The sequence below is a fragment of the Mirounga angustirostris genome, unplaced genomic scaffold (assembly GCF_029215605.1).
Source record: "Mirounga angustirostris isolate CCGP_5_RB_7025 unplaced genomic scaffold, mMirAng1.0.hap1 SCAF_6, whole genome shotgun sequence".
In the NCBI taxonomy this organism is placed as follows: domain Eukaryota; kingdom Metazoa; phylum Chordata; class Mammalia; order Carnivora; family Phocidae; genus Mirounga; species Mirounga angustirostris.
In genome coordinates this window covers 138,491,288-138,622,166 of record NW_026991714.1, presented here as the reverse complement: position 1 = coordinate 138,622,166, position 130,879 = coordinate 138,491,288, and the positions used below count along the sequence as shown (strand labels likewise).

Sequence of the window (130,879 nt, the reverse complement as noted above, 5' to 3'; positions counted from 1 at the left end):
CCGAGGTTAAGAGTCCTGGGTCCTAGTTTGGCCAGGCCCTGACAAGCCACATGACCTTGAGTAAAGTCCCTCCTTCTCAGTGCCTCCATTTCTTATGAGGAGTTAGAATCAGAGAGATTGAAGATTTGATTTCTAATATCCTCATTTTCTGAAACCTTCTAGCAAGGTCTGGAAGCCTACACTTTCCAAATTATTTATAAAAAGTAATGTGCGGGCGCCTGGGTGGCTCAGTTGGTTAAGCGACTGCCTTCGGCTCAGGTCATGATCCTGGAGTCCCGGGATCAAGTCCCGCATCAGGCTCCCTGCTCAGCAGGGAGTCGGCTTCTCCCTCTGACCCTCCCCCCGTCTCATGTGCTCGCTCTCTCTCTCAAATAAATAAATAAAATCTTAAAAAAAAAAAAAAAGTAATGTGCAACAAGTGTTTTTTTTAAATTATTATTGCCTAATCATGTTTATAGTATAGATAATATTCAGTTACATGGGGCCTGATAACAATTTTTGAGGGAGATAAGGGTGGAAAGTAAGAGCTTTTAGTAAGAACGATAGACTGTAATTTGATTCTATAAGAGCACATACATGAGATATACTTCTAATTTTAGCTGTGAGGCCCAGGAAATAGATCATTCATTATCTTTTCAACCACAAAGATATGATGTACAATTCAGACGGTTACACTTTAGCAAGTGTACTCGCAAGTAATATAAGAGCTGAAAGGGATCATACAGAATGAAATTTATAGACTTTCCCCCCCCAGTATAAGTTAGCAGGGAGAAATCTAAAAATATCTGAACAATAGGTTCTAGAAATTTTATTTTTTGCCTTTTGGGATCCAGTACTTATTCAAGGTCTTACCCTCCACATTACATTTGCCCATTAGAAAAAAAAAGACAGCCACAGGTAGGTCTTAACTGAAGTTTCCTTCTGTTAAACACATAATGTTGACAGTCACTCAGGGGACAATTTCAAAGAGAAAATCCCAGACAGAGACATTGATAGGGAAACACTGCAGGGAACCCGCCCCCCCCCCCCCCAGGTTCCAGAGAAGAGAGCAGAGGGCAAGGTGCTGGGTACAGCATGGGGTACCCAGGGGTGCAGCCCAGAGAAACTCAATTCCGCCTGATGCACCCAAATCAGAAAGTCCCTGTAACGTCTTAAGTAAACAACGCTCTCCTGCATTCCTGCATCTAAGAACGTGGAGGAAGGGCCGAGTTTTCATTTATGTATCTTGGGTCTTTGGATCACCCCCACCCCCTCCATCTCCACTGGCGGATGTCATTTCTCCAAAACGCGGGGTGGGAGTTTCCTGCTCATCCTCAGCAGCTCACCAAATGCCTTTAAGGTAACCAGCACTAAAATGAATTCTGTTGTCAAACACCCTCCACTCTCTGCCAGGACATTAAGAACACATCTCCCAGCTGCAGCAACAAAACAGAACTTGATTCCTCATTCAGAGGATTCTGAGCAGGCTGGGGAGCAAGGGCCGCATTGGAAATCTGGAGTTCCCCAAGAAATACAGATGCTTTTGCAGTAAAGTTTAAAATAAAAGTCTCTGTGCCTCAAATGACCGTGAGGCTCACATCTTCACCTAACCTAAGTGGCCAGTGGCGAGTGACTATTACAAGAGCGAGAAAGTCAGGAGCTTTCGTAGAGGGGAAGATGGACAGAGAGGATACGGGACGGTGGGGCCGACACGGCTCCTGTTAGCTTCCAGGCCAGCACATGCCAGCAAGACAGACCTTCCCTTCCCCCAAAGACACCTTTTCTTTCCTCTCACTCCATACAACCGATGAAGGACGAGTTCCCACCTGCCACCCGTGAGCCAGGTAAGGGTAAGGCATGGGGACAAGGGGCAGTGCAATGCCATCTCGTCCTTGGTTAGACTCAGGATGATTTTCTGGGGTCACAGCTTCTGACCCTGGGCACGTGCAGGACTCTGAGGCTTATCAATTTTTTTTTTTTTTAGAAAAGCAGGAGGACACAGTGGAAGAAGTATAGAAGGTTCCTACCACATAGGAAGGCACTCAGGAAACATGGGGTCCCCTCCCTCTGCTAGGAGACAAACCAAAGCCACTCCATCTCGCTCTCGTATGTGCCTCTGCATGCCCAGGTGAATGTTTTCCAGAGTCTTCTAAGTTTCTGCTCATTAAAACAAAATTGATGTTGGCAATCTGCAAATCAACGCAAGAAATCAGATGCCTCCTGATAAGTGTGCAGACCAGACGGGGCTGGCTCTGGGACCTCAGCGGTGCTTCCCAACCCTGTGCCCACAGCACGGCCCTTCCTGTCACGCAGCCCACACCAAAACTGCTTGCTGATGCGTGTATCTCGCCTGCCAGGTGGCAAAAGCCTCAGGGACGGAGTCTTAGTCTCTGCTGGGGCCCCAGCCGCCTGCGCTTGTCTGGCACACAGTAGGGAGATGCGAACTTGCTGAGTACACTAAGCACCACCATGCCGACTTCCAGACGAATCGTTGTGCTCACTACACTCCCTGCATTCTTTTTTATGCCAAGATAAAGGAACGAACGCTACTTTGGTGCCGGTGAAGTATTAATAGCACTCCTTGCTATCTGTTCCCACCCATTATCTCAAACATGCCACCCCTATACCAAAAACCTGCTTGCAATACTAATTCCACATTCTAAATACAACCCTGCGTCTAAAAACTTTTTTTAAAAAAAGGATGAACTGCATAGTAAAAATCCAACAGCTACCACCATCTAGTGAGCAGTAAATATACCGTGTGCCTGCCACCGGGGTCTGTACTTCTGCATCTTCTTCCTCTTAATCCTCGCAGCCAGCCAGCGAGTGTGTTATCCCCATTTTACAGAAAAGAAAACTGAGGCACTGAAAAGTTGTGTTGCCCCAGGTTACACAGCTAATCAGTGGATCGGACTCCCTCTAGTCTCCCAGTGATCTGTTCAACCCACCCCCTCCCGATTCTGGGGGATTAAGGTAGAGGAACAGAAGCATAATTAAAAATCTGCCACCTGAATCCGCCCTCTGGCAGTTTTTCACAAGCTAATACCTGCCAGCAACTCCCACACTCAGCACATAATGTGAGATTTCCAGAACTTTCTGCATTCTTGTGCAAAGTAGTCAGGAGTGGTCTGCATCCTGGGGCAGAAACAGATCTATCCTTCCCAGGTAAGCCTTGTCAAGCTTTTTCCATTGCAAACACCTCATTTGTTCCTTTCTGTTCCATTACCCATGCTAATCCCACATTATTCCTGGCTCCTGGGGCGCTCACACATGGACTCAGCTGCTTTTCACCCCCCACCCCCCCCTTCTTCTGGTGCCACACAGCACCCACCGCACCAGGGACAGCAGGTGAGGGAGGTTGGCTTCAGGACTCATGAAGAAGCGGAGGCCAAAACAAGGCTACTTTTGGAAAAAAAAAAGGGCCGGACTGGCAAGAGCTGAAGGCAATTTTGCAGGACAATGCCTGCCTTCTCCTCTATGATCAGAAAGAAGTTCGAGGTGAAAAAGGAAACCCCTTCTACCTCCTTACAAAATGCAATGCCAAGCCCAAATATTAATTAGATGAGCCCTTGGCAGCCTCCTCTCAATCGGCAGGATAGAAATCTGAGCCCTTTACAAGAGCAGGCAACACCTGAACAGGAAGACTCTAAAATCAGAGGTAAAAGCGTGGAGCCAGGAAGCCCTTGCTATCTTTCACTGTAATACTCACCTGCCTTGGCCTTTTGGCGAAACACTTGGTTCAGGCCCAGGGAAGGTGGACCACACGTTTCTAGTTGATAGGGCAGGGAGAGTGGGTTTTGTTTTTTTTTTTTATTCTTATATTATCCCCATACATTGCATCATTAGTTTAAATGTAGTGTTCCATGATTCATTGTTTGTGCATAACACCCAGTGCTCCACGCAGAATGTGCCCTCCTCAATACCCATCACCAGGCTAACCCATCCTCCCACCCAGGGAGAGTGTTTTAAAAGCCGCTCAGGGAGTCATGCTCCCTCTAAAAGAACCACAAATTGTTAGAACCCAACAGTCTGAGAACCAGAAGTCAGCACCAAGGAATGAATGATGTGCTGTACGGGTTCCCTGGTCAGACGGGCATGAATCTCGGGGTTTCTCACTCTTGCCACCCCTGCTCAGAGACATTTTTAGCCAAGAGGGATTTTGATGTTTGTTTTGATGATATTTGAAAATCCTTTATTTAAATTGTACAGGACCCAAGTTCATTGGATTCTGGGAAGCAGAAGTCTAAGAGAATGCACACGGGACCAGAAGTCCAGAGAGAGAATTCTGGACTCATTCTGCTTCTGACCACCTGGGTGACTCTGCAAGCAACAGCTTGCCCTGTTCATCTAGTACCAGGGGAGAATCTCAGTTTCATAAACTCAGGAACTCAGGCAGTATTGTAAGGATCCAGTGAAACAGTGTGTGAATATCCCTCCTAATGGTCCAACACATTCTAAATTACAATGTTAAAGAATTATCATTACATTTAAGAAGTTAATTTCATTTAACAACCATAACCCCATAGAGCAGACACAATCATTTCTATTTTTATACATGAGAAAATGGTCTCGTGGGGACCTAAGGTCAAAGAGCTGGTGAACCACAAGCATGGAATCAAGCCCAGGTCTTCTGATGTGGACAGCTTGGCCATGGAGTGCACAGGAGGGCAAAGAGCAATTGGACATTGGGAAGCCCAAGCATGAGCCTCTCAGTAAATTCTTCCACTTCAGTCTTTCAATTTCCTTCCCTCAAAAATGGAGGTGACATCACCCATCCTATTTACCTGAAAAGGTTGATGCCAGGATCACATGAGACCATAATACAAAAGTGCCCTGGGTGAGGGCAAAGTTTCCTACATGGAGAGCAGGGAAACCCAGTTGAAGAGAAGGGACTTGGGATCATGAAAGGAAATGAAGGATCCAGGACAGTAATCATACTGAGGGCAGGCCAGCAGGTAATTCTGTGGGTGGGAAAGGAAGAGGTCTGGAGCTGTTTACAAGATGAAGGGTAAACTAAAGAAAGGGACTTCCAAGTGCATTCAGCTGTCCCAGGGAACAGGCCTGGGGTGATGCTGAAGCAGGGGTGGGATAGACACCCGCCCCTCTTGTGCAACATCCCCCAAAGACCTTCACTAGCCTTGGGGATGATGGGAGGGATTTGTTTTATTTGCAAAAAAAATATTCTTGTGGGATAAAATTAAAAGTTGGGATAAAAATTAAAAAATTTTGTTACACTCTTCCTGATGATAACTTTTTAAAAACTGATCTGTGAAGTGCAGAAGTACAAAAGTTTGAGGACCACTGCCCGAAAACACCTGACAATGTTGCTGACCCTTCCAATGATATAATTACATGGAATTTTATCTATTCAACAAAAACTAGTAAGCATCTGCCCTGTGCCCAGCACCCTGTCAGGTGATGGGGATATAATGAAAATACTCTGTAAGATACACACAAGACAGGGGCATCAGTAGCAAAAGGCTCTTGTATTTTCACCTATTTATCCCTAATGTCATCACTTGCCAATTAATGACTGCCATTTATACAGCTCATTAAAAACCTAGGAGTCTGGGTTCCTGGGGGCTCTCTCATTCACTCTTGGGGCATCTTTTGCCCTCTCTAGGTCTGTTTCCTCATCTGTAAAAACATGGACATCTAGGATTCATTTCAGAGGACCAAAGCCTATTGAGGGGGAAGGAAATAGTTACTCCAAGCTCTGGATGGTAGACCAAAAACTAAATTCAAAGAAAAATATGTCACTGATGGTTTTCAGTCCAACAGTCAGGTGTGATGAAGGAAGGAATCCCTCTGTCTCTTCCCCAGGATTTGTCTGGGGACCTCTTCTGGAAAATTCTATACCATCAAGAGACAGTTCTGGACTGGATTTCTACAAAAGAGGAGGGGCTATATCCCAGGTGAAGAACAGTCTGTGGAGCCTTGTACCCCCATCAGCAACAAGAAGAGAATGGCTGCAGGCTACTGAAAGCCAGCAGTATCTACAAATCCACTCCCATGGCTTTTGCCAACTGCAGTGGTACCTCTGACACTTCTGACTTGTTCCTTCTCTTTTCTGACTCTTTCCTCAACAAATGCACATTTCTTAATATAATGTCACAATGGAAGCCAAACAGACCTTGAATTTTTACATCTGAAATTATAAAACATTTAAAGGTTGGGGGGGTTGTTTAATTAGAGAATCTCATAATTTGAAAGTCATACAGGTTCTGATTATTCAGTTCCAAGACACCAAACGCAGCACAGGTGTTCCCACTGAAAGGCCCCTCTTGGCTGGAGAGCCACAGATTCCTCAGGGCAGGGAAGGTGCCTCCTCCCTTTTCTGCCTGGGTGCCCACCATGTTTTTTAAATCGATGCCACCCGGCAAGTTTCAAAGGTGCAATTCTGAGACCCTTCCATTTACTCTCCCAGCAGGTGGCGAAGTGCGCAGCCCCCCAGGAGGATTCGCTGGGGGCACTTCACTGCCCGCATATGCCCTGAAAAAGGCGGGGGGGGGGGGCTTGGATATGTCCCCCGAAGTCTTTATTAAAAAGGCGAGTCCCCTTCTGCAGCCGCCAGGTTAAGAGACTGCGACTGTGCCAAGCAGGTCGGGTTTAAAACGTGGTTCCCTCCTCCACCCACAGCCACAGAGCCCTGTTCCTTTACCTGTGCTCCGCGCCCTTTGGCTCTGCGACCCCGTGCCGGGGACCCAAGGGAAAGGCCGCTCCTGCGCCCGCCGCACGCCCAGTCCCAAGACCCCGGCCGGCTCTCCCGGGGCCGCTGGCGCGGAGCCTGGAGGAGGCGTGCGTCAGGTGAGTTCTTCCCCAGGACGCGGGCTTCCCGGTGCAGCGCGCGGGCCTCGCGGCCGGGCTCAGGTGCGGCGCAAACAAAGCCGAACAAAGCCCGCATCGCCGCCCCGCGGCGCGTCCACGCGGGGCAGCACGGGGCCCGCGCATCCCCACCCCGGGAGCGCGAACAAGTAATCGGCGCCCCTTCCGAGGCCGCTGGCGGCGCAGAGACGGCTCGAGCTCTGACTCACCCGGACAAGCGCGGCGGGGAGCGCACGGCGGGACGCGGGCGCCGAGGCTGTTGTGCCGGCTCTCGGGCTCGGCTCGGGCCAGGGGGCGCTGCACACCGGCAGGAGGGGCGCCCGGGGTGGGAGCCACGTGGGACACCTGTAGCATTCACCGAAGGGAAGCGGCGAGCACGGCGCGGGCCGCGGGAGGTGCATCAGGCGCTTCTGGGAACTGGGCCCGCATCCCTTCTCGCGTTTTTTGTTGTTTTTTTTCAACACCGCGTTGGCCTGGTCGTCAAATAAAAGGACTTAACTTCTGCGCGGGTCTCCTTGGTCTCTGAGCGGTGGAGCGGGGAACACTGTGCCTCCCACTGTCGACTCCGCAGGATTTATTGCTCAGACCCATGCGAAGATGTTGACTTTGGCATCGCTTCTGTTTGTCATGGCAATTGCCGTTTACCTGCCTTTGTAATTATTGCAGGTGGGAGGTAAGAAGCAGGCCTTTTTGGCCAGCGTCCTCGATTAAGTCTAGCAGGTGCTGGATTTTTAAAAATCAGACGCCAGCAAGCAAAATGGCACAATGCCTATATACATTAAGTGCTAAATAAATGTTGGCTATCCCTGCATAATCTAGTTTTCATACTTCACCAGTAAAGTGTTACTCATTGCACGTGTGCTCATTGCAGAAAAAGAAAATGCCAGTAAGGAACTTGCAAAACCACACCTATTCCACTACCGAGATAATCACTATTATCATTATGGTGTATGTTCTTCCAGTAAATTTACGTATTTACATTTTCAGTTCAGTCCATACATACTTTAACATAACCAGCTTTTCTATTTCTCGTACATCTATGCTTTTAGCCACTACTTAACGTTCTAATGTATTTAACCTATTATTGAACATTAACTTTTAATCATGCATTTAGATATTCCTGCTTTTGTCCAATTACTTGGAGTAAACTGCAAAAAGGTAAATTTCTGGACCCTATAGGATATATGCAATTTAAGGCTTTTGATGTGTATTGTCAAACTGGAAGATCGTTTCCTCTTTTCCATACCTCTCCCCCCATTATTCTTGTAAATGTCAGTCCCATAGACATAATTTTTTTTTACGCTTTTCCTTTTTAAAAAAATTCTAGGCACCTGGGTGGCTCAGGTCATGACCCCAGGGTCCTGGCTCAGCAGGAAGCCTGCTTCTCCCTCTCCTCCCCGCTTGTGCTCTCGCTCTCAAATATTAAAAAAAAATCGTAAAACATTACACTTTGTCTGGTTCTCCCAACATTAAGCTTCCGTGAAAGTGACCTGTGGCAAGTAAATGTTGCTAACTTCACAGAAGTGGGGGGCGGGGGAGGACTCATTTTTCACCTAATTCCTTCCAGTAACACTTAGTGAGCACCCTACTGTAAAAACGTAGCAGCATAAGCCATGCAGGAGCATCTTTGCAGGGGAACTTAGCAGGTCTAAATGCTTGGCGGAAGGGGTGGGGCGGTGTCCTCTCTACATCTGAATGGGCAGTGTCTCATAGAAATGTAATACAAGCCAAATAGGTCATTTTAAATGTTCTCGTGGCCACATTTAAGAAGTGGAAAGAACACGTGAACTTACTATTAGCCTAGCAGATCCCAAATATCTTGTGTAACCAACAAAGTATTTTATACAAAGTCTTCAGAATCCTGTATTTTACATGTATAGCACATCTGTTTGGACTAGCCACATTTTAAGTGTCCCAATAGCCACATGTGGTGAGTGGCCTGTGCCACTCCAGACAGAGGTTTGAGAAGAGCAGACCAGGTCCTGCCAAAAGCGGCAATTTCCCAGCTGACAGCCCTCTCTGCTGGGCTAGCCCTGGTTGCTAAGCTAACATTTACCAGTACACCTTTACCTAATCAGGTTTACCTTAGACAAGTCAAATTTCAATTCTGGATGTTCCTGACAGTTTGATGGCTTTAATTGGAGGGAGGCATTTCACATTTTCATTCCATGGTTAAGAAGTAAAAGGCCAAGGGCACCTGGGTGGCTCAGTTGGTTAAGCGACTGCCTTCGGCTCAGGTCATGATCCTGAAGTCCCTGGATCGAGTCCCGCATCGGGCTCCCTGCTCGGCAGGGAGTCTGCTTCTCCCTCTGACCCTCCCCCCTCTCATGTGCTCTCTCTCTCATTCTGTCAAATAAATAAAATCTTAAAAAAAAAAAAAGTAAAAGGCCAAAACTATAAATACTGGAGGAGATACCAGTTGCTTCAAACTTCTTCACATCACATTATAGTCTGCCCCAGATGCCTATCAGATCTAGCGGATATGCATGCAGGGAGCCGGGAAAGGCAGGCGGCCCAGGCTGTGGAGAGTGGAAAGGGGTGGAGGCTTTATACACAAAGAGGAACTGGGCGCTACTCCTCTCATCCACAGCAAACCCTCCTTTGTGAAGATTTGTAGACATTAAAAAAAAAAAAAGGCATTATGAAGGACCATCATCCCAAAGAGATCGTGAGCCTCTTGCTTCCAAGAACTTACCTTCATCTTTGCAGCCCCAGTGCTTGCTAGCTCCATGCAGTTAAGTGCCCTTTCACAATGTGAGCCGCCCTGTACAGCATGTCTCAGGGAACACACAAGGCATGAAGACTAGGAGTTTCATGCAGAGATCAACTGGGGACTTCAGCACTCAGTGACACATAGCAGGTGATACCCAGTGTTGTGGAATGACCACCCCTTTAGAAGTGAGGGAATCTGGGCTTCCTGATCCAGCTCTCCTGCCTACTGGCTTTGGGAAAGAGCAGAGATGCTTAATGTTTGCTCAGTTTTCTGGCCTACAAAGTTAAATGTTCATGAGTGCAATGGTTTCCACACCTGTGGACGCCCCAAATTCTCTGTACCTAGCCCCCCAAATGATGAAAGCAAGGTAGAACACGTATGAAAAGACCCAAAGGAGGATAGGTTATAGAGCTACAAATGTAGACTTCCCAGAACCCTCTTGAGAAGTGAAAGAACAGGAAACACTGCGTATTAAAATAGCCAAGAAACCAGCTAAGAGGAAAAGGGCCTGATTCTCAAGTGCTCCACAGGCAGCACATTAAGCCAGAGCAAAAACCATGGAGCCAAGGCGATGACAGAACAAAGTTGTGGCAGGGGCACGTGAGCAACAGAAATACTGCATCTCAAAGCTAGAGACCCTTAGGTTTGGGGTAGGCACCAACTGCTCTAAAGGTTAAAGCATACAACCCACTCCCTAAGACAGTGAGAAGAATCACACACAAGGTTATTGGATTTGCTTTTGGGAAATGTGATGCTTTCTGGCTGAATCAAGGAAACGTGGAATGTCTCCAAAGACAAGGGCTTGGGTAACGTCATTCAATCATTCGATCAACAGCCAAAACCTATAAGCACTCTCCTCCTTCAAATTGCCAATACTTCCAAATTTTGTATCTTCAGTTTTCACACATGCATAACTGCGCCTTACTGTTTGTTGAATGCATTTCGAGAGGAATCTGAGCACACCCTTGGGGGCAGAAGGGCTTCTGACTTATAAACCTCAGTCAGCCTCACTTCCTGGAAGGCTTATCACTACACGGTCTTACAAGAGGCATCACCTCAGGGTCTCAAGATAAAAAGGAAAGCGCAGGAAAATGGCTGAGGCTGGGCAGCTCAAGTCTTCAATGAAACCAATTTCAGGTTATCTGAAAGCTACAGCTGAGGTTTGAGAGGCTTCCTAGGGAAGATATTCGGCAGTGCCTAAGTAGAAACTTGAGCAACATTCAGGGCAGCAGAAAATGTGTCCGATCATCTTTGGGTGAGCCTCTGCCACTCCCGCCCTGTGCAGACATGCAGTCGTCTTACAGTAACTGAATCTCGATTTAATTCTGGCAAAATCACCCTAGGACTCTTAACTGCATGTGTGGAACCATAGGCTGCCCTCCAATTCCTTTCATCTGGAAAAACAAAGCAAAAACCATCCTTGAGAATCCTGTGTACTGAGTCAAGGCTGCTTGGGTGCACGACCCGCTACAGACCCATGTGCACTGGTGAGCAGCCTCGGGGCTCTTCTCCGGCCCCCCCAGAAGGGATCGATTTGCCCAGCCCCAGCAGGAGCTGTGTCAGCGATGAGCCCACCAGTTACACTAATGGTTTACTGCTTGGTGCTGCCAGCCACTCAGTAGCAAGCCTCATGATCACTTAATTCCTCTCCTGGAATCTGTTCAGGGCCCTGCAGATAAGGATCCTCACCTACTGGTTTTCTGGAGTGCTTACTATATAGCACGAGAGCTCAAGTTCAGCAAATTAATGACCCTCATTCACAGTTCCGTGACTTTTACATCTCTAGTTGCCCCAGGCAAAAGAATTCTACCAGAAGAAAAGGCAGACTGAATATACCTCCACACACACCTTTATCTCAATATTTACATTCCGTCTGCCAAGGAATAGTTTGTTTGGTTATACAGCTTCAGCAATATTGTACTTATCTGACTGAACTACATATACTGAGGGAAACTGAACACCAAAACCAGCAGGTGTGATAGATTATTCATGACCCTAATGAACAATAAACACAGCACACTTACCTTGATCCCAGGCAAGTAGAGAGAGGTCAATAAATACTTGAATCATGTTAATAATGCCAATTAAAGTAGGTCCAGTAGATGATTATATAAAATCCAGATCTCTACTTGTGGAACTAGTGCTATAGATAGCATTTTGGGGAACAAGATAAATAGCTGAACCACCAAGTAATAGTAAACTCTTTGTATTCAAATTTCCAGTAGCATATAAAACCTTGGAATCTGAGAAACTGTGACTTATATTTTATGTGTTCTTTGACTTGCTTCTCTAATGTTCCACAATGAAAAGGCCAATTTTGTGATTCCATAGTTTTCATCTGCATTTTCATGGTGGCTGCAATTAAACTAAGAATGTACAAACTAAGCATCCAGTTTTCCTAGTATGTAGAGATAAAAGGAAGTTAGCAAAACAGTGGCCATGAGAACACAAGGCTGAAAAAGTGAAAGGATTGTGAGCAGCATACATTTTCATCCAATAAAAGCACATCAATGTTTGAACAACTTTTTCCATGAGGAAAAATTCCATTTAATCTGTCTGACACGTTACCAGTAAAAGCAAAAAAAAAAAAAAAAAGTCTTTAATTTCTTGAGTTGGTGACATCATCTTAGGTTTATCAGAGTCTGATACTTAAATCATCTTAGGTTTATCAGAGTCTGATACTTAAATCATGGATACTTCAATCATCTTAGGTTTATCAGAGTCTGATACTTAAATCAGAGTCTGATACTGAAAAATTCCCAAACAGAAATTTACAGGTTAGCAGGAAAAGTCAGCTGGTCCGTAATTCTGCATATGTGAGCTTAGTAGAAACTAAAATTACCTTATGTACTTCAAGAAAAATATATACTCTAACTTCAATTTTTAACTTACATTGTTAACTGTATTTGTACTTCGGGAAATGTAAATTCTACCTACAATAACAAAGTCTAAGTGGCTACAGATTTGGAAGGGTATGGATGGCAGGAGCAGAAAACAAAGTTCCTTCCCCTTGGAGAGGCTGAAAGACCAAGAACAGACCCCGTGCCCAAAGGCCAAAGGAAGAGAGATCCAATTTAGGATGGAGAGAAGGAAGCTGATGAGCTCAGAGTGGACAGGAAAAGAAGAGCCAGGACTAAAGCAACGACAAGACAAAGAACATTAAGTGGAAGAGGCAGATGAGGACAGCGAGAGCAGGGCACATTTTATTATGAAGTATTTCAAACATACAGAAAAATCCAAAAAAATAAAACTCCTACACATCTATCAACTAGATTTATCCGCTAGTAACATGGAGCCATATTTTCTTCAGTACCTCTAAGTCCTAAAAATTTATATATACAAAAGCCCCTATGTATCCCTTCCCAATATCCCCCATGAATGTGGTATGAAACTTTCATGCAAGACTTATTTGGGAGGAAGAACTCAGAGGGAAAAATAAAACTACCCAACCTAACAGAAGAGCAGCAAGCAAACAAAAATGGAGGCACAGAAGACAACATTCCCAATCAACAAAGACAAAAGATGCTGGGCTGTCTGTAAGTCCAGCCGTCCCAGTCTCCTTTCTTCTAAGTGTTCATCTCCGAGAGAGACTGCTTCTGAAAGAGAAGAATCAACTGTCATTATGCCTTATACACAAACTCCATCACTATGGTTAATTTCTATCGTAAGTGCAAGCAAGCCCAACATCACTTTTAACTGAAAGTAACACGTTCAAGGAATTCACCCCCACCCCAGCGCTGCGTGTTAGCTACAGCCATTTGCACTACCCTCGACGAATGTAAAACACAGCTGCCACTCTCCCTCCAGATGGACAATTTTCTTTTAACACGTGTGTTGAAGTACTTATTTATCACATCTGAGCCACAGCTATCAGTTTTCTGTTCTCGTCACCACAGCACTCCTAGTGGGGCAATTTTACAGTTATTAACGAATTTCTCCAGGAGAGAATAAACACTTCCATTTGAAACATATTTTCTCTGTATCTAGGAAGAACAATTTAAGAGCATAAATATTCAACTACACTTTCACCAAAATAAAGCAAGTATGCTTAAGCAACCATGCATGCAATTTTTTTCTAATATAACCCCTTGGGGCTCCATGCCCTCCAGAACTGATCTAAGGACACTGTAGCAGAGAGAGGAGCCTGGGGTCTAAGACCGGGGGGCGGGGGGGAGGGGTGTGTGTGTGTGTGTGTGTGTGTGTGTGTTAGTGAGGTGTGTTAGAGAGAGATCTTGTGCAGCTGTGCAACTTCTCAGAGTCTCAGCCTCATCTATGAAATGGGGTCTGCTTTCTTTTCAGGGATATTGTGACGAATAAATATGTGCCTAGATGTTCAAATGCTTTTAAATTAATATATAAGGTGTTTTGTTATATTCTAATGTAGGTAAAATACGTATTCCCACAGTAAAGGAAAAGCCAGTTCAACTACTATGCTTTAAATCAAGTTTTGTTTTTTTTTTTCAAAGCAAGGTCTTCAATCTATGTAGAAACAAAACAAAATCTAGCTTTCATCTTGCGTGTGTTAGCACTCTCAAAAGCCTTATGAAAAAGACACAAATAAAAAATATGATGATTTGGCGCTAGGACTAAATTCCAGAAGTTCATGTCATTGCATGTCCCTTAATCTATGAAACAGTCATTAAATTGAAGATTTTACCTTACTTTTAAATTTTTCTTTTTAATTTAAGATTTTAAACTCAACTACACAAGACAGCAGTCAGTACTGGAACTGAATGTGTTAACAAGGGCTGAAGGTTGTAACTGCAACATAAGTCAGCATTTATTAGATTTAACACAAAACTTGTAAAGCAAATACATCGGGAGTCTCAAAATTGTTACTCTAGCATTAATGACACTCAGCTTAGGCCTCTTACTTTCTCAGTAAGAAACAACGGTGCATCACTCCATGGAGAAGACGTCTCGCGCACACAGCAGGCCCCCCCACCTGAGAGCTACCTGCCCACAGAGGTCAGTACCGCCCAGAGCGGGACTTGCAAGTGGGCTGACAGGTTGTGCTTCAGCCAACAAGAGTGCACGGAAGAAGTAAATCAAAAGATCCCTTGCTTTTGGCTGGAATTATATCAATTAGACAAGGCAGGAAGGACAATTTAATTTTAATCAGAAATTCTAATTGGCTTCTAATCACAAAGTAATTTCTGAGGGCTATCTTGGAACAAAGCACCCCAGACAGTAAAAAAGCAGGGGAAGTGTTGTTTAAAACTCATGAATTATTGTCTGTAAGCACTAGAATCACCACGGCCAAGGCAAAGGTTTTATTTGGAAATGAAATACACTATCAGGGCAGCCCATTTTTCATTCTTGGCCCTTTAGAATCTCTTCACAAAAGGTGCTAAACAGGGGCACCTGGGTGTAGCGTCCGACTCTTGGTTTTGGCTCAGGTCATGATCTCAGGGTTGTAAGATCAAGCCCCATCAGGCTCTGCGCTCAGTGGGGAGTCTGCTTAAGAATCTCTCTCTCCCCCTCTCCCTCCCCATCCCACCTCTGTGCACTCTCTTTCTCTAATAAATAAATCTTTTAAAAAGAAAAGTGCTAAACATTTTTATAGCATTATGCACAAGTGAGTTCATTTCACATCTAGACACAAAGAATTTGAGGCAAAGTTTTATTTCACAACAATTTTTACAAGTCCCTCCATGTTATCAATAACAGGAGCATTCAGAATCAAACAACAGTAAGGTGAGTGAGTGGTTGCAACCTGAACACCCCTGGACTTGGTCCCATTAGCAGAGCCAAAGTAAGATTATCAAATTAAATCTAGGAAGTCAGCAAAAACATTACAACCAGAACTCAGATCATCAGGTCACAAAATAAAGAACACATCATCAGTTCTACCCGAACATGCCTAGAGATGTCCTGCTGATGGTTACAGAAGTGGTGAAAACATCAAATTTAACTTACTTAACTTTTTAACAATTTTTTCATTTCAATAAATTTATTTTGATTGGTTGGATTGTTTAAGAGGAAGAGAAGAATCTGTTCGTGTTTTTCAACCTATGGGTGAAGAAAAAAATAGTATTATTTAATTTCTAAAAATGTAAGGAGTACACTTTCACTTCAAGGAAATTCTACCCACTTGTTTCTGTAACGCTGTGCAACAGCAATTCATCCTGTGCGTCCTTTCTAGAAGCAAATACAAAAAGCCATTGGAGAACACACACCACAATTAACAAAAAAATTAGGCATGGGTTCTAACTACAAAGGACTTGATCGATTAACTTCTCATTTGGGCTTTAATATTCTCTACTACTGCACCCTGGGTTTCACCAAATTAACGGCCCCATCTCCAAGGTTTTAAGTCTTTTGCCTATCATATATGGGGTATCTCTTTGGCCAAGGGTAGGCCTGCCAAGTCATCATCTCATGAGATATCCATAAGGTCCAATCTCAAAAATACAAACTCCTCTCCTCCTTTGGTCATGATCGAAATTAAGTTGGAAATAATTCTGAATGCGAGACATTTCTGAAGCTCTCAATATCAATGCTATCACCAATGTGATCAACTATGCTGCTGAGCCTAAGCTAAGGAAAATCTGGCCTGGGAGGTCTGCTTCTATCCAGTGGGTCCCCTCAGGGGCAATGCAAGTCATACCTTGCCACTGGATTTGCAAGGGGGGGGCGGTGATAAAGGGAACATGACCACAGAGAGTAAGGAAAAACCAGGTCACCTACACTGATAACATCTGTTTTTAATTACACTTATATCTGTCATTAATTAAACTTGAAAAAAATACCTGTACTTAAAGCACTTTGCTTTTTAGATGTGATGTTTTTTGCCAGACCATATGTCACCAGCTTTTCAGCTATACTGATAGTACCATTTTCAGAGCATTTCTCAACCGACACTGTATGGACATTCTTGATAATTCCTTTTACAGAAAGCGTTACACTCTGATTCAACATGAAATTTTTAAGTAGTTCTATTACTAATTGAGAGTAGCTTCCATTCAATTCCATTAGTCCTGGGAAAACAACTGAGTATTAATCTTTGAGTCCCTTAAAAAAAGATAAATATTTACATATATCGTCTAAAGACAATAAGCAAAGTCTCACTTTAGCTGGGCTTAGGTATGCTTTGATATACAATTGCTGTTGCATTAAAAAAGTCACTCAATAGATATTCACTGATCCCTATTATGTGTCAAGCACTAATCTAGGTCTAGAGGGCATAAAAAAGACAATTCTCTGCTGCCAGGGACATATGTCTGTTATAATGGGAGAAGCAAACAAAATTTTCCAACTCTTTGTCCGAGGCAAAATCAAAGCAGACTACGAGGAAATGAGTGAGCGCTCATCTGCTGGGACCACTAGGTAATGAAATCAGGAGTAAGGGTAAAAAGCTACTTTAGCGTTCCCATTCGCTTTATTCAAACACCAGCTGAAGAGCTGAACATGTGCAGATACAGTTCACAGAAAAGTAGTCCCAAATGGTGTCATCTCTGGTCTCTCAAGAGAATGGCATGACAGAGCGGAGAGACCCTCAGGTAAGGGTCAGATGGCCCAGTTCCCCCCCGCCCTGCCACTTTTAGCTGTGCAGCCTGGGGCCACACACAATCTCTAAACAACAGTGGGTAACAATGTAATCTTTGTGAGAATGAAATAAGGGATGAAAGATAAGAATTTTTTTTTGTAAACTCTGCTTGGTATTTAGAAACCTGGGCAGTTACTGAAATGCCCACCTGATTCAGACATGGGGCTATAAAACAGAGGAGAAAAAAAAAAATCACACAGATATCCCAATTGGAAAGTGACTTAACTGCCTACCTTCAAGGGAACATTTAATAATTTGGAAAGGAAGCTCCAGGTGGCTGGTGGAAATTGGCTGCACTCTGGAAAGAGGCAGAGTTTCAATGTTTCCATAGTCTGCATAGAGTACTTTCACATGAACATCTGATGCCCCCAGAACAATGGCACGGTACCAGAAGTTGTCACCTGAAAATATAATGCAATCTCAGGTAAGAAGTTACATGCAATGACCCCCTCCCTCCCTTAAGATGGTTATTCACAGTTACATTTACATCAGTGAGAAATTCATGCCAACATTTCTGGTTAGAGTCCAGATGAAACAAAAGCATCACCTCCACTCCTTCTAGATCCTACTAAAAAGACAATTACGTGATTAAAAAGAAAAAGGCACAAAACCACAAGGATAGAGGACAAGAGAGAAGACAGTATAATATTGGAAGCTGGAAAGCAGATGGCAGGAATGGAAATGATTTAGCAGAGCTCAACCAAAGCTGGCTATGGGAAAGCAAAGCAACATCTTCCTTGGCATCTTAAATCCCCAAGCCCTAATAATTAATGCATTCCAAAGTAGTAGTAAGAATGGAGCTGAAAATGAGGACTGGGTAAAGAAAGCAAACTTATTTCCCAAGACAACTGAACAGACTTTAGTTTACAAACACATTTATAGGTAATACTTATTTTTAAAGTTGCTGAAGAGGATGATCAGTTTTATGTTCACGTGTTTTAATAAAACTCAGAATGCCCTCCCCATTTCAAGGCATCTGCTCCTGCTCAAGGGCAGAAGACTAGAGGTTTCTTCTCCAGAGAGGATGAACCAGGTAGACTACCGGACTCAGGAACATGAGGCAGCACAGAGGAAGTTTACCGAGAACACTGTTGGGGGACCTGTGCACACCAAGCAGGAGACCACCATCCCAAGGCAAATGCACTTCAAGATACCAACAGCAGGAGTCCCCAGGGAAATGGCAGGGCCCCATCACCCAACAGTAGAGGCCACCAGTGCACAAGCTCTGCCCACACAACAGCTTCCGATTAACTTCTAAGTGCCCCATCGAAGTGAGCAGCAAAGGATCAGCAGGCATCTGAAGAAACCTTCCAACATGGCAGAGAAGACCAAACCAAACAGGAACTCAAAGAAACAGGGAGAAGACAGGGACAATTAGAAGAAGGATATTAACACCCCCAGACAAATTGATTTCCATCCTTGAAATAAGAGCAAGTCAGTATTGGGGCACCTGGGTGGCTCAGTTGTTAAGCACCTGCCTTCGGCTCGGGTCATGATCCCAGGGTCCTGGGATCGAGCCCCGCATCGGGCTCCCTGTTCGGCGGGAAGCCTGCTTCTCCCTCTCCCACTCCCCCTGCTTGTGTTCCTGCTCTCCCTCTCTCTGTCAAATAAATAAAATCTTTTTTAAAAAAGAGCAAGTCAGTATTAAAGACACTTGAAAAGACAAACAAAAAAGCTATTGAAACTAGAGATGTGGTATCAGAAGTGAAACACTCAATAAACTGGAAGATAAAACTGAGGAACTCTCCTGAAAAAAATAAGCAAAAAAGGTGAAAGAGAAAAGAGGAAACTTAGCAGAAGAGTTTCAAGTCCAACATTAGAATATTTGGAGTTCCTGGGGCACCTGGGTGGCTCAGTCAGTTGAGCGTCCAACTCGATTTTTAACTCAGGTCATCATCTCAGTGTCTTGAGATCGAGCCCAATGTGGGTCTCTGTGCTCAGGGGTTAGTCTGCCTGAGATTCTTTCTCACCCTCTCCCCCTGCCCTTCCCCCTCCCCCCTGCTTTCTCTTCAAAGTACATAAATCATTTTTAAGACACTGCTCTGTCCAGTGATTTAAGACACTTAACGACTGAGCCACCCAGGTGCCCCTAAATAAATAAATCTTAAAAAAAAAGAATTGGGGCACCTGGGTGGGTCAGTCGGTTAAGCGGCTGCCTTCAGCTCAGGTCATGATCCCAGGGTCCTGAGATCGAGCCCCGCATCAGGCTCCCTGCTCAGCAGGGAATCTGCCTCTCCCTCTCCCTCTACCTGCTGCTCTGCCTACTTGTGCTCTCTGTCAAATAAATAAACAAAATCTTTAGGAAAAAAAAAAAAAAAGAATATTTGGAGTTTCTAACAGAACAGAAAATGAAAGAAGGGAATAAAAAATTTCAGAAAACTTTCTCAAAACCAAAGCTCATCAATTCCTAGACTTAAGGGCCCACCCATTAAAAGTGCCCAACACAATGGTAAAAACTAATGCCAAGTCCCAACATGAATTTCAAAACATGGAATGAAGAGATTACTATAAATTCCAGAGAGGGGGAAAAAAATACGTACAAAGTTTGGAGAATCTAAATGACCTCTCTTTTGACCAGCAACATCAACAGCTTTAAGAAACCATAAAAGTAGGGCACCTGGCTAGCTCAGCTGGTGAAGCTTGAGACTCTTGATCTCGGGGTTATGACCTTCAACCCCATGCTGGATGTAGAGATTACTTAATAAAAATTTTTTTAAAAAGCAGTGCCTTCAAAATTTTAAGGGAAAGATGATTTCCAATCTAGAATTCTATATCTAGGCAAGCTATCCATTAACTATTAAGGTAGAATAAAGACTTTTTCAAACATGGGAGAACATAGGGAGATAACAGAAAATTTATCTTACACATACCTTTTCTCAGCTTCTGGAGGATGGGATATACCCAAATTTTAGAATAAATCCAAAGTAAGGATTTCAGAAAACAAGGTGAGATGAGAGAGGGAGAAACTGAGAAAACATGGTGGGATGGGAGGGAAACCTGTGAAACATGAGGGAGTAGTGCTGAAACAACCCCAGTAAGATGATGAAGGGAAACGTCCAGGGTGATGGTTCACGTCTAGAGGACAAGCAGTCTGGCTAGAAGGTCAGAAGGCAGCAAGTGCTGGTAATATAACAAAAGCTGATGAAGTACATGAGGTTTCACTGGGAGAATCTGCACCAATGCAGAGAACTGGAGATAATCAGAGAAAGTATACAGAATACAGCAATGTTGTAGTGTACTACGTGGCTAGGCTGTGAATAGTGTTTATGCAATTCCAAGAAAATAACAGAGAATACTTATCAAACCAAAAATTGTGACATATTTCTATAAGGAAGAAAGGGAGGGAAAGTGTAGATCCCGTTATCATACAAAAGAAGAGCAAAACTAAACATAATACATTTAACCGTAAATCTAAATTTAAATTAAAAATTTTTTTAAATGAACTCTATGTGGGCAACAGACCGAAAGCATTTTAAATCGGTTGCTGGCAAGAGGAAGATGAAATTGGCCCACTCACAAACTTTTGGCACATACGGACATTTCTTTAAGATGCCTACAGAGCAATATGCTTCCGGAACTTACAAAACAATTTATATCCTTTCTGCCCAAGAATATTCACTCCAAGTGTTGTTATTACAAAAAGAAATTTGTTAACATGAAATATTAAACAACAGGACAACTGTTAAGTGTACCTGATTCAACAAGTCTTTTTAAGGCATTTATTCCTTTTTTAGTACATTCATAAAGTTCTACAAATTATTTGCAACTCTTCCATACATAAATGTTATTGGTCAACCATATACAGTAGAGTTTCGAGAGCTATCTCAAAGTACTGACAGATTTGTAGTTATCTACCTATATCCTTACCTAAATATAATCTATGGTTATAAAACAGAAAAGCTGGATGACCCCAGCACATGAATTAAACCTACAACCTTGCTTTTAATTTAACAAAATGAAATGTGCACCTAATATAACAGAATACACAAGATTTCATGTAAAAGAGAACAAAACATTTCCCCTTTAATATTTTACTTAAAAGAACCTTACTGGTGTATTTGGCACAGCACGCATCTCCAATTTTGGGTCTGTAAGACACTCGGCTTTTCTGAGTATTGTAATATTCTAACAATTCAGCTGTCAATATACACAATCTTTCCTGATCTTCTGAAACATAAAAAAGCAATCTTTTGTGAAGAAATTTTCAATGCTGTTTAGACAGTATACAAAAACAATGTCAAATAGAATCACTCAAAAAAACCTGTTTACATTTATATTTTAAGAATACATAAAACCACTAGTGGTTACCTTGTACAAAAGGGATCTAATACTGGGAAGGAGTAAGATGGAAGCTTCTGGAAAGCTAATTTCTAGATCAGGGTGGTTATACTAGTGTGTTCACACTACAGAAACTTATTAAGTCGCACTTTCACGATTTTTCGGTATACTTTTCAGGAAGTGTGTTATAGTTAATGAGATTAAACAAAGTACTTCTAATTCATCAGGATTCAATAACCCTAAGTCCCTGCTTTCCACTGCACAGATTAAAGATGATGATTTGTAATCCTGGAGATAGATTTAAGAGCACTTGTTGGTATCACCACAATTTGTGGTCTTACAATTTGAAACAAAGGTTCACTTTCTCAACCTTCAAGTACCTGCAATTATTTTGAATAGCCATCACCCAACTTGCACTAACTCCTTCTGACACTACAAGGATAAACTCAAATATACTGAAGAGATTTAATTATAAACTTCCAGGAAACAAGAAAACATTTATATGCTACTTTTCTTCAGGATTAGGCCCAGTATAAAACATTTCTCTAAGTTTCTAAGCTGTAGTATTACAGACTGATTTATAAAGTACTTTTTCAATGTAACAAATTTTCTTAAAAGGTGTAGACAGCTAGCTTTGTAAATGCAATTCAACATAGATAGTATCTATTTTTAAAAAGAAATTATACAGCAATTAAGGAAACTATTTTCTTATAAAAAGCCGGAGATGAGACTGGGTTGGGTAGGTGCTAAATGCAGGGCATTTCCCTTCATGTTCACACTGAACATGTGTTTGTATAACTAAATATGCCTGAAGTGTTATGATGGCCAGTTCTTCCTTAAAACATTGAATAAAACAAAAATCACCAGCCTCCCCCCTTCTCTCTCACTTCCTAAAGAGTTCAGATAAGCGCTTTCATTATACAGTTAAAAAGATAAGCATAAATAAGTCTCAAATTTTGGTTTCTTACCTGGCATCTCATTTGGTAGAGCATAAAACAAGTGTGGGTTTACGATTTCTAATATGGTTGCTTGTACAGTTTTATTAATTGGCAATTCTGTCGTCCTCCACTGTTCAGCTAAAGAGATGGCTGAAAACATACAAAACAGATCTTGTATAAAACAGATCAAAGTTGTTATTCTCTCCCAGTTTATTCAATTTATCAACTGAATCAACATTCACAAATTCCTAAAATGAAAATCTGTATTTTCACAAAACAATCTATTCAGTTTGAGGGATTCCGTATTACCAAAAAGGCCAAACTAGAATGAGAATCTTTGACCTGCTGCACTCATGTATTATTTCTGTAATATATTTCCAATTCCATAGTATATTTAATATAAACCTTATAACTGATTCACTCTTCAGGGGATACATAACTGTACGATGCAAGACTACCTAATAAATAACTACAATAAAAATGAGTACAGTGTTTAATAAAACCACGTTTCAATAAATATTCTTTTTTTTTAAAGATTTATTTATGAGAGAGTTTGCATGAGTGGGGGAGTGGGGGGCAGAGGAGGAGATGGAGACAAAGAATCGGAAGCAGACTCCACACTGAGCCAGGAGCCGGAAGCAGAGTTCAATCTCACCACCCTGAGGTCTCTCACCAACCTAAGGTCTCTCACCACCTGAGCTGAAACCAAGAGCTGGACGCTTAACCAACAGCTCCCCCCAGGCACCCCCAATAAATACTAATTTTAGTAACCTGTTATTAACCTATTTCCACAAAGCATGTTTTCCTACAGAAAAACTGCATCATTTGGCTAGAAAAATTTCATAGCCTATAAAAGCAAAGGATAACACAAATTTAAATAAGGAATCAATGGTTTAAACACGTTACCTTGAAGCCCCAGGACATCAACTTGAAGATCACGTTTACTAACGGGTCTGTTATTTGTCAAGTCTTTACGTGGCGAACTAGTTTTTAAAACCAGATGTTCATCAATCAGAACATCACTAATTATTCTGGGGTAAGAAGTGGAGAGATCAATGAGCTCAATTCCCACTCCCTGTCCAGTGACTTCAACCACTCGGGCTTGGAGTTTTATCCCTGCAACGCACATCTGAAATCTTGCTATGGCTTCTTCAGTCCAGTGTTTGTTTCTAGGCTGTATATCTGGCAAATAAGAATAGCATTAAAAAGAGTTCTGTGCCCAAGCTGGATTTTTGCCTCAACAGTACCTGGGACTGGTCCTTGTCAAGTGTTCATTTGGGTCCGTGATTTTGAGTATCTTTTTTTTGCAATGTTCAATTACATTTCTACATCTTCTATGCCTGAGTCACAGATAACGCATTTGTATACATACTACTAGGGTTTTGGAGCCTCGGAAATTTTCCTTGTTTTCCCCACTAATATATCTTTACCTGGCATTTTTCCAATAGGCAAAAATAAGGTTAGAAGCCATTACTGTGTTCTGTTATATATAAGATGACGAGTTACTAATTATGCTGGTAGAAGATCTCAACCATACACCTTCACTTCTGTGGGCAGTTTTCTAATGGTGATTTTAAAATCTTATTTTAAACTACTTAACCAAAAATTATTTTTCTGATAACTCTGGCTTATACCCTTATTTTTAGAAGAACTCAAACTTGAGTGTGCATCTCAATTACCTGGAGGGCTCAATAAAACAGATTTCAGGGCCACACGCTAGAATTTCCAATTTAGCAGATCTTGGTTGGAGACTAAGAATCTGCAGTTTGAATAATTTCTTAAGTTGATGTTGCTTGTCTGGGGGCCACTTTTTTTTTTTTTCAAAGATTTTATTTATTTATTTGACAGAGAGAGAGAGAGAGAATGCACAAGCAGGGAGAGTGGCAGGGAGAGGGAGAAGCAGGCTCCCCGTAGAGCAGGGAGCCTGATGTGGGACTCGATCCCAGGACCCTGGGATCATGACCTGAGCCAAAGGCAGTTGCCTAACAAACTGAACCACCCAGGCACTCTGGGGGCCACATTTTAAGAAGCATGAACATAAAACATGGTAATTAAAAATAATCTGAAACATACTTAGTGTAGTAAGTAGAAAGAAAACCTGCAAAAGGAAAAATAAAGAGCATCTATGCTGCCAGACATGAGCACTATTAACATCTTGGTATCCAACCTCCCATAATTTTCATGTGCATATGGAAAGACCCACACGCACATACGAGTTTCTTTTATAAAGAAACCTTTCAATAATAATAGCTCTTATAGATATATGCCAGGGAGTGTTAAGTGCTTTATATTTTTCATCCCTTTTATTCTTAATGACTCTTGGAGGAAGATACTGTTATTTTCCAGATGAAGAAACAGAAGCACCAGAGAGTTTGAATCATTTGCCTAAGATTCCAGAGCCTGTCCTCGTAATCACAATGCCATCCTGTATTTCTTTTACAACTTGCATGTTTTATGTACCTCATAAACAATTCTTCATTACCCATGGTTAACATCACTTTAATGACTGTGTGGTAAGAGGAAACACTTAAATCGAACTTTGCATGTCAGAAAAATTCTGTTTCTAAGAATTCATTTAATCCTCACAACAACCAACTGAAATAGGTACTACTACTGTCAATTATATGGATCATCATTTAACCAATCCTCTGTAATCGGCTATTTAGGTGGTTTTGCTATTATTAACAGCAGTATAGAATTTCCTTGTAGGTAAACTGTGAAATTCCAAGATCATTTCTTTAGGATAAATTATTACAAGTAAAAATGCTGAGATAAAAGGTAGGAATATTTGAAGCTCTTAAGAAATCCTGCAAAACGCCTTCACACTGGTTTTCACTCCCATCTCGAGCACAGAAAAGCAGCTGCTTCCCTACTTTAACATCAACACTGAACATTTCGGCCCGTATCTTCAAAAGTACATTCCTAAATTGTATAATATGAAGCAGGATCTTCTAGTTCACATGTTAAAATTATAGATGTTAATATTTAAAAATACGTATACCCTAAGTATTAGAAGACAGTTGAGAAAGTTTCTTATTCTGCACCATACCTACTAACCAGCACCGTATTCCTTGAAATGGAAGTTTTAAAAATTTGGATGGGATCATTTGGAGTTCATCTGCAGTAACTTCTTCCATGTTCCCATAATCCACAAAATGGACTTTAATGTTTCCATCCAATAAGATTTCCTTGACTAAAGCACGATACCAATTACCATCACCTATAATTAACACAGAGTTTGTAAAACATGGAACATTATTTCCCCTCTCTTAACATTTGAAATTTTCATCTTCAAAAAAAAAAAAAAATCCTTTGTCTAAAGTAACTAAATAAATTTGCTCTCTTTCTTTTAGATGATGCCTTTTTCATTCAGAAATCCCCAGAATTCTCAAAATCCATTTTTTAGAACACATCCAAAATTTTTATAGCACATTTTGACATCAGATGTAAATTAAAGATTCCATTCATCATGTATCCAATAAACAAAATGTGAAAGTGAAGGGAAGACTTCATAACCTTGAACATATCTGTCAATCTGGAAATCTTACGATACTCTAAGGACAAACTGTTTTACTTGGTATTAGTAAAATAATGTAAAGAGCAAATAGAAAAACACATGCAATGAAATTAAGGTGTTTCATAAAATATACTTTCAAACTAAACATGCACGGGGTGACCAGAAAAAACCATGAACCTGCAGTGAACAGGTTTCCCAATATCTAATTTACTTTAATATCAGAAATTCTGGAAAGAAAAGCATTTAACAAATTTTAACAAAGTTGAAGTAAGAAAGTTTCATTTGGAGGTTCCTTGTTACGAAGAGAAGAGAAAACATGATACTTTAAGCATTCATTTAGTCTTGTGAGAAATATTTGCTTAAACATCAGGAAGAAAATACACATTAAAAAAATAAGGGCTGAATGTCAGGAAACAAAAGTCTCTATCAATGAAGTCATGATTCTATCAACTGCAACTTACCTGCAAAAGAAGCACAACATGGTTGCCCTATTTCGGCCTTAAAATCACTGGGCACCTTCTGCTGGCAATATTCTGCTAGTGACTTGTTCAAATCATTGAGTTTCTTTAAAGCTGAAAACAGAATACACATACAGCATTCAATATTTTAAAAGCATGCAGAATACAGATCTTCCTCTAAAGTTGGGAAATGTTCTGATCATGCAATCTCAGGTATATTCCCAAGCAACTATTAAGTACACACCAGATGCTTTTCTCTTTTCCTTATTAAAAAGTTAATTGGGAAAATAAGTCGTTATTAGTTAATGCTCTTAGTAATCCCCTACTATGGCACTGTCATCAGCATACCAGAGCATGAGCTTTGCACTGGGAGAAGGAAACTGTGTACAAGCCCGTACAGAAAGTGACACACAAGCTGTACAGAAGGAGGACACATAAGCACTAAGAGGATGCACAGAAGTCTGCTAAGGAAACGCAGAGAGGTGAGCTGTGTGTACTAAAGCTTTTATAGAGAAAGAGTACAGACAAGGAGAGGGTACTCCAGAAGGAAGAAATGGCTCTGAGGCAAAGTACAGAATTAAGCAGCCAAAACTTATTTGGCAGGAGCAGTTTGGCAAAGCAGGGAAGGTAAACCACTGAAGAACACAATAGCCATGTGCTGGGAAAAATACAAACCATGGAGAGCTTTAAAATGCTGAGAGGCGCCTGGCTGGCTCAGTTAGTTAAGTGTCCAACTCTTGATTTCGGCTCAGGTCATGATCTCAGGGTCCTGAGATGGAGCCCCACATCTGGCTCCCTGTTCAGCGGGGAGTCTGCTTCCCTCCCTCTTCTCCTCCTTCTGCCCCCCACCCCCCGCATGCTCTCTTTCTCAAAATAAATAAATAAATCTTTAAAAAAAAGAAGAAGAAAAGACTATGTGAACTTAGACACAGTGGATAAGACATAGTGGAAAATAAAAGTGCAAAAATCATTTATAATATTTTACCATTTATGCCTACATAAACAAGGATACATACATACAAGCATATTCATAGAAAAGGTATTTATTATTTATTCTGAAAAGATTTAGAAAATTGAGAAAGGGACTGGGAAACTTACTTCCCACTATACATTCTTTTTAACTTTTGGATTTTGTACATATGCTTGTGTAATCACCTATGAAAATAAAAACTGACTTTAAAAATTTTTAATTTTATGCTATATGAAATAGTGGTCAATCTACTAGATGATTCTGAAAGGAGGGGTAACAAATCTCACAAACTGGGAGTCAGACAGGGACTCAGGCACCTAGTTTAATGTCCTCATTTGATAGAGAAGAAAACCAAGATTTAGAAATATTAAAATTAAGGATGCTCACCACAATAGCTCAAATGAAAAAGAAGGAAAATACAAGTGTGAGGATGTGGAGAGACTAAAAGTCTCAAACTGACAACTGTCATAATCACTTTGCAAACTTTTTGACATTCATTGATCAAAGCTGAAAATATAAATACCCTTTATGATATGGTCAGTAATTTCATTTCTGGGTATATATTCAAAAGAAACACATATCCATGTGCACCAAATTTGTATGGAAAAGTTCACACCAATATCATTTTATAGATCAGAACTAAAAATGACCCACATACATGTCCAACCTTATAAAGAAATAAATTTGCAGTGTCATTCACACAGCGGAACACAAGCTACTGCTACATATAAAAATGAAGAACTGATCTCACAATGTGAAAAAAAGGTGAGAAGGCACACAAGAGTACATACTGTATTATTACATTTACATAAAGTTCAAAACCAGGAAAACTATGCTATTAGAAGGCAGGATAGTATTTACTTTTTTTTTTTTTTTTTTTAGATTTTATTTATTTGACAGAGACACAGCGAGGGAGGGAACACAAGCAAGGGGAGTGGGGTGGGAGAGGGAGAAGCAGGCTCCCCACCGAGCAGGGAGCCTGATGCGGGGCTTGATCCCAGGACCCCGGGACCACGACCCCGAGCCGAAGGCAGACGCTTAACGACTGAGCCACCCAGGCGCCCCTAGTATTTATTTTTTAAAGAGAGAAGGGGTAGTAATCAAAGGAGACATGGAGGAAACTTCTGGATTACTGGTAATGTTTCATTTCTTGACCTAGATGTTGGTCATTCAGTCTTTTAACTTTGTGATAATGTGTTATGCTGAACTATTTGTGCACTTACGTATATTCACGTTATGCTTTAATAAAATCAACCGTTTACTTTTCAAAAATGAATTTAGAAGACATTCTAAAAAATTGAAACTGGTTTAAATAAAAAGAAATTTTTAAAAATAGAAATAATGGCTTAAAATGGAATAAAGTGCAATTAAGTGGAACCAAATCTTTCTCATAAGTAGAAATATTCACTTGGCCCTTCTTGGAAAGACAGTACTTCTATTACTCCATAAGCTCTTCTTCAGTTGTTACCACACCACGGTATTTGTAAGAGAACTAAAGGAGAAGAGTCCACTTACCATCCTCTTGAAGAACATGGCAGTAAAAGTCACCAGGACTGCACACCATACAGACCACAACATCTACTGTTTGGTCAACAGCAAGGTCAACCCATGTCCACTCCAATGGACTCAGTTTTGCTTCTATACCCAAGGGAACTGGGAAAAAAAAAAAATGAACTTTTGCAAAATAAATGGTCAAAGTGGGGGGGGGGGAGGTAGGGCTGGTGAGGAATCTGCTTTTGAAGAACTGTGTTTCCAGGGACTTTTAGTGACTTTACAGGAAAGTTAATTTGTATTACAGTTAGCCGAAACTACCTCACTGAATTTCAAAGTCACATTTCTGATTGATCCCTTCAGCTGCCAGGGACCCACAGGTTTTGTTTTTCAGTTTTCCAACACACTCATAATGTATTTAAATGTATTTAAATGAATGCTTGATTCAGAAAGACAGAAGACACTCAACATCCATTCTTTTTGAGAGCATGAGAACCCACACAAAGCCATCTGGATTCCAGCATGGACATTATCGAGAGCTTACTCACCGCTGGCTTCTTTCATAACACTGGGCTTCTCGGCCAGCACCCCAGTCTCCCAGACGGCAAAGCCAGCGTCTCTGAGTGCCTGAGCAATACTGAGGTGAGGCGTCACAGATTCATCTACAAGCTCCACCAGGGAGCTGTTTTCCAGCTTGTCTGCCACTTTCACCGTGATCATTTTGTTCTGCACAATTTTTTTCATCAGACAAATAGCTTCTGGAGTCCAAATTCCTAATGATGGCTTTACTCCTATCAAAGAATTTTTAAAAGAATATTAAAATACTTCTTATAAAAGCATTTAGAAATTCAGCTAATTTCCACAAAGTTAAATTTAAGGAACCTGACAAAAACCAGAACCAAAAAGTTCCACCTGAGCAGAAGGATTTTCTAATCATTAAAATGAAGGCAAAATTACAAAGAAAAAACCTACAGAAAACTGCTCTACTTCTATGTATACAAACAATAATTCCATTGATATGAAGTGTCCAGAAAAGAAAATCTTGAAGACAGATTAGTGATTGCCTGGGGAGCTAGGATTACTGATGGGGATAAGAAACCTCATCAGGGTGATATCTATACAACTCAGTAAATTTACTAAGAATCACTGAACTGAGACTGAGAATTTTATGGTATGTAAATTATATCTCAGGAAGTTAAGAAAGTCATAAACAAAAGTATCATCAAACAATCCAGAAAGAAATACTGGTCCCTTACAATGACATAAAAAACATCAGCGGCACTTAAACTGCAAAGGCACTTGCAAATCAACAACCCAAGGTTATGCCTAGTCTTTTCATAAGAGCAAGTACCTTATGAAAAAAATGTTCAGTCTCATGGTAATAAAGTAATTGAAATGATTTAGTTTAAAACTTATCAAAATTGACCAATATGAACTAATACAGAGGTATCTATTTGGTGTACCAATGTGTGAAGGAATGGGCTCCCCCGCTCTCTTTCTGGTAGGTGTGTAAACTAGTTCTACCCTTTCTGGAGAAAAATCATAACATATATCACAAACATGAAGAGAAACATACCCACAGACACCTCCATTTCACCTGAGGAATTTTGTAGTACAACTATATTTTGCAGCCTATCCTAAGGAAATGATCTTGGATAGGTTGCAAAATGTAGTTAAAAGAACACTGCTATGGGGCACCTGGGTGGCTCAGTGCGTTAAGCGACTGCCTCCGGCTCAGGTCATGATCTCAGGGTCCTGCTCCCTCAGGTCAGGCTCCCTGCTCAGTGGGGAGTCTGCTTCTCCCTCTGCCCCTCCCCTCTGCTCATGCACTGTCTGAAATAAAATCTTTCAAAAAAAAAAAAGAACACAGTTAGTAGCAAAAACCTGGAAATATCCTTCTGATAATAGGATACCAGTTCACGTGAATAGGATACCGGTATATGTGAATGAAGGTTAAGAGGCCAATTTATTAACATGGAAAGAAGCCCTAGCTCCTGGTGGGATAAATTTTATATACGGTAATTTCTAAGCATATGTTCAAACATACTGTTTTTACAAGGAGGTTTTGCCCTACTTTGTGTAAAGAATCAGCTTCTATGATATTTATCAATAATACAGACTATAAATAGCAAAATTGATACTCAATTTCATAACCACAGGCACATTAAATTTTATTTTATTAGAGATAGCAAAGTAGTCCTGTGTATTTGAACTGTTCTATTAAGGATTATTTTTGCATTAAGAGAAGTTATATCCAAACACATTCTTTTATCTTCTGGGTAGTTTAATTTATTTCAATTCTAATGCTCTTACTTTAGGTTTTAGTATTTTAAGAATACGGGGACCACGAACATTTCATACCTGCCAGCACACACTTTATAGCTTGCATTGGCAATTCCAGCAACTTTGGAGTTATGGGACAGAGTCTTGTCAAACTAAGGATTTCAAAGTTTCCATAATCTACATATCCGACCAGTACAGTCTGTTCAGAAGCATAAGCTAAAACAGAGGCACGGTACCACTGATCATCGTCTGAAAGAAGGAGAGATCCGTCTCAAATGATTTTCCAGTGCAGATATACACAAAAACTTTCCCTCCGAAATTTAGAGATGCTCATCTGTAGGTTTTACTTTAATAGAATATCAGGCTTTATTGAACAACGTATGCTTAGTCAGCATTGCTACTTCTGCTGCTCAGAAGCCTTCGACTCCTAGAATCTCCCCTTTATGCACACCTTACTAGACCACTCATGCCCTGGGTGGTCATGACTTACAACAGGCTTGGTCTCCCCCGCAGACAGTTAACTCATTAGGACAGAGAATGTGTCTGGGTCTTGTGAACGAATCCACAATGATGCCTTGATCAAACAGGAACAATTTGCTAAGCGTCAAGCAGGGCTAATTTTAGAATACCTGGCAGTGAGGGTCAACCAGACCCCACCGACCAAGCAATCTGTTCACTGGAGGCCCACTTGCATCTCCCCTTCTGTGAGGCCACTGACTTGTTTCCCTCCAGCAGGGAAGAACTGAAGCCAGTTATCACAGCTGTGCCATGACGGCTCCATGCTTCCAGGCCCTCTTGCTATTCCCAGGAAAACTGGTGAAGACAGGATCCTGGAAGATTCCACGTTCACATCCTGAGGTCAACATTATCTGCACCAGTCCCCAAAACTAAAGAGCTGATAAAACAACAGAAACTTCCTTTACCAACTCCTCCAGGATTCACAGGCCCTCTTCCCTTGCACACTTGGATTCAGTTTAACTGTACATATTTAAATGACTGGTGTGCTTTAATTGTCAAACTTCAAATGCAGCCATCCAGTGCAAACTGAAGATTGTTTCATTTATTTTTACTTCATTGTAACTAAAAAAAAATCAGTAATACTCTTCCCTCACCTGAGAATTGCGCACAACAGATATCACCAATTGTTGGATAAAAATCTGAGCGTGGAGGCACTTGACCACAGTACTCGCTAAGAGATGCCTGAAGTTCAGCGAGCTTATCTGTAGATACAGATCACATCTTAAACACAAGAAATACAAATCTACACATCATCTTCTTTTTCACATGTTGAGTCTCTTGAAGGACATAGGTTATCCTGACAGCACAAATTAAGAAAATTTACTTACGTCCGCTTTGCAGCTGTTGACAAAAGAAGTCTTCTGGAGTCTGAATGTGGGCAACCACACCACAAAACTCATCGCCTACATTCAAAGTTAACACTTTCGGGATTAAATCACTTCTATCCACAACAACTTTGTTTTCAGCTGTCATTTTTCCAACATCCTCAAGATCATCTTGACAACAAACAGAAAAACCAAGGCATTTTGTTTCATTAATTTACTTTTGCAGCTTTTCAGGCCCAATCGTGCTCAACAACTCTGGGCCTTAACACATGTTATTCTTCCTTCCCAGAACACACTCCCAATCCCCCAGCAACCTGGTTATTTCTTGCTCAGTGTAGTGTCACCTTGAAAAGACTTCTCTCCTAACCCAGGTTAGGTGCCCATCCAGGTGCTCCCAAGGCAGTTTGCGTGCACTTCCTCTCTCATACCATTTTATCATCTCTTCTCTCTGTGTCTGCACTGACCACAGAATACCCTCCATGAAGGCACCTCCACAGACCCTCAGTGAAGCAAATACTGCCCAGAAGACTTTTGTTCTTTCCACTGGATACCTCTGCAACACTTGCTATTATTATTGATAACTTCCTCCTAGAAGCATTCACCCTCCTGTTGCTCTGGCAACTTTGTCCCTATTCTCTATCCACCTCTCCCATCATGGCTTCTCACTCGATGTTGTAGGCCCCAGGTTTAGCTCCCCTTTTTTTCCCCGACTCCACACTCTCCCTAAGACACCACCAGCAGTTATGGTTTCAACCATGACTCCTATTAGACCAGTAAGTGTTTGGTTTTCTCCTCTAGATGGCAAAGAATTACTAAAAACTTTTTGTCAGAGTGGTCATACCAAAATTCGTGTTTTGAGGATATCGTGTATGCAGTACTGTAAGAATACAGACAGCAGACAAAAGGTAAAGTCAGAGAAAGTTGTTGCGATAATCCACAACTGGTAAGGATTCCTGAACTAGAAAAATAGTAAGGAAAAAAAGGATTTTAAAAAATAAAAAAGTCATACAAAGGATATTCAGGAAGAAGAACCAATGAAGACTTGGCAACCAATCAGACAAGGCAAAGGACAGGAGGTAAGGATAAGGTAGATTTAAAGATAAGTCAACCTTGTTTATATGGAAGGATGTACCTAATCACAGCACCATTAGCCTGGCAATCACCTCTGGATGAATGAGCAAGAAACAATGAAGTATGTCTGCATCCAAAGTAACCGGTAAAGGAACAAAGGAAAGAAGAAAACATGGCAACAAACACATAAAACCAGGCAATGAGACAAATGCTGGTAGCAAAACTTCTTGCTTCTCTTGTTATACTACATGGAAAAACCACATAGAGGGAAAATTAAACTAAGGAAATGTTAACTAAAAACCCTTCAACTCGGGGCGCCTGGGTGGCTCAGTCGTTAAGCGTCTGCCTTCGGCTCAGGTCATGATCCCGGGGTCCTGGGATCGAGCCCCGCATTGGGCTCCCTGCTTGGCAGGAGGCCTGCTTCTCCCTCTCCCCCTGCTTGTGTTCCCTTTCTCGCTGTGTCTCTCTGTCAAATAAATAAATAAATGATCTTTAAAAAAAAAAAAAACAACCCTTCAACTCAAAGTGTCATGATATTAAGTACTTTATAGATTTCTGATGATCATCATGTCAGGGGTTAATACGGAAGACAGGCAGGGAAGACTAAGATTAGACAATGTACTACTACATGAAAAAAAAAGTATCTTTCTTGCATAAAGGTTAAAGAATGGCTATCATTTCCATTAAATGTAACAGTGTGACAGGTCTGCCTTTGTGTGTTTAGTAGAGAAGATATTCTTCAATACCTAGAGTCACTATACTGTTCAGTATTAATCTGTATACTCACTTGGATCTGCACTTTGCTTCTTAGAATTTTGTCCCTTGGGTTTCAAGCCATATCCCATTTCTATGAGCACATCATCTAAGAGTTTTCCTAAAAATGATTAAGAAAATGTATCCCCATTGAGATACTATACCAAGTATTAGAAGAAAGGTATAAACATGAAACAAATGAATCACAACCATGTGTTCTAGAGATTATAGTTATTAATACACTGGCCTATTTCTTACCAGCTCAGTTTGTGTGCAAAATACAGTTTACTAATGCCCAGCCTTAAAAATAGAGACAAAATTCCCATTGTCATGTGGCAGAAAATTTTATAAAAATATTTTACCTCAAAATTCTGGATAACATTAAAGGTTTAGTTGCCACCTCACTTGCATGCTTAGTATGGCCACCATTTATGAGAAAAAAAAATTTAGTGTTAAGCTAAGACTACTTTTTCTCAGACATAAAGTATGGCTGAAACAAGGGGTAGCCAGCATGACATAAACTTCAAATTCCTTGAAATACCATCCAGAAGCCTGAGTCATAATACGAAACATACACAGCAAAGAAAGAAGATAGATTTTATATTTAATTTCACAAAAGATTTAACTGAATTTTCTACCAAGTCACCAACAGATACCGGGTCTCTAAAAGTAGAAGAGTGATACCTTGGAAACCGAGATGCAATTATTAGCACACGGTCAGAAGTCACTTTTCAAACACAAAGAAAGGTTTCCATCTCCACACTTAAATACTAGTCACAGTCTCAATACTAACCAAACGCAGTTCTGTGAAGGTTCTTCAAGGAAAAAGCACTCGTGGTGAAAGCATGGACAATTTCGTAAGGAAATTCCTGAATTTTTCTCCACAATGAGCAGAAATCAGGAATGGTGATCCTAACGGCCATATCAAAGGGCTAACACGGGCATCCCCACAGTAAGTCTGCATCTGGCCTTGAAGCCCCGGCTCCATGACCCCATGCCGGGTCCCTGAAAGACTGCCAACTACAAGCGCAGGGCTAAAGCCATACTTTCGTCACACCCTGAAGGACTTCGCGCGGAGCTTACTTGGCCTCATTTCACGTTTCTATTTCTTCTCTGCCTAACAGGTGAAGACTAAACAACACATTAAGTGCTCCATCTAAGAAAGATTTAGACCTTACCTGAACCTGGCAGCATAACATCCACAGCAAAGGTAACCACTTCTTCTTCTAAGATGTTGACAATCTTTATAGAGCAGTACTGCTCCATTAACAGTGATTTAATAGTTTTGACACATTCATTGCTCCAATTCCCCTCTGCTGGGATAACATTGGCCACAAAGCACTTTATGGCCTGAAAGATTTTACGTGAGTTACTAAAAAATTAGTATTTGAAAATGATTTTTTCTAATAACATGAAGATTTTTTAAAGATAATGTATTTGACACTGAAAATTTATCAGAAATCTTCAAGAATTAAGCAAATAAACAATTTTATGTGTAATTATTTGTCTCTTGTGCTACTCTATCCACAGTGCTTTTCCTTTTGGGACTTGAAGCTTAAGAAATTCATGAAAGAATTCTTATCCCTCAAATACATATGAATTCAGGTTGCTTCCAGACAACGTAACAGACATAGAAATGATTGTTTTAAAAGAAGAGATGGATAAGATGTCCCTAAAAAATGCTAAGTTTCTCATCTAAGGAAGTATTAACTAAATAAGGCTTCTTAAATGGATCCAAGAAAGCCAATGAGTATTTATCTACGTTTAGTAAAAAATGAAAAATATACCAATAGGTACTTTTTTATAATACATCACAGAATAGAGCAAATATTGTGACCATCAAAATATTAAAAACAGCTCTCTGGGGACACTATTAGGAATTTAGAAAGTAAAAAAGACTCACACATGGAGGAAATAAGTCAATGTTTCTATTTAGTTGGTGAATTCTGTTTACTGGAATTATTTCTTCATTTCCATAATCAATATATAAGACTTGTGCCTTCTTCTGCAGCATATCAATATCTTGTATTATTACTCTGTTCCAGGTCTGAAAGTGGAATATAATGGTGCTCTGCTTCAAAACCATATTTCACAATTTTAGGCTTAAAAACTCTCAGCCAATCTACAGGACATGCAAAGGAAAGGCTACAGTTCTGTTCTGAGGCACTCAATTAACAAGTTAATCTTCTAAGAATCTGGCTAAGAAATCCCTAAATTTGTCTATTTAGGAGACTTTAATGTGCACAATTATTCCCGGGTTAGTCTAGCCCAGGAGACACTACGACACACTAATGCCTCAGCTACAGAAATAAACACAGGCTGCAGGACTCGCCATCAGTCTGTAACTAGCAGAAGAGGAGCCCATAAACAGAGCTGGAGGGGGTCACCCAACAGACTTACAATACCAACAGGACAAGAAATGGGAATGTGACAACAGCCTCTGGTTAAGCCAGCAAATGCATTATTAAAAGCTCTGGTGTCGAGTTATAGGACCAAAGTAAATTAAAACATCATAGTAAATAATTCATTTCATCAGCAGTTACCTGATCAACAGTGTACTTGGCAACACAAACTTCCCCCTTAACAGGAATGTAATCCTCCTCCTGAGCTGTATTTGCATAGGTTTCCTTTAAAGTCGCAGAGAGTTGGTTCATGTATTCTAAAACTTCTGAAGAATATAACTGTACGTAAAAGTCATTTGGGTGTTTGAATTCAGTAACTGTACCCTTTCAAGAGACAAAAAAAGTGCAATAATTCACTGAGAACACAAGCAAATGTGAATTTCTTAAAGCTTTCTAACAAGATTGAAAAAAAAGTTATGACAGTTTTTGCAATCAATTTCATCAGTTACATTTTGAAGTTATCTTATAAGCTCAAAGTAAAAACTGTAAACAAGGGAATAAAAATCTATAGTTCTTTGGATCTCTGTCTATAGAAATTAAACAACAAATACCTTTATTTCCATGGTTTTCCTGAGTTGTAGACTTCTCAAATCAGAAAACATTATTTTATCAGCACAAATGGCTATTTCTTTAGTAACTTCAAGAGGATAGTCACCCTGGGTTTAAAAAAAACAAAACGCATGAGTGAGTTACTTACACAAGCACGTGTTTCAGGGGTACTGTGGCCACCATTTGCTGGAATTAAGGCCAAAATAGCCCCTGAGGCTTGAATAAGAGAGCAGAGAAATAGTGTATACCTTCAAGAGCCAGTGAAACCCACTGTCCAAAGGCAGTGTACACAGCAATGGGATCACTCAAGAATCAGGCCATAATGGTGATGATAATGTTGAGTTTATAAAATAAAAAGGGGGGTTTACTGTTTTAAGTTTGCACTTGCTAACATTTTAAAAGAATGAATATTTGAGGAAGTCAGATTTTTTTAAGTAGAAGCTAGGACCAGCTAGAGAAGCCTAAAAATTATAGATGAGCTGAGTACTACTGATATTTTTCAGATTATGAATGATTTAGCCCACACAGTTATCTAAATGGAAGGGGGGTATTACAGAAAAAATGCTGCTTCGATACGAGGGCAGTATACAAAGAATGCAGTACACAAAGCCAGAGAACGTGTGCATGCGGGGACCACAGAGAAGAGCTCTCTCTCAGGAATCCAGTGATTTTACACTGAGACACAGGCATCTCATCGCAAGTCCTTCTGGGAAGTGCTGGGCACACACAATGCTCAAAAATCCTCAAGAGTCACCCAATCAATCATTAAGGTGTACAGATTTATTCAATAGGAAACTTTTGTTTTTAAATAAACACTGGTGCAGGGGCGCCTGGCTGGCTCAGTCAGAGGAGCCTGCGACTTGATCTGGGATCTCGTGAGTTTGAGCCCCATGTTGGGGGTTGGAGATCACTTGAATAATCACTGGTGAAATGGAGAAGTCATAAGTATTTTATTTAGCTTAAGTCCTCTTAATTCAATAAAAGGAAATCATTCAAAATTCTAAAGGCAAAAAGTACATCATACCTCATTTTTCACTTGCATGTTCTTTGTTTCAAAAGGTGATTTACTATCTTCACATTTGTGGAAACTGAAATAAAGCAGCTAATTATAATACTTATAGTACAGAGCCAATTAAGAGTAGGGGCCACAATGATTGAGTCTCAATCATCAAAATCCAGGAGAAAAACAGCTTCCTTCAGAGAGTATCACAGTAGTAACAAAGCAAAATAGTCCAAAGCTGGCTATGCAACAGTCTACCCCTGTGTGCGGGCTTGCCTCTTCCAAAGCCACCTAATTAAAGGGACATACACAGCCACGATCTCCAAGCCCCAGCTTTCTTATCTACAAAATGGAGATAATCCCTATATGACCTCAACAGTTTTGAGGATCGAATGAACTTATAGATGTGAAACTGCTTTGTAAACTGGTATATGCCATGCAAGATTTTCATATTTTAAAATCACAATTCATGAGGCACTGTGAGGGTTCTACCTTATCAAAATTCAGGAAAGAACACATGATTAAAAGGCATTCTAAAGCTCTAATTATTACAAACACAAACTTAAGAGTTCTAACTCTGAATATGTACTAATAAAATTATATTCATGAAAACTCAGTCCTAAATTTGTAAGCTCTTCATTTCAGATTTGCATCCTTTATGTTACACCTCAGTAAATAACAACTTCTACATAGTTATGGCCTGCTTACCTCATTTGATCCTTACCACGTCAAAAAAAAAAAATCCTTTTAAATATTCTCTAATGAATAAAAATTATACTTACTTTTGTTGAACAGGTTTGCACACGATGCTGTGTGCTGACCAGTCCCTTCTCTGGCATGCTATGGAGCAATAGTATGTCTGCTTGCACTGTGAACACCTCAGCGATCCTACAGAACACAGCCCGTAACATCACCAGTGTTTTACTCCAAGTATTTGTTGCTGAGAGCAAGACATTTTCAAAGACCAGACATATCAATCACCATTCTATTAATCACATCAAGAAGATTACTTGAAGAGGATTATGCTGTTTATGATTAGGAGTTAAGATTAAATTCTTAAAGCTCTCTCAAATTGCAAATACGAATGCAAAGGTGAAAATGAAAAGGACAGACTGAAAACCTAACTACCTTAAAGTAGAGCCCAGAACATTATAAAAGGAACAATCAAAGGAAATAGAAAATGTGTGGTAGTGAAAACAGACTTGTGCAAGCAGACTCTGACATGGCTTATTACCTCGTGCCATTAAAAAAAATACAAAACAAAAAACCAATGAAGAGAATCACACCCCGAAAAACCCGGGAGGTTTTTTTAAATAAAGTATTAAAAAATCCTATGAATATACAGGCAGGAAAAAAAACCACATAAAACAACAACAACAACAAAAAACCAGGCTGGCCTTGAATGCTTCTACTCAAAAGAAGAAAAAAAAAACAACTAAATATCCAAATAGCCAGTAAGCACATGAAATACTGCTCAAGATCATTCACTGATCATGAGGGAAATGCAAGTTAAAACCACAATGAGATACCAGTACACACCCATGAGAAGGGCTAAAGTTGAAAAGACCAACAGCACCAAATGACAGAGATGTGGAGCACGCAAAACTCATTATCATTGGGAATGTAAAATGGGACAACTACTTAGGAAAATGGCTTGGCTGTTACCTACTCTTTGACTCAGCAATTATACTCGTAGGTATGTTCCCAAGAGAAATGAAAACCTATATCCACACAAGGACTTATACAAAAATGTGGAGAGAGCTCTATTCATAATAACCAAAAGCTAAACACAAACTTAAAGGAAGCAAAAATGTTCAATAAAAAAACAGATACACTGTGATATAATCATACAAATACTACTCAGCAACAAAAAACAGTGTACACAGAACATGTACTAATATCAAAAATACTATTCTAAAAAAAAAAAAAGCTTTACACATAAGAATCAATAAAATACCATTTATATGAAGTTTTAAAAGTGGCAAAATTAATTTATGGTTAAAAAACCCCCACTGTGGTTGCCTCCAGCATCCAGAGAGACTAGAAGGGGCTAGGAGGGAATTTTCTAAGAAGATGGAAATATTCTGTATCTTGATAGGCGTGTGAGTTTGTGCATGCCAATGCATGTAAATTTTATCACAAACAAAACTACAGGAAATAATAATCGAGTAAGGAAGCAGCAAGAGTGGAAAGGTATGGATGGATGAACAAGAACTGTAGGATGCTGGTAGCTGCTGAAGCAGAGAGATGGGTATACAGATACACTATTCTGTTCATACTTAATATTTTTGAACTTTCCATAATATATTTTCAAATGTGTGAAAGAGACATGTTAGGGAAATATGCTTACCAAACAGGCCACAGCGATGGCAAGTTGTTGACCGAAAAGGAGGTCCTAAGGAGTTGAAGAGTGCTGAATTATTTATGGACAAGGAATTCTCAACCAACTTGTGTATTTTTTTTGACTTTGCAGGAGGCACGTTATTGCTAGGCTTCTATTAAGAAAAGAGAATAGCAATATTAAAACTTGGTAGTAATTTTTTTGAAATACTGTATTTGGGATTTCCTCTTCTGGACAGATAAAAGAGATGTATCTTTCCCTATTCCTCCCATTACATGCTACTAAAAAACCCTGGACTTATATATAAACAAACATAAGCTGATTTTGACAAGGCAGCAGCAGACAGGCTAGGAAACTTGGGACCCAGAGAAGAACAAGACAATGAGTTTCTTGATTTTTCTTTTTGCTTCACATATCCCAGACACGGTGCTGGAGAAGCCAGCAACCCAAAATGCCAAACAGTACAGATAATAAAGTCCCCAATAGAAAGTCTACTCTCTTTAGCCAAAGACCAGGAAACGGGCAGCCCAGCAATACAGAAAACCAGTACCTGTTCTACCCTAGACAAACACCACAGAAAACACTGTGGCCCTGTTCTAGAGCAGGGAGCTGGCACTTTATCCCTGGGAGTCTCCCCATAAAGACCATGTGGGGAACCTGGACTTCCACCCAGCAGGTACGAGTGTTCCCCCTACCCCAACCACCATCATTGGGGTGGTGGAAGAGGAGACCCAGTGGACAATCAGAACTTTTCACCACCATTCAAAAGTAATGAGTGTCTCTCAACTCTCCCCCTCTAATTCTCCTCCCTGGCCCACCCACTCTGTTCCCACTCCATCCCACTCCCGTATCAGTAAAGAGGCACTCATAACTCCCAGCCAGGGAGGAGGTATCACATGAGGCCCACCTGGAAGCTGGAACTCCCACCCTCACCCCAAAGCAAGGGAGAGCACCATCTTGAGTGCCAACTGAGGCTGAGTGGGGCACCTGGACATCTACTCCCACCTGGCAGCACCCACCTTCCTCTGGTATAGGGTCAGAGGAAGCTAGCTAAAACAAAGTTTAAATAAGATACAGAATTTCATTAACATAATACCCCAAATGTGCCAGTTTCAATAGAAAATAACTTGTCTTACTAAGAAAAAGGAAAATCACAATTGAATGAAAAAAAAAATACCAACATCAAGACAACAGAAAAGTTTGACAAACATTTTAAAGCAGCCATCAATACTTCAATAAGCAATTATAAGCACACTTGAAACAAATGAAAAGAGTCTCAGCAAATAAATAGAAGATATAAAGAAGAACCAAATGGAAGTTTTACAACTGCAAAGTAAAACAACAACAACAAAAAACACACAACGAGGGAGAGAATAGAGGTAAGGATCAGTAAACTTGAAGACTGAACAATAGAAACTGCCAAGTCTAACAAGAGAGAAAAAACAAAGTGGAGAAAAGACTAAATTAACAGAGCCTCAGAGACCTATGGGACTATAACAAAATATTTAACATTCATGTCTTTGGAGTCCCAGGATAGGAAAAAGGCAGGGTGAAGTAGTTCTCAAAAAAAATGCCCCATACTTATAAAATTTGGCAAAAGATATAAATCTACAAATTCAAGCTGAGCAAGTCCCAGACCAAATTAAAGAAATCCATACCAAGATGCATGTAGTCAAACTTCTTCAAGCTAAAGACAAAAAAGATTAAAAGTAGAGAAAGGGAAAGGACATCTTACTTACAGGGGAAAAAGTAATTCAGAAGAGAATAGATTTCTCAACAGATACCACAGAGAGCAGAAGGAAGTAATACATTTTTCAAGTGCTGAAAGAAGAGAACTGTTAGCTGAGAAACTTATCCAGGAAAAGTATCCTGCAGGAATAAAGAAGAAATCAAGACATTCCCGAATGAAAGAAAACTAAGAATTTGTCACCAGCAGACCTATCCAAAAAGAATGGCTAAAGGACGTTCTCTAAATATAAAGGAAATAAAGGAATGTTGGAACAAAAGGGAAGGAAGAACATATTAAGCAAAAATACAATAAGCATTATAGACTTAATAGAACAGAAAAAAACTGAAGTAAAATGAAACTGAAAAGAGAAATAGACAATACATAATTATAGTTAGAGACCTTAATATCCCTGTCTCAACAATTAATAGAACTACATAGAAAATCAGCAAGAATACAGAAGAACTCGAGATCACCATCAACTAATGGATCTGTTAGACATTTATAGATCATTCTACCCACCACAAAATGGACATTCTTTTCAAGTGCTAACAGAACATATACTAAGACCACACACTGGGCCATAAAGCAAAGCTCAACAAATTTAAATCACACAGAGGGTGTTTTTCAACCACAGTGGTCTCAAACTAGAAATAAGTAACCGTAATTAACAAATAATCTTCAAACATTTGAAAACGATGTACTTCTAAACAACTCATGAGTCAAAGAGGAGGTCTCAAAGGAAATTTAAAAAAAATGTTGAACTCATAGAAAATGAAAACATAACAAATCAAAATTTGTAAGACACAAAGGACTGCCAAGAGGTAAATTTATAGCACTAAGTTCACACATTAGAAAAGAGGGAAAGTCTCAAATCAATAATCTAAATTCCCATCTTAAGAACCTAAAAAATAAGAAAAAACATGCCCAAAGCAAACAGAAGGAAACAAAGATAAAAGGAGAAATCAATGAAATTAAAAATAAAAACTTGGAGAAAATAAAAAAATCAATGAATCATGATTTCAGGGTCCTGAGATCAAGCCCCAGGTCAGGCTCCCCACTCAGCAGAGAGACAGCTTCTCCTTCTACCTCCCCCCCCCACCTCCCCCCCCCCCCCCCAGCTCCTACACACACTCTCTCTCTCAAATAAATATTTAAAAAAAAGATCAATAAAATCGATCTAGCAAGACTGTTTGAAAAATAAACAAGACAGAAATTACCAATATCAGGAATGAAACAATGTATACCTTACTATAGACACTGAAGACATAAAAATAATGGAATACTTAGAACAACTCTACACATTCAGATTTCATGACGTAGCCAAAATGGACCAATTCCTCAAACACCACAAATTATCACAATATGAAAAAGATAATATGAATAGTCCTATAAATATTAAAGAAATTGAATAATCTTAAAACACCAAAAAAATAAATCTTCACACTTACATGGTTTTCACTGGAAAATACCAAATGTCTAAAGAATTAACACCAGTCCTATACAACTTCTCTTTCAGAAAGGTAATATTACCTTGGTTCCCAACCACACAAAGATAGTAAGAAAGAGAAAATTATAAACTGCTTATAAAAACAGATGTAAAAATCCTACTCAAAATGATACCAAATATAATTCAGCAATATACAAAATTAACTATACACCATGACAAAGTGGAGTTTATTCCAGGGATGCAAGGCTGGTTAAATATTTTAAAACATCAACAAAGGGCACCTGGGTGGTTCAGTCAGTTATTCAGCTCAGGTCATGATCTTGGGGTCCTAGGATCGACCCCCACATCAGGTTCCCTGCTCAGTGGAGAATCTGCTTCTCCCTCTGCCTCTCCCCCCAGCCCCCGCTTGTGCTCTCTCTTGTGCTCTAATAAATAAAATCTTTAAAAAATAATTAAAAAATAAAAAATCAATGTAATCCACCGTATTAACAGGTTAAAAGATCAAGTATCAATGGATGAAGGAAAAGCATTTAGAAAAGCTCAACACCTAGTCATGATCAAAACTATCAAAAAAGTAGGAACAGAAAATTTCAACAAGTTGATAAGGATCATCTACAAAAATCCCATAGCTAACAATACACTTAATAGTGAAAAGACTCAATGCTTTCCACTGAGTTTGGAAATAAAGCAAGATATCCACTGTCACCATTCTTACTCAACACAGAGCTAGAAGTTCCAGCCAGTGCAATAGGCAAAAAAAAAAAAAAAAAAAGGAAATATAAAGCATATATACTGAAAAGAAATAAAACTGTTCCTATTTGCAGAAGATAAAATTGTCTATGTAGAAAATCCCAAGGAATTTACAAAAAAAATTCTCAAGAATAAGTGACTTCAGTAAAGTCACAGGGTACAAGAGAAACATGCAAAACCATATTTATATATATGAGGATATGTGGAAATAGAACCTGAGGATATGTGGAAATAGAAACTGTAACAGCATTTACAATCACTAAAAAACAAACAAAAAAACCATGTGTAAATATAACTGTGCATAGAACATATAAGCTGAAAACTACGAAGTGAAAGAAATCAAAGAAGATTTAAATAAACGGAGAGACTACATTCATGGACTGGAAGATTCAACACAGTAAAGATACTGATAATCCTCAATCTTTATACAAGTTTAAATCAATTACTATTGGGACGCCTGCGTGGCTCAGTCGTTTAAGTGTCTGCCTTTGGCTCAGCTCAGGTCATGATCCTGGGATTGAGTCCTGCGTCAGGCTCCTTGTTCGGCAAGGAGCCTGCTTCTCCCTCTGCCTGCCTCTTCCCCTGCTTGTGTGTGTGCGCACTTTCTCTCCCCCTCTCTCCGACAAATAAAATCTTAAAAAAAAAAAAAAATCAATTACTATCAAAATCTCAGCAAGACTTTTTGCAGATATGGACAAGATTATTCTAAGATGTATACTGGAAGGCATAGGAAATATACTAGCTAAAACAATTTTGAAAAAAAAAAGAAGTGGGAGAAATCACTGTACCCAACTTCAAGACTTATTACATAGCACCAGTACTGTGATAATGGTGGAGGGATATATAAATTTTTTTTTTTTTTAAGATTTTATTTGAGAGAGAGAGAATGAGAGACAGCATGAGAGAGAGGAGGGTCAGAGGGAGAAGCAGACTCCTTGCTGAGCAGGGAACCTGATGTGGGACTCGATCCCGGGACTCCACGATCATGACCTGAGCCGAAGGCAGTCGCTTAACCAACTGAGCCACCCAGGCACCCCAGATAGAGGGATATATAGACAGGTCCACGGAAAATAGAATAAATATGCCTAATTTTTGACAAAAGTGCCAAAGCAATTCAGTGGAGGAAATATAGCATTTTTAACAAATGGTGGAGAAATTGGAGAAAAACAAAACAAACTTCAAATTAACTCAAAATGGACAAATCTAAATATAAAACTATAAAACTTTTTGGAAAAAAAGCCCCAAATTTTCTGGATCTGAAGTAGCAAAGAATTTCTAGACCTGACACAAAAAACAAAATCCATAAAAGGAAAAGTGATCAGGACATCATTAAAATTAAAAACTTGTGGTCTGCTAAACCACAACTCTGGTAAGAGATTGAAAAGACAAGCTACAGACTGAGAGAAATCATTTGTGAATCACATATTTGACAAAAGATTAGAACTTAGAACATATAAAGAACTTTCAAAACGGAGTAAAAAAAAAAAAAAACCCAAATTAGAAAATGGACAAAATACATGAGTAAACATCTCATCAAAAATGAAACAGAAATGGCAAATATGCACATGAGAAGATGTTTATCACTAGCCATTAGGGCAACAAAAATTAAAACCACTACAAAATATCACATGTCTATGAGATTGGGAACAATAAAAGCACCGCCAGCACCACACGCTGGTGTGATGCTGCAGATATTCTCAGTGGGAACATGCAATGGTATAGCTCTGCTGGAAAACGCTTCAGTAGCTTCATAAAAAACTAAATATGCAATACTCCATGACCCAGAAATTGCACTCCTGGGCATTTAACCCAGGGCAGAAACAAACAAAAACAGGGGCGCCTGGGTGGCTCAGTCGTTAAGCGTCTGCCTTCGGCTCAGGTCATGATCCCAGGGTCCCGGGACTGAGCCCCGCATCGGGCTCCCTGCTCCGCGGGAAGCCTGCTTCTCCCTCTCCCACTCCCCCTGCTTGTGTTCCCTCTCTCACCGCCTCTCTCTGTCAAATAAATAAAATCTTTAAAAAAAGAAACAAACAAAAACAAAAAACTTATGTTCACATCAACCTTGCACATGAAGGTTTATAAGAGTTTTAACTGTAATAGCCCCAAACTGGAAACCGTGCAGGGGCACTTCAATATGTGAATGTTAAACCACGGACTACTTTTCAGCAATAAAAATAAAACTACTGATACAACAACCCTAGATGAATCTCCAGGGAATTATGATGAGTGAATATATCCAATCCCAAAAAGTTACATACCGTAGGATTCCATTTATATAACATCCTTGAAATGACAAAACTTTGGATGTGGATTAGATTCGTAGCCTCCATGGGTTAAGGAGGTGATAGGGGCAAGACGGAAATGGATATGACCATCAAAAACATGTAAGGGAGGGGCGCCTGGGTGGCTCAGTTGGTTAAGCGACTGCCTTCGGCTCAGGTCATGATCCTGGAGTCCCGGGATCGAGTCCCGCGTTGGGCTCCCTGCTCGGCAGGGAGTCTGCTTCTCCCTCTGACCCTCCCCCTTCTCATGTACTCGCTCTCTCTCATTCTCTCTCTCTCAAATAAAAGTAAATAAATAAATCTTAAAAAAAAAAAAAAACATGTAAGGGAAAGATGGGAATGTTCTGTATGTTGACAGTATCACTGTCAACATCCTGGTTGTCATTTTATACTAAATTCCGCAGCACATCACGCAGGGAGAAACAAACAGCTACACAGGATCTGTATTATTTCTGCATGTCAATAGCAGGGCTGCACTTACAATGGCATAGCATACTACAATCACCTAAAAAGAACTGATTTTTTTTTAAAAGATACTAGGATAAAGAAAAGGAAGCTTGACCTTCAGTAATATCTGAAAATTGAGTAATTCTTCATTAACACAATACAAAATATGTTTAGAATCTTTTACATCCAAACAAAAACACAAAATAGAAAAAAACCAAAACCTTACACTATTTACTTCTTTGAGTCGTGAGCTGTTTCCAACATTTAATGGTGACACTGAGTTTCCTGGAGAGAGAAAACATAAAAGTCAAATATTACTTTATTCCTGAAAATGTACAATATCATAATAGATACTCAAATAACAAAGCTATAACATAATAGCCTTAAACCTACACTACAAATAAGCAACAACCTACTTTTTCTAATGAAAAATAAGGATTTGTTTGAAACTTAATTACTATTCCTCTTATAGTGAATTTATCTCCATTCACTGAGGCAGCAATTCTCAGACTTTTTTGAACCCTGGACTCATTTACACACTTAGAAATTATTGAGAACCTCAAAGAGATTTTGTTTATATGGCCTATGTCTGTCAATATTTACCAATATTAGAAATTAAGGGGCGCCTGGCTGGCTCAGTCAGAAGAGCATGTGACTCTTGATCTCGGGATCATGAGTTCAAGCCCCACACTGAGCATGGAGATTATTTAAAGAAAAAAAATGTAGGGGCACCTGGTGGCTCAGTTGGTTAAGCATCCAACTCTTGATTTTGGCTCAGGTCATGATCTCAGGGTCCTGAGATTGAGCCTGCGTGGGGCTCTGTGCTGGGTATGGAGCCTGCTTAAAATTCTCTCTCTCCCTCTCCCTCTGCCCCTCCTCCCCATAAAAAACTATTAAAAAGAAATTAAAATTAGAAATTTTAAACTTCTAAAAATTAAAAACATTTATTTAAAAATAAATGCACTACGTTGACATGATTTTTGTTTTTAAAGCAACTTCATTTTCCAAAGCAAAAAAAAATTGTGAGAAGAGTAGCACTGTTTTACATTTTTGTAATGTTTGGTTTAACTCATGGTAGTTGGATTCACATACCTGCTTTTGCAGTCAATCCCCTGTGTTGCTTTGGTTGAAGGCTATGAAGAAAATCTGGCCTCTCACAGATACGTGGTTGCAAAAAGTAGTATTTAGTAACAGCCTTCTCAGATAATTATGGGTATTTTCCTTTAACATCATGCCAAAACTCAAGTCATAGTTTGAGGGGTAGTTGCAATGTGGAATCTAAAACTTTTTCATAACGTGACATTGGAATCCACTGATTTATCTTGCACTTTAAGTAGATTTTTACCCATGCATAACTGGGCAACATCATGCATTGGTCATTTGGGTAAGACTGAGAAACTCTGAGTTATGCAGATCTTCCAAATGTGGACAGATTTCATTACACAATATTTTAAAAATCATGTGTGTTAGTTAATACCACCACGCATCTCACTGGAAAAGTGTAGGTATTGAGAAGCTGTCACACAGAGTGGCAGATATGAGTTTCCTGAAATTCTCATTTTTGCTCAAAAGCTTGAATTTTATCATTAGCAACAAAATACTGTCAGGTGTTTTCCTTGAAGTGACAGGCTCACTTTGTTCATTTTTGAGAAAATGAATGCTAGATACCTGAGTAACTAGCATTTGTCGTTCTTTTCAAGTAAAAATGATGTTCCAAGAAAAAATTTCCGTACATACAGCTTACAACTCAATCACACACACACTTTTCCTACTTCCCTATGAAGCAGAAGTTAGGGGTAATTCCTATTTTCTTACACAAAATACTAAAAATATCTGTACACAAGGGTCAAGATTTAGTAGTAATTCTTAGTGCTTTGTCAAGGACAGCCCTCAGTAAGGTTCTGGCTTTGTCTTAACCACAAGTTCACAGCAATGAAAAAACCCAATGACCACTGGCCCAGGCAGGGAGGAGCTAACGAGGCATATTATTGGTTTACCCACCTTTGCTTTTGCACCATCAGTGTAAAGTCAGCACAACAAAAAAGGCAAATGATACTTTAGTATTATCGGGAAAATAGTTTTGACCTCTTGGGAAACCCCAGAAGCCCAAAGGCCACACACCAGAACTACATCACCATAACAGTAAAAGATCACATCCGATATACACTCCCAGGCCTCCCCTCCCCATTCAAAACCAGGGTTTTGGAATTAGGACTAAAGCAACAATTTTTTAAAAATCTAATGAAACAATTTAATATCTTACTGTATCTTTGTGAGCATACGATTTGCATAGTATTTTTTAATATGCCAATCTTTAAAAAGGCAGAGTATGTCCTTTCTACATTCCTAGTACAGTTCTCCCATTGTGGGGAGGGAAAGCCCATTTGTAGACCTTCTCTCCTCCAGAATCTCTTTTGTGATGAAGCTATTTGGCACCTGGCTTTTGCTTCTAAATCTTTAAATGCAAATACTATAAGGTAGCTATTTAGTTGTTCTGTTAATAGCACATGAATGTGTGATTACATACCTGTGATAAGCCAAAGAAACCACCAGAATCAAGAAGTAGTAAGCCTGTAGTTTTCACTCACCTGTTGACAACATCCTCCTGTCTCCTTTGGATCCAACCACCTCTCCATTGATGCTGTTAGGGTCTGAAGATACTGAATTGTCTTCCTGACTAGCCAAATACTGTTTGGTTTGCTCACACAGCAAAAAATTGTTTTTATTTCCATTCTCTGGGCTTTTCAACCAGAAATTAGGGTGGTTAGCATGTGCTCCAGGACTTCTTAAAGAATCACATGGTGGAAGCTTGTTTTCATTTTTTTCAAAATTAAATGGCTCTGTCATTTTACAAGTAGATGCCTCCAAATTATTTCTTGACATCATATTATGTGGCAATTTAACATTCAAAGAGGTCTACGGAAAGAAGTGTATTTAGAAGGCAATTTTTAATTACAAAAATAGAAGTATTGCAGGCCCAGGTGATTTCTTTTTATGTAACAAGTAATGCTCATGAATAATTCCAAAGCAGAGTTAACCATGATATCACAGCCTGGCCTAAAGGCACAAGAAACAGAAAGATTCTCTATCTGTAAGTACAAACTCCCAAGTTTCACACAATTCAACCACAGACAAAAGACTAACTCAAGAGACATCAAAAGAGTAATCTCAGAATGCGACACCATTTTTTACTTTACAAAGCTTTTGAAACAACAGAATAAAAAAGGACTTTCATGTTTTAAAAAGAAATATTTCCAACCCAGAGCACGCAACTTAATGGTGAAATACAATAGAGGGTATTGTCTTAATCAGGTCATCACTTACCTTTCTAGCCCCTCAGAATCCCTCTACCCGCTCCTACTTTAGACACTAGGCTCCTGAATATGCTAAACCCAGCTCGCAATGCCCTCTCTCTTCCTCACTGGCCTGGCAAAGTCCTTCCCTCCCAGTCATCCTTCACAGTTTGCCTCAGCTGACCTCTGTTTGCTCCGTTTTTCCCAAGTCCTCTGCTTTGATAATCTCCAGCTGAGCTTCTATAAATTGTACCTTGTATCTACTGTTTTTAAGGACTTAACTGCATGCACTTTTCTGCGAAAATAAGGTACATGTATTGTTACAAAGTGCCTCTGAGAAACCTCTATCCAGACTTTATGCTAGCTTGTTGTTTTCCTATTACTCTTAAAGAATACTAAGTGTCCTGCCCAAGGGAAGTAATAAAAGTGGACAAACAACTTTTCTTCCTGAGGTTGTGACCTACAGCTTTGTCTGCTAACCACAGGTAAAACTGCCTATAGTCCCAAAACTGCTCAGGGGAAAAAAAAAAGCCACAGAAAGCTAAACTGGTATGAGTAGTATCTAAATATTGTTTAACATTGTTTTAAAGGGAAGATAAAGAAATAGCAGAAACATCCTCCCTCCTGGTGTCCTAAAAGTTCCATATCATTTGCCTAATCCATGACAATACAGAAAAGATAACGAAATTAAAAAAAAAGAAAGAAAGAAAGAAAGAAATACACAGGCACACTCGAAGAGGGAAACTCTATAGGCCAGATCCTGGGAAGATCCCTAATTGAAGGCTGCAGATGGGCAGTTACAATGGGAGATCCTGCAGCTGCCAGGGAAAGCACACACATGGCAGTAAGCACCCCCCCCCCACACACAAGGATCAGATCCAGTGAGAAGGAGAATGTTGGGTGCAGTAAGAGACAAATACTATGAAGTTACAAATGGAAAATAACTTCCAGGGGAAACTGGGTGGGGTTAGGAATACTGAATAACTCCAATGTATAAGAAATATAAAGAATGCACATTAAAATATTAGGGTAACTATCAGAAGAACAAAAACAATGCATAATTTTAAAATTACAGAAGAAAAAATCTGTCTAACAGGAAAAAAAATGATTGAGCATGGTCAATGGAAAACATCAAATAAGATGACAGAACGAAACCCAAGTAATCCAATTATCAATGATTTAGTCTCAATTAAAAGAGAAAAAGAGGGAGAAAAACATCCAGCTAGGTGTTATGCACAAGAGGCACACATAAAACAAAATTATATGGCAAGTCTGGAAATAATAGAACTAAAACATGTGCTATGCAAATAACCAAAAAAAAAAAGGAATACAAATATTAATAGCCGATAAAAGAGAACTCAATTTTTTATGTGGATGAAAGAAACACTGGAAGAGAGCGATCAGCCAAGAATCAGTGAATCACAATGTCCCTAGATCTATAAAACAAACACTGATTAAAGGAGGAGAAATTGAGGCCACAATAAGGACACACCTGCCTTACACACTTGTCAACAGAGAGAAAACAAGTGATATTTTAGTACCATGATAAACTTGATCTAGTGAGGACCAATACAATCAAGAGCATTCATTTTTCCAACACTGGGCATATTGGACTAGAAAAGCCACCTCAACTAACTCCAAAAACACTAAAGCCATGCAAAAACACGTTCACCACAGTATACAAATTTCCATCTCAAGTTTTGCTTCCTAGAGAATCAGCCTACGACAACCACATGAGCAGGTGAAGGGTTTTGTTTTTGCTCTTAAAAGTGGTAAAATATCACAAAGGAACTAGCAAACATGACTATATGAAACAAAAGATTACAAAAAACAGCAAAGAAGCCAGAAAATAAAGATTAACACAAAGATGGAAAATTCAATATCAAAATTTTAAAAATGTGTAAAAATGCAGTAAAAACATTCAGATACTGTAGCAGACAATGTAACGGACCCAAAGGCCATCTTCTACCTCTGATTTGCCAGCTTGAGTTAGAGACAATACTGGCCATAATCATTCTTCTGAGCAGAATTTCTCAGAAAGCTCTGTCCTTTCCTGATGAATAGGAACAGACTTGGCTGCAGGATCCTTCACCCCTTTCTTCCTGTAACGTAATCAGGAAGCAATAAGCAAAAAGGAAGAGAGCACACCCTAAGGATGGTAGAGCGGAAAAGCGAAAGCATCTGATGTCTCTGGCGGTATCCTTGAGTAGGAACACCAGCCCTGATCTTCCTATGCTTAGATTCACTGTGGCATCGAATTAACCCAGGGGTTTTCTGTTATTTGCAGCCCAATTGATACAGATACCAATAAAATGTGAGCAAAAGGCATGAACAGAATGCATAGAAGATGAAGATTAGTTGATAAACATAAGGGGGAAAACCTTCAACCTCATTTGTAATAGAAAAATCAAATTAAATAATTATGTATTATATTCTGCCCAGTGTGGGTGTGATTAAAAAGGACACTCACTATTGGGCCTCTGGGTGGCAAAGTCGGTTAAGCGACAAACTCTTGATTTCAGCTCAGGTCATGATCTCAAGTTTGCGAGATTGAGCCCTGCATTGGGCTCTGTGCTCAGTGCAGAGTGCTTGAGATTCTCTCTCTCTCCCCCTCCCTCCACCTACTCACAGGAAGAGGTGCTTGCTCGAAGGCTCTCTCTCTCTCTCTCTCTTTCTCTCTCATATAAATAGATAAGGGGCACCTGGGTGGCCCAGCTGGTTAAACGTCTACCTTCAGCTCAGGTCATGATCCCAGGGTCCTGAGATCCAGCCCCCAGGTCTGGCTCCCTGCTGAGCAGGGAACCTGCTTCTCCCTCTCCCTCTGTCCCTCCCCCCTGCTCATGCTCTCTCTCCCTCTCTCTCTCAAAATCTTAAAAATAAAGATAAAATCTTTGGAAAATAAAATGGGACACTCATTGCATTGAATATAAATTAGTATGTTCTTATGGGGAGACAATTTGGATATACATACATATACACACCTGCATGTATGTATGTCTATAAATATTTTTTAAAGATTTTATTTATTTTTCAACAGAGAGACAGTGAAAGAGGGAGAAGCAGGCTTCTTGCTGAACAGGGAGCCCAATGCAGGGCTCGATCCCAGGACCCGGGGATCATGACCTGAGGTGAAGGCAGACACTTAACGACTGAGCCACACAAGCACCCCTATAAATACATATTCTTAAGGTATATACGTATTTTTTCTTTTCCTTCAATATATATTTATTTTAGAGAGAGAGAGACTCTCAAGTAGACTCCATGCTGAGCAGGGAGTTTGACAAGGGGCTTGATCTCATGACCTGAGCTGCAACCAAGAGTTGGACACTTAACCAACTGTGCCACCCAGGCACTCCAGGTATACATGTATTCTTAAAAGTGTTCTAGCCATTCAGCCGGTAACTCCATACCTAGAAATCATCCCATTAAAATAATCCTAAGCATTGGGGTGCCTAAGTGGCTCAGTCAGTTAAGCGTCCAACTCTTGATTTCGGCTCAGGTCATGATCTCAGTGTTGTGAGATCAAGCCATGTGTCAGCTCCATGCTGGGCACGAAGCCTGCTTAAGATTCTCTCCCTGTCCCTCTGTCCCTCTGCCCCTGCACCCACTCCTTCTCTCCCCTCTCAAATAATAATAATAATCCTGAACATCAAAAAAGCCTATTTAAAATAGTGAAAAAAAATTAAGAGAAAAAAGTTAACTGTGATACCTCTACTAGACAGAATATTAACACTACCATTTAGAATCCTAGTTTTCAAAAACATCGTAAAACATTGTAAGAATAGCAAATGAAAATCAGAAACACTGTATAATAACTGCAAAAAAAAAAAATAACCCCTCCATGTAAGCAAGATCAATGAAATACATTAAATTTTAAGAGAGTGTTTTATGGGGAAGTAGGTTGACAAAAGCAATTTTTACAGTCTTTTTCATTTTCAAATTATGGTTTTTTTTTAAGATTTGACAGAGAGCACACGTACGAGTGTGCAAACACAAGCAGGGGAGAGGGTGAGGGAGAGGGAGAAGCAGGCTCCCCGCTGAGCAGGGAGCAGATGCGGGGCTCGATCCCAGGACCCTGAGATCATGACCTGAGCAGAAGGCAGACGCTTAACCAACCCAGGTACCCCTCAAATTATGCTTAAAAATGAATTACTTTAATAGAAAAAAGCATTTTAAAGATTAAAATATTAATATTGCATTTAAATTAGGCCTATTTTTCCTCGTGTGGCTAATTCTAAATCAAGTAAAGGATCAATATTTAAACCACAAAACTAGGATATAGTCCTTTTCTCAAGACACCAGTGGGACCCTCAATACACAACAGGTAACTCCTGAAATAGCCTTTCCTCTGTCCTTATTTGGTAGGGCTGACAGTCAATCCACAATCAGCTCCTTTCTATCCTGTAGCACAGTTAGCTATAGACAGTTATGTCTGTGTTCTGGATTATTTTAAGTACCTTGAGTGCAGAAACCAGGTTTTATTAGAAACATTAACAAAAAAAATACCCTGATTGCTCATGGCACCTACCATGTTTTGTACAATGAGGCATTCAAAAGATAATTGTATGACAAAATAATTAAAATGTACTATTGCACTGTTTTCATGACAATCTGGACAGTGAAAATGAAATTCACTGTCTGAAATTACATGTGGCAGTCTTAAATGGAGAATTACATCACGTTATGAGGGTTTCTGAAATTTAATAGCAAAACTTCAAGTCTTATATCCACTCTTCCAAAGTCCAAAAATTAGTAAATAAATTTGACTTCAGAAAAAACAAGTATTAGAAGTTTAAGCAGCAATTAAAAAGGATTTAAGCTTAAAAAGAGCTCCACCTAGAGTGGAATATGTAGGTTAGAAAGACACTTCACTTGCCTCACCCTATTCAGGAATTTTCATTACAATGCCCAGGGCAAATAGATGTGTAGGCCTGTTCTATAACTAGAAGCTTCTAACTGCTTTAATTTTGGACAGCCAACTGTACTGCACTCTTCTTTATGAAATGGTTCACTTCCCAACTGACGGACTCCTGTTGCTGTTTCCATAACCTTTCAAATACCTGAGATGTCTACCATATCCACTTTCCTCCAGGTCCTTCACCAGTTGATGTAACACCTTCCAGGGTCCTCACAAGTCTGGACTTTCTCTAGTTCATCAGAAACCCTCACATAGACATCCTTCTACTAACTGAGCACAAGACTAAAGATGAGAGCCAACAGCCAGTCAGCAGAATCATCATACTACCCCTTACTTTGAAAACTACCTACTTAAAATTATGCACTAGCTTTTGGAGTAGCAACCAGGACTACTGTGAGTACACATAAAACTTGCAGTTTTGGAATTTAATTTTTTTTTAAAATGTGTTTATTATATAAAGATTGCCTTTTTTCTTTTGATTTACAGTCCTATGAATTCTAACCCATGTATTTCAACGTTAAAAAACAGCCGTAAGGGGCGCCTGGGTGGCTCAGTTGGTTAAGCGACTGCCTTCGGCTCAGGTCATGATCCCAGGGTCCTGGGATCGAGCCCCGCATCGGGCTCCCTGCTCTGCGGGGAGCCTGCTTCTCCCTCTCCCACTCCCCCTGCTTGTGTTCCCTCTCTCGCTGTGTCTCTCTCTGTCAAATAAATAAATAAAATCTTTAAAACAAAACAAAACAAAACAAAACAGCCGTAAGAAAACTGCAATTATCCCTACTTGGCTTCATCCTGTGTCAACCACTGGGCGTATCTGAATCTGGAGTGGACAGACACTATTCCATAATGCTGTGCTTCCCAACCTTGGGCTGCTGACTTCTGGTATTCAGGTACAGGTGTGTTACAGACATCGCTGCAAGGGTCATGATACCTCATGGGCTAATCTCACCCAGTTTTAAAACAAGCAGTTTCCCCTATATACAATCTACTGTTTTTTTACATGCTACTGGTGACGAATAAAAATGTATTTATAGGGGCGCCTGGGTGGCTCAGTCGTTGGGCGTCTGCCTTTGGCTCGGGTCATGATCCCAGGGTTCTGAGAGCAAGCCCCGCATCGGGCTCCCTGCTCGGTGGGGAGCCTGCTTCTCCCTCTCCCCGTTTGTGTTCCTTCTTTTGCTGTGTCTCTCTGTCAAATAAAATCTTTAAAAAAAAAATGTATTTATAATCATCCCCAAATCCAAATTAGTTATATATTTCCTTAACACAAGAGGTTAATTAGGAGGGTCCCCAAATTCCTTCATGTTAAAGGGATCACTGATGTAATAAAAGACCAGTGGAATGGAAGTAACTGCTATAGTTCTACAGGCAAACAGAAGGCCTTGGCTTTGTATTGTCCTTTTGTTCTGTGCTTCATGATCTGACACCAATAAAATGTGAAGCTCCCGAAGGGGCAAACCCTTTCTTGCACTCTCTTGGAATCCTGTTGCCCCTCCACCATCTGGCCAAGAGCATCCCACAGTACACCTGCAACCAGTGACTGTAAGCCCTCTCCTTCCTTCTCAGAAGAATAGAAGCTAGAGTAAAATTAATTCTTAGCACAGTGAATTAATTCCTTTAATACCAAAAGTACTTGCAGCAGATACATAGCTATAATTTTCTTTTTCTTCTCTAATGTTTGCTTTTGTTTTCCTGGTAACCACACACATTCAGAAAGAATGGCTACTCAAAGGAAACATTCAGTTTTTTGGGGTTGTTTTTTTTTTTAAATTTAATTTTATTTAAATTCAATTAACATATAGTGTATTATTAGTTTCAGAGATAGAGCTTAGTGATTCATCAGTTGTATATAACACCCAGTGCTCATTATATCACGTGCCCTCCTTAATGCCCATCACCCAGTTACCCTATCCCTCTAACCTCCTCCCCTCCCGGAACCCTCAGTTTGTTTCCTATGGTTAAGAGTCTCTTATGGTTTGTCTCCCTCTCTGATTTTGTATTATTTTTCCCTCCCTTCTCCTATGCTCCTGTTTTGTTTCTTAAATTCCACATGAGGGAAATCATAATTGTCTTTCTCTGCTTGACTTATTTCACTGAGCATAATACCCTCTAGTTCCATCCACATCATTGCAAATGGCAAGATTTTTTTTGATGGCTGAGTAATAGTCCATTGCATACATATACATTTTCTTTATCCATTCATCTGTCGATGGACATCCGGACTCTTTCCATAGTTTGGCTATTGTGGACATTGCTGCAAACCAAAGAGATAAAGGATCTGTACTCTGGAAACTATAGAATATTCATGAAAGAAACTGAGGAAGACACAAAGAAATGGGAAAATGTTCCATGCTCATGGATTGGAAAAACAAATATTGTTAAAATGTCTATGCTACCCAGAGCAATCTATACATTCATTGCAATCCCTATCAAAATACCATCAACATTTTTCACAGAACTGGAACAAATAATCCTAAAATTTGTATGGAACCAGAAAAGACCCCAAAGAACCAAAGGAATGTTGAAAAAGAAAACCGAAGCTGGAGACATCACAATCCCAGACTTCAAGCTCTATTAAAAAGCTTTAATCATCAAAACAGTATGGTACTGGCACAAAAACAGACACATTGATCAATGGAACAGAACGGAAAACCCAGAAATGGACCTCAGCTATATGGTCAGCTAATCTTTAACAGAGGAAAGAATATCCGATGGAAAAAAGACAGTCTCTTCAAATGGTGTTGGGAAAATTGGACAGCCACACGTAGAATGCAACTGGACCATTTTCTTATACCACACACAAAAATAAACTCAAAATGGATGAAAGACCTAAATGTGAGACAGGAATCTATCAAAATCCTAGAGGAGAACACAGGCAGCAACCTCTTTGACCTTGACAGCAGCAACTTCTTAGGAGACATGTCTCCAAAGGCAAGAGAAACAAAAGCAAAAATCAACTTTGGGACTTCAAGATAAAAATCTTTTGCAGAGCAAAGGAAACAGTTGACAAAACCAAAAGACAACTGACAGAATGGGAGAAGATATTTGCAAATGCTTTATCAGCTAAAGGGCTAGAATCCAAAAATCTATAAAGAACTTATCAAACTCAACACCCAGGGAAACATTCAGTTTTAAAGCTATGGAACTCAATGGTTCAGCAGAACATGAGCTTTAAAGTGGGTCAGACCCAAATCTGAGCAGAGTCTCATCTTCCTCATTTAGCTATGCTATCTCAGGCAAAATCACTTCATCTTTCTTGGATTCAGTTTCTGTAAAATGTTGCCAATCTTAGTAACTTCCTCATAACTCTGAACTGTGATGATTAAATTCAAGAATGTATGTAAACTACTTAGCGCAGTGACCGGTGCTTACTAAGTTCTTCGGAGGCAGCTATTAAACTTTACTTTCAAACCACAAAGAATTTCTTCCTTTCATGTGTAACGACTTTGCACACTGAAATAATCTGCGGATTAAAGCATTCTTACTTCCTTTATTCCTCCAGGTAAGTAAGGGAGACCGGAGCAGATGAAGTAACTTGCCAACCCCCTCAGCGCAAGGGCCCTTACACAGCTGAGCTGAACATCCAGGTCCGATTCCTAGGCCATGCCACTTCCCATTCAATACCCTGAGGGCTCAACAAGGGAACTAGAAGCAGCTTCTCCTACTCTAGAGGCCAACAGGGTCAACGTATTTATTATATCAGGGGCCCAAGCGCCAAGAAATGCGATTGGCACACAGCAGACACGCTACAAACATGCAACGTGAACCAGAGCCGGTTTACCCGTACGTACCTAGCCAAAGCCATGCTGCATCCACCTTTCCTACAGAAGGTAGGAAGTGTTAGTGTTGTTGGCACTGCAGCTTTAAGTTAAAAGCACTGACTGAATCCATAAACTAGATTCTTTCAGAGACAAGAGCAAAGAGCTCCTCTATCGGGATGCCAGCGGATGTTCACATTTCGGAGAGTCGTGCCTGGAAGTACTATTTTCCAAACCTACTACAGGGCCCCCCTTTACCCAGGGGCTCAAGTCTCACTTCTCTTGCCCCTCCCCCACCACAACCTTCAACCCTAGACCTGCCCTTCCCCAGCCAAGGCTCCAAGGGCTCCTCCAGCCTTCCATCCTCTCTCCACTTCCAGGCCCCCGGTGCCCGCTCAACGCCCGACCTCAACGCCCGACCTCAACGTCCAGCGCCCAACGTCCGGTCGCCAACGACCGAAGCCCCGCAGCCCTCACGCAGTCCCTTTCGCTCCCTGCCACGCGCCTGGGAACCCTGACCTGGTAGGAGGCAAAAGGGCCGCTGACCCCGACCCGTCTCTGAAGGCTGGCCGTGGTGGCGTCCACTGGTGCCCGGCAGCCTCGCCACGCAGACGCGCTCTCCGCGTTCACCTCACCTCCAATGGCTAGCTCTGCGCCAGCGCGGCGCCTGCGCAGTCCGCTCCCACGTGCACCCTGCGACGCCCACGCACATCCTCCGCGCGCTGCGTAAGCCGCGCTGTGCCCCGGGGGCGGGGGGCGTCGCTGTGCTCCAGGGTTCCGTGCGCGCAGTTTCTCCGCCGAGACTGTATAGTTATTCCAGCTGCTTCTAGCAATGTAGCCCTGAGACCTCGGATGGAGTTCGAGCTCAGAGATGCAGACGGTGTCTCGGTAATGGTCACTTCGGTCGCATTAACCACTGAAAGTCTTAGGCGGTTTTTCAAATTAATCCGCTAACTCTGCCTGAAAAGTAAATACAGGTGATCACTTTTTCCCTGACTAAGCACACCTGGTTATATGTTGGTGCCGCTCAAATATTTCTAAACCTTTTTTTGGAGGGGACTAGGGACCTTTCAAACAAATTCGGGAGAAAAATGGTACCCCCATGTATTTATCAACTAGTTTCAACGTTGTCAACTCACGGTCAGTCTTGTCTGCATCCGTACCCCCCACACACTTCTCCCATTGTTTGGAAGCAGATTCTGACTTGAATCTTTTTTTCTTTGTAATAGGTTTTTTTTAGAACAGTTTTAGATAAAAATTGAGAATTGAGAAGATAGTACAGAGTTTCCCAGATTAACCATACCCAGTTTCCCGTATTTATCCATATTACATTAGTAGGATACATTAACTACAATTAAGGAACCAGTATTGATACATTATTACCAAATTCCAGAGTTTATCTAGATTTCCGCAGTTTTTACCTATTGTCCTTTCTCTGAGCCAGAATTCCATTCAGGATACCACATTATTACATTTAGTTGTCATGTCTTCTTAGGCTTTTCTTGGCTGTGGCAGTTTGTCAGACTTTCCCTGTTTTGGTGATCTTGACAGATGCCAGGAGTACTGGTCAGGCATTTTGTAAGATGCCCCACTGTTGGAGTTTGATGTTTTTCTAATGATAAGACTGGAGTTAAGGGTTTTGGGAAGGAAGGCTATAGAGGTAAAGTGCCATTTATATAGCACCGTATCAAGTGTACATCCTGTGAAAATGATTCATGACAGTTGACATTTTCAACCTGTAGGGAGCAGGATGGTGTCACTCGTGTCAAGTAGTGATATAATCAGAAAAGAAGCCAAGGATATTGCAGCTAAGACCAAATATCACCAAAACCAGTATAGACTGGGAGTACCAAGGACTATAACCTGTAAGGCCTAGAAGAACTAGGAGCTGATAATCACTAGAGACAAAAGAGGCCTGCAAAGGCACAAGACTGATTAAACTCTTGTAAAAAGAGGATTTCTACAGCAAACTGCCAGACTCTCTAGACACTGACCCTTCCTCATCTGACCACATTAAAAGGCAACTGCTGTGGACTGTGCCTGATTGATCTCTGAACATAATAGAGATCCTCCACTTTTAAAGATTTTTTTTTTTTTTTTAAATTCATGAGAGACAGAGCGAGAGAGAAAGGCAGAGGGAGAAGCAGGCTCCCAAGGAGCAGGGAGCCTGATGCGGGACTCGATCCCAGGATCCTGGGATCATGACCTGAGCCGAAGGCAGATGCTTAACCACCTGAGCCACCCAGGCGCCCGAGATCCTCCACTTTAAACATATTAAGCAGTAAGTGCCTAGAGCTGGCCTAGACCTGACCAAGTCCTCATCGTAACTGTGCTCACAGACTGACTTGGTTTGATTCATTAAGTTCTTTTTTTTTAAATTTTATTTATTTGACAGACACACAGCGAGAGAGGGAACACAAGCAGGGGGAGTGGGAGAGGGAGAAGCAGGCTTCCCGCTGAGCAGGGAGCCAGATGTGGGGCTTGATCCCAGGACCCTGGGATCATGACCTGAGCCAAAGGCAGACACTTAATGACTGAGCCACCCAGGTGCCCCTGATTCATTAAGTTCTTACCCTTATTGTATCTTGTTTGTTGCATAACTTTGTATTGTACTTTGTGTGATGTGTATGAAGCCAAATTAAATGCACAGTGAAATGTCATTGAGTTTAGAGTCCTGAACCTGCTTTCAGTTGTATTAACCTTACTTTATGAATGAATAAAGCTGACATTGCAGAAAGACACAACTCTTGTACACACCTTTATAACATACTCGAGACACCACCACCTGACTAGTGGTGACTACACTTAAGGAACCAATATTGATACATTATTACCGAACCGATACATTATTACCGAGACACCACCACCTGACTAGTGTTCTTCAGGTTTCTAAAGTTACTCTTGTTTTCCCTCCCTTTGCATATTATACACTTTGGAAGAAAGTTATTACACACAGTCTACACCTAAGAAAGAGAAGTTATGCTCCCCCTCCTTAAGGGCCAGATACCGAAATTATTTCAAATTTGTTTACATAGATTTGTCTCTTCTCCATTTATTAATATATTTGATCATATATACTGTATATGTATTATTATGAACTCATGTTTATTTTATACTTTAAGTTATAATCCAACACTACCTCATTTCCTTGCTCAAATTTTTCCAGTTTTGGTCATTGGGAGCTCTTTGAGTTGGCTCTTGTTACCCTTTGACATATTTCCATCAATGTGGGGCTGTTTTTATTTTTATTTGGGGGATTTTTTTTTATCACTTTTACTTTTGGGGATATTATATCTTGTTATCTATACATATTTATGTATCTTTAAAAGATAATAACTTTTAAAAGCAGCACCAAAACTTAACAATTAACAATTTAACATTTTCTTAACAACTTCTGAATATCATGAAATTAGTGTTTAAAATATCTGGAGTCTCAAATGATTTTTAATAATTGGTATGTTCAAATCAGGCTCCAAACAAGATCCTATATTTGTATTCAGTGATGTATTTTAAAAAGATATTTCCTTTTAATCCTTTTCTTGTAATTTATAAATTGAAGTAATGGCAGTTTTTTCTTAAATTCAACTGTGAGCATATCCCCTCTGGCAAGTATACTTCACAGGTGGTATTATGTTCCTCTGTAGCATCACATCAGAAGACACTTAATATCTAGTTGTTTCTCTTTGGAGTATACTAAAATTGATCTAGCAGGTTCAAGTGATGTCAGCCCCATCTACCCATTATAAAGTTTTCCACAGGCTTTTTGTCTAATTCTAGACTCACTGATGATTGTTACCTATATCCATTATTTCATTAGGATTTGCAAACTGCTGTCTGTTTTCTGCATTTATTATCTGGAAATCTATAAAGAACTTTCCCACATTGACTATTTGATTGAGATTCAGTTTGTAACAGGAAAGTTAGGATGCTTGATTCTTTTATCAGTTTTCAGACTGTGATGATTCTTTGGCATCTTCCAAAGGTGACCAGGGATGTTTTAAAAAAATCATCACACATTAATTTTTGACATAGTAGAAGAGTCTCAAATGCTGTTATTATTTTTAATGTTAAATTGTCCTTTGACCAGTGGGCACACTTTTGAATTGTCTCCTGAGTCTTTGACACAACTCCTATTATTTTTCTTCTTTGCTTTCTGATACACATATCTTAGACTTTCTTGCACCTTTCCTGCTCCAGACTTAGAATCAGTCCCTGATTTCCAAGAGGAGTCCAAGTGACTTTTTGTGGGAAATTATATTTAGAAATGATGGGGGATAGGGGTGTGTATTGTGCTGATTGTTATTCCAGGCCTTTTTAGTGGACACTTTTAATGAAAAAAAAAAATACCATGAGTTCATACTGATATTTCTAAATTCAAATTTAGAATTGCAGAATTTTTAATTTCTTTGATTTTGTATTTGTATTTCCTTTCTCTAACAATGAAAATCGTGGTATCCAGAAACAATTATTAAATGCTTTAAACTAATATAAACTAATATATATATTTCAGAAATAACACTGTGAAGGTTATTACTAACAATATGAGCTGTGAAAAAGGCTTACATTTTTTCCCCCTTGGAGAAATATATCTCACTAGGAATGTTTGGTCGATTGACTGTTTTAAAGTCAATTTATTACTTCACTGTCAAAAACACTTTAACTGCAAAGTATGTCTCACTGCAGTATTTTCATTTAAGGAGGGAGGTGCCGTTTCCTGTTGAAAAGGAAAGAGGAATAAAGTGACATAACGTTGATTTTTTAAAGTGATTCCCCCCCTAGCAGTTAGCGTCAAAGAAGCTTAACAGAACAGGAACAAGCTTTGCTTTACAAACTCTCACGTTGACAACTTGACAGAATTAACTACTTTCACTCATGAGTTGGATGAGTAGGAAGTCCTAAACCAAAGAACATCACTGGAGAGCGTAGATTTCAATTCGCAGATTGAAACCTCCCCTTATTTGCACCCGATTAGGCAACTGTATTCAACACACTTTTTCCTCCAATACACTTTTTGTTGCTGATTATTGAGTAGCTCCTGCATGTCAATCCCCACAATGCGAACCGGGACACCCAGCCGGGAGAGGACACTTCCCGCGCTCAAGGCGCTCACAGCCTGGTGCCAGGGACGAACGCACGAACAGTTTATTATTAAACAATGGCAGTGTGTGCCAGGTTGAAGATACGAACGCGGTGTTATGGAAACCCCCAGAATCTCTCCCAGGGTTGAATTGTCAGAGGGACAGGTAGGCTCCTCCTGCTAATTCCGCCTACGTCAGGTGCAAGGTTTGCGCATCAGAGCTGGGAAGTCACAATTTCGAATTCTTTTATCGCTTTATACCCCTGACTAATATGAGAAGAGTCAAAGAGTGAGGTGGGTTTATACCCAATGAGAACGTCCTACAGAAAGAAAGAACAGGCTTAGGGTGGGAGTGGCGTGAGAGACAGGACAGGACTAGCAGGATTGCTGGCCAGCCGACTCTGTCGGGGCGTGGGTGCCCAGCGAACGTGAGCGCCGGGCTGGGCCCTACGGGGGAGGAGGCGGTGCGGCCCCGGCCCCGCCCACTGCAGGCAGGTTACACAGGCTCCGAGGTGCGTCGCGTCACACCGCCCGCGCCTCGCTGATTGGCTTCTCCAGGGAGCCCCACCCCCTCAGCTGTAGCGGGGCCGGATTCAGCGTCGCCGCCATCTTTGTTGATGTGTCAGCTCCGCGGGGGTTTGGGGAAGCCGTGGCGGAGGGAGCGCGGTGTCGGGCTTGTCCCTGGTCGCTGTTCCCCCCCCCCACCTCCTGGTCTGCTGGACCCCGCTATGGAGAAATTAGGCCCTGAGCCGTAGCTTCAGCGGCCTCGTTAGGGGTGCGGCCTGAAGCTCGGAGAAGTGGGGTGAGTGCTTGACGGGCGCCCGGAGCCGACCGCAGTCGCGGTGGCGGCGCGGAGGGACTGCCCACCTCCCCCGCGGTTCTGCAGGTCCTGGGTCGGCTCTCCGCCTGGCCTCTCTCGCGGGCAGTGGAGGCCGGCGAGCGCTGGGGGACGGAGTTAGGAATCCCTCCCTCTCCCTGCCTTGTTCCCTGGGTCCCGGGCCGACTGGAGAGGAGGCGGCCGAGGGATCTGCGGGGATCGGGGGCCGCGCCTCCGGAGCGGTGCTTGGAGAGCAGCTTAATTTGGGCCGATTGCCTGATCTCCCAGCGCGAACTGCAGCTAAGCCCCACCTGCTCGGCTGTTTTTCACTCAGTTGCCTATTTCTCTTTCCGTTTTCAAGTTGACTTTTATGTTTACTGTTGTGGCGACTTTTTGCCGTCTTCACAACTCTTCCGTTACTGTGATTTTAAGTAACTTAAAGATGGTTCTTTGGGATTTTGGTTTTGAGAGATACTATTGCTGGTTTTTATGTTGCCTTTCTTCCAAGGACGTCAGGCATTTGATAAACCTTGGCTGGTAAGGATATTTCAAATTTGTGTCAATCAAACTTGTAACATGGGAAAGCCTCTTCTACGTTTCCCCCAGCAGCAAGACTGGGGATAGCGCAGGTGTAATTAATGCTTAGCTGTTAGCAATTTAACAACTGTAGCTAATATTCACATCTTCGTTTTGTTTAAAGAGGCCTGAATTTAGAGTCGGAGCATCTGGATTAGAATCTGCCTCTTTCGGGACGCCTGGGTGGCTCAGTTGGTTGGGCGACTGCCTTCGGCTCAGGTCATGATCCTGGAGTCCCGGGATCGAGTCCCGCATCGGGCTCTCTGCTCAGCGGGGGGTCTGCTTCTCCCTCTGACCCTCCCCCCTCTCATGCTCTATCTCATTCTCTCTCTCAAATAAATAAATAAAAAGAAAAAAAAATCTTAAAAAAAAAAAGAATCTGCCTCTTTCACTTGATAGTTTTGTTACCTGTGAGGATTAGTATAGTAAAAATAATGGTGTATACAGTGCCAGGCATTTGGCAGTTTTCTTCGTGTGTGTGTTTGTGATGTTCCTTGATGCCTAGCGTTTTTACTTCTTCCTAAATGATAGACTGGAAGTTTTTGTAAGAAAAGTGTGCAGTAAGTCAGTGGAACAGTATTTCAAAAGGTGTGCTGGTAGTCATTAAAAAAAAAAAAAAAGATTTAGTGTGTAGGTATGCAAATTGGGTGTAGCCTTCCTAACTACAAACTACACCTTCATATTTGCGGGGTTAATCTTGTGGGAAAGATTAAGGTTCAAGAGACATTCACAGTGAAACTGAACTATCTCCTTGTGAATAAAATCTCCTCTCTGTACAGCTACTTTTCAAATTTTATTCATCATTGCAAAAATAGAAAAGTGATGATTGGCCTCTTAATTTTATTTAAAATCAGTAAAGGTATTGAGTAGTTCACAAATCTTACAAAGAATTAAAACTCCTTTTTGCACTGTAGTAGGCAAACATATACTCAAGAATACCTGGAAATGCCTGGCTTGTGTTTATGTGTGTTTTTCCCTGGAAATGCATGGATTGTTTTTATGTTGATGTTATTATTTTTGAAACCTTGTCAAATTCAGAATACCAGCATATAAACCTAGAGATTTCTTTCAACAGTGAAGGTTCCAGAGGGTGTCATTGGTATTTCAGAGTCTTACTGCTAACATGAAAGGAGTGGTATAGCACAGTAACTACTCTGTGACCTTTTAGTTCCTTCACCCGTAAATGCAAGAGTTGTCCTTTAGTACTATTCAATGATAGCATAGCTGATGGCAATTTCTTAGTATATTCAGTTTAAAAACATCTATTTACATCTATATGCTGACATCAGCAAGTGGGGTAAAACAGTACAGAATACTCTTAATGAAGAGATTAATAGGTCGAAGCATCCTCTTTTAGAAATTAGAAAAATCATCTTTCCCTTTGAAGAATGACTAGTAATCTGTATTAGTTTTCCAAATTCATCTAACAATTTCATGTGAAAGAATCCTTGACCTCAAGTTCTGCTTTTTTTCTTTCAATAAAATTTAGGTTTTTCTTTTATCCCTTATTTCTGGCTTTAAATAATAAAGCCAAGGGGCACCTGGGTGGCTAAGTCAGCTAAGTGTCTGATTTATGCTAGGACATGATCTCAGGGTCCTGAGATTAAGGCAGCCTGGAGGTCACTACTCAGCCAGGACTCTGCTTCTCCCTCTTCCTCTCCATCTGCCCCCTCCCCCAGCTTGTGCTCATGCTCTCTCAAATAAATAAAATCTTTAAAAAAATAAAGCTGATTCTTGAATTTCTCATAAACATTCACTAGGCTTAGGGTATTGTAAATGTTATATTTAGTGTTTCAGGGCAACAGTAGGAGGATAGATCTACGCTCTAATCTTATATTTTTTCAGACTTCTTGAACTTTTTTAGCTACTGATATTTAAAAAATCTATTTGGACTAAGTAAACAAAAGGAAAAATATTGACATGAAGGGACAATAGACACAAAGTCAAAATTAAACCCACCAAAGAAAGTATTGATTGGATTGTGAGTATATTTGTCATTAAGACATGAACTGATAGTCTGCTGTAGGGATGATTATGTAGTAAGTACTAATGAATAATGTTTTTGGTAAACTGTATCATACCATATTAACTGAACGCAGGCCAAAGGTAAGGTTTCAAAATTTAAACATTAACCAGAACCCCTTAATAGAAGGCAGACTTACAACTTACCTTTAATTTTTTTATTAGTCTTCCTTTTTGAAAAGGAAACTATAGGTCAATCTTTTTTTTTCTTTTAATTTTCAGATTTGGGAAAATATTAGACAAAAATACTTTTTGTATTTCCTGAGACTCATTGAAGTTTATATAGTGAGTGCTCTACAGATAGCTTCAAAATAAGATTTTTGTATTAATAACTTTTTGCTTTAAAACTTAATAGAGTTATAAAATTGCATTGTCTAAGAGTAAACTGATAATATGACAGATAACTTGATAATGTGATAGATGGTATGGCCACTTACCTCTTTTTCCTGGAATCCTGATGGACCATAATTTCTCTTGTTATCCTGTCACAGGATTTGGTACTATTTGGGGAGGGACTCCTGCTGCATCTGTTGCCCTGAGTTTTTTTTTTTTTTTTTTATGATTGATTGGTTAATTGATTATTAGGAGAGAGAGCACGAGGGAGCAAGCAAGCAAGCACAGGAATGTGAGGGGCAAAGGGAGCGGGGGAGAGAATCTCAAGCCGATTCCAGCACTGAGCGTGGAGCCCCATGCAGGGCTTGATCTCAGGACTCTGAGATTACAACCTGAGCTGAAACCAAGAGCCACTCAACCAACGGCACCACCCAGGCACCCCTTGAGTCTGTCTTTCTGACATCTTTTTTTGTAATGTAATGTACATAACTGTAAAAATTACTCTGCCCTGAGTCTTAGGTGCAAAGCTAAACAAACCCCCACAGGGATAATTGACCTTGGCTTCATACTCTTTTAACTGGTAGGATAAAGGCAACTTTTAAAATCTAGTGGTATGTTTCACAAAAAGGAAACTCATTAGGGTTAAATTTTACCTACAAACTTAATTAGAATGTGAGTACCATACAAAATATTTCTCCCTTTTGATAGAATTTAGAGTTCTTTGAAATTGCTAGCTTAGTCTTTTTTTTTAGTTTTTAATCTGATTTGCATAAATTCACCTGTTAACTTCAGTGTCTGGTATTTTCATCATGTGAAACAAAGTTTTCATTTTTTTTTTTTTTTTAAGATTTTATTTATTTATTTGACAGACACAGCGAGAGAGAGGGAACACAAGCAGGGGGAGTGGGAGAGGGAGAAGCAGGCCTCCTGTGGAGCAGGGATCCCAATGCGGGGCTAGATCCTAGGACCCTGGGATCATGACCTGAGCCAAAGGCAGATGCTTAACGACTGAGCCAACCAGGCATCCCAGTTTTCATGTTTCTTACACAGGTTCCTTTCTATTAGTTTAAAACTATGTTTAAAAACTTTACCCAGGAATGTGTTTGTATTTTAAAGCTAACCTCCATCAAAAATCACTTACTTGGGATTGTGATCAGATTATGTTGGACTATGGATGCATTTTTGATGTAATTTATTGCTTCTGATTTTAATTGCCATATCAAAACCTTGTTAGAACTGGTCAGATAAATTATTCTTTTGTTCATGCTGCTTTTAAAGTTTATTTGGGGAATATGTGAAAAACCTTTTAATGTGCTTGGCCTACAAAGGACAGTTAACCATTATAGTGAAGAACAGGAGTGCTCTCACAGACTCAACTTGCTTATCTTAGTGGACATGATTTTAAGAAATATACAGGTGGTGTTTGAGATTCATATGGTATAGTTTGTAACTTAAAAATTTGTTGTTGTAAATAATATTTATGCTGAACTGAGCCAGATTTTTCTGTTGGATTTAAAACATTTATGTGTATCTTACATAGCTTCAGGGGGAACACGGACAGATGTTCATATTAAAATGCTGTAAACACAAAGAGTAAAAGATTTAAGATGGAGCTTTTTTTTTTTTTTTAACATAGAGCTTTTATATATATTGGTCCACTATACCCGAACGTAAACTCCCTAACGGATGCGTGTTTTCTCTACTATCGTGTTCCCAACGCATAGAACAGTGCCTGCACATAATACGCGCAGTACATGTTTGGTGTATTAATTAATAGTTCAGAAATGTATTTGTAACTTGGTACTTTTCTATGAGGCTTGTTTGTTTGATAACCTGTTGCCAAATATCTGTGGATTGGATTCATTTGTATTTGCAGTTTATTGAGTTAGCCTGTTTTTTTGTTTATACTGCTAATTACTAAGAAAAAAGGTAATTGTACTAAAAGCTGTTAAAGACAGTGTTTTTATTTGTAAGGCTCTTAATATGGAAATAATTTGGTAGAAATATGAGTTCTTGCATTAAGAAATAAAACAGAGGAGGATAATGATTGGCTTTAAGGCAAATAAAAAATGTTTCTTGACCAGTTGCCTACAGCTGATGAGCTCCAGTAAGAGCGAAACCAGTTCTCACTTCTCTGATACTGAAGTGTGAATTGGTCCTGTAGTACTGTGTCAGAAACAACTCTGAAAAAAAGTACTTAAACTGAGAGGAATTTTGTGACTGTTAAGTTTTAAATATAGTATTTTCCTCTAATGAGTAAGAGTTGCTAAAAAGTCAAATAACCTGTATTTTTTTTTTAACCTCAAAAAAGGAATTGATGTAATCTGTATCTTTATATGTGAGTATAGATTTGATTTGTATAAGCTTCTTTTTAAAACAATCTTGTAAACAAATGTCTAGTTTTATATCCTGTCTTTTTAAACTACTCTTAGGCTATTGGATCCTCAGTAATTTTGATGACAACTACTCCTGTCCCCCAAAGAAAAAACTTGGACACAACCAGACTGGCCCACATCTATATGGCCAGCTGGAGGCCCACAAGAGGACTCAGCTCACTGTTTTTTTCCCCCCTCTTATTACCTGGTTAATTATGGATATAATCAAACTCATTGTGGTGCCTCCCCCCCCCCCGCCCCAGTCTTTTGCAGTTACTTAATCTTTGATGATGGCTTTGTTGCATATATACACATAGATTTTCCTTAACCCATCTCCTTTTCCTTTTGTGTCCAACTAGTATTCATTTGAGCATCAGAAAACTCAGTTTGCAAGCTAAGTGGTTACCAGATGTCAATTTATGTGAAGACTTTTTCAAAGGTCAGGGGCATATTACTGATCAACAGTATAGAAAGTACTTGTCTTTTGAAGTTAAACTTAGTTTTCTTTAATTTACAAAAGGATAATATATAAAACAGTCTAAGCTGAGGTAATCATAAACACAGGCTTATTGTTTTGTTTTTGTTTTTTTTTTTAACCTAGACGAATATTCAGAATGAGACAAACTTTTATTGTTCTGCACATTACAAGTCTCAGATCATTGTATAAACCCAGTGGACCCCACCCTCATTGAGAACTGAAAAGCATTTAATATTTGCAAGAATGAATGCAAATGTAGTAGAGAATATATTTGTTGATTTATTATCATTATTGCTGGAGATTTAAGAGGTTTGATTCAGTTCAGAGTGATGTTTCTCCTTGCCAATACAGAGGTCATTTAAAAGACTGTTGAGAAGTGTCACAGGGAAGGCTGTGACTGTGTGCTTAATGAGTGTAAATGCAGTATGTTTTCATTTACATGAGAGTATTTTTGTACTTACAATGAGAAAATTTGGAGGAAGATGAGGTGTTAAAATTGGACCTTTAAGTATAATTAGGCTTTGGATAGACTGAAGAGAAGGACATTCTAGATGGGAGCAAAGCCATGGAAATGTTAATGTGCAGATTGGAGGAATCTTGAGTAGACTGGTCAGGGACTGGCAGATTATAGCGAAGTCCTAGGATTTTAGGAATGTGTTGAGAGAGAAGACTGGGAAAGTAGTATGATTGGTTTACTGAGGAATTGCAACTCTGAAGTGTAAACATAAAATGGTTTTAGTTTTTCCTTATTGGGTCTCCCATCGTACTGTGTAAAACGCCCCCATCCTTTCCACTTCCCTCTGAAATATAGTCCCCTAATAATGTACTAATTAGATGTCCCATCTTTCTGCCACTTTTGATTACTAGAGAAAATTTATTCCAGAAATTAAGACAGGTTTCAATCATTTAAAAAAAAAGCAACAAAAAACATTAATCACAAACTCCTTGTTCTACCTGAAGAAAGGTTGAAAGTGTTAATTCCCAGCTGCTTGGATTAAAGAAGAGGTAATTTGGCTCTAAAATATGTCCTTTTTTTTTTTCTCTAGCTAGCCCTTTTGGAGTTGGGGGAAGAAGACCAGCCAGTGGAAGCAGAATTCTTATTACAGGAACCTCTAAAGAGGGAAGAGATAGCCCTGGCCTCAGTCTGATTCGTGTGGTTGCATTTGGTGGAGGTCTCTGTGGAGGTAGTGTGTGGATTTTTTAGGGGCAGTGTTGTAGCTCCCTGGTCCCCTGTGCTATCGAGGGTCAGCCCACTTCATAGGGCATCTCCTGTTCCCTTTTGGCAGAGCCATTGTAGTACACACTTCAAACCCTTCTCTGAATTGGGTGACACTTGACCTGGTGCTGTCTCAAGTCACTTGCTCATTTCATGGAGTAAGATTGAGAAACCAACATTTTAAGTGTTACAGGTATGAAGTGATTACACCTGGATTGGGTTACAGGTAGGGGACAGTGGCAGTAGAAAGGAGGGTATAATTGGAGACATGAAATTGGTAAAAGAATACGAGGGCAAAGGAAGGAAGGAGTCATGACTAAGAAAAATTATACCATTGGAGCGCCTGGGTGGCTCAGTCGGTTAAGCATCTGCCTTCGGCTCAGGTCATGATCCCAGGGTCCTGGGATCAGCCCCACGTTGGGCTCTTTGCTCAGTGGGGAGCCTGCTTCTCCCTCTCCCTCTGTCTACCACTCTGCCCCACTTGTGCTCTCTCTCTGTCAAGTAAATAAATAAAATCTTAAAAAAAAAAAAGATACCATTGACAGAAATAGAAAGGATTCACTGGGAGTGCTCAATTATAGGAGCTATAATTTGCTTTGGGATTTATGCCATTTTGAGTTTGAGGTTATCATGGAACATCCATTCAAAATGTCTGTATTCAGGTGAAGATTTTCATATGGACACATAGAGTGAAGGCAAGCAGGTAATTTGTTATCTGTAACTCAAGAACACAAGACTGAAAGTAACTAATGTGGATATCAGGAGTTGTTGGTTCAAATTATCAAAATGGTTGAATTCTAGGAGGGAAAATAAAGTTGAAGAGTGAATTGAGGAGAATATGAAAGCTGGATAAAAAGATAATTCTTTACAATTGATGCTTTTCTCTTGACAAAGCATGGCACACATTCTCTAATGATAGTTTCTTCTTACTTGCTTTATGCTGGAGAGTCCTAATCCCTTTATATATTCTCATTTAAATAGATTATCTATTTTGGTCTGTTGCTATTAACATTGGTTATGATGTTTAAAACCATTTTTAGATTTCTAAATTAAGATTTCAAATTCAACACATTCACAAGTTGTATCTTAAAGTGACTTACTTTAGGGAGAACTATATAGTCTAATACCCCTATCTGAGAATTACTTTACTTTGTCCTTGATTTTGGGATACAGTGTGCTTATGAGGCCTTTTATTAACTTACTGCATTAATTTGTATTGTCTAAACCAAGACTTTAATACTAGTAGGGGCTTTGTCTTGTATATAACATAACATATGCAGCAAGATAATGATCATTTTTTTTTTTTTTAAAGATTTTATTTGAGAGAGAGAGAGAGAATGAGAGAGAGAACACGAGACAGGGGAGGGTCAGAGGGAGAAGCAGGTTCCCCGCTGAGCAGGGAGCCCGATGCAGGGCTCAATCCTGGGACTCCAGGATCATGACCTGAGCTGAAGGCAGTCGCTTAAGCAACTGAGCCACCCAGGCGCCCTGATAATGATAATTTCTATTTGGTTGTTTGGAAATATGTTATATAGATAGTAATTTGTAGTGTTAAGGTCAATGTCTATACTAGTTGATGGCCCAAAGGGAGAGAAAGCAGAGGAGGAAGTCTATATACTTCCTTTCTTAGAATTATTCTTCCCCATTTTCTGCATTCCTAGAATAATGTTCCTCAAATACTAGTTTTATTCTACCACTTCTGTACTTTAATTCAATACCCGAGAATCTATTGTGTGCTAGAAACTATAGAATAATAAAGTATACAAGTCTATCATGATTTATTGTCATAAAATTCACTTCTGCATATCATTCTGAGGATTCTGACACTCTTCTCTTACCCTTTTTCACCACCCCCCAACCAGGACTTTTATCACAGACCAATAAAAACATCTATCTTTCTATTCAAAAATTTTATATTTGTTTTATTTTCCATAAGTACACCTTCCATCTGAAATTACTTCTTTTCTAGTTTGTCAAAGCTCTGATTTGCCCCCTTTTTTATCCAACCTTATATGACACTGATAACTCATCAACCCTATAGGTGCTTTGTTGATGTGTGATGAAAGAAGATGACAAGTCTTCTTCATCAAGATTGCTGGAATATTTTATATTTATCTGTCTTAGGATAATTTTTGAAGTTGACTAATTTTCAGAAAATCGCTAAAATAGCAACCATCATAATAAACAGCATAAAAATGTATTCTAGTTGTTGAATTAATCAGTGTTTCCTTTATGAGCTGGGCAGTGCATATGGGCTCCATTTGAGTTGCACTGAACATTGTTTATTCTTGATGAGAATGTTTGGAGATACCATGGTACTTCTTGGATTTTTGCCTGGATGGAAAACAAATTCGTGTCAGGGATCTTTAACACCCAGACTTATTTTAGCTCAGCTTTAGGTGCCTGGGCTATAGATAGTTGTGTTTTTTTATTAGTTTTCCTTCTTAGTAAATTTTTATCATCATTAATGTGTTTTATAATCTTTCTCTTCTAGTGTTTCCACTGCTATCTTATTTCCCCAGTATTTTCTTACAGATTCTTGAAATGGTCTTTTCCCCCTCATGGACTGAAGAATTCTAAACAATTGAATTCTAACAACTTAAACTGTAGATATTTCATACCCAACATCTTATGGGGGTGACTAAGGAATGCCAAACTGCAGCTGAAGTGAAGTTGTGTGAATGACTTAAAGGAGGAAAGAGTAAGACTTTGTAGGACCCTACTGATAGCCGCACACTTGGATTGTCTGGCCTATTTGGTTTTTGTTCTCCCCCGCCCCCCGCCAAAGAAAGTCTTTTAAAAGAGTTACTAGTGGTAAAATCTGTGGCCTCCGTTATTCCACATCATGGAGTTTGTGCAAATACATATGAGGTCTTGGTTTAAAAAACTTTATTTTTTTAAATTTTGATGTTTTGACTTTTTTAGATGTAAAACGAAGATCAGGAACAGATTTGAAAAAATGCAGAGTGAAGTGATGTCAATCAGCATGTCAGAGACAGAGCATATAGCTTCCATTTCCCCTGATAAAAATATTGGGAAAACATTTGAATTAAAGGAAGACTTCTGCAACTCGTTTTCTGTTGATGAAAGCAGCAGCTTAGAAAATGAGTCTAAACTGTCGTCATTAAACTCTGATAAAACGTCATGTCAGCCTAATGAACATAATCAAATTGAAGCACAGGAAAATTGTATTCAGGATCATGGTGGAGGTGAGGATTCTTGTGCTAAAACAGACGTATGCCCAGAAAATTCTGAACAAGTAGGTAATTTTCCTGGTGGAGATTTGACAAAGCAAATTGCAAAAACAAATGAAACGGAACAGACAGTAACACAAATATTGGCGGAATTAAGGTCATCTACATTTACAGAAGCAGCGAATCAAAAGACTTATTCAGAAAGTCCCTACGATACAGACTGCACCAAAAAACTTATTTCAAAAATAAAGAACGTTTCAGCGTCAGAGGATTTGTTGGAAGAAATAGAATCTGAGCTCTTATCTACAGAGTTTGTGGAAGAACACCGAGTACCAAATGGAATGAATAAGGGAGAACATGCATTAGTTATGTTTGAAAAGTGTGTACAAGAGAAGTATTTACAGCAAGAGCACACCATAAAGAAGTAAGTTTTTAATTTTGGGGGATTTTCTCCCCCTGCTGGGATTAAAGATTGAATTCTTTAAAGAAAGGTATCATCTTGTCCATTCTTAATTCCACAATAGACATGCCTGTTGTAGTTGATCAACAAATAATGTATTTACTGAATAATTGAGCAAATGTCAAGTTTGTCTAGTTATTTAATATATGCCTAAAAGAATAAATACTAATGTGAGTTCATTAAAGATCTAGAAATATTTATAAAGACAACTCAAGTTTTTCAGTTTTGAAAGAATGTAGAGCATAATATTGTCAAAACTATGAGAAATTCAGAAGAAAATGAGAAGTCTTACAATTCAAAAAGATTTTCTTAAAATTTCCATTGTAAATTCATTGGTTTTAAAAATTAAAATTTAGAGAAGAGTTGGTTATCAGTAATTAAGAACACATTTTTAGACTTCCCTTGGATTTTTGAAGTTAATTTCTATATTGATAGTTTTATTTTATCCTTTTCTAATGGTATTATATCATCCTGTATTTTTATTCTAGATTTTTATATCTAAGTGTTGCAAATGTTTAGGTAGTCTTTTTTTTAAGATTTTATTTATTATTAGAGAGAGCTTGAGCAGGGAGGAGAGGGAGAAACAGGCTCCCCGCTGAGCAGGGAGCAGATCCTAGGACCCCAGGATCATGACCTGAGCCAAAGGCAGACATTTAACTGAGCCACCCAGGTGCCCCTAGGTAGTTTTTTATAACGTTTAAGAAAGGAAAATAAAACATGCTAGCCTTCACTAAAATACAGACTGATTCTCTTTTTTTTAAATGATACTTAAAAAAAAATTTGGAATGGGAGGTATGTATGTAGAGAAAGCGGAGGAGGAAGTCTCTATACTAGAGGAGGGTGACAGAAGAAAATATACCATAATCCAACTATTGCTAGATATGTAACTGGCTTTTTTTTTTTTTTAAGATTTTATTTATTTGAGACAGAGAGGGAGAGATAGAGAGCACAAGCAGGGGGAGAGGCAGGCAGAGGGAGAGGGAGAAGCAGGCTCGTCGTTGAGCAGGGAGCCTGATGCGGGACTCCATCGCAGGACCCTGGGATCATGACGTGAGCCAAAGACAGTTGCTTAACCAACTGAGCCACCGAGGCGCCCCTGTAACTGGCTTTTTTTTTTTTAAGATTTTATTATTTGAGACAGAGAGAATGAGAGACAGAGAACATGAGAGGGAGGAGGGTCAGAGGGAGAAGCAGACTCCCCGCCGAGCAGGGAGCCCGATGCGGGACTCGATCCCGGGACTCCAGGATCATGACCTGAGCCGAAGGCAGTCGCTTAGCCAACTGAGCCACCCAGGCGCCCTGTAACTGGCTTTTAATGATCTCCTTGCTTCTAGTGTTTACTCTTCTAGATTTTCTTACTCAGTGAATCAGTCTTCCCCAAACCAGCTTACCCTTCATTGGTTTATCCAGTGAACTTTAATCTCTTAAGCATCCAGAACTCTTCCTTTTTTCTATTTTTTGTTTTTATTTTAGATTGTGACAAAATACACATAAAATTTACCGTCTTAACTGTTTTTAAGTGTGCAATTCAGTAGTGTTAGGTTTATTCACATTTTTGTGCAACCAATCTGCATAGCTTTTTCATCTTGCAAATCTGAAACTCCCTACCCATTAAACAACTACCTATTCCCCTGCCATCAGCCCCTGACAACCACTGTTTTACTTTCTTTTTCTAAAGTTTCCTCTTGTTACTTTATATAAAAGTGCAATCATAGTATTTGTCTTTTTGCAACTGGTTTATTTCACTTAGCAGATGTCCTCAAGGGTTATCCATGTTGTAGCATCTATCAGAAATGCCTTTTTAAGGGTGAATAACATTTTATTGTATGTATATACCATATTTTGCTTTTTCATTCATCTGTCAATGGACGTTTGGGTTGCTTCCACATTTTGACTATTAATAATACTGTGAACATGAGTGTACAAATATCTCTTGAGACTCAAAGCCCTTAATACTACTCCAAAATTAATGGCTGCTACTTTTATTCATATCCTTGCTGGAATGCTGCTATTATGAATGAACTATGTGATTTTGAACTTAGACCATTAGTGCTTTTACCACTTTGGTTTTTTAGGGTAACTTCCTCATTTTCCTATCTGTACCTGTTCTTTCAGAACTTTTTTTTTTTTTTTTTGAGATTGTCCTTGATGCCTCTTCCCACTTATCTTAGATCTGGACTCATCACTTTAATGCCTCTCTTGTAAATTGTAAGATGTTATACATTAAATAATAGCAAATACTTATATGCTGTTAATTATGTGCCAGGCACTTTATATATATTCATGGTATCAGAACAGTCCTCTATGGTATGAACTATTACTCCCCATTTTACAGATGAGGTACCTAAAGCACAGAGAGATTAAGGAACTTGCTCAAGGTCACATGCTAGTAAATGCCTCAGTTAAAATCTGAGCCTAGTTAGTCTGGCTTCAGAAGGTTTTTCAATGTGGTTATCTGAAATGAACTAGTTAGAAGTTGTTAACATTATCTAAAAATATTAGGAATACAATAGAAAATTCTTTTTTGCCCCATCCTGTCAGAACTGTGGCAGCATGGTAGACTGGGGTAAGCACAGTTTTGGTCAGAAGCCTGCAGCTGGAAGATTCCCACTTGCACTTGCAAATTCTGATTTGTTCATATCAACCTCTCTAAATCAAAATTTGTCATCTCTGTGAAGGGGACGATACCTGACGGAATTGTTTTATAGACATTAAGGCGTTATAAAAATATTAGATACTATTTTAAATAAGTTAATCTTTTGTTATACACATAATAGCATAATTGTGACTCAGGTTAGCTCTAGAACACTAGTATTTTTTTTCTTTTGCCTTCATTTAATATTCTATAAAGAAAACTGCCTTTCAGTTCCTTTGGCTTAAATTTTCACGAATGCATCTATTTCCAGTTGTCTTTGTATATACATCCATTGCTCTATTTTCTAACAGTGAGTTGTCCAAGGTCCCAACCGGAATTCTTAATTAAGAACCGTTAGTTGTGCATTGGATGTGACAGTTTGAGGGCTTGCTGCCTCTCTAAATTGCTTACTTGTGAACTCTACAGCTAGGATTCTTATGCTGCAGGTAGTTTTCTGCAACAACTTGAGTGTCCACCGAATCAAATAATCTAAGTTAAACCACTGTGCCAAAAAGACTTGAATAAACTTGCATGCTGCATTTTTCTCCTTCCCAAACATTTGCATGATTTGCTTCCTCGCTGTGGTCCTGTGTTCCTCAGAGAGGCCCACCCTGACTACCTTATCTAAATGCACTGCTCAAGGGGCACCTGGGTGGCTCAGTCGCTTGAGCACCTGACTTTGGCTCCTGGTGATCTCAGGGTGGTAAGGTCTAGCCCATTGTCGGGCTCTGTGCTCAATGGGGAGTCAGCTGGAGATTCTCTCCCTCTGCGTGCGCCCCCCCCCCCCGACCATGCTCGCACATGCTCTCTCTCTCTCAAATAAATAAATCTTCTAAAAAAATAAAATCACTGCTCAAGTCACTGTCTTCTTGCCGTCCTTTAGTTTTCTTAACAGGACATGATTACTGCCTGATACTTTATTATGTTTATTTTCATTTTTTCCCTTTGAATGTAAACACCATGAGGGCGGGGATGGTTTGCTGACATACTTCAACACACAGAAGAGTATACGTACATAGTAGGTACCCAGTAAGCATTTGTCTGTGATCTTCAAAGTAGGAGAAAGGCCTAGGCTATGGAACTAGACCTGGGTCTAAATCTCAGTTCAACCACTTACTAACTGTGTGACCTGGAACAAGTGCTGGGCTTCAAGTTTTTGTGTTTTTTTTTAAATTCATAAAACAGATAATTTCACAGACTTACTAATTTCATAAACCTGAATATTAAATAATGCACTTAAACTTAGTAAATATTGTGAAGTAAGTGTTAAGTAATAGTTATTGCTATTAGTAATCCCAAAATATTAGCTGTTAACCTTGTTAGGTGTCATATTTTATAGTTCTGAAGACTTCACAGGTAATTTTTAAGGCTTTATTTGTATTTTTCTAGGGGACTCAAAATGAAATTTCTGCTTGAACTTTTATATTTTGTTTTATATATTTTTTAAATTTCTTCTGTAACTATTATTAGAATATCATTGAAATATTCTTAAAATCTAAAGCAAGATTTTTTACCCTCAGCATTGTTGACATTTGGGGGCATATCATTCTTTGGTGGTGGTGGGACTGTACTGTGCATTGTAAAATGTTTAGCAACATCCCTGACCTCCACCCAAAAGAATCCAGTAGCAAGCCCCACCCCTGTTGTGGCAACTGAAAATGTCTCCAGGCAAATGCCTGGAAGGGCTTTGCCTCAGATTGAGAAAACACTGGTCTGGAGGAGTTCAAATACTGAAGGGATGACGTACATAGCTGAGATACCCAAAGTGGTAAACTTAAAAAAGAGTGTGATTTTCTTTATCTGATTATATTTCACTTAATTTTAAATATACAGATTCCTAGGAAGAAGTTAATAGCCTGACTGCCAGAGAATGTTTTATAAATCATAATATATCATTACAAAAGGACTACTTAGGAATGTTGATATATTGATCATAAGTATCTATAATCTGCAAACATCCTATTTCACATCTCCGTTTTTAATTATGTTTTACTTATACTGCTCTTTTTATATTTAGGTTAATTAAAGAAAATAAGAAGCATCAGGAGCTCATCTTAGACATTTGTTCAGAAAAAGACAATTTAAGAGAAGAACTAAAAAAAAGAACAGAAACAGAGAAGCAGCATATGAGTACAATTAAACAGGTAAAAAGACAAAAATCTTTAAACACTATACTTCAATTTGTAAAATAAACACATTCCTGAAAATTTGTGTATAAATTGAAGTTCTGTAAGCTAAATTGTATTTTAATTGCAGAGGATTGCTTGGTATGTAAAGCATTCTTTTTTATGAAATGGGAATCATAGCCTGATTTTTTTCTCTTATGTAAATTTGTATTTTTCTAGGATATGTGATATATATGATATATATATTCTATATATAATAGAAATCTGAGGAAAAAAGATTTGATTTGGCAGTCAGACTTTCTACCACTTAAAAGAAGAAGCAACATATACCTTAAAGTTTATATCTAGCATTAGAATATTTCTAAGCTTATCGTTTAAGGTGATTCCATTCTCAGTCTTATTGTGTACTACACTGGAAGACTGGCTCTCCTGCTTCAGATTTTATCTGGCTAGCTGGCTTCCCCAGTTTGTCTTTCCTCATTTTCTTTCCTTTTAAAATTTTTTAAACATGAACTCTGATATATAGATCAACAAAGTGAATATTCAGACTAGTGGCAAAGCTGAGCTGCTCTTTATCTTTCTGAGCTGCTTTTTTTCTTCTGTGGATAGGATTAGAAGCATTTTAGCCTTAAAAGTCCTTCCTTTTGTCTCATCCTTCACCAAAAACTATATAATGAAAAAAAACAACACAATAAATAATTGATAATAAAAAATTAAACCAAGTTTCACTTGCTTATGTGTTGGTATACTTAATTCACCATTACATGGTTGGAGGGTGATTGTATTTGTAAATTTTATGTAATCCTGATTTTTACGTGCTTTAGAGCTATACCACAGTAAACCAAACTTAGAATTTTAAAATGTGAGGGAAGCTTAATAATGGATGGAAGACACATTTGGGTAGACAGGTTATTGCTGGTGACCAGAAACTTCAGACTGAATACATGGGAGAGAATCACGGCTGTTCTTTTCATAAGCTTGTTAGTGGTTGTGCCTTTATTAAGGAGAAAATTGGATTCTTCTTTCTTTTGCTAGCCAGTATAGCAGGATTTTTTTTTCTTAGTTTTATCTCTAGATCTCCACCTTTCAATATGGCAGCCACTAGCCACATAAAGCCTTTGAGCACTTGAAAGGTGGCTAGTCCAAATTAAGAAACGCTGTAGGTATGAAGTACTTAATTTTGAAGACTTGGTTTAAAGTAAAATCTGTCAGTTTTTCAAGTTGATTATCAAAGTGATAATATTTTGGATATATTAAGTTTAATATTCATTTCACATTTTGCTTCTTAAAATGTGCCTACTAGAAAATATAAATTATACATATGGCTTGTATTCTATTGGACTGTGTCACTCTAGGTAATTTTGTTATAAGGAAAATACGCATATTCTATAAGCTAACATTTAGGGTTTTTTTCAACAGCTTTATTGAGATAGTTTAAATACCATGCAATTCACCCATTTCAAAGTGTACTGTTTAATGGTTTTTAGTTGTACAACCTTTACCACAATCTTAGAATACTTTATCACCACCCCGCACCCCCGCAGTGAAACCCCATATCCATTAGTAGTCAGTCCTTAGGATTTTATGTATACAAGATCATGTCATCTGCAAATAGAGAGTTTTACTTATTCCTTTCCAATCCAAGTGCATTTTATTTCATTTCTTATCTAATTGCCTGGTCTGGACCCTCCAATATGGTGTTGAATAAAAGTGGCAAGAATGGATATCCTTCTCTTGTTCGTGATCTTAGGGAAAAAGCATTCAGCCTATCACCATTAAGTTATAATGCTACCTGTGGGTTTTTCACAGATGCTCTTTATCAGGTTGAAGAAGTACCTATTTATTCCTACTTTGTGTTTTTATCATGAAAGAGTTGAAATGCTTTTTCTGCATTTATCAAAGTGATGGTGTGTTTTTGTTCTGTTGATATGGTGCATTACACTAAATGATTTCTGGATGTTATGCTGGCTTTGCATTGCTAGGATAAATAGCTTTGGGTCATGGTGTATAATTCTTTTTATATATTGCGGGATTGTTTTGCTAGTACTATAATTTCCATTGATCAAGACTTTGTCTATATTCATGAGAGATATGGTCTTACAGCTCTTTTTCTTGTGATTTCTTGGTTTTGGTGTCAGGGTAATACCCCATAGAATGAGTTGGGAAGTGTTTCTTCTTTTTTGGGGAAGAGTTTGTGAAAAATTGATTTGGTATTAATTCAAGGCACCTGGCTGCCTCAGTAGCATGTGACTCTTGATCTTGGGGTCATGAGTTTGAGCCCCATGTTGGGTATAGAGATTTCTTAAAAATAATGTCTTAAAAAAAGAATTGAGGGGCGCCTGGGTGGCTCAGTTGTTAAGAGTCTGCCTTCGGCTCAGGTCATGATCCTGGGGTCCTGGGATCGAGCCCCACGTCGGGCTCCCTGCTCAGCGGGAAGCCTGCTTCTCCCTCTCCCACTCCCCCTGCTTGTGTTCCCTCTCTCGCTGTGTGTCTCTGTCAAATAAATAAATAAAATCTTTAAAAAAAAAAAAAGAATTGGTATTCTTTAAATGCGTGATAGAATTTATCTGTGTAGTCTCCTGAGCTTGAATATTTCTTGGTAGGTTTTTGTTTATTTTTTTTACTAATTAAATCTCTTTACTTATAGGTCTACTCAGATTTTCTGTCTCTTCTTGAGCTAGTTTGGGTAGTTTGTATCTTTCTAGGAATTGTCCTCTTATTTCATCCATGTTAAAATGACCAATTTTTTTATTTCTGTAAGGTCAGTATGTCCCTCTTTTATTTCCATTCTAGTAATTTGAGTCTCCCCCCACCCTCTTTTTTACCTAAAGGTTTGTCAATTTTGTTAATCTTTTCAGAGAACCATTTTGTTGAATTCTCTGTTTTTTCTATTTTCTATTTAATTTTCATTCTAATACTTATTATTTCCTTCTTCTTGCCAGCTTTAGGTTTAGTTTGCTTTTTCTTTTTACAGTGTCTTAAAATGAAAGTTTGGGTTATTGATTTGAGAGCTTTCTTCTTTTTTAATATAGGTGTTTATAGCTATAAATTTCCCTCTAAGCACTGCTTTAGATATATCCCCTAAGTTTTGGTATATTGTATCTTTATATTTCTAATTTCTTCATATTTTCTAACTTTCCTTGTGATTTCTCCCATTGGTTATTGAATTTGTTGTTTAATGTTTACATATTTGTGAATTTCTGATATTTCTTGCTGCTACTGATTCTAGTTTCATTTCCTTATGGTTGAAGAACATACTTTATAAGATTTCAATCTTTTAAGTTTATTGAGGTTTATTTTATGACCTAGCATATATTCAGTCCTAGAGAACATTCCATGTGCACTTGATGAGCATATGTATTATTCTCCAGTTGTTGGGTGGAATGCTGTATAGATGTGTTAGATCCAGTTGTTTTATAGTTTTGCTCATGTCTCCTATTTCCTTGTTAATCTTCTATCTAATTCTGTCCATTATTGAAAGGTATTGAAGTCTCCCAACTATGAATTGCCTCCTTCATTTCTGTCAGTTTTTGGTTCATGTATTTTCGTGCTATGTTATTAGGTGCATATATATTTAGAATTATTATAGATTGACCATTTAATTATTATGAAATATTCCTCTCTGGTAACATTATTTTGTAGTTTATTTTGTATATTAGTATAGCCACTCCTGTTTTCTTATGGTTGTTATTTGCTTGCAGTGTCTTTTTCCATCCTTTTTCTTACAGTCTATATTGTTGGATCTTGTGTTTTTACTCCAGTCTGACGATCTCTGCTTTTGATATGATTATTTAATACAATCTCATTTAATGTTATTGACAGTAGATTTATGTCTGCCATTCTTTTCTACGTCTCATGTTTGTTTTGTTCCTCTATCCCTCCCTCACTGCTTTCTTTTGCATTAAGTAAATAGTATTTAAATTTCTTTCATATTTTCACTATATTTTTTTGAGTTATTTCCTTAGTGATTGTTCTAGAGCTTACCATATACATCTTATCAGAATCTGCATCAGCTTTATACTACCTTAATTCTAATGAGATTTAGAAACATTGTTAACATTTACTTTTGATTTCTGTTTGAAGTATATTCATTACATTCTCTATGTTCCCTTTCATTGTTTATATTTATTTGAAGTGTTGGTGGTCTGTTTGGTATAGCTATAAAAATAATCTGGAAATAATTTTCTTTACAGTTAGAATCAAGAATAGAAGAACTCAGTAAAGAAGTTAAAACTTCCAAAGATAAACTAGTAGCTCAAGACATTGCAGCTAAAAATGCAGTTCAGCAGTTGCATAAAGAGATGGCCCATCGAATGGAACAGGTATTTTTCAAATCATTATCATTATTAACTTTATATTCTGGTGACTTTCTTGTTTAATATAAACTAATCTGTTAGACTGTTTTGCATATCAGTGGTATCTTAAGAATAGGTAATTATCTTTTTTAAAAATGCTAAAGCAATACATAAATACATGCTAACTACAAAAACATTTTTAGTAAATTAAGGAAGTATACAGGGGCATCTGGGTGGCTCAGTGGGTTAAGCGTCTGCCTTCAGCTCAGGTCATGATCCCAGGGTCCTGGGATTGAGCCCCACATCGGGCTCTCTGCTCAGCGGAGAGCCTGCTTCTGCCTCTCCCTCTGCTGCTCCCCCTGGTTGTGTGTGCGCACGCTTTCTCTTTCTCTGTCAAAATAAATACACAAAATCTTTAAAAAATAAAAATAAATAAAGGAAGTATACAGAACAAAAAGTGAAAATCCTCCTTCATTTGTACTTCTCTCTCCCTGCTCCCAAATCCCTGGTATTCCATTCCTTGTTCCAAGGCTAATTATTGATAATTTTGGTTATGTATTTTACCACATATACACGTATAAATCACACAGGCTTATGTGTATGTATTCATATACTTATTTCTCCTACTTGATTGAAATCTTACTGTGCATCTTTTTGGGGTTTTTTTCCTACTTAATACACCTTGATCATCTTTTTGAGTTGGTATATATGGAGTTCAGAAGAGATCATTTTAAGCATTGTATTATTATTACCGGACTCTTTTTTTTTTTTTTTTAATTGGGACAGAGCTGCATGTGGGCGCACTAGCTGGGGGTGGGGGGTCGTGTGTAGCACAGAGGGGAGAAGCAGACTCCCAGCTGAGCGGGGAGCCCGAGGCTATTGGCCCAATCACAGGACCGATGTCATGACCTGAGCCAAAGGCAGATGCTCAACCAACTGAGCCACCCAAGCTCCCCTGAGCTCCTTAAGTATGGAATCTTAGTCATCTTCATTTCCTAGCACCATGCCTAACTGTTGGCCCTTATGGTGAGTTGAATCAGGAAGTATTAACTGACTGCTAACACTGTTAGTGAGATGGATCCTGTCCTTTCTACCTTGAAGCTACTATCATAGGTAGCTTTCTGGAAGAACTTTAGGAAACAGATGATCCTCATGAGACCTTTACTTCTTTGATTCTTTTCAACATGATCATTTAAAACCTATGCTATTCCCAAACTTTTTGTACTAATTGAAGAGAAAGAGGATGAAACCTTAAGACGTCAGTTTTAGTAGACTCAAAAATAGCTGATGATTAGAACCATCTGGTAAGCTTTTTAAACAATATATTTTTTGGAGTTTATTATATTTTAGAATAAAAACAAAATAATAGTTGGATATATACAATAACTCACAGAGTAAAAAATGAGTCTTCTTCCAAACCTTTTCTTCCATTTTTCCCTTTCCCAGAAGTAACCATTGATGCAAGTTTCCTGTGTATTCTTCCCAAAATGTTTGTTGCACAGACAAGCATGTATGTATTCCTGGGACTTCCTCCTCCCATTCCACTCCTTTTTAATAAATGGCAACATGTTGCATTCACTACTATGTTACTGTTCCCTTTATATAGATGAAGAATCTAGGTGAAGTTATTAATAATAGCTAATATATTGAGATTTACCTATGTGCCAGGCCATGTTTAAAAAACACTTTACAATTTATTTAATCTTCACAATGACGCTAAGAGGTGGGTATTATTATGTAGATTTTGGAGATTATTTCATTTAAATATTTCTACACCTGCTTCATTCCTTTTTACCCCTAACTTTTCTTCTCAATTTTTTGAGAGTTTTCAAGCCTGTAAAAAGGTAAAAGAATAGTAAAATGAACACTAGTTTATCCTTCACATAGAGTCACCAAACCTGGTAAATTTTACTTAGGAATAGATTCCCAACATGAGTGTGCACTTGCACACATACGCGTGCACACACAGTACATTCCCCAGTTTAATTTTATAGCTTGAGATTTTTCCATTTCTTGGACTAGATAGGTGGAATGAATTTGAACCTCAAGCTTACAAGAGGGTGGTAGACTTATAAATTCTCAGGGACTTTACAGCATGTTCCTTTTATCCCCCACATGACCTGGTATTGGGAAATGTCTACAGGGCAATGAAGAGTTCAGGCTTAGCATACCATTCTGGATTCCTGCTTCCTCTTAGCTTCTTTGGCCCTGGGGAGTTTCTCATACTTTCTTGTGAGCTCAACTGTTTATTAAAAGGATATTTGTGGGGTGTCTGGGTGGCTCAGTTGGTTGAGTGTCCGACTGTTGGTTTCAGCTCAGGTTGTGGTCTCAGGGACATGGGATTGTGGGATGGAGCCCCGAGTGGGCTTCAGGCTCAGTGGGGAGTCTGCTTCTCTCCCTGTCCATCTGCCCCTCCTCCCCCGCACGTGCATGTGTGTGCAGGCGTGCGCGCACTCTCTCTCTCTCTAATAAATAAATCTTTAAAAAATAAAAGGGTGTTTGTTGTATTTCATCTAAAACTTTTGGTGTTTTGAATGGGGATAGTTTATCTGCCATATTTCAAGAAGCAGAACTTCTTACATTTTATCTTAATTTTAACTAGCTGTTGAATCTTACTGATTATCTTATTCATGCTTGCTTTATGTTCATCCAAGTCAACGATAAACATCTTAAACTGGTCAAATCCGAAGACTTACCGGCTCTTCTTCCTTTATCTGTACAGTAGATGGACTTTTTATGGAAGCTTAAGTAGTAGTTACTTTATCATCTTGTCTAATACTCCCAGGAGTTCTGGGAAGCAGGTGCTGCCGTGGTCTGGGTTGAGACCTAGAAAAGTGAACTTTTAGCACCCTAGGTGTTATGCCTTTGCAGCTGATTCATGGATGACTAGGTAACAGGACATCCCTGCTATAGTCAAGAACCTTGTAATAGTTTATCTATTTTAATTGTCTCTCTTCTGGTTTTTCTGCTTCTCATCTCTCAATTTCAGTGAAGCTTCCATCCTGCCACCAGTTATCTTACTAAAACAGACATTTAATAAAAGGTTCCAATTTGGGGCGCCTGGGTGGCTCAGTTGGTTAAGCGACTGCCTTCGGCTAGGTCGTGATCCTGGAGTCCCTGGATCGAGTCCCACATCGGGCTCCCTGCTCAGCGGGGAGTCTGCTTCTCCCTCTGACCCTCCCCCCTCTCATGTGCTCTCTCTCATTCTCTCTCTCTCAAATAAATAAATAAATAAATTAAAAAAAGTTCCAATTTGTAAATCTTTTGGGTTCCCATTGCCTATAGGATAAAATCTCAACTCATTAGCATGATAAGAGAAGCCTTTCTTTGTTTGAAGATTTGATCTCTACCAGTCTACTTCTTAACTACTTACTCACCAGTCCAACCAACACACCAAATAATAAATCCTACAAAATGTCTTGGTATCCTCCAAAAAATCATGCTATTTTATATCTTTAGGCATTTGCACATTTCTTTATATATTATATGTATATATGTTGTTAATGTGATGTTGTATAAATGTTTTGTTTGTATGTTGATCATACTAGGTAGTGAGCTCTTCTGGGACAGAAGCCACAACTTATTCTTCGTGTTTCTAAAATCCAGTATGTTGTCTAAGCATGAGCTTATGAAACCTGACTTCTTTTTAAGTTGACATTACCATTAATTACCTTTTTTAAGGACAGTTATTCAACTCTCTAAAAAATATAGCTAATTCTGTTAACCAGTTCAGTACAATTTTCTCAGTCCTTGTCCACAATTACATTGTGAAATCCTCAAGGATCTCTGACCTTCCTATTCCAATGTTTCCCTTAATTTCTCTTGAAAATTAGCAGGCTATTTCAGTGAGGAAAAAAAGTCCCAATTGTACAATTTTAAAAAATATTTGTATGTATAGTATTCTGAGTGTCAACTAGATGTGCTTATCACCTGTACCAGAACTTCATGAAACATTCTTTGTCAGTTACTTTTCATCAGAGTTGGGAGCTTTTCCTACATTATCTTGACATTATACCGTCTTCGGGGTGCCTGGATGGCTCAGTCGTTAAGCACCTGCCTTCGGCTCAGGTCATGATCCCAGGGTCCTGGGATCGAGCCCTGCATCGGGCTCTCTGCTCTGCGGGAAGCCTTCTTCTCCCTTTCCCACTCCCCCTGCTTGTGTTCCTGCTCTGGCTATCTCTTTGTCAAATAAATAAAATTAAAAAAAAAAACAAAAACAAAAAACCCCACATTATACCGTCTTCAATTCAGTTATAGTATTAGTTGACATTTACCACTAGATACCATTGAAAATCCCTAAAGTTTAAGGTTCCATCTTTTATAACATAAGTATGTGCTCCATCATATTTGCAAATTGTGAATTTAAATGTACTTAAATGAAGGGTTATCTGTAAAAGTTTCATTGCATAAAACTTCAGAATATGGAGTACCAGCTTATATTAATAATTTTAAGAGTGTATAGATGTTACACTTAGTCCAATAAGGTATTTTTTATTAAGTGAAATACTTTATTTTTTCTTTTTTAAAGATTTTATTTATTTGAGAGCGAGCAACGAGCGGGGGGAGGGGCAGAGGGAGAGGGAAAAGCAGATCCCCTGATGAGCAGGGAGCCTTGCCTACAGGCTCAATCCCTGGGCCCTGAGATCATGACCTGACCCTTAACTGACTGAGCCACCCAGGCACCCCATTAAATGAAATACTTTAGAAAGCTTTTCATATACAGGAAATCAAATGATTAATTAGCATATGGTTACTTACTTTTTGCAAGGGAGCTAAGATTTTTAGATTTTAGGAATTGTCAGCCATACAGTCAGGGTCCTGGCAGAAAACAGAAACTGCTGATTTGAAAATTTAATAAAAGGACTCTTTACAAAAGGTATAGACAACATTTAGGAGGCTCAAAGGGAAAATGCAGGGTCCTGGGGTGCTTGAGCTAAAGGAATAAGGAGAGGGAACAGGTAGTGCTACTGGGAGGGGCTAATCGTATAGTGAGGGCGCCTGACTTGAGCATTGGCCTTCAGCCACCCTGTTGTGATTCTGGAGGAGCCAGATCTCACTCTTGGCCTATACTTCTGATCTGCCTAGTGCCGCCTTTTGGCTGGAAGTTCGGAGCACAAGGAAACTTGTTGATATGGTCCATGATAGTCATCTTCCCAAAGCAAAGGGTGGGATAGGAAAGGGTGGAAAGTGGATCTGGAGGAGTAAACAGAAAGCGGCAGCTATGTCAGCCGAAGTTAAAAAAAAAAAAAGGGGTAAACACAAGTATTAGTGATACTAATTTTGTTTACTGTATCATTTTTCTATAATTTTGAATTTTTCCTTTCATTAAAAAATTTCATGACACAGGTCCTGGGAATGTATAAAAACCAAAAAATACATTGGTAATATTATGGAAAATTATTATTTATTTAGATTTATTTTGGTTTTGATTTGAAAAAAAATTTTTATTAATGCTGGATATTTTTCCAAAGGCCAACAAAAAATGTGAAGAGGCACGCCAGGAAAAAGAAGCAATGGTAATGAAGTATGTAAGAGGTGAGAAGGAATCTTTAGATCTTCGAAAGGAAAAAGAGATACTTGAAAGAAAACTCAGAGATGCGAATAAAGAATCTGAGAAAAACACTAATAAAATTAAGCAGCTTTCTCAGGAGAAAGGACGGTTGCACCAGCTGTATGAGACAAAGGTATAACTTGTGGTGGTATACTTTAGTTGAAATTTATTCTTTTTGCTTTTCCTTATCTAATCAAATACTGATAACTTAATGTGGTTAAAGTCACTATTTAACATAAAGTTGTTTTTATTAGTTTACCTTCTAAGAACGTGAATGCTTTAGTAACTTTAGTATCTCACTACCTGTTGGCAAAAAGTTTTTGCTGGGAAAAAAATGAGATATTGACACATGTTTATTAAATAACTTTTTCTTGATAGATTTTTTTAAAACCTTATAATATCTATATGTTGAAGAAATGAGTTCCTGCTCCAAAAGAACATTTTATTTTGGTAAAATACATACATAGTAGGATCAAGATGTGAATAGTTTCTCAGCAAGAACTATGTAATTTGACTGGAATCTTATGTAACACTTATTTATCATGGAATAGAATTTATATTTTTCTTGTAGAAAAACATGTTCTTTTTAGATGCTGCTCAAAGAAATTTAATTACTGAGCTATTCCGAGTCCTTGCTGTTAACTAGCAGCCTTATGGCATGGTCTTATTTCTAGTCAGTCATCATTTCTTGATAATGAATGTTATTTTTTTTAATTAACTTTTAGTTCAGGAATGTTGTCATTGTTCTCAGGAATTCTGGAAAAAATTAATTTTTATTTCACCTTAATGCCAGCCAGTTGAGAAGAATCATAGAGATGTACTTGCAACATATCCAGTTGTTTGAAATATGTTAGTCATCTTATGTCTATTGATTGGATTTAGGATTTTGCTACTCTCTTACCATTTGAACTTTGAATTAGGTTTATGTAGGTCATAATATGCTAACCTCTGAAATATAGTGTTATTAAATTGATTATTTTGAGGAGGTATAAAAGATATACAAATAATTGGTTGATTGTTTAAATGAAAAAATATGACCTAGTGATATTGTTTTAGGAAAGTGAAACTACTAGACTCACCAGAGAAATTGACAAATTAAAGGAAGATATCAACTCTCATGTCATTAAAGTAAAATGGGCACAAAACAAATTAAAAGCAGAAATGGATTCACACAAGGTAAGTACTATAATGCAGTGGAAAAATTATTAGAATCAGTTTTAAGAGCAGATGCAGGGGCACTTGGGTGGCTCAGTCAGTTAAGTGACTGACTCTTGGTTTCAGTTCAGGTCGTGATCCTCAGGGTCATGAGGTAGGGCCCGACGTCGGGCTCTTTGCTTAGCATGAAGTCTGCTTGGGACTCTCTCTCCCTCTCCCTCTGCCCCATCCCCTTGCGTGTGTGCATGTGTGTGCGCACTCACGCTGTCTCTAAAATAAATCTTAAAAAAAAAAAAACAAATGCAGTAAAGTTAATGAGGCATAAAGCTTAATTCAGTGACTTCTGTGGGATAGGTTGAGCCTGAATATTTGGTGATTGTGAAAAGATATTTCCTTGTGTGATTTACATAATAAATTAGAATGTTAAATTTTATAAATTGTAAAAAATATCGTTCATTGTTTACAGCTCCAAAATTGACTTTGTACTTCAAGCATTTCTTGGTATCTATATATTACACATTGTCAGAAATTTGGGGGAAAGAGGGGTAGTACGCAAATTTAGAGAGCCAGGGAAAGTGTCACTGAGATGACAGATGGTTAAAGACCTGAAAGAAGGAGGGCAGAGTACCACAGAAGAGAAAGATTTGGAGATCTGCAGTGTGTTCCCTTCAATTCTTCATTTAGCTCACTACTTACTGATCAGTATATGTGTATGAGAAAGTTAGAGGTGGAGAAAGAACTATCAGAAAGGAGTAGGGACAACAGTTCCTAGGGCTCACAGAGGGCTAGTAGGAACTGTTCATGTTTCCCCCAGCCAAGAGAAAGCCCTCTTAACATAATAGGGCATCTGGTGGCCTTCAGAAGTGTGTTGCTTCAGCAGTGAGGACTAATTAGCCTGAGACTACAGTCTGTTAGGGACCCATCTTAGAAAGCTTTGAAAGAAAGCCTCAGATCAAATTGTATCAAATAATGATGTCCCAGAAGAAAGCCCAAAATATTCAAGTGAGTTAAAAAATCTCCAGGACCTAAGAACATAACACAATGTCTGGTATCCAATAAAAAATTATCAAACATGCAAAGAAGCAGGAAAATATAGCCTATAATGAGAAGAAAAGAAAAATCAATTGATAGAAACAAAGGCAGAAATGACATAGATGAAAGAAGTCGGTAAGGATGTTAAAACAGTTATTATAAAATATATTCCATATATTCAAGAAGATAGATTAAAAGTGTGAATACATTAAGGAAAAACCTAAAAGATTGTAAAAAAAGCTGAATTGATACAATGTCTGAGATGAAAAATACAGTTGATAGAATTAACAGAAGATTAGATGCTACAGAAGATAAGATTAGTGAACTTGAAAAACATGAAACTTCAAAAACATATATGGAAACATAGCATAGAAAACTATACTAGTGATTCCTAGATTTATAACTTCTATACAGAATTCCGTATTCTTATATTTAGGTGGCTACTTGACATCTGATGTCTTGGGTGACTCACAGGCATCTTCAGCTGAGCATGTCTGAAACTGCCCTCCATTACTCCCCCATCTCAAGAAATGGCAATTCATCTTTATCCTTGAGTTCTCAGTCACCATATCCAGTCCCTTAGCAAATGTTCTTGCTCACTTCTTTCAGGTCTTTACCCATCTGTCACCTCTCAGTGACACTTTACCTAGCTCTCTAAATTTGCATACCTCCCCTCAAACCCCCTTGTGCCCTTACTTTATATTTACTTCTTAGCACTTGTCATTATCTAATATAACATATTTTTACTTACGTATTTTATGTATTACCTGTGATCACTAGAATACCAGCTTTATGAGAGTAGAGATTTTTCTCAGTCTTCTTAACAGTAATATTTCCTCAAAGCTTAGAAGAATGCCTTATATGGCAGGTGCTCACTAAATAAATGAAATGTAGTCCCTTAATCAAAATTTTTCTTTTATTTGGTTATTTATTTAATAATTACTTAGAATTATAGGAATCTCTCAGTTGTTATTTTTTGAGTGAAGTGAGTACCTATTGTGTGCCAAGGTTTTTCAGTTATTGATGATACAGACGTGGGAAAAAAAAACCATATAGGGTTTGGGGCGCCTAGGTGGCTCAGTCAGTTAAGCAGCTGCCTTCAGCTCAGGTCATGATCTCAGGGTCCTGGGTTCGAGTCCCACATCGGGCTCCCTGCTCGGCAGGAGTCTGCTCCTTTTCCCTCTTCTCCTCCCCCTGCTCGTTTGTGCTCGCTCGCTCTCTCAAATAAATCAAATCTTTTTTTTTTTTTAAAGATTTTATTTATTTATTTTGACAGAGACAGTGAGAGAGGGAACACAAGCAGAGGGAGTGGAAGAGGGAGAAGCAGGCTTCCCGCAGAGCAGGGAGCCTGATGTGGGGCTGGATCCCAGGACCTGGGGATCATGACCTGAGCCGAAGGCAGACTCTTAACGACTGAGCCACCCAGGCGCCCTCAAATAAATCTTTAAAAAAACCCAAAAAACAAATCAAGTTCTTATTAAAAGACCAGCAACTGGAAGTATATAGCTAAGTACTTAGTTGTATGATAGATGTATCCAAAAACGACATAAAAGTAGTGTGTGAAAATAGACGCAATTTAGATGGTTCAAAAGATGAAGAGAAACATTCCAAGTGGAGGAAGAGCAAGAGAAAAGGAAAAACGGGAGTTGAGTATTTGATGTTTGGGAAGACCAGCCTCCCTAGAGCAAAGGCTTATATTAGTGATTCCTTCATAGATTCAGCAAATATTACATGAACAATTAATATGTGGCAAGGTGTTGTCCAGAAGTGGTGTCCTCATTGGAGGAAACATGTAATCTACAGAACAGGGTATCAGTTGTTCTAATCCAGGAATGCCCTGGACTCTGTCTTTGGGAAGGCAGATAACAGCTTCTACCCTTTTCTGAAGGGCAGCTACTAGGAGGTGATACCTAAACCCTGATTTCAAATCCACAATAGCTCAGGCCATGGGACTGGATGGGTGATCTGAAGAACTGTGGAAAAAGAGCTACAGAGCAGGGCTTTATCTGGAAAATTGCCACAGGAAGCAGAAAGCCAGTTGAGACAGAAAAGACAACAATGGAAAGGGAAAAACAGTATGTTGTCTTGTAATAGAAACAGAGGAAGGATATCCAGAGAATCAGGAGTGGTCAGAACTGGATCAGGTAAGTCAAGAATAGAAAATGAGAGAAAGTAATTGAATTTGATGAGAGAGTAGTCCCTACAAACCTTCAGAATTGCTCTTTTAGGAGAGTGGTTAGGAACAGAAACCAAACTGTAGCATGGACCTATAAGACAGTTTTGAATAGATACCATGGCCGTAAAGCAAAGAATGTCTTTTATGTGTGTGCAGAGCTGTTTAACACTTTGTTCCTCTTGTCTTACCAGGTTAATAATTACTTTTAGTGATTTACTAAAAACTATCAAATTTAACCTTATTTAATGGCTATCAGTTAACTGCACAGTCCACTTTGGTTTTTTGTCAGAAGCATAAAGTGTTATTTCTAGAATAGTATCTAACCCCTCAATGGCAGTGCCAGGACTACTCTGGTCATTGTCCTTACCATTTATCACAATACTGGGCCCAACCTTGTCACTGTCTGTGAAGGACAAACTGTTTTCCTTCTCCAGTGTAGGGAAGAACCCATTTCTCCCTACTGTGTGTTTCTTCCCTCTGAGTCTCGTTTACTTTTACACTGAACACTTTGCCTCTGACACTTTGGTCACCAGTTGTGTGGAGGTTTTCCCCCATTACAAGTAATTCTCTGCGATACAACTAGGTGTCGCTACAGTTTCACTTGACTCTGACACATCCACCTGGAGATAGCATTGGATCCCACAGGTTAAGGGCTCAGTCATACAAGAAGGCCCCCCAGCCCCCCACCATGCACATACTTCAGATGCCAGCCACAAGGCCGGGTGCCCTTGTGACCAGCCAGCTATAGATCAGAAATTCCAGCGACCCCCTCCTTGGGTTTGAAGATTTGCTTAAAGAACTCAGGGAAGGACTTAGGTTTATCATGTTATTAAAGGGTATGATAAAGGATACAGATGAACAGCCAAATGATGAGCTATATAGGGCAAGGTCTGGGAGGGTCCCAAACATAGGCGCTTCTGTCCCCATGGAGTTGGGGAACCTCTTGGTGTGGTTGTATTTGACAGTCTGGAAGCTCTCCAAACCCCATATTGTGGGATTTTATGGAGGGTTCATTATGAAGGAATGATCCATCATCAGCTCCATCTTCAGGCCTTCTTTGGGGGCTGGATTCCAGACTGCTAATCATGACTTGGTCTTTCTGGTGACCAGCCCACATCCAGGAGCCCACCCAGAGGCGCCTCATTAGAACAAAAGACACTCCTGTCACCCAGGAAATTACAAGGGTTTCAAGAACTCTGTGTCAGGAAAAGAGGTCAAAATCAGTACTGCAGCAAGAGATGCTCCTAGCGTTCTTATGACTTAGGAAATTACAAGGGTTTTAGGAGCTTTTTGTCCGGGACTGGGGCAGAGACCAATATATATCTTTTCTTATCTCACACTATCTTTTTGTCAATGCAGGAAACCAAAGATAAACTCAAAGAAACAACAACAAAGTTAACTCAAGCAAAGGAAGAAGCTGATCAGATACGGAAAAATTGTCAGGATATGATAAAAACATATCAGGTATGCTTAACTTTTCAAATAGATTAGTAATAAAATTACACCAAATATCAGTACTCTTGCTTCATTAATGTTTTGTATCTGTAATATTTGAAGTGTGGAATGGATTTGGTAGGACAGTTAAATAAATGACAGGTTATTTCCTGTGTTAAAGTACTTGTAGCTTAACTAGAGATCTTATTAGAGATGTTTATAACCAAATAAAAACACTAAAAAATATCAGAAGAATGAAGAGTACAAGGAAATTTTAACTTAAAACCCACTGTATATTATGTTACATATCTTTTTTTTTTTTATGTTACATATCTTAAGGGCTATTCTTGTTCATACAGAATTGACATATTTAAAATCTTTCAGTACAGTCATTTTTAGATACCCAAGGTACGCATTTCACAATTTGTAAACTTAACTGCCAAAGCCTTCACTTTCCAAAGTATAAAACTTTAAAAATTCAGTCATACTTTTTTCATTTCCTTCCCATTAGGAGTCAGAAGAAATTAAATCCAATGAGCTTGATGCCAAGCTTAGAGTCACAAAAGGAGAACTTGAAAAACAAATGCAAGAAAAGTCTGACCAGCTAGAGGTGAGTGGCTTTGCTCTTTTCATGCCCTGGATTGGGCAATACATACAGAGCGAGAGAAAGAATGAGTACTGTCACCCACTTTGAAGGCCTTTTTGAAGGAATAGGCAATAAATTTTAGGTCTTGTTTAATACATAATGACTTGTGGTTTCTTTTAAACTTTACAAAAGATGCATCATGCCAAAATAAAAGAACTGGAAGATCTGAAGAGGACGTTTAAGGAGGGTATGGATGAACTACGAACACTCAGAACAAAGGTAAGGAAATCTCTAGTCATGATTTCAGAGGAAGGCTAAGTATCTTTAGTTTTGGACTCCTAATTTTTTTAAGTGTTAGGGAAACACTTTCATTCCAAAATGAAAGAACTCAGAGGAGTAGGATATTGATTTCCTAGCAATACAAGGGACTCTTTTGTTGAAATGATCCCTTTGGTCCCTTTGAAGTATTTTCCAGACATTCCTATTTTACAGCACATTTCCTGTTTCTGTCACTTATCCTTGGGCCCCTAACATAAGGCAGTCTTATCAGCAAATTAATTGGAAAGATAGTTGGACTTTAGAACTGTAAGCGACAGAAAATAATAGACTTTATATTTCTCCTGGGTAGTCTTGTACAGTTTTAATTTCTAACAATGTAGTATAGTCTTCATTGTAAAAATAGTATCCCTTTTAATATGAATGTGAAATATCATTGTATGTCAATTCATTTCTTTAGAAATAGGCTTTTAAGTAACCACCTTGAATTTGCCATCATTTAATAATTTCTAAAGTGTCCTTCATGTGCCTTTCCATTTGTTCTCTGTGCCAGTTCTTTGAGGTAGGTGGGGAAGGTATATCTTGTTTTCAGGTGAGGAAATGGAGATTCAGCAAAAATAATGTGACATGCTAAAACTCCTGTGACTAAATCACGAGAAATCTGAGACTGAACCCCAAGACTGTTAATGTCCCATTATATTTTCTTCACATTAATCCTTATAACTTAGCTTAGTTTTTTTGTTTTTTTTTTTTTTTTGAGCAAGAGAGAGAACGAGTGTGCGAACGTGTGAATGGTGGGGGAGGGGCAGGGGAGGGAAAGAGAATCTTAAGCAGGCTCCACGCACAGTGCGGAGCCCGATGTGGGGCTCGATCTCACAATCCTGACATCATGACCAGAGCCAAAATCAAGAGTCTTGACGCTTAACCAACTGAGACACCCAGGAGCCCCTAGCTTGGATTATTAATATATAATCACTGTATGAAGTAATTAAGGAACAAGAAAATACTGTTTATAGTCTAACTTGGTTATGAATTTTGATAGGTGAAATGTCTAGAAGATGAACGATTAAGAACAGAAGATGAGTTATCCAAATATAAAGAAATTATTAATCGCCAAAAAGCTGAAATTCAGAATTTATTGGACAGAGTGAAAATTGTGGATCAGATACAGGAGCAACATCAAAGGTATAAACCAAGCAACTTCTGTTTATGCTAATCAATAGGCTTTTTAATTCTATCTCGAGATTCTGTTATTAAATGTAATTATTACATTAAATAAGAATTTTATAATTTTACTAGCTAAAAAATTTAAAATTCCTGTTTTCATTTGAACTTTTTTGGATTATCTTTGAAGTTCCTATTATGGCTTCTAAAAATCAAAGTTTATATTCCCTAAATATTGGAAGTGGCAATTTATAAAACAGAATGGATTTTAATTTCTTATTCTTTAATGTTCAAATTATGCTACTATTACTAGTACTTCTAAAAGGTAGATATATATGTACATCTGTACCTTTGTGTGTATTGTGGTGCAAGGTCAGGAGTTGACATTCCTTGGCTCCTTGTAAAACCATTTAGCTAAACTCTACTCATGACGTCATCTGGCAGAGCCTAAGTTCATCCTTAATCCAAATAGCTTCTTTTTGATACTGTCCCAGCGGCTGCTGCTCAGTGTTGCCCAAAATCCTCACCATCATCCAGGTTGGTGCTGCGACCTCAACTGGCAATGTTAGTGACCTCTAATCCTGCCATATGTCTTTAGTTACAGCCTCTCCCCCACCTCAAAGCATCTATTCCAGACGTTCCTTCTTTCCCACTTCCGGTCTCCCTCTCCTCGCTATTTACTCTTGGCAGGTGATTACCTCTTATTTACTTCACAAGAGAAGTGGGAGCTGCAGGTAACTGTTCTCGCAACCTCTTTCTGTCTCTTCTGTGAACTTGCCTTCATCTGCAGCTATTCTTCTTTCTCTTCCTTCTGTTATTACAGAAGACCTGTTCCTGTTCCCCTATGAACTGAATTGTTCTCTCTACTTCTGTGGATCCCATGCTCTTCTGCCTTCTCAGGATCTTTCTGGACTATTTCTTCTTTATCCTTTATCTCTTACCTCTCTCTACTTTTTGTTTTTCTACATTTCAATATTAAAAACGTCAAAACTAATGTGATGTCCCCCCACCTTTCTCATGTCCTTCACCACCAAACATCCTTGTAGAATCATCTGTACTCTTCCTCCATGCCGTCACTTCGTTTGTCCTCCTTTTCCTCTCCACTTCAGTCTAGCTTCTACCCCAACATCCCATTAAAAACTGCTAATGCCTCCTTAAATCTAGCAGACACTTCCCAGAGTAAGCCTTGCTTGAATTTTCAGTATAAAACCATTAAGCCCATTATCTTTCCTTTTTTTAAAAGATTTTATTTATTTATTTAACTGACAGAGAGAGACAGCTAGAGAAAGAACACAAGCCGGGGTAGTGGGAGAGGGAGAAGCAGGCTTCCCACCAAGCAGGGAGCCCGATGCGGGGCTCGATCCCAGGACCCTGGGATCCTGACCAGAGCTGAAGGCAGTCGCTTAACCAACTGAGCTACCCAGGTGCCCCAAGCCCATTATCTTGACATGCTCTGTTCCTTTGGCTTCATATCATGCTTTCCTTGGTGTTCCTCCCCACTTTCTGGCCACTCCTTTTCTCAGTCTCCTTGGCAGCCTTCTCCTTGTCATAAAACTCTTTTGTTACTATTTTATCATACCCTGAATGGCCCAGCTATTGCTGTAGTATGCTGTAGGACCTTCAAGTCATTATCTTCAGCCCTTTTAAAGGCTCAGGCCCAGACATACAGGTATCAAAGGCACCTCAGACTTTTAGAATGTCCCAAACTGATTCATCCATCCCACCCATAAATATGCTCCTCTGATGTTCCTGAGATGAGCGATGAGTGGAGCATCCACATGATTTTCCAGCCCAGGAACCTGGGCGTCCTTCTTGGTTTCCTTTCCTTCCCCTCATACATCTAACCAGTCACAGAGTATTATTGATGCTAATGCTTCAGTATCTTTCAAGTTCATTTATTTTTCACACTCCTACTATTGCTGCCATTGTTCTTTTATCTGGAAAGCTGCCATAGCTTCTAAATGGGTTTTTTGTTTTATTTTTTGTGGGTTTTGTTTTTTTTTTGTCTTCCCTTGCAGTCCATTTCCTACACTGTAGTTAGCATAGTCTTTTTAAAAAGGAAATCTCAAAACCTTTCAGTGATTTCCCATTGCCTCAAGGACTGTCCAGTAAGTTCAGATGCCACAGCATGGCTTAGAAGATCATTAGTGACCTTGCTTCTCTCTCTGTGCTTTCTCTTTTCGCACTCTTGGGTTTCAGCAATAGTTGTTTACAAATGTGGATTGATTGTCTCCTATGTGCATGCGCTATATTAAGTGCTGGGCATATAGTGCTGTCCTTATCCTCATCAGTGTTGAACATGTGTTTGTTAGTACCAACAAGAAAGTCATTCTCGTTCCCTTCCCAGATCTAGCACATCCTGTTTCTTGTACCTGGAACATATTTTGTTGTCCCACTCACTCCTACTTTTTCTTCTGATCAGGAAGTAGCAAACTGTGGTCCACGAGCCAAGTCCAGCCCACTGCCTTTTTTTGTAAATAATTTTTTCTTGGAACACAGCTACTCTCATTCCTTCATGGATTATCTGTGGCTGCTTTCACACTGCAGCGGCAGGGTTGAACACTTGCCGCAAAGACCATATGCCGTAGAAACTTAAATTGTTTAAGTTTGGGCCTTTCACAGGAGAAGTTTGCTAGCCCCTACTGTGTTAGTTTAAACACCACTTACACTAGGTTAGGCAACCCACCCTGTGCTTGCATCGTCAAAAATATTTTATCACGCATGTAATTTCCTTAATGGAAATCTTTGAAAGCCGGGCCCATGTCAGTCTTACTTATACTCACAGCTCTTAGTTCCTAGCATATATTAGGTAGTCCTGCAAATCCAAATAAATAAATTGGCTGAATGAATAAAAGTGCATTTATAAAGTATTTTATTTGATGAAAATCCCAAACCATTAATGTAATGTCTTTTAGTAGTTTTTTTTAAGTATAAACTTTGTTTTTTAGAGGTAAACAAGAAATTGAAAATTTGAAGGAAGAAGTGGAAAGTCTTAATTCTTTGATTAATGACCTACAAAAAGACATCGAAGGCAGTAGGAAAAGAGAATCTGAGTTACTACTATTTACAGAAAAGCTCACTAGTAAGAATGCGCAACTCCAATCTGAATCCAATTCTTTGCAGTCACAATTTGATAAGCTTTCCTGTAGTGAAAGTCAGTTACAAAGCCAATGTGAACAAATGAAACAGACAAATACTAATTTGGTAAGTACACATTTACATTTAACTTTTAAAGTGACATACAAGAGGCACAGATTAAATTTTCCTATTAGTATAAACCTACTGGTAGTTAAGTTGAGCTCTTTTTTTTATTGGCCTGATTTTCTGGTAATTTCAAATGCTGTGAGAAGTGTCAGTTTTTCCTTCTAACTTGTTTAAAGTGTCCTTTTTCCTTCCTATATATAATTTATAATAAAATACCTTCCTAAAGTGTTTATGAGAAAGTATTTCACTTTTGAAAATAAGAAAACCATGGTTTTTGTCATTAGTAACTGGAATTACCATGTGTGTGTGTGTGTGTGTGTATGTATATATATATATATTTTAAGATTTATTTATTTTGGGGGGGAGGGGCAGATGGAGAGGGAGAGAGAGAATCTCAAGCAGACTTCCTGCTGAGTACGGAGCCTGACACGGGGCTCGATCTCGTGACCCTGAGATCGTGACCTGAGCCGAAATCAAGAGTTGGACATTCAGCTGACTGAGCCACCTAGGCACCCCTGGAATTACTATATATTTTTTAGAGTATTTCAAATACTCTAGATTTTTATAGTTTAAAAATGGTTTAATATTTCTAAGTGATCAGAGTGTCTTCAAGTTACTCATAAAAATAATTTGAGATGTTAGTCCAAAATAACCAAAGACCTCTGACATAGACTGTTTTGCATGTATAAAATGGCAAATGCATTAATATGCCCCCTGCATTCCCACACAAGGAATTTGAGGAGTGCGGGAAACAAAACCTGGTAAGGAACAACTCTGGAAGAATCTACCATCAAAGACCTTGTATTTTCAGGTTTTAAACTATGAGCAGTAATGGAAACAAACAGGTGTTAAAGTTGGTGTTTTTTATTTGATCTCATTTAATATTTAGGAAAGTAGATTGTCAAAAGAGGAAGAACTGCGAAAAGAGGAGGTCCAGACTCTGCAAGCGGAACTCACCTGTAGACACACAGAAGTTAAAGCATTGAGTACCCAGGTCGAAGAACTAAAAGATGAATTAGTAACCCAAAGACGTAAACATGCCTCCAGTGTCAAAGATCTTACCAAACAACTCCAGCAAGGTATAAAATTCTCACACCCTTAGACCTTAATGTTGCATCTTTTAGTCATTAAGGATTTATAGAAAAAATATATTTTACATCAGGTTCTACCACACTGATTAGTGCCATATGTTCTTGTTAATGTATTAATGTTTATAACCAAATCGCTAAACCTCTTGGAGTTCCATGAATAGTCTATAACATCTTCTGTGCTAAAGGACGTTTATGCACAGAACCCCAGAATGTGAGAGTTGGGAATATACTTGAGGGCAGTAGTGTCTAAACTTTTTTGATCACATACTCCAATCAGTAAAAAGTATTTAAGCATTTGTTCTCAGATTTATATGTATTTATTTATAAATTTAAAACATGTATCACTCTACATTAAAAAACATGAAAAATAGAATCTGATTAAAACATAATAAAAATTAAGATTAAAAAGTCTTTTCAAAGACCAGATGAAATGTAAGTATAAATGGAAATTCTAATATTTTCTCCCTACACATGCTATGAGTTGTTTTGTGCAGCATCTAGGGTACCTGCAGCCCACCTTGTAGACCTCTACCTTAGAGATCATTGAGCCCTAACCCTTCATCTTAGAAGAAACTGAGACCCAGACAGGTTATGAATGACCTGAACAAATGATTAACAGCTGGGACTGGAACCCAGATTTCTTTCATTTAAAAATTAAACAATTTAAACTGTGCTATGTGCTTGGATACAAAGATGAGTAAGATATGTGTTCCGACTTCCTAATCTCTTCTGTTCTCACTACTTTGTGTTATTATTGGGTGAAATATAGTATTCAGATAAAAGAGATTTAGCATTTACTTAATATGAATATATTCAGACATTTGCCATAAGAATTGTTTGTTTTTAAAGCTATAATTGAAGGGAAATTTCTGGTATTGTAGAGGTCATCTAAATCCATCAGGACTCTGAATGTTAGGTCACTATGCCTAAGTGATGTCATCATAGTGTTGTTTCTATGTATTTTGTATTTGACCCGTACATTTCTAGATATCATTTTATATGAATGACAACTATAGCCCTCCTGTCTAAAGTATGTATTCCACAAATTTCTCTTGTGTTTAAGCCATTTTTGCCTGAGCGATTTTAGCAATTAAAATCAGAAATAGTGGGGCAAATGGTCATGATAATTGTCACAAGTAATTTGTTTATTTTTCCTGTAGCACGAAGAAAATTAGATCAGGTGGAGAATGGAAGCTATGATAAAGAAGTCAGCAGTATGGGGAGTCGTTCTAGTTCATCAGGTAAAAAAATTTCTGGTTTCAGTTGTTATCTAGTGATTGTAAAAAGAACTAGCATTTTTTTGTGTTAAAAAGTGTTGATATTTTTTTTTCCCATTTTGAGTTATAAAAAGTGGTATTATTTCCAGTTAAATAAGTTCTCATCATTTCCCAGGGTTTCATGTTTGTCATGGGGTTCTAGATGATCTGTCTCCCTACCTCCTATTATCTTACCTGCATCTTCTTTATTCTTTGTGACGATTTCCTCTTCCATTTTTAAATTCAGATTTCTATTCATCCATATAGAAGATTTGTTATAATATGGTCTCTCTTTTTTTTTTTTTACTTTTATGTTACTTTTAACACCTGAAAACTAATGAAATGATCATCAATATATTTTAAGATTTTTTTTATATATACATAGTTTAAATCTTTTAGCTTTCCCATGGTAAATATGCCTGTGGTCTGAAGTGAAAATGAAGAGAGTCCATAAAATTATGATTGATATCATTGTGTAAAGGGTAATTAGCAAAATATCATGTATTTGTCATTTTAGAGTGCCAGGAATCACGCCAAGCACTTTAAGCATATTATTTACTCTGCAGAATAGTTGTGTGAGGTGTTACAATTCGCATTTTAGTGCTGAGGAAACGAAGGTTCAGAATGGTTCCATGACTTGCCCCAAATCCACAGTGACAGAACTCTCAGACTCTAGAATGAGTGCATGCCATGACACTGCACTCCCTCCCAGGAGTTGCACATCGACTATTACAGTAGTGGGAAGATCACACAGTAGAAAGAACGTGGATTGAAACTACACATAGGTATTTATTTATTTTTTAAAAAGATTTTATTTATCTGACAGAGACACAGTGAGAGAGGGAACACAAGCAGGGTGGGTGGGAGAGGGAGAAGCATGCTTCCCGCTGAGCAAGGAGCCCGATGCGGGGCTCGATCCCAAGACCCTGGTGTCACGACCTGAGCCGAAGGCAGACGCTTAACGACTGAGCGACCCAGGTTCCCCTACACATAGGTATTTAGAAGCCAGTGCGTGACCTTGAATAGGATATATTACTGTCTTAAATCTACAAAATGGATTTGAAAAAAGACTTATGTTTGTAGGATAGAGAGGATCAGAAATTTTTCTCAACTGATGTTGATAAAAGTAATAGCTAACATTTAGTGAGTGCTTACTTATATGCACTGTTCCAAGCACTTCACATATATTAACTCTAAATGAGGATAACAATCCTATGAGGTAAATAATAATATTATTCCTATTTTAAGATGTGGTGACCAAGGCACAGAGAATTAAATAACTTGTCCAACATCACGCAGCTAGAAAGTCGAGGAGTAGGATTTGAGCCTCGGGAGACTGGCTTCAGAGCTTAACCCACTCTGTGTTCTGTCTTCTCTGTCTCTGTCTTTGGCTCTCAGTTTCACTTCAGACTTGTTATTCTGACTTTTTCTTGAGTTTCTTGTTTCTCTATTGCTGCTTCCTCATCCGGTTCCTGAGAGACGTAATAGGCCCTTTTGGTACTTCTGTCATTCATATATTCAGAAATAAGAACTCAGGCCAGGTATGACTTGTATTCTGTGCCCGACTCTGTTAGATCGAATATTTGCAGTTTATACTAGAAGAAATAATACGTGACATTAGCAGATGACTCTAGACTGAGTACAATACCCTAAGTGATTTTTTTTTTTTTTTTGGTCTTCAGGGTCCCTCAATGCTCGAAGCAGTGCAGAAGATCGATCTCCAGAAAATACCAGGTCGTCAGTAGCTGTGGATAACTTTCCAGAAGTGGACAAGGCCATGTTGATTGAGAGGATCGTAAGGCTGCAAAAAGCACATGCCCGGAAAAATGAAAAGATAGAATTTATGGAAGATCATATCAAACAGTTGGTGGAAGAAATTAGGAAAAAAACAAAGTATGTATTATATAACACGATCTGTGTTTGAAATACCATTACTTATATGGTAAAGTTACTGTTTTCAAAATTAATCATATCAAGAGCCAATCTTTCAAAAAATAATTCTTATTTTTTAAAGATTTTATTTATTTGACAGCGAGCCCTGCAGGCCTCAGGGCTCAATTCCAGGACCCTGGGATCATGACCTGAGCCGAAGGCAGACGCTTAATGACTGAGCCACCCAGGCGCCCCTCAAAAAATAATTTTTAAATAATTTTTTATTGTTATGTTAATCACCATACATTACATCATTAGTTTTAGATCAAAAAATAATTCTTAATTTTAGTCATTCAGTTCCCAGTCTTTTATTGATCATTTACTATGTTCTAGGTTTTGGGAATACAGAGATGAACAGGTCTTTAAGGTGATCTAGAGTTCAACAGATCTTAATTTTTTTAGGCTACTAAGATAATGTTGTATTTAATAAAAGCACTCTGTTAGCTTTTGATTTTCATGAGATATGGGGTTGTGGATTATCTTTCCTGTTGGGTAGGACAAGTGGGTAATTTATTGGGCACCTGCCAAGTACAAGATTCTGTGCCTATGACTTAAACTTTCATTGATTTCTTAAAACTCAGGGACAAATAAATTAACTGGTGGTGTTCAGGTCAAATCACTAAATGTTCCAGAGTCACCACTAATCCAGTAAGTGACAGACCAAGAGCTGGGGATCTGGGCCCAGCTGGGACTAGGTCAGTGTGACCTAAAGTCAAAAACTGGCTTCTCGGGCGCCTGGGTGGCTCAGTTGGTTAAGTGACTGCCTTCGGCTCAGGTCATGATCCCGGAGTCCTGGGATCGAGTCCCACATCAGGCTCCCGGCTTGGCGGAGAGCCTGCTTCTCCCTCTGACCCTATCCCCTCTCATGCTGTTTCTCTCTCTCTCTCTCAAATCAATAAATAAATAAAATCTTAAAAAAAAAAAAAACAAAAAACTGGCTTCTCAAGCTCCCAGTAGCTGGGCACCAGGGGCCTTGAGCTAAGAACCGGCCTTTTGAATGGTGACCTTGGGGGCCTCAGGGCGTCCTGGCCCCTGAGCAGGGGGTACTGGCTTTCTATGAGGTGGGCGGGATGCCTGGTCAGCACAGCCTGGAATCTGCTGTGCAGTGTGTTCCATACACGTTTAATTTGCACTAATGTTCTTTGCTTTGGTACCATGCATGAAACCTTACTTTTTCTCAGTCACTTTTATGAGACAGATTTTCATGCACTTTTGTTTTCTATTTCGTCCCCCTGCTAACTGGCCTCTGGCATGGTTTTTTTTGTTCATCTCACCTGCGGGTTCTCCATCCTGACCCTGTGGGCTGTGATCTTTCCTCTTCATCCCTCCAATGGCTTATTCTCCCCTCCCAGGAGCTGGGCTCTCTGGGGCTTGGGCCTTCCTTCCTCACCTGGTAAAAAGGAAAAAAAAATTTGCTGTGCAAAATTCCTCTTAAAAATACCATATTCTTTTAAGATATTTTTTATATATTGCAACTTTTTACCCATGACTTTTTAATTTTTTTTTTTTAAAGACTTTATTTATTTGAGACAGAGAGAATGAGAGAGAGAGAGTACATGAGAGGGGGGAGGGTCAGAGGGAGAAGCAGGCTCCCTGCCGAGCAGGGACCCCGATGTGGGACTCGATCCAGGGACTCCAGGATCATGACCTGAGCCGAAGGCAGTCACTTAACCAACTGAGCCACCCAGGCGCCCGACTTTTTAATTTTTATTTTGAAATAATTTTAGACTTAGCGAAAAGTTGGCCCGTGACTTTTAAAAGAAAAAGAAGGGGTGCCTGGGTGGCTCAGTTGGTTAAGTGTCTGACTCTTGATTTCAGCTCAGGTCGTAATCTCAGTGTTGCGAGATTGAGCCCTGTGCCGCCACTTCCCCCCACCCCTGGTCTCCTGCTTGCGCATACATTCATGTGCATGCTCTTTCTCTCTAAAATCTTTTTTTTTTTTTTTTTTAAAGATTTTATTTATTTATTTGACAGAGACACACAGCGAGAGAGGGAACACAAGCAGGGGGAGTGGGAGAGAGAGAAGCAGGCTTCCCGCAGAGCAGGGAGCCCGATGCGGGGCCTGATCCCAGAACTCTGGGATCATGACCCCAGCCAAAGGCAGACACTTAATGACCGAGGCACCCAGGTGCCCCTAAATAAATAAATCTTTTTAAAAAATGAATAAAGTTCTAAGTTTAATAACAAGAAAATAGAAAATATTAACTGAAATGGAGTCATAAAGAAATTGCTCAAAAGTATTTTGATTAGGGGCACCTGGGTGGCTCAGTAGGTTGGGTGTCTGCCTTCGGGTCGGGTCAGGTCGTGTTCCTGGGGTTCTGAGATCGAGCCCCACATAGGGCTTTCTGCTCAGCAGGGAGCCTGCTTCTCCCTCTCGCTCTGCCTGCAGCTCCCTCTGCTTGTGCTCTCTGTCAAATAAATAAAATCTTTTTAAAAATTTAAAATATTTTGATTAAAGTAATAAGGAAAGAAATAGAAAAACAATGTTTATATATCTTTAATGTAAATACCATTTGAATAAAAATGGGATTAAGACATCATCTGGGGGCACCTAAGTGGCTCAGTCAGTTAAGCATCTGCCTTCAGCTCAGGTCATGATCCCAGAGTTCTGGGATCGAGCCCCAAGTCGGCTCCCTATACACTGGGGAGTCTGCGCTTCTTCCTCTCCCTCTGCCCCTCCCCCCTGCTTGTGGGTGCACGCGCTCTCTCAAATAAAATCTTTAAAAAAAAAAAAAAGATACCATGTGAATAAGAAAATTTATTTTCTAACATATTACTGTTATTAGCCTAATAGGTGCTTGTTTTATGCTAATCATCTTCATGCTTATGATTAGTTGACTCTTGTAAATTTTAATGTTTTTAATTCTACAAGTATATAACTGACCGTGTCATTTTATTTTGCAGAATAATTCAGAGTTACATTTTACGGGAAGAATCAGGCACACTTTCTTCAGAGGCATCTGATTTTAATAAAGTCCATTTAAGTAGACGGGGTGGCATTATGGCATCTTTATATACATCCCATCCAGCTGATAGTGGATTAACATTGGACCTCTCTTTGGAGATCAACAGAAAATTACAGGCTGTTTTGGAGGATACATTACTAAAAAATATTACTTTGAAGGTATCTGTATTTCTCATTTACTTACCAGCCAGTAAGTAAGCATGGCATAATGGTGCCTCTTTCATAGTGTGAGCTAGCCCGTAAATGGACTAGTTCTATAATGCAAGGTAGCCATTTTATCTGGAGATAAAATTTTTGTGTTTTTCTTGAAAAATACAATTTTTTAAGCTAGCAAGGAAAGAAAGAGCAGAAAATCAGCTTCGCTATTGTACAGACAGTTGTTTATTTTGCAGTGGGTGGCCTTTGACCTATATAATTAGTTATAATCAATCGCTGAGACTCTATTTTAAGATTAGGGCATTCATTTTCTAATGTATTTTCCAGCTTTACTTTTGCGGCTTTTACCCGACCCAACTGTTCTATTTGTGCTATGTTTGGGCCTTGATAGTAAATAAAGTTGTAAATGTAGTAATAAATCTATGCACTAAAATTTGCTGTAGCTTTAGTAAAGATTCTGAAATGTACAGGACTGACTGAAAACTGCTGTGCACCTGGTTTATGCTGCAGAGCACTGAAGACTAATCCTCACCCTTTCAGTGTCAAAATTCAAGCAAAAACAGTTCAAACTGGATCTGTATACTTATGATACTTAATGGTTCTGTTTTCTTTCCCCCTTTTTCTTATTGGTAAAGGAAAATCTACAAACACTTGGAACAGAAATAGAACGTCTTATTAAACACCAGCATGAACTAGAACAGAGGACGAAGAAAACCTAACACACAGCTCTCGGTCACTAAACACAAAAGCCACATAAGGAGCAGGTGCCACTCTGCCCAGTGTTGTTGGAAAAAGTTTCCCTGCTTTGTGTGTCAGCCAGTAAAAAATCGTTTTGCTTCATCTGTATAAAAAAGCATCCTTTTACAATATGAATGCATTGCTGTGTGTACTGTAAGAGAATGAGCTTTGATGAAATTTGTGTTTGTATAGTGACAGCCTGTCACCGAATCAGAGCAACTGAAATTGCTAACAGTCCTACGAAGTGCCGAACATTATTGCAAGGGCTTTCGAAAATCCCTTCTCCGTATTTCTTCCTTTGAAAATATATAACGTCAAAAATGATTCAGCTTTTTAAAATTATGCATGAAAGGACACATGTTAATCATTCAGTAATACGCTATTTCTCCAACATGAATAAAACTAAAGTGATTAAGGTTTTGTTTGACATTCCAGTATAACACTTGGTTTTATTTTAGGGATGCCAGTGAGTCCTTAAATCTTAATTTTAATGGAAGCTAATAGGAAAGCCAGCTCCTGGTAGCTAGCAGTTATCAGACATTGCATGTCTCTGTCTGGTTTCCTTATCTGTGCTAGGTACGTTTTTTTCAGATTCAAATTGTTTGAGTTAATGTTGAGGTTTTTTTATTTTTCAGTTACACAAAATAGGATTTTAAATAACATGCTCACTTAGATTTGTGGACTTCAGTTGTATTTTAAAATGTGAATTAGATTAGTCGTTAGAGCAGAGAGATGAATGATGAATTCTTTGAAACTGGAATACTTTAGTTTTGCTAATAACATCAAATGTAAAGATAAATGTTTAAGATATTTATGAAGAACCAGTTCCCAAGAGAATCCAGCATATGGCTCTGTTAACCATTTCATTTGAATACCATTCTTTACCATTATATAATTATATATTCCAGTGGCGTGATCTTACAGTCCCCAATGTGATGTGTTTCAGTATATTTATTTAAAATACAAAATAATTACATCTCTGTAACCAAAGGAATGTTAGAGCCAAATTTGTGTATCCTGATGGATTTTTACAATATTTAAGATGTGCACTTAAATGTTGCCAGTCATAGTATCAGCATTTCTACATCATTGAATTTTGTTCCTTCTTCTTGTAAGTTGTAACTTATTATCATTTCTGAGCGTGGCTTTTCACATTTCCTTATATTCAGATCATTTCCGTAATAGGATACCTTGGCTAATACGCAGATGTTGCCACAAGTGTCCCTTTTGTTTTAGATTTTTGCATCCTTTTTTTCTCTCCTTAAGAGAAGTAAGCTTTGGGATGATGAATTAACCTTTAAGGAATTGTATGACTCTAAAAGTTGGGCTCATGGTGGCAATATCCCTTTAATGTGTTTTAACACTTTTTTAATCAACATTGTTTAAAAAGATCATTTACTAAATTTTTACGAAGGATTCAGTGCAGCATCTTATTTTTTCTGTATGTCAGGTTATGTCTTGCCATCCAAAAACAAAATCTTTTCAAACTGGAAATATAAGTCCAAAACACCTTCTTAAAATAGCTATAACAAGTGTTACTCTTACCATAATGTGTCTTGTTCTTTTTACCAATAATAATTTATCAAAATAAAGTAAGAGGGGGTAAGTGCAAACAAATCTGAATTATTTTCCCATTTTTCTAGACATACTGTTGATATTCCTAAAGACTACTTAGAGTAGCCAACATAACTAAATTTCATGACTTTTTCTGTAATGGAGCTTCATAGACTACAATATTTGTTTTTTTCCTCCAAGACACAAAATGTGTGCATGGAGACCAAGCAGTGATCAGATCTAGAGTGTCCTATGTCTATACACTTTTTAAAAATATATACATTTTATTACATACAAAAGTGAAACATTCCAATATTAACATGTGTGCCACCACCATTCATTTGGAGAACTCAAATGGTGACACTACTTTAGAGGAAAGCTATTTATTATAAACAATATTCTGACTTTTATTTTTCAAGCTATGGAAAATTTTTGAAGAAAATGCTTTTATTGTCCTTTTGTTCTTCAGTTTCTATTGTATCTTTTTGTGTATGGATTAGAACTGAGCAAAGTAATGTACAAAGAGGTGGATATGTCAGATCTTTATACCAAGCACAAAAAGCTGCTAATGTAAGGATTGAGAGGGTCTTCTACTCTTAATATATTGACTATGTGGAGAGAAGAATGGGTGTCTGGAAAAGGAAAATGGTCTGGATAAACCTGAGATCTGAGGCAAGATTTATATGTTCATTATTAGTTATATACATCAAAGGCTGTTTTGGCTAGTTAGCACTGTTTTGATTTCTTTGAGCAGGTAATTTTTTTTGTGTATGTACATCTGCATATGCTTTTCTAGGTTTTAATTTTGAAGTGAATTCTTACTGTGACTCCCTTTTTTCCCATACCACTTCAAACTTTAGCCTGCTCAGTGTTAAGGATTGAAAATAGTGGGTTTGAGCGAAGAAATGGGTTTGAACTTTGATGTTGTGTGTTGTTTTTTTTTTAACTTTCTATCTTCATCACCATTTAAAGTGATTTATCTTGAATTAAATTTTATCAGGCTACCAGCATGTTATGTATTCACTTAAAAAACATATGTATTGAAGACCTGCTATTGCCAGGCAGCATCCTGGGTATTATGGTTTTACTGGTGAACAAATCAGACAGGGCACTTGTTGTCCTCATGGCGCTGTGGTCTAGTGACAATGGCGGGAGGCGGTAGGAGCCCCTCTTTGAGGCCCTGCTGCAGAAGGAAGAAGGTTAATCCACTTGTGCAAATAGTGGCCCCAGAAATCTCACTGTGGTATGAAGCTTTGGGAAATGAATCCTTGCTCTGGGTTATGCTGAGAGCAGGTGGTCTCACAATGGTCTACACATCCCCTGTCACAGTTTGATGTTTAATTATTCTTTAAGAAGAAAAAAAAAAAAAAAAATCCAGGAAGTCAGGATGGCCGAGCGGTCTAAGAAGAAAAAAAAAAATCCAAAGACCGTAAAGAGATATTTGATTTTTGCCCTTTTAGTAAATTGTTAATGCCTACTTGACGCTCACAAAGATAATTCTAATCATGTTTTCATGTGTATTACTAAACTTTGTTTTACCAGCATATTATTTTCTAAAGATTTTTTGCATATAAATTTAAACCAAGATTTACTGGTAGAAAGAAACCAAAACATTAAAAACCATTAATATTGTAAATGCTACTGTGGTGAAAATATTTTTATCAATCATGTTGCTACTCAGTATGGTTAGTTTGCCTTATGAATGTTGACTCTAGTAGCCTGTTTTTCAATATCCTTTTTTAAAACAAAACAATCTTTTTTTGACACTAAGATTGTTAATTTTTAACACCAGTTGGTGGCACTAGAAACCTGAAATTTTTCAAGGCTCTGAACAAGAGAAAATAATTGGAAAAGTATCCAAACATGAAGAATTTTCAGGAAGATAAATGAAAAATATAATTGTATATTAAAGATGTATTTTCTGGGATGGAACCCTTTTTTAAAATGCATATGGCTGTCCATTTTGACTACAATGATGAAACTTGTTTATCTTCCAAAAGTTCATATATATATGTGTGCATTGTACAGATAATCTTTAATTTGATTACACTGTTCATTTTGTAAATGTTTCTGTATAAAATGAAGCTTTTCAAGAGAATTCTATGTATATATTGTACTTATTAAATAGGTAATGCCTGTTTACTAAGTTGTATTTTAGTAGCATCTCTGATTATTTATTTACATACACGACTTGCTAGACAGACTGATTCTCCAGACTGTTGGCAAGGCTGCTTCACATTGCTTGAATTTTCTTTTTTAAATCACACTAGGAATTTTTGCTTTCCACAATTATCTTTATTATACCAATTATTATTAGAAGTCACTGAACAATAGTAAACAGATTAAATTGAATGCCAGGTTCTATTTCAAATTTGTGTTTTAACTGGTAACAAAATTTGACCTTTTACAAAAGGCAGATTTTCACATGCCTGTTTTCACAGACATTTTCACATGCCTGTGTGAAAATTTCTCATTGAACTTGATAAGCCAGTAATATATTCATGTTCTCCACAAATCTATGTACTCACTTGCCCAAATTACCTAGCCTTAATAATAAGGATCTAATATAGTTCAATAAAAACCTATCGAAATGGCATTAATTTCATGAAGTTAACGTGTGTGGTAGATATTTCACATCACGCCGTGTTGTTTTCCATTTCTCTCAAGTTCTGGTACACTTAAATTATGCCACATACCTTCATGACAATCCCCTAAAATCAGGATCCTTGGAATAAGAGTAGAATTAAAAGAATAGAGGAAGCTTACGTGACGTCCTCAATAGTCTGCTTTCCGGTAGCCTACAGATTTGTCTGCAAGGAAAGGAATGTATGCGGGAAGAGGGTGAGTGAGGGAAAGGGATACTGGCTGGGGTGGGTATTTATTTTGTTGTTTATTTTGGCTTGTAGTTCTTAACTGGTCAGTGGACCCTCAGGCATGAGATTGGAAAGACCATTCCGCTGAACTTATATCCATGTCTGTTTTGTTCTTAATAACTCTGCTCCAATCAATGACTACAGAATGAGGATACACTTCATTAGGACTAGAAGCTTAAGAGGATGCCTGTGTCTGACGAGGACCAATGCGGGTTTTTTTTGTTTTTGTTTTTGTTTTTAAGAATTTATTTATTTGAGAGAGAGAGAATGAGAGAGAGCACATGAGAGGGGTTAGGGTCAGAGGGAGAAGCAGACTCCCTGCCGAGCAGGGAGCCCGATGCGGGACTCGATCCCGGGACTCCAGGATCGTGACCTGAGCCGAAGACAGTCGCTTAACCAACTGAGCCACCCAGGCGCCCGACCAATGCGGTTTTAATGGATTGAGAACAATGTGACCAGACTTGACGTCCCTGCCTCTGTATAGAGATGCACTGTTAATTCTTACATTGTATGTAAGAGACTTGATTCTTGGTGGTTGTTTTTGTTTAAACATGCATTTAAGAAGTATGCTATTTCTGAGGAATTTTCAGCCTTGTTTTACTTTTTGATTGCCTGAAGGCCACGCTGTTTGCCAGATAGACTATCTGCCCTCCTAATTGCACTCCCCCAAAAAGGGATAGGATATTATATTCCAGAGAGGAATCTCTACCATTAACACATTGCAGAAATAGTTCAATTGTCCATTTAGGATCCACTGAAATTTGATTAAATTGATCCACTGAAATTGATTAAAACATATCAGACTATGTTTTACTGATAGTCAACTGCTAGTTGCATTAACTTGGGGAATATATTAAATACACGAGTGGTTTTCCACACCATTTCACCATATAGTCTTTGTTTTTTTTTTTTTAATGTTTTATTTATTTATTCATGAGAGTCACAGAGAGAGAGAGAGAGGGGCAGAGGGAGAAGCAGGCTCCCCGCTGAGCAGGGAACCCGATGCAGGACTCGATCCCAGGACGCTGGGATCATGACCTGAGCCGAAGGCAGACGCTTAACCATCTGAGCCACCCAGGCGCCCTAGTCTTTGTTTTTAATAAATAAAGGCCCAAGGGCAGTAAGTAGTGTGTTTGTGTATATTTTCAGCAGCCTCCCACTTTGCTGGTCCCAGGAAATATCAGTTAAACTTGACACACTACCTGTCATTTCTTGGGTTCTTTTTAAAAACTCTGACTAGGTGAGACACCCGGAAATGTCCATCACCCCGCTGCCCTTGCTGCAGGTTTGAGCTGTTTCTGCCCTTCCCATGGGAGAAACACTCTCAGTGTCTGTTCTTCCACCAGAGCCCCCTTAGATCCCATCTCCCCACAAACCAGGTCCCCAGGAGCCCGGGCCAATGGAGGGTGCTGTTGGATTTTGTGTATTGTTATTGTGTGAGTTTAGGGCAAGGTTGGAGGGAGACCCTGCTGAGACAAGCAGGCCAGAAAGACTCTGTTTCTGGCATCCTGATTGGAATTCAGAACTCACTTTGCCATAGAAATATTTTAGGGGCGCCTGGATGGCTCAGCTGGGAAAGTGCCTGACTCTTGATTTTGGCTCAGATCATGATCTCAGGGTCGTGAAATCAAGCTCCATGTCAGGCTCCGTGCTGAGCATGGAGCCTGCTTGGGATTCTCTCTCTCCCTCTGTGCCTCCCCGCTCACACGTGCTCTCTCTCTCAAAAAAAAAAAAAAAATCTTATTTAAATAATGAATACTTTATTCAAAACATGGGTAAAAGGGGCTTTGAGTGCTTGCCTGAAATGTTTCTTACCTTCTTTCTTTACTTTTATGAGGTTCAGTGTCTTCTAAGCTACAAGGCACCAACTTTCAAAAAAGGGTTGAAGCAGAAGCCTGGAAGCCGGGCTCTGTGGTGGGATGATGTTCCCCATGCTCAAGCTGCTGGTGCCTCCTGAGAAACTGGATGATCCAATCTCACAAACTGTTCTGACGTCATAGCGGCTACTGGTATCTCTCGTGTGCCCAAGCTGTCAAGCCCAAATGCCACTGATGGATTTTATTATTTTTTTAAGACTTTTTTTTTTTAAAGATACTTTTTTTTTTTAAGATTTTATTTATCCATTTGACAGAGAGAGACAGCGAGAGCAGTAACACAAGCAGGGGGAGTGGCAGAGGGAGAAGCAGGCTTCCCGCCGAGCAGGGAGCCCTACGCGGGGCTCGATCCCAGGACCCCGGGATCACGACCTGAGCCGAAGGCAGATGCTTAACCGCCTGGGCCACCCAGACGCCCCCAGAAGACACCCTTGTTGAGGTTCTGTGGTGCTTTCAAAGCAGTCTAGATAGCTCAAATACTCCCGAAGCAGATGATTTGTGTTTTGATAGAACAGGCTGTTTGCGGACCCTAAGACTAGGCCATGATGCTTAGCAAGACACACAGGTAAACTCTTTTTTTTTTTTTTTTCCATCCTTTCCTAGATGTTCTGCCTCCCTTTGGATTAATTGAATATTTTATATGATGCAATTATATCACTACAGTTGGCTTCTGAGTTATGCCTCATTTTAAAATGTTTTCGTTGCTGCCTTAGGGTTTACAAAATATCTTTAAAATAGGAATTGGTAAAAAAAAAAATATATAGGAATTGGTTTGTGTTTTCGTGAGTCCTCATTGTGCAGGGGCTGTGCTCATCTTTTGTGATGGACCCAAATTTACTGCTGCTGAAGGGGACCCCTTTTCTGTTTCTTCTGCCTGCTTGAGACGTACGTGATGAGCAGGAAAGACTGGTAGGCCTTTCAGAAGCGCAGATCCCAGAGATGAGAAGTGTTCCAAGACAGACCATCCAGTCCCAGAGTGACCAGATTTTCAGGTTCCACAGACTAGTAAAATTTCAAAAACAGAATTCTGAGCTGATTGACTTTTAATTTGCCAAGTCGGGATCAAAAAGAATGAGCACTTTTCAGCATAGTATCATAAAAGTGTTTTATCACTAAAATAAAAAAAGTGGTTGAAAAGTTCAAACTTTTAAACTGAATGAGTGCAGCTCTTTGAAACACTGCCTATGTTTTTCTCAGCTCGCTGTAGCCTGGGTTGCAAACCACCCACCGGTGCAACCCCTCATAAGAAAATCAGGAAAAAGGCCTTCGGGTGGAAAGTGATTTACCTGAGGTCACACGTTAATAAGCCTCTTCCTTGCAGTTCCAGACACTGCTGCCCCTGATAGTGCCTAAAACACGGTGAATTTCATCCGCACACCCTCCTGGTTCTGTACAGCCTTGGAACCAAATGCATTCAGGAAGTTCTGAGGTGGAAGATGTGTGGATTGTTGATTTATTGCCTCTCGGATCCCAATGCATTCTTTAATACCTGCTCTGTGATAAAAAAAAAGAGAATTCCTTTAACCATTTCCCTTTTGAATGAGCATGGTGTCAAGCTTCCTCAGTAGAGGACAATGGAGGCACATTACTGGAGGAAGAGGCTTCTGGAAGTTTCGGGCAGGAGCTGAGTTGCAGACTTGGGAGGATGTCCGGTGGAGACTGCCCCAGCCATCCCTCCGCAACCTTGTAGCACTTGGTGATAACTTTCCGTGGCCTTCTTGACATGGAAACTAAAGCCCCCACATGGCTACACGCAGTTACTTGACCAGAGAGTCACACACAGCGTAGCCACTGCACGTCCACACCACTGGTTGCTGGCTGGCTGCTTCCCTGCCAGCACTTCGGAGGGTAGCCTATCTACTGTTTGCCCGGTGACTCTGGACCGGCTCCAGGCTGGCCAAACCAGTGAACGTCTCTGCTACCCAGTGGGCTGAACCACATCTTCCCCAGCAAGGTCTGAACCCCTTCTAGGTTTGTGCTTCCTCAGGTACTCTCCCTCAGCCCTAGTGTACCACCTAGAATCTTCTTATAATTACTCTTTTATCATAGGCAAGAACTCTTTGTATTAAACTCTGGCTGAACCCACTGTGTTGTTTCTCTCTCCTGACTGGACCCAGACTGAAGGTGAGAGTGAAGTACTTCGTACAACCTCCTGAAAAGGCGCAAGGACAAGAGGTTGACCTTTGATACTCAGAAGCTTAATGTTTAACAAAACAAAGATATCATTGCTTCTCATTCTGTCATCTAACAATATATATAGTATCATTATTTATGGGCAAAGCACCATGGGAGTGTAAGTACCCTACTTGGAACAAGGTGGCAAGTGACCAGCATGTAAGATAGCATAGAGGGTGGTGGGAGAGGACCAGCTTTGTGCTGGTGGAGACGGCATGATCTGAGAAGGGCCTTCATGGACAGGTCGCAACATATGGAAGGCAAACTAGGGAATCCAGATGGAAGAAGGCACCATGCCTTTTTGCTCAGGGCACGCTAGGTGTCTCAGAGGTGGGAACAGAAAATGTGTAGAAGGAATAGCTAGTGGTTCTGTTTGGCTAGAACTTAATCTGGATCGTGTGCTTGGCACAGAAAGATGGAGTCAATTTCGCATTGCCAACCTTTATCATGCTCAACATTTATCAAGCAATGATAAGACCCATAGGAATGGAAGGGACCTTAGGAAGTTATCTAATAGCAGCCAGGCTGTGAATGGCCTTGAATGCCACACACAATAAACTGAGTTACTGAGTTTGCCAGAAAAGTTGCTTTAATGGAGGGCCACATGTTGGGGTCCCATCCACACTAGTATATTAACTAATCATTATATTAATAACAACAACAAAAACCTTTTATTGAGGCATAGTAATAATACTTTCAGAAAAGTGCACATATCCTAAGTATACAAGTTAAGACATTGCTGGGAACCAAATACAGTTTTGTAACCAACACCCAGTGCTTGCTTGGTCCTGACTGGATCCTGACTGATTCACCCCAAACCCCTCCTCCTGCTCCCAGTCGTGACCCGTCCTGGGAGGATGACAGTCCTAACTTCTAATAGCATTGATTTGTTTTACCTCACTTTTCGGGCCTTCATATGGATGCAGTTGTATAGGAGGTATTCTTTTGAGTCAACATTTTGGTTTTTTTTTTAATCTTTTTTTTTTAAAAGATTTTATTTATTTGAGAGAGAGAGAATGAGAGAGAGTGAGTACATGAGAGGGGGGAGGGTCAGAGGGAAAAGCAGACTCCCTGCCGAGAAGGGAGCCTGATGTGGGACTTGATCCTGGGACTCCGGGACCATGACCTGAGCCGAAGGCAGTCGCTTAACCACTGAGCCACCCAGGCGCCCGAGTCAACATTTTGTTTAAAGGATCATCCATGTTGCCGGGTATTGTTGTAGGTCATTTAGTCCCTTTGCTATATGGTATTTTATTGTGTGGGTGTATCACAATTTATCCAGTCTAACATTGATGAGCTTTGGGGGAGTTTCCAGTCCGGGGCTCCTAGGAACCAAGCTGTGATGATATGCAAAACAAACGGTTGAATAGTTAGTGCACATATGCCCCGGCACTAGAATAATGGAATCACAAGATGCACACATGTCTATTTTTAGTAGAAACTACCCAACTTTCCCAATGTGGTTGTACCATTTGTACATCCACTAGCTGTGCCTAAGAGTCCCAGTTGCTCTATATCCTAGCAAACATTAATTTTGCACAGACATTAGTTTTTTTAAAGATTTATTGGAGACAGAGAGCGAGCACGAGTGGGGGGAGGGGCAGAGGGAGAGGGAGACTCCCCACTGAGCAGGGAGCCCGACGCGGGGCTCGATCCCAGGACCCTGGGATCATGACCTGAGCCGAAGGCAGACGCTTAGCCAACTGAGCCACCCAGGGGCTCCAAGCACAGACATGATTTTTAAAAGGGGACACGGAAATGTGTGGACTAACCAGAGTAGATGACCCAGCAGAGGAAGACTTTGAAAACCATGTTCTTAAGAAATGATTGAAGGGCGCCTGGGTGGCTCAGTCGGTTAAGCGACTGCCTTCGGCTCAGGTCATGATCCTGGAGTCCCAGGATCAAGTCCCGCATCGGGCTCCCTGCTCGGCAGGGAGTCTGCTTCTCCCTCTGACCCTCCCCCCTCTCATGTGCTCTCTCTCTCGTTCTCTCAAATAAATAAAAATCTTTAAAAAAAAAAACCACTTTGATTTTTGAAATGAAGGAAAAATTACTAATGGGCAATTTCTTTAGCCCAATTATTAAGATTAGGCATCAGGGGCGCCTGGGTGGCTCAGCTGGTGAAGCGACTGCCTTCGGCTCAGGTCATGATCCTGGAGTCCCTGGATCGAGTCCCGCATCGGGCTCCCTGCTCGGCGGGGAGTCTGCTTCTCCCTCTGACCCTAACCCCTCTCATGTGCTCTCTCTCATTCTCTCTGTCTCAAATAAATAAATAAAATCTTAAAAAAAAAAAAAAAGAAATGATTGAAAAGAATCAGGTCTTTTTTTAACCTGGAAAAGGGAGGATTCCGGGCAGGTAAGAGCACGGTGTCTGGCAGAGAGGGATTAGATCGGTCTCTGGGGCTCCAACGAAGAGCAGCAATCCCTCCAGGACTTACTGCTGGCGCAGGTAGGGCAGGACTTAATCCCAGGTTGGCCTGTCTTCAATATCCCTATCCTTTTTATTTTTATGTTCATATCAGTTTTATTTTTTTAGACAACTGGAAATATCAACATATAAAAATTGTATATATTTCAGGTGTGCAACTTGATACATGTATATGATGTGAAAAGATCAGCACCATCAAGCTTAATCACTTACCCATCACCTGTACATGTTGCCATTGTGTGTGTGTGTATGTGTGTGTGTGTGTGTGTGAAGATTTTATCTGAGATCTAGCCTCTTAGCAAGTTGCAAGTGTACAATAGAGTATTGTTAACTATCGGCCCCTCTGCTGTACATGGCTATTATGTCATCAGAACTCATTCATCCTGCATAACTGAAACCTTGTGCTCTCTTTTTTTTTTTTTTGAAGATTTTATTTATTTATTTGACAGAGAGAGACACAGTGAGAGAGGGGAACACAAGCAGGGGGAGGGGGAGAGGGAGAAGCAGGCTTCCCGCAGAGCAGGGAGCCCAACGTGGGGCTCGATCCCAGGACCCTGGGAGCATGACCTGAGCCGAAGGCAGAAGCTTAACGACTGAGCCACCCAGGCGCCCGAAACCTTGTGCTCTTTGACCAACATCTCCTCCCTTCCTCCTCCCCACCTGCCCCTGGCAACCATCACTCTCCTCTCTGCTTCTACGAGTTTGACTATTTGACATTCCACATGGAAGTGGAATCATGCAGTATTTGTCTTTCTGTGTCTGGCTTATTACACTTAGCACAATGTCCTCCAGCTTCATCTATTTTGTTGCAAACGGGAGGATTTCCTTCTTTTTTAAGGCTGAATAATATTCCACTGAATTTTACGTTTTCTTTATTCATCTGTACATCAGTGGATATTTAGATTATTTCCATACCTCGGCTTTGTGAATAATGCATCAGTGAACATGGGATCCCAATTATATTTTCCTTGGGTATATATCCAGAAGTGAGATTGCTGGATCATATGGTAGTTCTAATTTTAACTTTTTGAGGAACATCCATAGTGTTTTCCATATTGACTGTACCAATGTACATTCCCACCAACAGTGCACCAGGGTTCCCTTTTATCCACATCCTTACCAGCACTTATTTTTTGTCCTTCTGATAAAAGCCATTCTGATGGGTGTGAGGTGATATCTCGTTGTGGTTTTGATTTATATTTCCCTGATGTTTAGTGATGTTGAGCACCTTTTCATGTCTCTCTTAGCCATTTGTGTACCTTCACAAAGCCCATGTTCTTTCAACATGGCTGGTTTCTAAAAGTCTGAAGGAGGTCTCTAATACCAAATATATGTTTTAGCTAATAAAAATTTAGATTGGGAAAATAAACTTGTATATCATCATAAATTACTTTGCTGGAAACTGGCGGTATTAGGAAGACAGTGTGGCATCCATGCAAGACTCTGGAGTCCATTCATTTATTCCCTCATGCAACAAATATTTCTCAAGGGCCTACCAAATGCCCGGTACTGATCTAGACCCCTGCAGTGGAAGAACAGGCTTTATTTGCCAGTGGGTACAGCTTACAATCTAGTGGAGGGTGGGAGGAGGAAGAAAGAAAATAAGAAATAAATAAGAAAACAGATGATTTCCAAGTATGCAAAACCTTTGCAATCAGATATATGTGGGTTCAAGTTCTTCAAATTGTGACTTTGGGCTTTGGACCTACAGCAACCCTAAGCCACAGTTTTCATATCTGTAAAAACACCTATAACATATGTTTGCTGTGTGGATGAAAGGAGTTTATTATATAAAGCATATGGCATGGGGCCTGCTAGAATGAGTAAGCATGCAGTAAGTTGTTGTAACTGTGAAATAAGTAATCAGTTACACATTTCTTCCCACATACCCATAGAAATCTATATACCTTTTGTTTTTCTTTTTATTTATTTATTTATTTATTTATTTATTTATTTATGTATGTATGTATGTATGTATTTATTTGAGAGAGAATGAGAGAGAGCACATGAGAGGGGGGAGGGTCAGAGAGAGAAGCAGACTCCCTGCTGAGCAGGGAGCCCGATGCGGGACTCGATCCAGGGACTCCAGGATCATGACCTGAGCCAAAGGCAGTCGCTTAACCAACTGAGCCACCCAGGCGCCCTGTTTTTCAAATTTCATTTCAATTTCTAAGATCTGATTATTCGGCCCTAAAGAGAGGTTGTATTGGCTACATTAGTTACTATGTATAAATCACCTATAATAGTGCTTGGCAGATATTAAGTACTTTATGTGTTTATTAAATGAATACATATATGTATGAATGAGTGAGTAAATTCTACTCTGGATCTAGTTCAGTGAATCTTCTTCATATCAGGGGATCCTTGATGTAATTTTTCATCTCTTTTCACAACAATCTTATATTTCCAACCTTACATAATCATGCCCACTGCACTTCAATTCATTCAACAAATATTTACCGAATGTGTCTGGCACTGTTCTAGATACTGGGAATACCAACAGTGGACATTTTTAGTAAAGTTTAAAACACTATCATGAAGCAATAAATTTAGGCTAAGTGTAATTTCAAAATAATTTGAGAAATTATTTCAAAATATTTTACCCCAAAGAGAGGAATTTGTTTTTTCTTAGTTGGAAACTGGTTGTTACCCAGTGCCAAACGGAGTGCTTGCTTGAGCTGCTTTCAGTCACTGAGCCCGTGTACCAAGAAACGTGAGCTCTAAGTGCTCAGTGTTTCCCACAATCTCAGTGGCGCTGGGGTGGGGAGTAGGGATAAGGAAAAATGAGGACAGAATGTGAATAAGGTAACACACAAGAGGACACTGAGGTGACGTGGGTCTAGACTGCGGGGACCTAGGGAAAAATAAAAGACGGAACAGGACCGGGTTAGGAAATCCGGCCCCTGACACCTGCCTGCCTCCGAGCATCCTTCCACCTCACTGCTTTTTTAAGGACCACGCGGGGAAAGGACCAGAGTCTGGGTAAATCTAGGAAGCATGTGAGCCTAATGGAAACGTGTTGTGAGAAATTATGGTGCTCAGCAAGGGTGGCGTCTCCAAGAAATGGCCTAGACTGGAGTCAGACAGAACAGGGCATGTTGAGAAGACATGGACCAGGCGGATCAAAACTAAGCCCGTTGCACGGGCGCCTTACTTACCCCAGGGCGCATGCGCTACCCTAAAAGATTCGTGTGAGATCAGAGCTTCGGAGGTATTGATCGTGGCCTTGAACAAGTCAATTTTAGTTTTTTTGTTTGTTTTTAGAGAGAGGGAGCACGTGAGAGAGGGGGTGGGGGGCAGAGGGAGAGGGAGAGAGAGAATCCCAAACAGTCTCCAGCGCCAACCCGGAGATCGTGACCTGAGCTGAAATCAGGAGTCCGACACCCAACTGACTGAACCACCACCCAGGTGCCCTGAACAGGTCAATTTTAATAAAATCAATAAATATGACAACACTAGCCATCGAACACCCTCGACAATGGACTAGGAGCAATTTCACACTTACCTATCTTTTCTGATGGTTTACACAAGGGCAGAAGCAAATGCCTCCCCTCCAATGTGCTAATTCATTGCTGTATTAATGAAAATAGCAGATGCTCCTCTAAATCAGTTACTGTTTTAGATAACTTATGTTTGTTAACTTATTTCATTCATGCAAAAAACCTATTTTAGAGATGAACAAGCTAAGTAAGTTTAAGCAATGTGCTCAAGGTCACCGAGCCAGCAAGTGGCAGAGTCAGAATTTGCACCCAGGCCACCTGACTAGAGTGCATGCTCTCAGCCAGGACACCAAATCCCCTCATCGACAGGATCCTCAGTCCTAACACTGTCAGGGCACAAAAAAGCACGCACAACCACCACTTGTCGAGTAAGTGAATGAATGATAAATTATTCAGTGTTCTCTTAACTACTATTTGTCTAAGCAGTTTGAAGACCAACTACACAATGCCCAAGAAAAAATAACACAGCACATAAACAATATCACAATAAAGCTCTATACTGGTCACATTTTCTCTGGGTAGTTCAGATTAAGTTGCGCAGCCTAAGGTACAATTTACTCTGCAGGTGATTGAAAAAGGATATGTCACATCTGGATTATTATAATATACAAAAATGGCATGTATTTCTTGCCGGTGTATTCGAGTCTCTAGGAAAGCTCTCCACTCCTTGCCAGTTTCTTAGCTAGAAGGATATGGAAGTAGACATTGGCTTCCACAAAGACAAAGACCTGTCCTGGTAGTGGACTGCCTTTTGATATTTGGCCACATTTTAACTGAAAGGAAGCAGAGCTTTGTCATCACATTTTTTTTTAAAGATTTTATTTATTTATTCATGAGAGACAGAGAGAGAGAGAGAGAGACAGAGGCAGAGGGAGAAGCAGGCTCCCTGCGGAGCAGGGAGCCCGATGCGGGACTCGATCCCAGGACCCTGGGATCATGACCTGAGCCGAAGGCAGACGCTTAACCGACTGAGCCACCCAGGCGTCCCTTTGTCATCACATTTTATTTATTTGAGACAGAGAGAATGAGAGAGAGAGAGCACATGAGAGGGAGGAGGGTCAGAGGGAGAAGCAGGCTCCCTGCCGAGCAGGGAGCCATGCGGGACTCGATCCAGGGACTCCAGGATCATGACCTGAGCCGAAGGCAGTCGCTTAACCAACTGAGCCACCCAGGCGCCCTTGTCATCACATTTTAATACATAGTAGAAAACAACATTGTCTGAGGATGACTTCAAGTTATATTTTTAAGTTATATATTCTACTTATAAATATATTTTTATATTTGAAACATTTTTGTTTCCCCTACCAAAAAACTCCCTTGGCAGAAATTTTGCTAAAGATCCAATGACACAGAAAAGATTTTTGTGCCGACTACTTTGGTTGATTTTGATTTGTCAACACCCATTACACAAGCTCTCTGAGCTTTAATGTTCATTGGGTAGGACAGGAGTATGGTTTATTGTTTCTAAATTCCATTACAGGGGCACCTGGGTGGCTTAGTCGTTAAGCGTCTGCTTTCAGCTGGGGTCATGATCCCAGGGTCCTGGGATCGAGCCCCACATCGGGCTCCTTGCTCGGCGGGAGGCCTGCTTCTCCCTCTCCCACTCCCCCTGCTTGTGTTCCCTCTCTCGCTGTGTCTCTCTCTGTCAAATAAATAAAATCTTTAAAAATAAATAAATAAATAAATAAAATAAATTCCATTACATATTGTAAAATAAAAATATTGCCCAGATAGACCCAAGATTTCAAGGCCAAGTACAGCTACTGACCAATTGACATTCTTATTCTAACCCAATTAATGGACATGGATCAAATATCTGTTGTAAAAGATGCACAGAAGGTACAAAAAATATTCAAGTAGAGATCTATAGATTAATCATATGAATGTGACAAATTACTGCCTGGTACTTAATCATTAAAGAGGAAAATTGAAAAAAAAAAACAACCCTTAAATAACCTCAAATGATGGAAGTCCAAGTTTTTCTGGAGTATGCTCCTCTTAATTTTATTAATTTTGACCATTCTCATTACTTTATCCTCAGCAAGCATACTTTCTCTAAATGCAAATGAATTTCAGACAAGCACCCTGAAATGACAAGAACATCTAACAGAATTAGTGACACTTAGCATTAAAACCTTGGGTGGCTTTAAAAAATTGAAAAACACAAAACTGAATGATTTTGTTTATGTCAAATCATTAAAAAACCATTCTATGTGCACTTGAAAATGTGTAAATTGAAGTATTATTATTATTTTTAAAAGATTTTATTTATTTGATAGAGAGAGAGACACAGCGAGAGAGGGAACACAAGCAGGGGGAGTGGGAGAGGGAGAAGCAGGCCTCCTGCGGAGCAGGGATCCCAATGCGGGGCTCGATCCCAGGACCCCGGGATCATGACCTGAGCCGAAGGTAGACGCTTAATGACTGAGCCACCCAGGTGCCCCAACTGAAGTATTATTTTTATGCTGTCACATTTTGCTTGAAGTTTTGAGTTTTGATGTTTGTGGTTTTTTTGTTTTTTTATTTTATTTTGTCAAAAGAATGGGTTTTGATAATCAGTGAAATTAGGTTCCTAATTTGTTCGCTTGCATACAAGGGGCTCAGTGTTGAAATTCAGATCAAATGAGTTGGGCTCGTTTTCAGGTCCTTACACCGTTTCCCACTGACAAGTTCTTCCCCTGGAATGGTTCTGGCAAATTGTAAGCCAGACTTGCTTGTCAGAAATGTGCAACAAGTCTTTCCATGTGTTGTTTATTCCCAGGCTACTGATTTTGTGCTAGGAAGTCCTTGACATCATGTGATAGGCAATGCAAATAGGACAACCATCTCCTGGACTAAAGCTGGTGTTCTTATGGTCCAAGACCTTATATTTGTGGGTAGTGACACCCTTGGGCAAACAAGTTGATCAGCCTGAAAAGTTAATAAAAGAAGTTTTGCACCATCAAAAACTCCAACAGCAGGGATCTGATATGAACTTGAAGAAAGCTGTGGTGAAATGGGTAAGAGAGTGTACACTCTGGAATCAGACCACCTGGGTTTGATCTCTTGATCTAACTGCTTGATCTAACTGCCTCAGTTTCCTCATATGCAAAATGATGACGGGAGAGAGATTGTGGTGTTGTCATGAGATTCAAATGAGATAATGAGCATAGGGTGTGCCATGCACTGTCACAGAGAGTGAGCACTGAACAAACGTTAGCTGTTGTAATGTGGAGAATTCAGAACATCGGCATTGAACATGGCTCTTCCAAGCTTGGGAACAATGCAAGGTCATAGGCAGCAGGCGGAAAGGCTGCAATCATGCAAATGGCATGATGTAATTAAAGACTTGGCCTTATCTTTATAAAAGAATTCCCCAAAAAGTACAAATTGTAAAGGCATAGTCACAGAGTTATTGTAGAACTCCTTGCGTCTAGTGATAAAGATAACAAGGATTTGTGTGTGTGTGCATGTGTGTGTGTAGTCTTTGTGCTGTGGATCACGTTATCATGAAAGAACGAGCTGTTACCCACTACAAGATACCAGGCTCAGTATCCTTGGTGAAGTGGTTTGGGCTCATCACCCAACACACCAGCACAGACCCAGAGTCCAATCTCATTGATCTTCTCTGATGAGCCTCACCAGGTATTTTTTGAAATTGTTTTTTTGAAAAATAAAGATAATTCACCAAAGCCTTGCAGATTAGTCCTATAGAAGCTCCTAGAAAGTTCTGTGGGACTTAAGTTTATGCTCTAAACGCCACTAGGTGGCAGAGGAATGTTATGAAACCCCTAATCATCTCAGCGGTTTGGTGCATCCCCCTTTCCTTCTCATCACTGGGTGGGTGGCCTGTCTGCAGGATCCTGAGAGAACTTTGCTGTAACGTGGACTTTTAGTCCTTGCCCTTCCACATACTCAGCTTCCAGAAGAGTCTGTGCCTCTGGACGACAGATACTAGCATCATCTAGCAGATCAGGATTGTAATTGTACTGTTGCCCAAATCCCTAAGCCAAAAATATCAAAAGCTTTCCAACCTTTGAAAGCTTTATTTTCAAGTCTGGACATTGGGAAGAAAGGCAACATTCTTGCAGGCACATTGCAGGACACTTGTTAACGAGGATGAACCCAACACACTGGGATGCCATTTTTCCTCCTTACATCGGGCAGATCCACTTCTCAAACCACCCCCTTCCCCACTCTATTTCCGTCTAAATCTTTAACTTCTTAACCTCAGAAATCACTCTTTGGGAGACTGAGCATCGTTTCTTGTGCTCCAAAATTTGGGAGGCTAGTTTGGACTAAACTTGGGTGATTTAATCAATTGGTCTTGTTTTTCATTTTTTAAAAGATAAGGTCCTGAGTCTGAGCTGGAAGGCATTCTTTTTATTCCTGGGGTCTAGCTGTGCTGTACTCTATCTGGAGATAGTTCAGGATGGGTTTGATCAAGCAGCCCTTGTAAGCAGAAAGGAAATCTCCTTCTGGAAAAAGAGCTACTGTAATGTCATGTCATCACCACATGAAGCAGAAATCCAGCAGGTTTTGCTTTATGATTTAGAATAATACTATATTCAGTATAATTTGCTAATAATAACAATACTTTCCCTCTATTCTTTATAACCATCTGATTAATTGTTCTAATTTCTGGAGAGAAAGCAAAGGTAGCTAATTGACGCCCTTGGTTTAAGAATCAAGTCTTCCCCCTCTCTTTCCACATGGCAGATGCTGACTGGAGATTAGAGCAGGGCCAGCTGAGGCGACAGCAGGGCATGTGGCCTGAAAAGGATTCATGTAAAGAGGCATGATCAGGACCTCACTGTCTCAAAGGACACCCTATCGAGGTGGGAGGGAGTTGAGTTCAGAGGTGGCAACTAAGAGTGTGTCCTCCCACAGGACCCCCTTCCTCCCACCTCTGTCCGAAGCCCTCTATGGGTCCCAGATCTGTCAGGGCCTTTGCCAGACACAGGCGTGTTCTCTTACTGATGAGCCACTAACCTCTGATGTTAGCTGAGATGCTGGTAAAGCGTTTTCTGTCCATCCAGCCCCCTCTGCAAGTGATTGCCTCAGTGGCCATGCGCTCCCTCTGTGAGTGGAGCTTTCCAGCAAAGGATCTGTTTCTTGGCTTTGGGGAGAAAGTGGGAGAGAAAAATCCAGCTTTCCAATAAGGACAAATCAAATTCAGGGGCTTCCAAATTAAGTCCACATACATTTCCTTCTTTATTTCTTCTTATTTTTTAATTTAAATTCAATTCCCCAACATACTGAACACTCATTTCCTTCTTTAAAGAACCCTCTGCCTTGGTAAGCCGGGAGCTGGGTGCTGGGCTCCTCCTGCTTCCCATAAGGGGTGACTGGAAACACAGCCACCCATGCAGCAAGCAGCCCAGCCGCCCACTGTCAAGGGCGGCGGGGGCGGAGAGCGCAAGCGGGAGAGCTGAAATGTAAGGGAACAGCCGCACCCTCCATTCTGAGCCTCCCATCTCTGTGACCAGCTGTCCAGGCTGGGCTTTGAAAGATGCCATCGAAGTGGAGAGCGAGTCGGAACAGCTCCCCCTAGGAGCCTCCAGCCACTTCATTCTGCCCGGGCTGCGAGTCCTTGTCCCCTCCCAGGTCGTCACTCGCAGATTCCCCGAGCGGCTGGAACCACTGCCCTGCGCCTCCTTTCTCCTTCTAGAGCCCCAGCTCCCCCTGGCTGCTCGCGGAGCCCGTCTCTTCCCGTGGCCCGGGCCCCGCGCAGCCCATGCGGATGCTGACCACGCTTCTTCCCGCCCCGGGGAGCCTGGTCTCCGCTCCGTGCTTCCCCCCTTGGAAAGAAAGTCACTCTCATTTCTGTCTCTCCTGTGCTGGATGGTTTCTCATTTGTTAGTGGGGGAAATTTTCTCAAGGAGCCATTTCCATCTCGTGTAAGTAACATTTACTTTTGCAGCTAGGAACATTTCTGGAGCTTTGAGAATAATATTGGGGCTTACCCAGAAATTTGCAAACTTGCTTTCAACGGTGAGTGAAAAATACGGTTTTTCCCATCAACGACTCTATTGTGCTGCATTGGGAAGGGGTAGTGCACCTTTCGGTGGGGGCTCTTTAGAAGATGGACAAGCGCCCCCCAACTCCGGGGTCTCCACACCTCATTTCATGGTGCTTGGCGACCCACAGACTTAAATTTGCCACTGGAAGAGCGGGGAGAGACCTGTGTCACAGTCTGTATGAGATGCTGACTTCACTTGGCATGAAGCCCACAGATTTGAGGTTAGCCTTTATTGGCATGATTTAGTTTTAGCCAATTGGGCATGTATTGACAAAGACCCAGTGATCATCCTGAAAACTATAAAGATGATCCCAAAGAAGACACCAAGGCATATATTTTTTTTTAAGATTTATTTATTTCTTTGACAGAGAGAGACACAGTGAGAGAGGGAACTCAAGCAGGGGGAGAGGGGGGGAGCAGGCCTCCTACGGAGCAGGGAGCCCGATGCCGGGCTCAATCCCAGGACCCGGGGATCATGACCCGAGCTGAAGGCAGACGCTTAACGACTGTGCCACCCAGGTGCCCCAAGGCATATTTTTTTTTAAAGATTTTATTTATTTATTTGAGAGAGAGAATGAGAGACATAGAGCACGAGAGGGAAGCGGGTCAGAGGGAGAAGCAGACCCCCCGCTGAGCAGGGAGCCCGATGCGGGACTCGATCCCGGGACTCCAGGATCATGACCTGAGCCGAAGGCAGTTGCTTAACCAACTGAGCCACCCAGGCGCCCCCCCGCCCAAGGCATATTTTTGATAAATCCAGCTAATATGTGGCACGAACATTAGTGAACAGGAACCTGCATTTTCAAAACACTTGGGTTTGGTTCTAGAACTGGGCAGGGTACAAATCATCATGGAGGCCCACCCTTAGCGAGACCGGAGATGGAGAACCCAGAATGTGACATCCCCCCCCCGCCCCCCGCCGCCCTGCGGTGGCTGCACACATGGGTTATGTCACGACCACTTTCAGCAGTTACTATTTTAACCAGGTAGTGCCTGATCTCTGCCTGCTGGGAAAGTCCTCCAGCGTCCTTCCTCCTGTCTCCCTTGCCCCCCAGCAGTGACAAATTCTAGCCCTT

The 130,879-nt window shown here is 39.7% G+C and overlaps 2 protein-coding genes across 3 annotated transcripts; one reads left to right on the top strand and one right to left on the bottom strand.

Annotated features, from left to right (window-relative positions):
• Nucleotides 1-15,388: 15,388 nt before the first annotated feature.
• TDRD1 (tudor domain containing 1) lies at nt 15,389-56,234 on the bottom strand. Its single transcript, XM_045879217.3, has 25 exons — nt 56,187-56,234; nt 49,704-50,031; nt 47,342-47,400; nt 40,470-40,614; nt 38,902-39,007; nt 38,144-38,207; nt 37,122-37,226; nt 36,712-36,894; nt 36,072-36,215; nt 35,347-35,518; nt 34,203-34,289; nt 32,348-32,515; nt 32,114-32,221; nt 31,080-31,250; nt 29,267-29,509; nt 28,743-28,880; nt 26,261-26,371; nt 25,332-25,502; nt 23,189-23,464; nt 22,313-22,432; nt 21,117-21,233; nt 17,300-17,467; nt 16,270-16,497; nt 15,612-15,658; nt 15,389-15,529 (listed from the first exon to the last, which is right to left on the bottom strand). Exons 1-25 carry the CDS (start codon nt 56,232-56,234, stop codon nt 15,437-15,439), a joined length of 3,600 nt encoding a protein of 1,199 aa, XP_045735173.2. The 3' UTR covers nt 15,389-15,436.
• An 8,514-nt stretch (nt 56,235-64,748) lies between these two features.
• On the top strand, nt 64,749-113,109 carry CCDC186 (coiled-coil domain containing 186). 2 transcript variants are annotated; one of them, XM_045878880.3, is made up of 17 exons: nt 64,749-64,957; nt 71,803-71,940; nt 74,898-75,590; nt 80,279-80,405; nt 84,581-84,709; nt 90,154-90,366; nt 91,290-91,409; nt 95,956-96,060; nt 96,542-96,640; nt 96,809-96,895; nt 97,935-98,077; nt 101,005-101,260; nt 102,150-102,339; nt 103,512-103,592; nt 105,290-105,500; nt 108,444-108,663; nt 109,296-113,109. In XM_045878880.3, the coding sequence occupies exons 3-17, from the start codon at nt 74,932-74,934 to the stop codon at nt 109,377-109,379; spliced, it is 2,724 nt and encodes a 907-aa protein (XP_045734836.1). In that variant the 5' UTR covers nt 64,749-64,957; nt 71,803-71,940; nt 74,898-74,931; the 3' UTR covers nt 109,380-113,109. The 2 variants fall into 2 exon arrangements, with proteins under 2 accessions (XP_045734836.1, XP_045734837.1); XM_045878881.3 differs by lacking the exon at nt 71,803-71,940.
• The last annotated feature ends 17,770 nt before the right edge of the window (nt 113,110-130,879 follow it).

Bases quoted from the DNA above. Each gene is read 5' to 3' on its own strand.
- TDRD1 (XM_045879217.3), bottom strand. From the start codon at position 56,234: ATGTCTGTAACACACCTGTACCTGAATACCAGAAGTCAGCAGCCCAAG. The intron at 39,008-40,469 runs GTAAGCATATTT...TGTGTTCTGTAG, and splicing joins CCATCGCTGTGGCCTGTTTG to GATCGCTGAGGTGTTCACAG. The intron at 15,530-15,611 runs GTGGGTAGAATT...CTTCACCCATAG, and splicing joins GCACAGCGTTACAGAAACAA to GTTGAAAAACACGAACAGAT.
- CCDC186 (XM_045878881.3), top strand. From the start codon at position 74,932: ATGCAGAGTGAAGTGATGTCAATCAGCATGTCAGAGACAGAGCATATA. The intron at 103,593-105,289 runs GTAAAAAAATTT...TTTGGTCTTCAG, and splicing joins GAGTCGTTCTAGTTCATCAG to GGTCCCTCAATGCTCGAAGC. The intron at 105,501-108,443 runs GTATGTATTATA...TTTATTTTGCAG, and splicing joins GAAATTAGGAAAAAAACAAA to AATAATTCAGAGTTACATTT.